The following is a 107956-nucleotide window of genomic DNA, read 5'->3' on the forward strand; positions in this document are numbered from 1 at the left end:
CACACACACACACACACACACACACACACACACACACACACACACACATCCTTCCAGAACCATAGCCATCTTGAAAGTATGCAGTTTACTGCAGTTCTGTTTGTGGTGTTTATTATTGTGCATTTTTAAATGTGTGTGTTTCCAAATGGATTTGTTGGCATTCTAAATGTGGGACTGGATGGCTGAGAGGTGGCAAAGTGCCGTATCTATACTTGAACACCATTGACCCTCCTGCCCACTCCTCTTGTACTCAAGAAATCCAGTTGCTGTTATGAGAAAAGCTCCTTGATTCTTTGTCTTCATCAAAACATTTTATAGACCTTTGGAAATTCTTGTATAGGAGTATCAAGAGCTGCTAATGTACAAAAAGAGTTTGCAGCACTCTAATTTACCATATTCTAAGATAGCCAAGACATATTCTCTGCCTGAGCTCAACACACATTCACTGTACAATACACTGTAATCTGATTTCCAGGTAATGAAGTTTCCTATTCAATACGTAAATCTTAGCCCTGATTTTTTTCAATCTTTCTCCAGAACTATCTTTCACTCTCTTTTTTTAAATCAAATATTTAATAGGCATGCCCCAGGTATCCAGAAGTTTGTTATCCTTTGAAGCAAACATCATAAATATATCTTGCCCTCATGGATCTCACAGGTTACATCATCCTTTTTACTCAGTCAATTATGCCATCCTGCTCGCTACCTTTTCTGCTACTGTCATTTTCATATAAAAGCTATTATCAAGTATGTGATCTTTTGTTACTAGCATTGTTTTAAATGCTTTAAATAGTTCACTTACTTAATATTCACAATAATCTAATGTCATATTTTATTACTATCATTCAACTCAGATAGAAAAACTGAGACATGATTTAGTAAGGTGACCAAGTTACACAGTTCATAAGTGAAAGACCTGGGATTTAAGGCCAGACCATCCGTATTCAGAATCTATGATCTCAACCACAACACAATTTCTTCCTCATCTAAGGAGATTCGTTGAACTTTATCTCCAGGGTGATCAAGGATGGGCAGAATAGCAACCAGAGTCTGTAGGAAAATAGAATATCTATGGTTGAGTGAATGATATTATTATAATACCCTAGCCTAGAGAAGAATCTCAATCTGAAGTGACAGTGATCAAAACATATTCAATTTCTTGGAAGAAAATGGGCTAAAAGAATTATGGTCAAGGGTCTAGATGACTAGGAAAAAGTTCCGTAATAAAGCACCATTGAAAATAAAACTGGATTTTGTTTAAAATAGTAAATATATTAGGCCTCTAAGAAGGAAATAACAAACTGGGATTAAATGTGCATAAGACCATTGGTCAATTATGCTCATGTAGGTAGAGTTGTGTGAGGTACATTCTCAAGAACACCAAGACCAAAAGAAAGCATAGTAACCGAATAATAATAATCAAAACAAGAGGAAAGAGTTTAGAATACTTATTAATGGTGGAAATGCCAGCTCATTGGTTGTTGGGTCCCTGGAACCCACCTTATTAGACTTGAATGCTGTATTATAGCAACAGCTATCACACACTTTAACCTCATAAGGGTGTGTATGAAATATTCAGGGGGCCTTGATTCAATATTTCACTATTGACAGTCTCTGAAATAGATAGGATTGTGGAAGCTAGTGGAGGAAGAGAGATGATGAGGGCCAAAAAGCCAGTTACCATCTGTATTATTTTCCTACTGCTGCTGCTGTAGGAGTATCACAAACTTGGTGGCTTAAAATAACACAAATGTATTGTCTCAAACTTAAGGAGGCTATAAGTCTGAAATCCTTTGTGCTGAAGTCAAGGTTTCAGCAGGGTTGCTTCCTTCTGGATGATTTGGGAGGAAAATCTGTCTCTTAGCTTTTTTCAGCTTCTAGTGGCCTCCTCTATTCCTTGACCTGTTTCCTTTCACCATTTTCAAAGTGCATAGCACAGATTGGAGCTATCACCTATGGATGTTAAACAGAAGGTTAAATGATGAAATATAGGTTTGTGTGGCTTCTATATAGCACAGATTGGAGCTATAGCCTATGGATGTTAATAAAATGTTGAATGATAAAATGAAAGTTTGCCCAAACTGATAATCCGGGATACTCTCCCCATGTTAAGACTGTTAACTCAAATTACATCTGCAAAGCTCCTTTTGCCATATGAATTAATATCTACATGTTCCAGGGATTGGGACATGGATATTTTTAAGAGTCATTATTCAGCCTACCATACCACCAAGCTTCGCTGCTCTTCACCTTTCTTTTATTTATTGCACAATTTTTATTTTATTGTGTTTTTAGACAGAGTCTTGCTCTGTCACCCAGGCTGGAGTGTAGTGGCGCATTTCGGCTCACTGCAACCTCTGTCTCTGGGGTCCAATAGATTATTCTGCCTCAGCCTCTCTCTCTAGTAGTTGGAACTACAGGTGTGTACCACCACACCTGGCTAATTTTTGTATTTTTAGTAGAGATGGGGTTTTGCCATGTTGGCCAGCCTGGTCTCAAACTCCTAACCTCAAGCGATCTACCAGCCCATGTCTCCTAAAGTGCTGTGTTTATAGGTGTGAGCCACCACACACAGCACAATTTTTTAGGGACTAGTCTGATATATCAAATCCTGGGAACAGAGGCCTTGCCTACTTCTATTTTGTCTTTTAACATTTTATTTACCAAATATTTAATAGGCATGCCCCAGGTATCCAGAATTTTGTCATCCTTTGAAGCAAACATCATAGATATATCTTGCCATCATGGAGCTCACAGGTTACGTCATCCTTTTTACTCAGTCAATTATGCCATCCTGCTCACTACCTTTTCTACTACTATGAATTTATCCTTCCTTTTTCAGTCCACTTTTTCTAACCCCAAGACAAATAGGACTAGTATTTGGGGAGGATAAGACAAGAACAGAATTCATATTAACAAGGAAACTTTGTAACACAATTTGTTAGCATTAAATACCTACTAAGATGATAGTTTAAAGTTTATTTATTAATTTATGTCCCCTAAACTGAGTTGCAGGGGAAAATATTGTAAGAGCCCAAAGCAGGAGTTAAATTTATTTAGGCCCCTAATCTCCTCTGAGTAGGGATTAGTGCCTGCATAAATATTTCCCCAAGAAACAGCTGATTCCTGATTGCTGAAAAGTGAAAGTTTTCTTTGCTGCAAGTGGTAAATGACTTAGCATACTCAGATGTGCAAACTGAGTATGCTATCCATCTCTATAGATAGGAATCTGCTTCCACCTACTGGTCGGAGAATTTCACAATTATCAATACTATACAGGTAATTTCCACTTGAATCTTTATATTTGTTTCTGATTTGTAGGCATAATGTCAACTGTTTTCCATGCAAGCCTTCTCCTTTACTCCAAAACCTACCAGATCTCTGTAGGCCTAGCCTCTGGGGTGAGTGATTAAACTAGCTAGAATGTTGTGTTATTAAAAATATCAAGAAGCTACAGATATCCAAGTATCCAAGAGGACATTAGAAGGCTTAACAAAGTTTATAGGACACAGAATACATGAATAGAGGCCTGAGGAAAACGGGGTGGATGATCTGAGAAAGTACAGTCACAACTGGAATTTCATAAGACACTTGATTATCAGGAGTTGAAGATAGGAGGATGTTATCCAAAGAAAACCTGAGGGACTGTGCCTGGTCTTGGTTATTTCATGTGGAAGCAAATGATTTCCTAATTCTCTAAGAAAGTTGAAATTTCCAGAAAAAAACTACTTTGTTTGCTCTATTTTTGAGCAAATATCTGAAAACTGAGTGTTAATTAGGATTTCTATTAGAGAAAACCAATGTCATGCTGGTGCTATTCAAGGGAGACACAAGTTCTTGCCATTTGAGTATAACAAAAAGTATTCTGAGTTTGTGCCCTAGAGAAGTAGAAAGAGATGAGGGATGAAAACTTTGTATCATATAAAATATACTAGCGAACTCTGTCACTGGTTCTGGCCTAAATGTGGTCTATAATCAAATAAATGCAAAATAAAACAATAGTAGTTTCCATTTTGCAACTAATTTTTCAAGACAGAAAAATATTTGGCTAGTAGATATGAATTAAGAGGTGCAATTTGTATAAAAATACTATTACTGATAAAATCTTCTGGAAAGCAATTTGAAAAGCAAATTTTTTTTTAAAAGCATACTCTTTGAATCAGTAATTTTGGTTTTAAGAGAGTTTACTGTAGAAGTAATCACAGATGTATTGAAATAATTGCATAAAACATACTCATGATGGTATTGTATATAATTTGAAAAAGACTATTATAATAGCTACAATGGAATAGATGATTATAATATTTTTTACATTGTGTTTAGTGATTGACCCTGAAAAGAGGACATGAAGGAGAGAGAAAACAAAAAAGAGGAAAGAAATAATATCAGAGAAAGAAGTAATAGAGCATTGCCTAGTCCCTCTATTTCCTAACAGCCTCCTGACTTGGTATTTCAGAACTTGAAAAATTTTAGGTGAAAGGTGAAAGACTTAAGAATGGTTTAAGTTACATTTTGCGGGACCCTAGGGAAAGAAAATCCTCCACCTCAGCCATGGTGAAATTGATAGCCAGAAGTTATGCTGTGCTACATAGCAGCCATTAGCTACAAGTGGCTTCTTAAATCTGCGCTAAATAAATGACGTGAAACTAAAAATTGAATTTTTAGTTTGAAGTGCTCAATAGCTACATGAAGCTAGTTGCTACTGCATTTAAGAGTACACTGATAGTACATGTTCATCATCTCAAGATGATGTCTAGCACTGCCCTCAAGACTCAATAGAGACAGCCTCGAGTAGAATTACTATGCCTTGTTGCTCAATGGAAAAACTTATTCTTCCATTTTACTTCAATCAACCTATCCTGTAGATACTTTTTGGTATTTGTCATCGCCTTAAACTACTCCAAAATAATAAATTTTGATTTTTACTTTCCTTCATCTTATTTTCTCAGTTAACCTTAGTATATTCTGCCTCTAATTCATGAGATGTCCAGTCTATTGAGCCCTTCATTCTCTTTCTATTCGTTAAGACATTCATATTCAATAAAAACATAATGAAGTATGATGATTCTATAGTATTTTTTGGTGGATACCCTTTACCACATTAAGAAAGTTGTTTTTTTTTTAATTTGAGGTACCTTTAATGTTTAGTATATTCATTTAATTTGTAAAGGTAATTAGAATATCCATCGCCTTAAATACTTGTCTTTTCTTTATGCTAGAAACATTTGAATTAGTCTCTTCTAACTATTTTGAAATATAAAACATTATTGTAAATAATAGTCACTTTACAGACCTATCCAACACAAAGCCTTATTTCTTCTATCAAACAAAAAATTTCTACCCATTAACCAACCTCTCTTTATCTCCTACTTCCCCATACGCTTCCTACAGGAAGCTATTTTCTATTTGTAGTTTGTAATTGTTTTCATCATGAGTAATTAAATTTTATCAAATACTCTTTTGACAACTTTTGAGAAGATAATATAAGATTCTTCCCACATTATTCTGCTGACACAGTGAATTCTATTGATTTATTTTTAAATGTTGATTCTTTCATTCACAATTTAAAAAAGCAAGTGAACAGAATCTTACCAGATAACTGGAAATGGAAGAGTACTTTTTCAAGCTGCATGTACAAAAACCTTTTTTAACCTGCTAGCATCATACTTCATTACAGAAGACTGAAAATTTGTTCCCTTAATTGTGGGAACAAGGCAAGGATGTCTGCTCGTATCACTTGTATTTTGAGATACGGTAGTCTGGAGATGGCACTGCTGGTTCTGGACAGTACAGTAAGTCAGGGAGTAAAGCATATCCAAATTACAAAGAAAGAAGGGCAACTCTTTTTATACAATGTGATAATCTACCTTAAAAGTAGAAATACAGGATCTGATTCCAAGACTCATTATGAAGCCACAGTAATGAAAATAGAATAATATTGACATAAAATTGAATATATTAGTCAATGGAACAGAATAGAGACTAGGTATTTGTGAATGAAAAATGAAAGAATATGTCTACACAAAGACTTATGAACAGATGTTTACAACACTTGTGTTTGTAATAGCTTAAAACAGCAAATAACCCAAATGTCTACTGAAATACTTAGCTTGAGGTTGGTGATAATGAATACATTTTAAACAATTCTGTCATCTCCATTTTGTCCACCCTGAGCTATGTTTGTCCACCCTGAGTTATGTAGGGCAAGTTGTTTCAAAATTTGGCATCTGAAATATCTGGCATTTTTGTAACTAATTTTTTGAGAAACAGGGCCCACCAGCCCTGTATATTTTGTGTTTGTAACCATGTAACTGTTACCCCACACTATTACCCCACATCCTGAGTAAAAAAGCAATTTTGAGTAGAACTTTTTGTTAGGCCCCTACCACAGAGACTAAAAAAATAACACTCCATAGTATCAGGGACTATTTAATTGAAAGCCCTGAGTCATCACCCTAATCACCAGACTGACAGGCCCCCTACTCCTCCTTCTTTTAAGTCTAACTTTTGGACCATATATACTAAATTAACTCCTAAAATTCATCAAATGGCATCAGCCTCATATATATCAGAACCCACTATTATCCCTTGAATACCACTAAGAAATCCATGATTTAATTCGGCCAAAACATCAGTGGAAAATGAAATATCCTAGCTTGAGTTTGGCTATAATGAATACATTTTAAACAATCCTGCCAACTCCATTTTGCCCACCCCGAGCTATGTTTGCCCACACTGAGTTATATAGGGCATTCTGTTCCAAAAGCTTGCCATCTGAGACACCTGGCATCTTTGTAACCAATTTTCTGAGAAACAGGGCCCACTGGCCCTGTACATCCTATATCTATAACCATGTAACTGCTACCCCACATTCTGAGTAAAAAAACAATTTTAAGTAGAACTTTTTGTTAGGCCCCACTTCTCCCTTAACCTACTCCTTCTGCTTCTGTAATAATCTGCTTACCGTCCCCTGACCCTAAACTGGTATAAAAATGTGGACTGCCCTTTGTTCTTGGCTGAGAGGTTTGGGCTCTAGCTGACTCTCGGATGCCGGCATAAAAATGAACTCTTAACAAACTCAGTACGTGATGCTTCTGTTTAAACTCACTCGAGTATAGCTCTATAAACAGGTGAGTAGATAAATACATTGTATATTCATATAAGAAAAAACTAGCATTGAAGGGAATGAATTATTTTGTCTATGACAGTATGGTTGAACCTTAAAGTAATTATGGTGAGTCAAGCAGAAAAAAGTACCTATTGTTTGATGTACCTTAACATAAAATTCTTTTTAAAATGTAAACTAACCTATAGTGACAAAAGCAGTTCAGTGTTCCGGTCTGAGTTGGGTAGTGGTAGGAAGGGACAGGAGAAAACTTCTGGGGATGACCATCTTCATTATCTTTGTTTTATGACTGAATGCCTATGTCAAAATTCATTTAATGGTATACTTTATGTATGTGCATTTTACTGCATATAAATTATTCTTCCATGAAGTTGTTAATTTTTTTCTAAAACTTTATCTGTACTTGCATATCCTTTGGAAAACCTTCTCACTTCTCTGAGAGAATGCATATCGCACATTGAAGACCACAGGGCTGAAGCACTAAAATATAAGAAGCAAGAAGGGTTGCTAATCTCTTTCTGTGTGTCAGACCTGTTCACGATCCATGCAGCTGGCATAATTGACTCATTTATTCAAAATGTCTGTTGTTTCTATAATATAACAAGCAGTATACTAGAAAATGACTGAACAAAAAGATGAAGTTCCTTCCCTTTTGTTGCTTATGTTTACTGGGAAAGAAAATATACAAACATAATTTCTAAAAATATGGAATTTTAACAGATATGGAGGGGTCAGTAGGGCAAGTCATTAGAGAGTTACAAGTGCTACCTTTTCTTATAGGTCAGGGAAAGCATCTGCAAGGCAGCAGTGGTTAAGCAGAAAAATAATTGAAGTGAAAAATGAACATCTGGAGGCAAAATAGTTCATGTAAAAGGAAGACGAAGTGACAAGGACTTGAGGCAGGAATATAAGTGAAAGGTTTATGGAATATCAAGCAGGTCTGTGTTGCTGGATAGTAACGGCTGAGTAGGAAACACTTGTAGAAAATATTGTCAGGGGGATAACCAAGAAAAGATTGTGTAGATTCTTGTAGGATGTAGAAAGGCCTTGGGTATTTATTCTAAGTGAGCTAGGAAGCATTGGAAGATTTTGAATACAATTTTCATGGAGAATTTCTTAACATAGTATGCATCAGTGTCATGTCTGACTCTTTAAGGAAAATCAGTTGTTGACTGTTTTCAGCTTTTTAATATCATGATCATTGATAGTTGGATAACTGTGTCATATGTAATTATAGCCAACTTCCTTATCATTTTAAATATTACTCCAGATTAAGTCTTGGTTTTGACATCATTTAGTTGCTATAAGTTGTTTAAAATGGAAATTACATTTATATATTCCTTTAAAAATATTTATTGAGTATCTTCTAGGTAATAGATATTACTGTAGACACAGATGATGCAGCAGTGAACAAAAAAGATAAAAGTACATCCTTGCACTTCTAGAGCTTTCTCAGTAGTATAAATGTTTAGCTGTGAGGCAAAGGAAGGCTGACAATAAACAAAATATGTGAGCAAAATTCACAGTCTGATAAATAATGAGAACATTTAAGTAGCAAAAAAGCTATATTGAGTGTCAGAAATAGTAATAATAAAAAATGCTCACCGAAGACCTCACTGAGAAAGTGTCATTTGTGTGAGTACTAGAACATGGTGAGGGATTGAGCTATGCAGATACAGTATTGGGAAAGAACATTTCGGACAGAAAGAACAACAGGATGAAAGATGCTCAGGATAGGAGCTATAGAGCCTTCAGATTGCTCTTTGGATTTTATGCTCAATGATGTGGGTATCCACTGGTGGGGCGGGAGTGGGGATCTAAGCACAGCAATGCCATGATATGACTTGCTTTGACATGATGACCCTGACTGCTATTTTCAGATTTACACAGGGAAGTGAGGTTGGGGAACAGGGGCTGTGAGTAGACAGGAGACAAGCTGAGGTACAAGTTTGAGGATATTGCAATAATTCAGAACCAGAATAAAACTTGTGGAGGTGTTGAAAAGTAGCCTCATTCTGGGTATAATTTGAAATTTGAACCTGATATGAGCGTGACCAACAGCGGAATAAAAATTATTTCAATATTTTGCATATGTATGTGCCACTGGAAGGATTGAATAGACTTTGTTAAAATAAGGATATTCCAGGAGGAAAGAGGTTTGAGAAAGGAAGATGAGGATACCTGTTCAGAAAATGTTAATTATGGCCCAGGTGCAGTGGCTGGCACCTGTAATCCCAGCACTTTGGAAGGTCGAGAAGGGCAGATTACCTGAGGTCAGGAGTACAAGACCAGGCTGACCAACATGGTGAAACCCTGTCTCTACTAAAAACACAAAAATTAGCCGGGCATGATGGCAGCCACCTGTTATCCCAGCTACTCAGGAGGCTGAGACAGGAGAATTGCATCAACCCAGGAGGCAGAGATTGCAGTGAGCCAAGATCATGCCACTGCACACCAGCCTGGAAAACAAAGAGCAAAACTCCCTCTCAAATTTAAAACAAAAAAAGAAAAGAAAAGAAAATATTAAGTATGAGATACATATTACAGATATAGAGGGAACTGGTGAGGAAACTAGATGAATCTAAAGTTCAGGAGCTAGGCTTTGGCCACAGATACAAATTTTGAAATTATCAACATAAAGATGGTATTTTGAGACATAAGAATAGACAGGATCATACACATACATGCAAAAGTTGAATCCTGAAATGTTTTAATTAAGAAGCCTAAAAAATGTAAAAAAAAAAAAAAAAAAAAAAAAAAAAAAAAAAAAATTAGTCAATGACTTGTAAATGGAGAAGTCAGTGAAAGTTTCAAAGCAAACTGCAAAGAATAGTGTCCTGGAAAGTATTGCCAGGGGTGAGAATCCTCAACTCTGAAAAATGCCGCAAATAGTTAAGTCAGATGAGGATCATTACATGCCAAATTTAGGTAATTTATGACTTAGGAATTTATTAGGAAGTTGGGGACAAAAACCTGACAGGTGTGTGTTCAAGAGAGACTGTGAGGAGAGAGGTTGAAAACAATAATTATAAATGAGACTTTTTTTCTGTAATAATGGCGCAGAAATAGGGCCATATCAATATAAAGAGTGGAATCCAAAGAGAGATCTTGAAAGATGGGGAAATGAGAGGATGCTAACCTGCTGCTGGGGATATTTCTTTAGAACGGGGAAAGCGATATCCTCGACAGCACAAGGAAAGAAGGCAATCTGATAAAAGTGTAGGTTGGCCTTAGCGTTCACGTGGACAGTTCATCAAGGTAGAACATGTGGTACTAATGCTTTTCCTATATAGATGTGGTCCAGGGAGCTTTTGGAAGGTTTCTTTATTTTTGGTCATTGAAATAGGTCATCAGCTGAAAATGGACAGAGGGAAACACATGTAAGAATCTCAAGGAGAGAGATGAAAGTGCAAAGCAGTTACTCAGAGAGTGAACGACATGGTTTAGAAAAATACAGTGTGACTTCTAGGCAAAATAAAAGGTCAATTTTGGCTTCATGATAAATTTAAAGTCAGCATGGTTGCTGGATTTTCTTCAGTTCTATCAGCTCCATGGGTAAACAGGCAGAAAGAGATAAGAAACAACCAGATGCTTGAGGTATAGAAGGGAGTCAAATATATTTGAGTTACTGAATTAATTAATTTGACTTCATCCTTACTCAAGAAAACTTTCAGCTGAGTCAAGGTCTTCCTGTCTCTAAAAACCAAGTCAATAGAAGGACACCATTCTTTCTTCAAGCTTTGATGTAAGGAATATATCATATAAACCAGTCTTGATTTTTGTCCTTTAGAAGACTAGTCTTATGATTAATTGGCAACTTAGTATTCCATGTGGGATATCCAGTGTCCATCTACATCATATTCGACCCATACCCATGTAACAAGCAAAGAGGGTATGCTTTATTTTTTGAATGCTAATGTAACCAGTAGGCACATTTTTAAATTTTTTATTTGGAACAGTTTTAAATAGTTTGGATAATGTGTTGTGTTTGTATTTCTAAAGAAAAAGATGCAACCAACTTAATTGCATAAAAAATAAGTCATTCCCAGAAATAATTTATTTTCTAATGTTAACATAAAATAATGTGTGCATTCTGAGATATTATTAATAGAACTTTTAAAAGAAGCCTGTCTTTTAAAGGTTCTATTAATAATTTCTCAGAACGCACACATTACCAGAATGTACAAAATACATTTTTTTTTTCTGTTTGCCCAGGACAATTACGTAATGAGAAGGTTAATCATCATTGGACTCACAAAAACAAACAAAAAGCCAACTAACCATTCAAAGTGGGACTTTAACACCAGAAAAAGGATGAACTTGTTGCAGTTGCTGTAGCATTCTAAGTCCAGGTAAGAACCGTCAAGGTTGTTTAATTAACTTTTTTTTAATGTAAGAAATTTTAACAAATTTCAATGAAAATGTTTTGGTAGTTATGACAAATTCTACAAATTTTGTGCTCTGCATTTTCTCCACACTTATGTTCTAGGCCCTAAAATCCTAGTAAATATCCCTTCTAGAAATAGAAGAGCCTCAGGTTTATATCCTCAAAGATAAATTAGAGTAAATCATACCTTTATAAAGTAAAAAATAAAGTTTGAAGTCCTACTTCCATTGCTTTCTAAATGAATGAAACATGAAGCCTGAAAAAATGGACTTCTAAGTTACTTTCTTAAAATATCCTATAAGATCATTATTTGCATAAACTGTATAGAATTATTATACTAGCCTCTGTATTTCTTTGATTTCACTTTAACTGCATAAGTTGGAGTGGATGGGTTGGGGGGCAGGGTGGTAAATGTGTTTCAAAGTCACTTAACCACTTCACTTTTCTCTGTTCAACTCAAGTTTGATTTAGGGTGAGGGAAAAAAGATTTTCAAAATAATTTTTTATCTTTGTTCAAATAAGAGAAAAAAATCTTCTGGGCACAGCTCTTGGAAGGAATTGACAGCTCGATAAAATATTGGTTCCCTTCACCCATTCAGGAAGATGACTTCCCTGATAAGGCAATTGTTTTCATTGTGAAAGTAAGATGGTGATGCAGAAAATCTCTCCTCTGAAAAATCTAAGAAGTTAGGAAATGCTGTTTTCCCTTTTATCTTCTTCCTTGGTTCCATAGGTACATGCTAAAAACTGGGTTACTTGGCCTGCACTGGTTTTCTATAACCCCTTAAGTATGAAAAGCATAACAGAAATAATCAGAAGCTGGTAAGATTCTGCCCTCTACTTCAGCCCTATCAAACTGGGAAGAACTGACTTGTTCTGCTCAGGAAAGAGTTGCAATGCTATATTCAAATGCCTGTGACTCTGTCTTATAAAGATATTGTTGTTCTTGAAATTTATTTATGTCAATAATTTGGAACTCAGAAATAATATGTTCAGAGCAAAATACATTAAATGCTGCTAAAAAAGGCTTAAAATGCCACAATGAAGCTAAAAAGTGTGGTATTTATTCAAGGCTAAATTGATACTCCCACTTTCTAGGTGCTTTGTACTTACTTCATACAATTTAGCCTTTCTGAGAGATGAGGAACAAAGTGCCCAAATTTCTTATTTTTCTGGCTGGGTATTTTATCTGAACCTAAAAGAGAGGTGTGGAATAGTTGTTTTGGAAAGTAGGGGGAATACAGAAAAAAGTAATGATTATTCAGATATGTTCTCTAACGGCAAAGCAGGGTGAGAGAGGTTATTTCAACTGGAAGAAAACAAGGAAACATTAAAATGGTATGATTTGGAGCAGCATTACAGCCAAGTGATGGGGAAGAACATTCCAGGAATAGAAGAAGTATATATGAAGGTAGAGAGATTTCTTCTTGGGACAGTGCTTCCACATGTCTGCAAGTGCTTATGGCTGTACCAGGAATGGGACTAAAAATAAGAATTGATTTAGGCTGTGAAGACCCTCAAATAGGAAGTATAAGTTTTGTTTTTGTTGCAAGAGGGATCTTTGAATGATTCCAAGAATGGACATGATATGCAGAGGAAAGAAAGCAAGCTGGAAGACAGGGCTAGAAGTTAATCACTTGAAAGAAACAAGGCTTGAGTGGTGAGACAACAGTCTTCAAGACTTCAGAAATATTTGTTTAGTATCAAGAAAAAGAAAAGTCTAAAGCCAAAGGAATACTATCCATCTTGCAAGGAGCTCAAAGAGATTTCCAATTATGAATTAATTGATTAAAAAAATATTTTCAGGGATCCAGGCAAGTTGGCTAAATAGGAACAACTCTGGTATGCAGCTCCAAGTGTGATTGACACAGAAGGCAGGTTATTTCCACATTGCCAATTGAGGTACCTGGTTCATTTCATTGGGACTGATTGGACAGTGGGTGTAGCCCAACGAGGGCAAGCCAAAGCAGGGTCGGGTGTCGCCTCAGCTAGAAAGCACAAGGGGCCAGGGAACTCCCTCTCCTAGGCAAGAGCGGCCATTAGGAACTGTTTCCTGAACTCTGGCCCGGATACTATGCTTTTCCCATGGTCTTCACAACCCACAGACTAGGATATTCCCTCTGGGTCCAACACAACCACCAGGGCACTGGGGTTCCAGCACAAAACTGGGCAGCTGTTTGGGCAGAAACCAAGCTAGCCACAGCAGGGTTTTTTTTTCATACCGCATTGGCACTTGAAACAACATCAAGACAGAACCATTCACTCCTTTGGAAAGGGGGCTGAAGCCAGGGAGCCAAGTGATCTGGCTCAGTGGGTCCCACCCCCATGGAGACCAGCAAGCCAAGATCCACTGTCTTGAAATTCTTGCAGCCAGCACAGCAGTCTGATTTTGACTCAGAGCATTCAATTAAAGCTTGGTGAGGGAGGGGCATCCATCATTGCTGAGGCTTGAGTAGGCAGTTTCAGCGTCAAGTGCAAAAAAAAGCTGCCAGGGAGTTCAAATTGGGTAAAGCCCACCACAGCCCAGCAGCTGCAGGCAGACTGTCTCACTAGATGTCCTCATTGGGCAGGGTAGCTCTGAAAAAAGGTAGCAGTCCATCAGGGACTTATAAAGTACCCACCTTCCTGGGACAGATCATCTGGGAAAAGGGGCAGTTGTGGGCACAGCTTCAGCAGACCTAATTGTTCCTTACTGGCAGCTCTGAAGAGAGCAGCAGATCTCCCAGCACAGCATTTGAGCTCTACTAAGGGACAGACTGCCTCCTTAAGTGGCTCCCTGACCCCCATGTATCCCGACTGGGAGACACCTCCCATTAGGGGCCGACAGACACCTCATACAGGAGAGCCCTGGCTGGTATATGGTGACTACCCCTCCGGGATGAAGCTACCAAAGGAAGAAACAGGCAGCAATCTTTGCTGTTCTGCAGCCCCCATTGGTCGTTCCAGGCAAACAGGATCTAGAGTGGACTTCCAACAAACTCCAGCAGACCTACAGCCAAGAAGCCTGACTGTTAGAAGGAAAACCAACAAACAGAAAGAAATAGTTTCAACATCAATAAAAAGGACATTCACTCAGAGGTCCCATCCAAAGATTACTGACCTCAAAGACCAAACATAGATAAATTCACCACGATGGGAAGAAACAAGTGCAAAACAGCTGAAAATTCCAAAAATTCCAAAAATACCACTTCTACTTCAAAAGATCAAAACTGTTTGCCAGCAAGGGAAAAAAACTGGGCAGAGAAGGAATTTGATGAATTGACAGAAGCAGGCTTCAGAGAGTGGGTGATAACAAACTTCTTCGAGCTAAAGGAGCATGTTCTAACATAATGCAAGGAAGTTAAGACCCTTGAACAAAGGTTAGACAAAATGCTAACTAGAATAACCAGTTTAGAGAAAAACATAAATAACCTGATGGAGTTGAAAGCACAGCACAAGAACTTTGTGAAGCATAAACAATTTCAATAGCCGAATCAATCAAGCAGAAGAAAGGATATCAGAGATTGAAGATCAACTCAATGAAATAAAGTGAGAAGACAAAATAGAGAAAAAAGAGTAAAAAGAAATGAATGAAGCCTCCAAGAAATATGAGATTAGGAGAAAAGACCAAATTTACATTTGATCAGTGTACCTGAAAGTGAAAGGGAAAATGAAACAAAGTTGGAAAACACTCCTCAGGATACTATCCAGGAGAACTTCCCCAACCTAGCAAGGCAGGACAACATTTAAATCCAGGAAAGACAGAGAACGTGGCAAAGATACACCTCGAGAAGAGCAACCCAAGACACATAATCGTCAAGATTCATCAAGGTTGAAATGAAGGAAAAAATGCTAAGGGTAGCCAGAGAGAAAGGTTGGGTTACACAAAGGGAAGCCCATCAGACTCACAGCACATCTCTCAGCAGAAATCCTACAAGCCAGAAGAGAGTAGGGGCCAACATTCAACATCCATAAAGAAAAGAACTTTCAACTCAGAATTTCATATCCATCCAAACTAAGCTTCATAAGTGAAGAAGAAATAAAATCCTTTACGAACAAGCAATTGCTGAGAGATATCATCACTACCAGGCCTGCCTTACAAGAGCTCCTGAAGGAAGCACTAATCATGGAAAGGAACAACTTTCCATGATTAGTGGATACCAGACACTGCAAAGACATACCAAATGGTAAAGACCATTGATGCAATGAAGAAACTGCATAAACTAGCAAAACAACCAGCTAGCATCCAAATGGCAGGATCAAATTCACACAGAACAATATTAACCTTAAATGTAAATGGGCTAAATGCCCCAATCAAAAGACACTGGCAAATTGGTTAAAGAGTCAAGACACATCTGTGTGCTGTATTCAGGAGACCCAGCCCATGTGCAAAGACACACATAGGCTCAAAATAAACATATGGAGGAAGATTTACCAAGCAAATACAGAAGAACAACAACAAAAAAAGCAGAGGTTGCAGTCCTCGTTTCTGATGAAATAGACTTACACCAACAAAGATCAAAAGAGACAAGGGCATTACATAATGGTAAATGGATCAATGCAACAAGAAGAGCTAATTATTCTAAATATATATGCACCCAATGCAGGAGCACCCAGATTCCTAAAGCAAGTTCTTAGGGACCTACAAAGAGATTTTGATTCCCACATAATAATAGTGGGAGATTTTCATACTCTGTTGTCAATATTAGATGGATCAACAAGACATAATTTTTTTTCTTTATTATACTTTAAGTACTGAGTACATGTGCAGTTCGTGCAGGATTGTTACATAGGTATACACATGCCATGGTGATTTGCTGCATCCATCTCCCCATTACCTACATTAGGCATTTCTCCTAATGTTATCCCTCCCCATTCCCCCCACCCCCCACTATCCCCCCCCCTAAACCCACCCCCACCAGGCCCCAGTTGTGTGATATTGCCCTCCCTGTGTCCATGTATTCTCATTGCTCAACACTCACTTATGAGTGAGAACATGTGGTGTTTGGTTTTCTGTTCTTGTGTCAGTTTGCTGAGAATGAGGGTTCCCAGCTTCATCCACATCCCTGCAAAGAACATGAACTCATCGTTTTTTATGGCTGCGTAGTATTCCATGGTGTATAGGTGCCACATTTGCTTTATCCAGTCTATCATTGATGGATATTTGGGTTGGTTCCCAGTCTTTGTTATTGTACACATTGTCACAATGAACATACATGTGGATGTGTCTTTATAATAGGACAAATTATAATCCTTTGGGTATATATATCCAGTAATGGGATTGCTGGATCAAATGGTATTTCTAGTTCTAGATCCTTGAGGAAACATCACACTGTCTTGGACAATGGTTGAACTAATGTACCTTCCCACCAACAGTGTAAAAGTCTTCCTATTTCTCCACATCCTCTCCAGCATCTGTTGTCTCCAGACTTTTTAATAATCACTGTTCCAACTGGCATGAGATGGCATCTCAATATGGTTTTGATTTGCATTTCTCCAATGACCAGTGATGATGAGGATTTTTTCCTATGTTTGTTGGCTGCATAAGTGTCTTCTTTTGAAAAGTGTCTGTTCACATCCTTCATCCACTTTTTGATGGGGTTGTTTGTTGTTTTCTTGTAAATTTGTTTATTTTCTTTGTAGATTCTGGATATTAGCCCTTTGTCAGATGGGTAGATTGCAAAAAGCTTTCCCATTCTGTTAGTTGCAGATTCACTCTAATGATTTTTTTTTTTTTTTTTTTTTTTTGCTGTGCAGAAGCTCTTAAGTTTAATTAAATCCCATTTGTCTATTTTGGCTTTTGTTCCTATTGCTTTTGGTGTTTTAGTCATAAAGTCCTTGCCTATGCCCATGTCCTGAATGGTATTGCCTAGCTTTTCTTCTCAGTTTTTTATGGTGTTAGGTCTTATGTTTTAAATCTTTAATCCATCTGAAGTTAATTGTTGTATAAGGTGTAAGGAAGGGGACCAGTTTCAACTTTCTCTACATGGCTAGCCAGTTTTTCCAACACTATTTATCAAATAGGGCATCTTTTCCCCATTGCTTGTCTTCATCAGGTTTGTCAAAGATCAGATGGTTGTAGATGTATGGCATTACTTCTGAAGCCTCTGTTCTGTTCCATTGATCTTTATGTCTGTTTTGGTACCAGTACCATGCTGTTTTGATTACTGTAGCCTTGTAGTATAGTTTGAAGTCAGGTAGTGTGATGCCTTCAACTTTGTTCATTTTGCTTAGGATTGTCTTGGCTATGTGGGCTCTTTTTCAGTTCCTTAGGAAATTTAAGATGTTTTTATCCAGTTCTGTAAAGAAGGTCAATGGTACCTTGATGGGGATAGCATTGAATCTATAAATTACTTTGGGCAGTATGGCCATTTTCACAATATTGATTCTTCTAAACCATAAGCATGGAATGTTTTTTCATCTGTTTGTGTCCTCTCTTAGTTCTTTGAGCAGTGGTTTGTAGTTCTCCTTGAAGAGGCCCATAATGTCCCTTGTCAGTTATATTCCTAAGTATTTTATTCTCTTGGTAGCTACTGTGAATGGGAGTTCATTAATGATTTGCCTCTCTGTCTATTGTTGGGGTATAGGAATGCTTGTGATTTTTGCACATTGATTTTTGTATCCTGAGACTTTGCTGAAGTTGCTTATCACCTTAAGGATATTTTGGGCTGAGACAATGGGGTCTTCTAAATAGACAGTCATGTCATCTGCAAATAGAAATTATTTGACTTCCTCTTTTCCTAATTGAATACCCTTTATTTCCTTTCTTGCCTGACTGCTCTTGCTAGAACTTCCAATACTATGTTGAATAGGAGTGGTGAGAGAGGTCACCCTTGTCTTGTGCCAGTTTTAAAAGGGAATGCTTCCAGTTTTTGCCCATTCAGTATGATATTGGCTGTGGGTCTGTCATAAATAGTTTTTATTGTGTTGAGATATGTTTTATCGATACCTAGTTTATTGAGAGTTTTTAGATGAAGGGCTCTTGAATTTGGTCAAAGGCCTTCTCTCCATCTATTGAGATAATCATGTGGTTTTTGTCTTTGGTTCTGTTTATGTGATGGATTATGTTTATAGATTTGTGTATGTTGAACCATCTTTGCATCTCAGGGATGAAGCCGACTTGATCATGATGAATAAGATTTTGATGTGCTGTGGGATTTAGTTTGCCAGTATTTTATTGAAGATTTTCACATCAATGTTCATCAGGGATATTGGCCTGAAATTTTCTTCTTTATTTGTGTCACTGACAGGTTTTGGTATCAGGATTATGTTGGTCTCATAAAATGAGTTATGGAGGATTCCCTCTTTTTGTATTATTTGGAATTGTTTCAGAAGGAACAGTACCAGCTCCTGTTTGTATGTCTGGTAGAATTTGGCTATGAACCCATCTGGTCCTAGTTTTTTTTGTTTGGTAGGCTATTAATTGCCAACTCAACTTCAAACCTTGTTATTAGTCTATTCAGGGATTCAACTTCTTCCTGGTTTAGTCCTGGGACAGTGTAAGTGTCCAGGAGTTTATCTATTTCTTCCAGATTTACTGTGCATAGAGGCGTTTGCAGTAATCTCTGATGGTAGTTTGTATTTCTATAGAATTAGTGGTGATATCCCCTTTATCACTTTTTATTGCATCTATTTGATTCTTCTCTTTTTTGTTTTTTTATTAGTCTGGCTAGCAGGTCTATTATTTTGTTGATCTTTCAAAAAACCAGCTCCTGGATTCATTAATTTTTTTGAAGGTTTTTTTTTTTTTTTTTTTTTGTATCTCTATCTCCTTCAGTTCTGCTCTGATCTTAGTTATTTCTTGTCTTCTGCTAGCATTTGAATTTGTTTGATCTTGCTCCTCTAGTTCTTTTAATCATGACATTAGGGTGTCAATTTTTTTTTTTAATCTTTCCTCGCTTTTCATGTGGTCATTTAGACTTGTAAATTTCCCTCTAGACACTGCTTTAAATGGGTCTGGGAGATTCTGGTATGTGTGTCTTTGTTCTCATTAGTTTCAAAGAATATCTTTATTCCTTCCTTAATTCTGTTATTTACCCAGTAGTCATTAAGAAATAGGTTGTTCAGTTTCCATGTTATTGTGTGGTTTTGATTGAGTTTCTTAATCCTGAGTTCTAATTTGATTGCACTGTGGTCTGAGAGACCGTTTGTTCTGATTTCCATTATTTTGCATTTGCTGAGGAGTGATTCACTTCCAATTATGTGGTCAATTTTAGAATAGGTGTGATGTGGTTCTAAGAAGAATGTATATTCTGTATATTTGGGGTGGAGAGTTCTGTAGCTGTCTATTAGGTTCACTTGGTTTAGATCTGAGTTCAAGTTCTGGATTTCCCTGTTAATTTTCTGTCTCCTTGATCTGTCTAATATTGACAGTGGGGTGTTAAAGTCTCCCACTATTATTTTGTGGGAGTTTTAGTCTCTTTGTAGGTTGTTAAGAACTTGCTTTATGTATCTGGGTCCTTCTGCATTGGGTGCATATATATTTAGGATAGTTAGCTCTTCTTATTGCATTGATCCATTTACCATTACACTTGAATAGGAAATGTCATTCAGGACATCAGCATGGGCAAAGACTTTATGACTAAAACACCAAAAACAATGGCAACAAAAGCCAAAATAGACAAATAGGATCTAATTAAACTTAAGAGCTTCGGCAATAGAAACAATTATCAAAGTGAACAGGCAATCTAAAGAATGGAAGAAAAATTTTGTGATCTATCCATCTGGCAATGGGCTAGTATCCAGAATCTACAAAGAACTTAGACAAATTTACAGGAAAAAAACAACCCCATCAAAAAGTGGATGAAGGATATGAACAGATACTTTTCAAAAGAAGACATTTATGCAGCCAACAAACATAGTAAAAAATACTCATCATCACTGGTCATTAGAGAAATGCAAATCAAAACCATATTGAGATACCATCTCATGTCAGTTGGAATGACAATCATTAAAAAATCTGGAGACAACAGATGCTGGAGAGGAGGTGGAGAAATAGGAAAGCTTTTACATTGTTGGTGGGAGTGTAAATTATAGCTCAACCATTGTGGAAGACACTGTGGCAATTCCTCAAGGATCTAGAACTACCATTTGACCCAGAAACCCCATTACTGGGTATATACCCAAAGGATTATAAATCATTTTGCTATAAAGACACATGCACGCATGTGTTTATTGCAGCACTGTTCACAATAACAAAGAGTGGAACCAACCCAAATGCCCATAGGTGATAGACTAAATAAAGAAAATGTGGCACGTATACACCATGGAATACTATGCAGCCATAAAAAACGATGAGTTCATGTGCTTTGCAGGGACATGGATGAAGCTGTTAACCATCATTCTCAGCAAACTAATACAAGAACAGAAAACCAAACACTGCATCTTCTCACTCATAAGTGGATGTTGAACAATGAGAATACATGGACACAGGGAGGGGAATATCACACACTGGTGCCTGACAGAGGATGGGGGATGAGGGGAGGTACGTTATTAGGAGAAACACCTAATGTAGATGATGGGTTATGGAAGCAGTCAACCACCATGGCACTTTTATACCTGTATAACAAACCTGCATGTTCTACACATGTAACCCAAAATGTAAAGTATAAAATAAATAAATATTTTCTAACTTGTAAATTATGAAGAAAGAAACAGAAAGAGATAGTTGTGGAAAATGTGGTGTGAATTTATTAAGGGGCTGCTTATTACCTTGAGTCTACCAAACTATTGATTTTTTTCCTCACCTCACCTACAAAACACAATTAAACTTCTCTTAGAGATACATATGTATGAATTTCAGTATTCATGAGTATATTTATATACACTCACATATACTTAAGTGATAGTATCTTCAGATATTTATTATTACCATATTCATGCATTATCCACTAAATATGCATGACATATATTCATGGTTTTTGTACATTTATAATATAGAGAATCTGTAAATCCTTATTGAGTAAATTAATGCATAAAACATCAAGTAGATATTTATTATTCACAGATTCTATATTAGAAAATTTATCTAAACATTAAAATTTATTTATGACACCAAAATTAATACTGCTGGGCTTTTATGGTCATTGGCATGCACGGACAGAGTGGTGAAAAATTTGAGTTGCTATGTTTCCAGCTGAGGTGGAACAAAGTGAAGTGTTGTCCCATGTTCCTGCCTCCAAGAGTGCCTGACAGAAAATACATATATATATATATATATATATATATGCTATGTAAGTTTACTTCTGGCATGAACTACAGGGCTATTGACCACTATTTAGTGTTAATGAATCAACAGTATATACCAAAGTACTTTAAACAGAAACATGCTTAAAACACTATGTATTAAGTTATGTATTGATCCATTGATGAAAATGTTGTGACCTAAGGCACACAGCCACCTAACCATTTATCTCCTTTAGGAACAATGGTCCAATATTTGCAAATTCAATGTTCCCAGCAACTTTATGGAACATAATTGCAAAAAGTGAGAATCAACTGTACATATGACCTACATCATACATATTGTATAATCAGTATTCTATTATAAATCAGATACTTATGTAGATACTTTAGATATTTACATATCTAAGGTATATTTAAGCAGTTTCATAGCATATATCTACATAGCTCTGCCGTATCTACATAACATATATCTATGTATGCATGCTACATACATAACATACCTATATCTATGTTATGTATCTGTTTATATAGATACTTTAGATATATAAATATGTGTTATGCACATATGTATGAACAAGAATACATCTCTAAACCTCCATGGGTAATCCACTCTTCTATATAAAAGAGTCAATGAAAGTTGACTCATTTTACTAGTCTTTAAAATAGGAGTTTAATAACTTCCAAACCTATGATTTCTCTTGTGCTTTGACTTCAAAACTCCACTTGTAGGAATTTATCATAGAGATATGACCACAGATAAATAACATGACATATAACATATTAAGAACATTGTCTAATATCAAATAATTAGATATAAGTTAAACAGTTATCAGTATGGAACTAGTTATATATATTATGGACAACAGAATACCCTGCTACCATAAGGAAAATGAGAAGGACTTTTATTAATATAAAGCATATACAGAAGGTAAAAAGGTAGAGTACAGTGGTAATGGTATGCTCATATTTCTATAAAAAGGAAAAATATTTTGTATTTAATTAAAAATGCATATCAGATTTCTGGAAAAGGGGACAAAGGTTATGAAAAGAATCTTTTTTCTTTTTTGCATTTTCAACTACATGCATGTATTTTCTCTTGAAAAATAAATGAATAAACCCAATAAACAGTATGATCATGATGATGGTAAGGTCAAGCATGTCCAGACTCTCTCTGAGAGATACTTCGAATTCATTTTGTTCTTTTAAACAAATTTAAACTGTATCTGCTTTTTGAGCCTGGTTCCAAAGGTATCCTCTATAAAACTGTCTGAGGCTATCCTAACTATTATTATTTACATTATTTTCTACCCATTTTGAGTATCCGCTATGTGCAAGTCATTTGGCACTTTATAAACTTATAAGGATAATGTAAACATAAATTTGCTTTTATAAATCTTATAATCTGGATATATAGAAGATATAACAATTTTAATTTTCTATAATTTTAAATTTTTGTTCATACAATCTAGTGTGTGGTTTTATATTATCGTATTTACTTGTTTCAAATTTGTCTATAAAAATTATTTTTCTAAGTAGTTATAATCTCCTTCGGTGGAGTTTGTGTCTGTCTTTCCTTGGTCCAGTATTGACCTAGCCCTGTGGTCAGAAAATAGCAGACCCTGAATGAATATTAGAGAATGATTGATTGATTGATATTGAGCTCATGGCTTTTCTTATTTTTTAATTGTATATGATTAAAGTAAAATAAATTATACATTTTCTTTTTTAACAGGTGATCATTTCAAACCAAGCATCAACAACAATTAAAAAACATTCACGTGGTATCTGTAGTCTAATCATGGACCAACATCAACATTTGAATAAGACATCAGAGTCAGAATCTTCAGAGAAAAAGAAAACAAGACGCTGCAATGGATTCAAGGTAGAATGGGTTTTTTATTTTCAAACTAAAATAAGTTAATAGAAAATTTTAATGTATAAAAAGACCGCTAATTGTCAAAGAGAACATTATATCTCATATTACAATTTTTACATTGAAGCACACATTAAAATATTGACAAAATAATTTTTACATTGATTTAAATCAGTTTTTAATCTGATTAAGGTATTTCTTTGGTAGAATTTTTTGATGTATAAAAGTTTTTTTTAATTTTTATTTTTTGTGGGTATGTAGTAGGTATATATGTTTATGGGGTACATGAGATGTTTTGGTAGAGGCATGCAGTATGAAATAAGCAAATAATGAAGAATGGGGCATCCATTCCCTCAAGCATTTTTTCATTGAGTTGTAAACCATCCAATTATACTCTTTACATTATTTTAGGAGGTACAGTTAAGTAATTGACTGTAGTCACCCTGTTGTGCTATCAAATAGTAAGTCTTATTCATTTTTTGAACAATTTTTTTTACCCATTAACCATCCCCATCTCCCCCCCTACACTCCCTACCACCCTTTTCAGCCTCTAGTAACCATCCTTCTACTCTCTATGTCCATGAATTCAGTTGTTTTGATGTTTAAATCCCATAAATAATTGAGAACATGAAATGCTTGTCTTTCTGTGCTTGGCTTATTTCAGTTAACATAATGATCTCCAGTTCAATTATTTTGTTGCAATTGACTGGGTCTCATTCTTTTTATAGCTGAATAGTACACTTTTTTTTTTTAACACGTTCATCTGTTGACAGACGCTTAGGTTGCTTCCAAATCTTAACTATTATAAACAGTGCTGCAACAAACATGGGAGTACAGATAACTTTTAGATATACTGATTCCCTTTCTTTTGGGTATATGCCCCGCAGTGGGATTGCTGGATCACATGGTAGCTCAATTTTTAGTTTCTTGAGGAACCTCCAAACTGTTCTTCACAATAGTTGTACTAATTTATATTCCCACCAATGGTGTACAAGGAATTCCCTTTACTCCACATTCTCACCAGCATTTGTTATTATCTGTCTTTTGGATATAAGCCATTTAGTTGGGGTGAGATAGTATCTCATTGTAGTATTGCCTTGAATTTCTCTGATGATTGATGATGTTGAGCACCTCTTCCTATGTCTGTGTGCTATTTGTATGTCTTCTTTTGAGACATGTATATTCAAATATGTTGCCCACCTTTTGATGGGATTATTAGATTTTCTCCTATAAAGTTGTTTGAGCTTCTTAGATTTTCTGGTTATTAATTCTTTGACAGATGGGTAGTTTACAAATATTTTCTCCTACTCAGTGGGGTATCTCTTCACTTTTTTGATTGTACCCTTTTCTGTGCAGAAACTTTTTAACTAGATGTGATCCATTTGTCCATTTTTCTTTGGGTGCCTGTGTTTCTGGGATAAGAAAATTGCTCAAGAAATTTTTGCCCAGACCAATTTTCTGGAGAATTTTCCCAATATTTTCTTGAGGTAGTTTTATGGTTTAAAGTCTTAAGTCTTTAATTCATTTTGATTTGTTTTTTAATATGGCTAGAAATAGGTATCTAGTTTCATCCTAGCACCATTCATTGAAGAGACTGTCTTTTCCCCAGTGAATGTTCTTGGCACTTTGGTCAGAAATGAATTCATTGTAGTTGTATGGATTTGTTTCTGGTTGTCTATTCTAATCTGTTGGTCTATGTGTCTGTTTTTATGTCAGTACCACGTTGTTTTGTTTACTATAACTCTGTAGTATAATTCAAAGTCAGATAATGTGATTCCTCCATTTTTTTCTTTTTGCTTAGGACACCCTTGGCTATTCTGTGTCTTTTATGGTTCCATATACATTTTAGATTGATTTTTCTATTTCTGTGAAGAAAGTCATTGATATTTTGATGGGATTACATTAGATTTATAGATGGCTTTGGGTAATATGGACATTTGAAAAATGTTGATTCTTCCAAACCATAAACATGAAATATTTGTCCATTTTGTGATGTCTTCATCAATTTCTTTCATGAGGGTTTTATAGTTTTTATTATAGAGATCTTTCACTTATTTGGTTAAATTAATTTCTAGGTATTTAATTGTATGTGTGGCTATTGTAAATGGGATTACTTTTTTGATTTCTTTGTCACATTGCTTATTATTGACATATAGAAATGCTACTGAGTTGTATGTTGAATTTGTATCCTGCAACTTTATTGAATTTGTTTATCAGTTCTAATAGTTTTGTGGAATCTTTAGAATTTTCCAAATATAAGATCATATCATCTGCAAACAAGATAATTTGAATTCTTCATTTCCAGTTGGGATGCCCTTTTCTTATTTCTCTTGTCTAATCACTCTACCTAGGATTTCTACTACTATGTTAAATAACAGTGGTGACAGTGAGCATTATTGTTGTCTTCTTGATCTTAGAGGGAAGGCAAGAGTTTATTAATGTAACATTTAGAAATATTTTTATATCTTCCCTTTGGTTCTTGATAGATCAAGAGATACTTATAAGGGTTATTAAAATTAAAAAAGTGTAATAAATAACATCTAAAAATCTTCTTAGAATCAACTTATAAATCTAGAAGATTAATGTTCTGTGAATCACTTTACAATCTTAATCTAATTAAATATTCTTTTGTTAAAGAGCAGCATTGTTAAACAACTTCTGATAAATTATGTAATAGAGACTGATGGAAAAGAGATCTGTAATAGTCAAAGGATCTAGTCCAAAGATCTAATTGATGATTTACAAAGACTATTTATTTTTTCCTTTGAAAATTGGTAAAAGTAATAATTCTGACTTTTGTTTTTGTCACAAAATTATGAGGCATTAAATGATATTGGCATTTTCATAAACAGGGGAAAAGTATTGCTAAGCACAGTGCTAAATGAAGAAACCAAGACTCAGTAGAGTTGAGATATTTAACTGTAGTCACCTCTGTTGTGAATGGACAACCCTGGAACCCATGTCAAAGCCTTTTAATCCCCACAGGCAAGTCTTTGAGGAAATAAAGAAATTGATCCCAGTCATCTTTTAGCAATACATATATATTTAATTTACTCACATTTGTAGTCCTATCCAGTTGAATAGGGCCACAGAGATTGGATTGTAAACCAAAATGTACCTGAGATAGGTCTCAATTAGTTTAGAAGTTTATCTTACCCAGGTTAAGGAGGTACCCAGGAGACAGGCCTGGGCCTTTCTCCAAAGGTGATTTTAAGGGCTTAAATACTTAACAGAGAAAAGCAGGCTGGAGAAGACAGTGGGAATATATGGTCACATTACTGAATCCACATGTTGCAAGAGAAAAACTAGCAGGTAAGGAAATGGTCAATTATTTATTTGTCTTGCAGTCAGTAAATCGGCACTTTACACAAGATAAGGTGAATGTAGACTAGCTACCTGTGGAAATATTTAACCTTTTATCTGCAGCTGTGTGCTTAGGAACAAAAGGAAAGGCAGCATTTTGCAAAACTCAGCTTTTAGCTTAATTTTGCTTCATTTGGCATAGTGAATTGGGGTCTCAGGTTTTTATTTTCCTTTCACAGCTCCCCTGTCTCTTCCTTTTAAAGTCTTTTTTAAAAAGCATTTTAGAAGAAAGTTACTCCCTGGTCTTAAATTTTGTCTGATCTCTCATGACTATGATGATTTATTCCTAGACCAATAGACTCCACATTATTAGGAAAGCTCATTTTTGGCAGGTTGTGAAATCACATGTCCTGCGAATAAAAAAATGGGAGGAGGAGGAAGAGAGAAAGAGAGAAAGAAAACAACAAATAGATAGTAAAAAGAACAATCCTGGAAAACTAATAAAGGCTACATTACTCTGAAGTCTGTTGTCAGTAGACAGGTATGAAAATGGTTTGTGTGTGTAAATAGGTTGCTGTTATTTTCTTCTGAAGTTTAAGTTGCCTAGTTTGTGTCCATAGGGCTTTAAGAAAATCACAGCTTACTATTTAGTAATTTCCAATTGGAAAATGAGGTAGGGGGGAAAAAAGAAAGGAAAGGAGAAAAGAAAGAAGAAAATGGAAAACATTTTGGAGACTTGCAGCCAGGAAAAATTTTAGAATTTAGTCCAAAGTGTAGAAAATAATAAAAACTGATAAACCTTAGGCAAGACTAGAATCAAATAACAGGAGTACTATAGTTTATAGAAGGATATTTTTTTTTCTTCAATTCCCCAGTTTTATTGAAAACAAAATTATAGTAGGACCAATTTATTGGTAAAATACATTTGAGTACTATTACAATTGGTTTGATTATTTGCATAAAGTGCATTAAGAATAATCATTTGCCATATAGGTGTCCTCTCTCTTTTTGTGAATTGGCTTTGCTGGAATCTTTTGCACAAGGCATCTAAGATTAGACCTTTGTAAAGGCCTGAAGCCTAGCCAAGGATTTACAAATGTAGTTTACCTAACTTACTCAATAAAACTGTGATAGTCATCACTTAAGTTATTTCTCTGTAAATCGTTTATATGGCCTGTGATTTCAGATGTTTACCTAAGTAGAAATCTTAAGTAACTTTTTTGTTGTTGTTGTTTTGCCAGTAACTCAAAAGTTAGCTTTTTAAATTAAACCTACAACTTTAATGAATCATTTATACCAAAGTTACACAATGATAGTCATGTTTTGGGCTGCAAACTTTGTAACCCTCATGCCAAATTTGGACACTTGTAATATTTAGCAGAGATCAATATTAAACTGCTTGATCAAGAAATCTAAACAATAATGTGTGTTGACAATTCTAAAGACATTCCTAATTTTATTTTACCAACAATTTTAAAACACACTTATTTATTAAGGATTTTCTTAAGTCACATGAACTTGAAAAAACATTTGGGCTTTTCTATTTTCTATTTTTCTGATAAAGTATTTGATTTAAGTGCCTTTGTAAATCCAATTAATTAGAGCTCTTTTTTATGTTTTTGGTAGTGAAACATAATATACATGACACATAAATACATAGGCTTATGAGTCATGAAGATAAAAGTAGATCTTAAATATTCATATTTTAGATATTTTAGACTTCCAATTTAGATATTTCAGACTTCTAATTTCTTATAACCTGTTTCATTATCCTAGGCAATTGTTAGCTAGATAGCCTTAAATTTGCATACTAAAGGAACAACTCTTAGGTGAAAATCAGGCAGCAAAATTTATCTCTCAAGTACAGAGAGAGTCTGGTGTGCTAGAGGGAGATTAAAACTGGATGCCAAGTCAAACATAAAATTGTAGAAATCTACCTTTCAATTTTATAGAAGACCAATTTTATTTAGATAGGTAGTTTTAAATTTAGTCTCTATCTTTTAATTGGCTCTCTGAGCTCTACACAGAGGCGGGAATTTTTATCAACTCAATGGCCTTTCCCCCGCTAATTTGGAACTTTCCTTCGATTGAACTATATTGTATATAGTCAAACCTAATAGGAAAAAGACTGAAACAACAAAAACAAACAAACAAAAAACAGTTAAGCCAAACAATTGTACAATTTATATGATCACTGAGTGCTCTAATGGTAAGGAGAAATTAAGACCAGTTAGTTGCTAATCTTAACTTTTAGTAATTAAGGAGAATTTCCAAGACAAAAAACACAATTCAGCTATTTGCCTAGGAATGAGCCCCAGTCTGAATACTGCCCTCTACCATCCTAGAAGCGGGGAAACACTCAAACTCACCTTCCCGGGGGGAAGTAAGCTGAAACCCCGAGAAGGAGTTGCTGGTCTCCTTCATCAACATGGAACAGGAAAACTCACCTTCTTTATTCAAAACAAGTGAAACTCCAGAAAATGAGTTACACAACAAAATAAATCTTAGGTCTTAACCAAATTTTGAGAGAGCAGGCATTGCCTCTTCAGTGGGAGCTCCCTGACCTTGACAAAATGTACACTTGGTTTTGTTACAGCAAAGGGGTCCTGAACCAGACCACAAGAGAGAGTGTTCTTGGATCTTACACTTGATCTTAGCCAAAAGGCCGAGAAGCGATGTGTTCTTGGATCTTGCACAAGAAAGCATTCAAGTCAAGTCCACATGGAAAGGAAAAGCAAGTTTATTAAGAAAGTAAAGGAATGGCTACTCCACAGACAGAGCAGCCCTGAGGACTGCTGGTTGCCTATTTTTATGGTTATTTCTTAATAATATGCTAAACAAGGGGTGCATTATTCATACCTCCCCTTTTTAGACCATATAGTGTAACTTCCTGACATTGCCATGGCATTTCTAACTGTCATGGAGCTGGTAGGAGTGTAGCAGTGAGGATGACCAGTGGTCACTCTGTCGCCATTTTGGTTTTGGTGGGTTTTGGCCAACTCCTTTGCTGCAACCTGTTTTATCAGCAAGGTCCTTATGACCTGTGTTTTTTGCTGACCTTCTGTCTCATCCTGTGACTTAGAATGCCTTAACCATCTGGGAAGGCAGCCTGGTAGGTTTCAGCCTCATTTTATCCAGCTCCTATTTAAGATTATCTTCATTGTTTACACACCCCTGACAGTTTGAGCAATGAAGATAACTCAAGCTTGTACCTGGCAACCATAGCAGGCTTGTCAAAGTTTAGGGCCACTCAGAGTCTTTCCCTTGGTCACCAATTTGCCAATTTGTAAATCAAATGGTATGCGAAACAGGTCTCAACCGATTTAGAAGTTTATTTTGCCAAGGTTAAGGATGTACCAGGGAGACAGGGCTATGCCTCTCTCCAAAGATGATTTTGAGGCCTTCAGTATTTAAGGGGAAAAACAAGTTGAAGGGGAACAAGAGAGGGTATGGTCACAATTCTGAATCCACAGGCTGTCAGAGAAAAAAAGAGGAGATAGGTAAACAGTCAACTATGTATTCATCTTGCACTTAGTAAACTGACACTCTATGCAAGATAAAGTGAGCATAGAGTGGCTCCTCCTGGAGATATTTAATCTTTTATTTGTAGCTATCTACTTAAGAAGAAAAGAAAAATCCGCTTGTTGGTGACTCAGCTTAATTTTGTTTCTTTTGGCATAGTGAATTGGGTCCCAAGTATTTATTTCATTACACAGGATTCACTTGCAATAGTGTTAAACAAGGTTCTTTTTAACTTTGTCCAGCAAACATGAAATTTGTCTATTTTCTGAGATTTCTGATGAAGTCTATCATGATGAAATATTTGAACAATATTTCAGCAGAATGGCATCATTAGGAAAAAGTATTTTCTAATGCAAATGAATTACCTTCTATTGTCTAAGGGTAATATAATGGGCTTAATTATTTTTACTTTTAAATACTGAGTGTTATAGTGATTTTACTTTCACGTGCATAGCGGAGTGACAACCTGATGGAAGAAATAAGATTTCCAGAGTAATCTCTTAAAGCATATTTGGAATAGTAGCTAGGAGTTAGGAAGTTAGCAGTGTATGTAAGGTACATTACTTGCAGTCCAATAAAGAAGCCCAGTGCTAGGGGAAGATACTGGAATAAGATTGACATCACAGTTTCAAAAACATTGCTAAATTGATAAATCACGTCTACAAGTGATGTTTAAAAGAATCTTTTCACTAACTTAAATTGTTAATATTGAAAGAATATTAACCTCAACACTCGCATTACAACAATTCTGTAAAGATGTGTGTTGGCAGTTGAATTTAGTTGCATTTCTATGCCTACTTTGTATTCATGAGGAACAAAAACATAATTGGACAAAATTTTAAAATATTATTTTAACTTTTTATGAAGTTTGGGACATCAAACTATCAACAAAGTACTGTTTCAGTAAAAATAATTACTAAAATTCTTATGAATTTTGAAATCTTGTGAATTAGGAGTATCTGCAAATACAGAGATAATTAAAATTTAATGGTAAAATAGATCTAATTCAACAACACAAAAAGAGAAGGTGGCTAACATTTGTTGAGCACTTATTACCTATGAGATGTTCCTCTAGTGTTTTGTTTGCATTAACTGATTTTCTTCCTTACCACAGTCCCATCAACCAGATGCTATTATCTCCCTTTTGCAGATGAAAAAAACCCTAGGTATAGAAAAGGCAAATGACTTCCCCTAGTTCTCACAGCTGGTAAATGATGGCGCCAAGGTCTGAACTCAGGCAGTCTGATTCCAAATTCTATGCTCTCAACTCTGATTCGTTTTGCTAAAGCAACTGTGGAATTTTGTACTATTAGTACCCTTAAGAGGTGCAGCCTATTTAGTGATGTACCTTATTTAATATTATTCAATATCAAACAACAATGGTATTGGTGTATGTGCATGTGCCCACACTAATACACATGTTGCTATTGACTTGCATATACACACTCAGTAGATGGAAATGTATAAAAGCATAAATAAATAATGAATCCATTTAAATAAAATCACATACTTTGATTATTTTCTACCTCTTTCCCTCAATTTTTTTGTATTGAACCAGCTAGGTTACATGGAATCTGCCAGTGTATACTTCATCATTATACTTGTCTTTTCTGTTCTTCAAACTACCTGTACCTCTATATTGTAATGAAAAGTTTTTAACAGCACAAAAGTAATACATTATTATAAAAAAGATAGAGCAAAAGAAAAAGTTTCTCCTTTCTGCCTTCATTTTCACTCCCTTTCTGGAATAATCACTCCACATGTGTAACTACCACAAAGATCCAATCCCACAGGTTTTATTCTGGGTCTCTTTTCTTCAGCCATAGCAGCCTTTTTGCTATTCCTCAAATATGCCAAACACACTTCTGACTTGGGGAATTTTGCACTTCCTTGTTCCTCTTTTATAACATTCTTCTTGATGTTTTGTGCTTTCATCTCACTCAGATATTTGTTTAAACATTTATTCATTCCTGAACACCACATATAAAATAACATTTCCTATCCATAACTCTTTAACCAGTTTGATGTTTATAGTATTTATCACCAGTTGACACTGACACTCCAAAACACACTTTTGTAGAAGTGCATGTTTGTGCACATGTGTGCTTAATGGTTTAAAACAACAAATTTATTATCTTAGAGATCTAAAATCCAGAAATCAGAAATAAATGTCAGTGAACTTAACTCAGATGTTGGCAAGACCATTTTTTTCCCTGGACATTCTAGGGACAATACATTTCTTTGCCTTCTCCAGTTTCTAGAGACTATCTGAATTCCTTGGCTGATGGACATTTTCCATGTTCAAAGCTAGCGATCACATGAACACTGACTCTTCTACTCCCTTTTTTCACGTTTACAGTAGCCTTTTGATTACACTGAATTCACTAGACCAAGTCAAGTCAATCTCTTTATCTTAAGGTCATCTGTTTGTCAACCTTAATTCCATGTACAATTTTAATACCCCTTGCCGTGTTACCTAACATATTCACAAGTTCTGGAGATTAGGACCTGGGTGTCTTTAGGGGTCATTGCTCTACCAAAGGTTATATTATATATAATATTACATATATATATTCTCCATGTATATGAATAATACACATATAAATTTTATACATATGTTTGCCATATATACACACATATATAGTTTGATATATATAAATATATGCATATACATATATAGTTTATATATGTATATCTGTATGCATATATGTTTACTATGTATACATGAATATATAGTATATATAATATACTATATAAACTATTATATAAACCCAAATTGTGTGTGTGCATGTGTATATATATACTTTATGGTATAGAGAGATAGATGATAAATTATATGTATATATAATATATATTGTATATATTTATCACCTGTCTCTCTGTACCATAAATTAAGCTTCACGAAAATGTAGGTGTTTGATTCACTCTTCTCTGTGTCAAATATCAGTGCTCAGTGTATATAAACTGAATGACTGATGCAAGAGGTGAGTCCCTCAGTCTTGAGCAGCTCCATCCCTATGGCTTTGTAGGGTACAGCCCTCATCCTGGCTGCTTTCATGAGCTGGCATTAGGTGTCTGTGGCTTCTTCGTGTGTATAGTGCTATTCACAGTGTCAGTGGATCTACCATTCTGGGGCCTGGAGGATGGTGGCCCTCTTCTCACAGCTCCACTAGGCAGCGCTCCAGTGGAGACACTTTGTTGGAGTTTTCACCCCATATTTCCCTTCTGACTGGAAAAGCAAAAGTTCTCCATGAGGGCTCTGCCCTTGAAGCACACCTCTTCCTGGACATCCAAGTGTTTCCATATCCCCATCTGAAATCTAGGTGGGGATTCCCAAACTTCAATTCTTGTCTTCTGTGCACCTGTAGGCTCAACACCATGTGGAAGCTGCCAAGACGTGGAGCTTTTACCCTCTGAATCCACTGTCCAAGCTGTACCTTGGCCCCTTTTAGCCATGGCTGGAGTGGCTAGAATGCAGGGCACCAAGTCACAAGACTGCATACAGCAGAGGGGCCATGGACCAGGCCCAAGGAACCATTTTTTCCTTCTAGGCCTCCAGACCTGTGATGGGTGTGGCCAAAGCAAAGGTCTTTGACATGCCCTGGAGACATTTTCCCCATTGTCTTGGCAATTACCATTTGTCTCCTCATTACTTATGCAAATTTCTCCCCAGAAAATGGGGTTTTCTTTCCTATTGCATTGCCAGGCTGCAAATTTTTTACAATTTTATGCTCTGCTTCCTCAAATACTTTGCTGCTTAGAAATGTCTTCCAGCAGATACCCTAAATCATCTCTCTCAAGTTCAAACTTTCACAGATCTCTAGGGCAGGGCCAAATTCTGCCAGTCTCTTTGCTACAGCATAACAAGAATCACCTTTGCTCTAGCTCCCAACAAGTTTCTCATCTTTATCTGAGGCCACCACTTCAGCCTGGACTTTATTATCCACATCAGTATCAGTGTTTTGATGAAAGCCATTCAACAAGTCTCTAGGAAGTCCCAAACTGCCTCACATCTTCCTGTCTTCTGAGTCCTCCAATTCTCTAGGAAGTTCCAAACTTTCCCACATTTTCCTATCTTCTTCTGAGTCCTCCACACTGTTCCAACTCTGCCCATTACCCAGTTCTAAAGCTGCTTCCACATTATCAGGTATCTTATAGCAATGCCCCACTACCTCAGTACCAATTTACTGTATTATTTCTTTCTCATGCTGCTATGAAGAAATATTGAAGACTATGCAATGTATAAATATAAAAGGTTTAACAGACTCACAATTTCAAATGGCTAGGGAGGTCTTACAATCATGGTGAAAGGCTAAGGAGGAGCAAAGGTATATCTTACATGGCAGCAGCAAAAGAATGTGTGCAGGAGAACTCACCTTTATAAAATCATCAGATTTTGTGAGACTTATTCACTGTCATAAGAATAGCATAGGAAAAACCCATCCCCGTGGTACAATTAGCTCTCACTGGGTCCCTCTCATGACATATGGGGATTATGGAAGCTCCAATTTAAGATGAGGTTTGAGTGGGGACACAGCCAAAACATATCACTATTACAAATGATATCTTATTTTCAAATTAGGTTTATGTGATGGATTATATAAATTGATTTTCATATGTTGAACCAGCTATGCATACCTGAAATAAATCCCATTTGATCATAGTATTTAATTCTTTTCATAGTTTATGTATTATTGGATTTTTTTTACTAATATTTATTGAAGATTTTTACATCTATGTTTATGAGTGATATAGGTCTACAATTTTTGTTATTGTAATGTCTTTAATTTTAGTATCAGGGTAATGCTGGCCTTGTGGAATAAGATAGAAAGTATTTGCAATGTTTTCATCCTGTGAAGAAGGTTATGTAGAATTGGTATAACATCTTTCTTAAATGTTTGGTTGAATTCACCAGTGAAACTATCTGGACCTCATTTTTTCTGTTTTGGAAGGCTATTACTTGACAATTTAATTTCTTAAACAGATAGAGGTCTCTTCATTAATTTTTTCTTGTAAGAGTTTGAGTAGATGGTTTATTTTGAGGAATTGGTCGATTTAGTATAGGTTATTATAACTGCAGCTCATAGTAATTCATTATTATCCCTTTAATGTCTGTGGGGTCTGTAGTTGTATCCCCTCTGTTATTTCTGATATTAGTAATTAGTATTCTCTCTCTCTCTTTTTTTTTTTTTTCCTTAGTTAACCTGGTTAGAGGCCTATCAATTTTATGGATCTTTTTAAAGAATCAGTCTTTGGTTATGTATATATTATCTATTAAATTCCTGTTTTTAAAAGTCATTGGCTTGTGTTTCAATTTTTATTATTAACTTTCTTCTTGCTTTGAGTTTCATTTGCTGCTCTTTTTCAAGTTTCCTAAGGTAGAAACTTAAATGCTGATTTTAGATCTTTCTTCTTTTCTCATATATGCATTCTGATGCACATTTAATTTTCTGTGTTCTGAGGGATAAGCCCAACCTGCTTCTCTATTTCTGTGGCTACTTGGATACAGGCAAGACAGATAACAGTTCTTGGGCAGAGAGAGAGGGTGAGAATCTCTTATTTCTCTTGTTATTGCGGTATGAATTCATCATGAGAACTCTACTCTCGTGACCAAGTACCCCTAAAAGGCTCCATCTCCAATTATCATCACACTAGAAATTTGGGTTTTACTATATGAATTTGGGATGAACACAAACATACAGTTCAAAGTGGGTAATATTTTAATAGAGCCAAAGGAATTGCTTATGGATGTAGATGTGAGCTTTAAGAGGAAGGATGAATCAATAAATTTTTAAAAAATGAAATTGGGAATTAAAACATCAACAACCACTATATCACACTGATACGGTCACTTGTGTTGGTCGTAAAATTCCTCTTTGCCTCCACAAAGTTCCATTTCTTAGCTGGCTTCCTGGAAGTGCTTTCTTTGAGAATGTACTGCCTGCCATTCCCCTCACAGTTAGCCTATGCTATTCACGTGGAAATAAAGAATAGCTCACCATCATGGTCATCTGAGAACAGTGTCTAGCTTCCTGTAAATCAGTTAAATGACATTAGTTTTAAAATAACAACCTTAACTACACTCCTCTAACTAATGTAACTAAGTAGAAAATCATGCTTTAGTAGTGACTGATAATAATATTATAGGGCTGAGAAGTTTCAACTTGTATAGGGAAAAATGTTACGCTTTTTATGATAAAAATAATGTTGTCAAGTAAAGAAGAAAACCTCTTTTAATTTCATGTACCTATAAACATTATAGAGTTTTAAAATTAACCAATTTCCCTTTTTTCTTCTACTGTTTTTAGATGTTCTTGGCAGCCCTTTCCTTCAGCTATATTGCTAAAACACTAGGTGGAATCATTATGAAAATTTCCATTACTCAAATAGAAAGGAGATTTGAAATATCGTCTTCTCTTGCTGGTTTAATTGATGGAAGCTTTGAAATTGGTAACTTTTTTTTTCTATTTTGATAACCATACTTGCATAAGTTAAAAAAAAAAAAGTTCATGCATGCTTTATATCACTGGCTCTGAACTAGGCATAAATTTGTCTCCCATGGGCAATTTGGCAATATGTGAGGACATTTTTGGTTGGCATAAATGGGTTGGGGCAGAGAGGATGCTACTGGTACCTAGGGGTAGAGGTCAGGGAGGGAGCTAAACATTGTACAATGCACAGGACAGACTTACCAACAAAGAACTATCCTTCCCAAAATGTCTGCAGTGAGGATGTTGAAAAACTCTGATCCTACACAAACTCATAATTTGCAAATAAACTTTTTGGGAAGCTTTATCTCCGTTGTCCCAAGGTGTCCCAGTGTGAAGAAAGGTTGAGGAGGGAGGACTATAATTCTTATGGTTTTAGGTGGGGGGACTGCATAGGAGCAACCTACACTAGATTCTACTGTTTAACTGGATACATAATTGGGGGTTAAAATCTTTTTTTTTTTTTTTAACATTGAAGATATTGCTTTGTTGTCATCATTTTAATTTGGATTTCTCCAACAATAGTGAGGTTTTATACAATTATTAAAAATAGGTTTTTTTCTTATTTTACAAATTGCTAGCTCATAGCCTCTGCTAAATTTCTCTTTTTCTTTTCACTTTCTAATTATTTGGAGGGACCCCCAAATTGTCTATTTTCTACAATATAGACTGCAAAATAAGACTGCAAATATTTTCTGCAATTTCTGTTTCTATTTTACCTCTATTTACATAATGCTTAACTAGTGACTAAAATGTAATTGTCAAAGGAAGATTTATCTCTTTATGTGAATTCAGAATCTTTGTGATTCAAAAATATGACACTCTACATGTCCTTCACTTTTTCACCTCCCAGGCTCAATGAAATAATCTAGAATTTTAAAATTAGAATGCTATTAGTTTTAAAGTTTAATTCATTGTATGTCTCTTTTTATTAAGAAATTAATACTTCATATCTTTGTTAAACTTTTCAGCTATTTAACAGCAATTTAAGTTTGGTTTCTTTTCTTACACCTGTTACTTGAATCTTGTGACTTCAAATCTCATCTTTATTCTTTCTGGAGTATACCTTCATGTATAGATGACCTTTTGCATCCACAGGCTCCACACCCACAGATGCAAGCCATATTAAAAAATTTAAAACTAAAAAATGTCCACATAATAATAAAGATGATACAAATAAAAACAACATGGAATAACAACTATTTACATAATATTTACCTTGTATTAAGTATTAGAAGTTATCTAGAGATAATATAAAGGAAACAGGAGGATGTTGATAGGTTATATGCAATACTATACCTTTTGTTTATTTGTTTGTTTTTGTTTTTTGAGGCAGAGTTTCCCTCTGTTGCCCAGGCTGGAGTGCAGTGCTCTGATGTTGACTCACAGCAACCTCCGCCTCCTGGGTTTAAGCCTCAGCCTCCTGAGTAGCTGGGATTAAAGGCATGTGTCACCATATCTGGCTAATTTTTGTGTTAAATAGAAATGGGTTTTCGCCATTTGGCTAGGCTTATCTTGAACTCCTAGCCTCAAGCGATCAGCCAGTCTCGGCCTCTCAGATTGCTGGGATTACAGACGTGAGCCTCCACATCCACACTATACTACACCTATTTACTTAGGGGCTCGAGCATCCACAAATTTTGGTATCTACAGAGTGTCCTAGAACCAATAACCCATGGACGCTGAGGGTTGATGTAATTTTTTTTTTTTTTAGGAAGAATTGAAAACATGGCATATTTTCTAAGCCCTTACTTGTTGGAAAATGCTTTTATTTTGGTATTATATTTAATTGATACTTTGTCTGAGTATGGAATTAAAATTTCAAAATACTTTTTTCTCAAAAATTTAAAATATTCATCTACTGTTTTATAACATTCAATGTTGTATATAAGAAATTATAACCATTGTAATTTTCATGCACTGTTTATCTCTAAATATCCAAAAATTTACTAGCATGTATCTGAGACTGTCTCTTTCTACTTTACTTCTGCTGGGCAAATATAGGAACTTTCGTTTGAAACCTATGTCTTCCTCTAGCACAAAGAATTTATTTTCTGTTTCCTATTTGTTTCTTCCTGTATTTTATTCTTTCTTTTCTTCTGAAACATATATGTGATAAATAATATATTTTCTGAATATTTTTCCTTTTAAATTTTGTTATTCTAAATTTCTAACCCTTTTCTTTATGTTTCATCAATCTTCTTTGGTGTCTGATGTCATCTTATTATATCAAGTTCTAATTTATAAATTTTTAATTGTATTTTAAATTTATAATAGTACTTTATTGTTGTCTTATTATTTTTAGTCTATCAGTTCCAATGTTATGGATGCAACATGCCACTGTACCTCCAAATATACTAACAGGATTTTTTTTAAGTTTCTACTCTTTTTAGTTTAATCTTATTGAAGTATTTATTCTTGTGTTGCTTTATCTGCTGGTTCATTATGGTGCTTTCTTTAATAAAACTACTCTCCATCAATGTTCAATAATTCTTTATTGTTGTCTGTTTATTATTGTATATCAGGCTGTAGATAAATCTGAATTGGTCTTCTCTGAATGCTCTTCTTCCACTTTTTAATCTAAATGATGTATACTCAATATTAAATCTCAAATAATGTCTCCTCCAGGAAACTTTCACAAAGTCCCTAATTAATTTAAGCTTCCTATTTCCATAATCTAATAGTACTTCCATCCATTTGTTTTATTTTATTACTAGCGTGTTTCTAGAGAACAAGTACCATGATTTGTTCTTATATTTCTGACTCTAAACACTGTGGAGAGGTACATAGTACAAATTTAAAGAATGCCTGGAATAAATCTAAGAAATGCGTGAATGACGATCTTTCCCTCAGATTAGGAAGACATTTTTCCATTCCAATGCAATCCAGTAAACTCCAAATTTTCATTAAAATTTTGCTTCTCTCATATGGCCAAATTACCCAAGTGGTTTATTTGCATATAAAACCTATTCTACTTATCATTAATACCATACAACTTTTCAGTGAGTCATTTAATGTAGGAGAGTTCACCTTCACAATTAAATTACATGGTCTTTGAGAGAAGGTACGATGTCTTGGGCTTTATTTGCATTCATTCATTCAATTCTACTAAATACAGAATTAAACTAAGTCATATCTACATAATTTTGTTCTCTTTCTAGGAAATTTGCTTGTGATTGTATTTGTAAGTTACTTCGGATCTAAACTACACAGACCAAAGTTAATTGGAATTGGTTGTTTCCTTATGGGAACTGGAAGTATTCTGACAGCTTTACCACATTTCTTCATGGGATAGTAAGTGTTAAATAGCACTGAGTCATTCATCATAAGCAACTTGTAAATTAGCAGTAGAATTTATTTTTATACTTTTAAGTAGGCAGTATTCTTTTGAGAAGAATACCCACTCAGTATGTATAGAAATGGAGTATATTTACTATATAATAGTGAATGTGTTGCTTTATTCATCATGGCTTTTATAAAGGTTGAAATAAGAATAATATTACATAAGGTATACAGTTTTATGTGAAATAAATAAGTTATTTACCAATTTTAATAAACATATGTACTTTATGTTTTTACCTGTAAGATTTTGATTGTATTCAATAAGACTTCACAACTTCACCTCCTGCTGTGTAGGTTTTCCTACCAGCCTTTCACTGAAGCTCTTCTTCCTAAGGTAACTATGTAGTTATGATTAGAGTAAGATGCTCATATGAGAAAACTGAAAATAGCGAAATAAGATAGAAGATTTTACATAAAAGTTAATGCGTCCCATCCAGGGATGATATGATTCTACTTTTCATCATAGTGCTGTGCCTTGCATGGCCTTGTATTCATAGTACAAATAGTGGCAATGTATTTCCAGGCAACATGGTAGAAGGAGAGAAGAACAAGAACAAAGAGTGCACACAGGCTGAGACCAAGGAGCATTTTCAGAAGCAGAACACTTCCACTGATTTCACATTTACCAGGAGTCGGTTACATTTTACACATAGAAACATGGGTGTTGAAAAAAATATACTTTATTCCAAGCTTCCATATTCCAGGTAAAAAGCCCAACTTCTTTTACTATGGAAGGAGAAAAGAAAGGATACTGAGAGACAATGAGCAGTCCCTGTTAGAGACACCAGTTATTTATTGCCAAATCCAGAAATCATGCCTTTCGGTCACTATATTAATTCTGTTTTCCCTCCTGCATTTGGCCCTTATAAGAACTTTCTTCTTAATGGTACTGCTCTAATACTCCTCATATTCCACAATCTTGATTCATTTTTCTATCTTTGTGGCTTCTTCATCATGCCTATCCTTTTTATTTGCCTCTAACACCGTAAATTCAATGTCCCATAATTCTCTCTAATCTTCTTAATATCTTACTCTTCATGGATTTTTATGGAGAATGTGCCTTCGATGCAACTACCCCAGCTTTATCTTTCATTGCTCCCCACATTTGAGAGCTACATTCTAGGCTTACAGTTCTCTTACGTGCCATAATATGTCATATCTTTGCATCTGTTATTTCTACAGACTTGAATACTTTTCTTCCCTTGTCTACCAATTAAAATTCTATCCATCTTTGGTCATTTAATCTGTCCTTCACATTGTAGAGTCTTCTTTGATCTACCCCCTCACCTCCAAGCAAAATTGATTATCTCTTTTTTTTTTTTTTTGTGGGTGTGTGACAACTCAGGACCTTGTATATTAAATTTAGGATATCTTTGATCATATACATTTATCTTAGAGAGTGTGAAATTTCCAAAGTACGAACACTGTGTATCTTATTTCTTGATCTTTATGTTTTGTGTCTTGTTCTTTGAAGTTGAGCAAAATGCCTGACACACTATATGTTGCCCTTAGAGCTCACGGGGCACTTAGTATTATTGAGCATCAGCATCTGTCCCTAATCCGGCTCCACCTCTGTTGTTCTTTTAAAGTTTTTCCCCATAAAGTTGAAATGGATTAGATATTTGTTTTTATTGAGTTTTGAAAAGTCAAGCACTAGTGTGTGTTTACGTGTGTGTCTACATGAAAGAAAATCAGACAGATTGACTATCTTTGATGGTAACTCAAAGGGATAAATAGACATAGTTAACAGATTTTTTTAAAAAAAGCAAGTGAAACCAGGATATTTCATACCTTGACCAGCATATAACCACTCCTAAGATAATAGCAAGATGATAACCCACCCTGTTCATGGTGTATTGAATTACCTTTCTTAGTGGACACTCCCATTTCACTCTTTCTCATTACCTGTTTTGAAATACACTCTGAAAAGTTGACAAAGAAGATTCTGGTAATTTGGAGAGGACAGTGGTTCAAATAAAGGGGAAAATTTCTGTGTATCTCTGGGAAAACTGAAAATATTCAGTAGATAAGCAAAATGTTCAACCTAATGTTGCTCTTATAGTTACAGGTATTCTAAAGAAACCCATATTAATCTGTCAGAAAATTCAACATCAAGTTTATCAACCTGTTTAATTAATCAAACCTTATTACTCAATAGAACATCATCTGAGAGAGTAGAAAAAGGTAAGAATTAATAGTGACATTAAAAAAAATTCTAGAATTCATAGATATAATCACATCTATAAAATTTGTGATATTATTTAGCAAAACTGATTTAAGAACAAATTGGAAGGACTTTATCCCTTACACACAGACAAAATCATACTGTTAGTATATGCAGTTGATTCTTGAATGACACCAGTTTGAACTGTACCTGTTCACTTATATGCAGCTTTTTCCAACCAAACAGAAGGAGAAACCCACCCATGTGGCGGTCTGACTTCTATAGGTGGTTTCCACAGGTCCAACCACAGGACTTAAGTCTACATGATTTTGTGCACACATGAGTTGTCCTGGCACAAATCTGCTAGTATACCAATGGATTATTATGTATAAAGAGCATTTAGAAGTAGATAAGAAAAAAGAAAAAAATTAGAAGGAAATTTGCAAAGAACATACACATTTAAAATAAAAAAGCTGAAAGTGGCAGAAATAAGTGAATAATATAACTTTTTATAAAAAGGCAAAATGTTATAGCATTTGAAGATTTTGTCACTATTTTTTTGAGACAGAGTCCCACTCTGTCACCCAGGCTGGAGTGCAGTGGCGTAATCTTGGCTCACTGCAACCTCTGGCTCCTGGGTTCACATGATTCTCCTACCTTAGCCTCCTGAGTAGCTGTGATTACAGGCCTGTGCCACTACACCTGGCTAATTTTTGTATTTTTAGTAGAGACAAGGTTTCATCATGTTGGTCAGGCTAGTCTTGAACTCCTGACTTCATAATCTGCCCACCTCGGTCTCCCAAAGTGCTGAGATTACAGGCATGAGCCACTGCGCCCAGCCAATTTTGTAACTATTATAACACAATAATATAATTACAACCTCAATATTTAATACAAGTAAATGAAGTGAAGAAAAAAAAGATTTCAAGTTTTATGTATTGTTGGGAGTGTATAAATTTGAGTCTTCTGGAGATTAACTTTTAATCTATATTAAAGTACAAAAATATACTTGCTTACTTTCTTGATTAACATTAAGGAAATATTCAGGAATGTTTACTAGGCTGTTTACTTTTTTACAATCACAGCCATAGCATTCATGTTCAACAAAATAAAAATAAAAAATATTTTGTAACTACAAAAGAGATTGTTTAAACAAATTATGAGACTGTTATTCAACACACTGCTGTGCAGTAATTAAAATTTTAATATAGAAGAACTCTTAACAACATGGGGAAATTGTGACAATATAGTGAAAACTGTATATGTACCTTAAAAATAACCTTGATTTTTAAATATGTAATGTACATAATGAATATTATTCATATTTTGTGCCCTAAAAATGTAGAAGAGATCCAGAATAACATTTGCAATGGTCTTCTGTGTGTAGTATGATTATAGAACATTTTTGTTTTCTTTGTTCCCTTCCTTATTTTCAAACTTTGCAAAGTGAATTTGAATCACTTGTAATTAGAAAATAAACAAACCAAAAATGCAAAAATGAAGGGTTTAAAGCAGATAAGTTTCTAATATGAATGTTAAAATAAATGTTGAAAGTAAAACACTTTCTTGTCTCTATAGATTGTGTGAAGGAATCTGGGTCACACATGTGGATGTATGTCTTCACGGGTAATATGCTTCGCGGTATAGGGGAAACCCCTATAGTACCTTTGGGGATTTCTTACATTGATGATTTTGCAAAAGAAGGACATTCTTCCTTGTATGTAGGTAATGTACAGAAAATATTAAATTGCATGATTACATTCCTTGGATCTATCCTTGAAATAATAGTGTCATTAGTTTATTCTTTTACCTATTAGAAAAAATATTTGCAGAGGTGTATTGTGTAATATTACTTTTAAAAACATGTTGCGAAATATTTGTGGCATCTGATTAAATTGTTTTATTTGGTAATACTTACAGGTATTTTGAATGCAATAGGAATGATTGGTCCAATCATTGGCTTTACAATGGGATCTCTGTTTGCTAAAATGTATGTGGATATTGGATATGTAGATCTGAGTAAGTACTAATCGATCAAGGTACCATGGTAGTGTCTTTTAAGTGTAGGACACCATTCTTCCAAAGAATTGAATTCAGCCTTTCAATAGTTCTTTGTTTATTATTTTTTAAAATTACAGAATCTGATTATTAATTATTCTGCATTAATAATCAGAATAAAAAAGAAATCTATCTCCTATTTATACTTTGCTTTTACAACTAAGTGTAAAAAGAGGTTTTTAACAAACTGATTTCAGATTACTTGATCCAAAATAACCAAACTTAAAATGTCCGTCTCCCAAAACTGACTTCCCAGTCAGGTACATTTTATTTTTCAGTTGATGGTGACTTGGGTGTTGATGTGTGGAACTCAGATGTTGATGTTTGCTTTGCTAAAGCCTCCTTGTGGCTACTGCCTTGACTTATGGCAGGGGTGGTTTAAAAGATACCACTGTCAACTTTGGTTATGGTCATTTTTCCTGTTCCTCACTGAGGGCTTGGCATATGGCAACATTTAATAAGTGCTTGTAAAACAAATGAATGAAGAGAGGGCACGTAAATAAAATTTGTGACTTTCGTCTTCACTCTTAGAGCATGCCTTGTTTCTTCTCTCATAGAAGAATGAGAGCCCATGTTGTAATATCTGCCTTGACTTCAGGCCCTTCTTCCTACAGATATACCTTCACTATATCCGTATTTATCTTTTTTTACTCATACTTATAAAAAAGCGTTTATCTTTAGCTAATATTAGTAGATCCAACTGGGGTTTAGATTTCCTCTTCTCCGCTCTTTTCCTCAGCAAACACACTCAAGACTCTCCCATCTTCTTACACATATACATTTTTATATTCCAAACAACTTTCCAATTGATTAACTGTTTCTCAGTTTATCTTCAAAACCAAGTACCTAGAAAAAAATCTCTAGCATAAGTGTCTCACCTTCTTACCTCCCATGTACTTCTCATCCACTATAATCTGCTTTACCACTAATAAAACACTATTTCTATGTAATTTACTAATTGTAATGGATGTTTTTCTATAATTTGTTTTAATAGATATTTATACTACTTGTTCATTTTTTCTTGGATTTTTAAAAAAATAAGTACCTAAAACTCAACCTGTCAAATGCTGTTCTCATCATATTTCCAAACCCACTTTGTTTCCTATGTTCCCTCTCTTGCTGAATATCTGTATCTTAAGTCAATGATTGACTGAATTATATGCCCTGTAATCTCAGATTTCTCTTTATTTAAAATGGGAAAAACTTTTATCTCATTTTTATTTTTCTAATTCTCAAAGTCTCTTTCAACATGTGGCTTTTCTCATATAGCCCTTACTTCATCATTTCCATTGGTCTCAAATTTGGTGTTCCTATTAACCACAAAGAGCATGTGTTCATCGTAGCCCTTCTCAAAACAATGTATAAATATTTGTGAACTTACCTACCATCCCTTTGAGAACATGACAGAATTGTATCCGTCTTAGCATATAATATAACTCATTAGGGTTTGTGAATAAACAAATATGATTTTCTATCTCACGAAGACATAAATAGATCACTCCAAAGAGGTCAAAGCATTCATTCCAAGATGGAATAGCCATCATTGTAGGCCAAAAATCATGCAGTGTTTTATATTATGAAACTAAAGCAAGTACCTGATGATGTGTTTTATATCTTCCATTTTAGACATGTGATTTAATGTAGCTACACATTATGTATATTATTTTTACTCATTTGCTCCAGTTTAATCACTGCTTTTATCACTGAGTACAGAATAAGTGTTGAAGATCTTTAGGTTAATAGCCTTGTAGTTTCTCTAGTCAGAAATAATCATAGCATTTTAGAATTCTTGGTGATTCAACTTCCACCCCTGACTGTTCAGACCTTAACACATCTTCTCTTATTCTGTGAGAAGCATGAAGTGAACTTGTTATAAAGTATACTTTGGTAAACTTCAACTCCTACAGGAGCCAAAGACATAACATAAATGAGTAAAGTGTATCAGAGACAGGAAATTAGGGGGTGATGATTAGAATGGGGAAAGTTGTTGGTGCACTATTCTCCTCAGATACCCAAAAACTCATGTACTCCCCAGCTCTGGCCTATACTTTTCACACAGAATTTTGGGACCAGCATTAATAAGGTTTTCTGATTGGTTTTCCAGAGATTCCGTAAACCAAAATTTTTATGTAGAATATTCCAATTTTTAAGATGGTGTGTGATCCATGGGAAACACTGGCAGGACCTATCTCACTAGATTATGACCTTTAGTTCCTATATATAGGCCAGTGAAAGAACCAAAAAAAAAAAATCATCAAAATTACATTTCTGACAGGTGATAAATCTTAGCATGTATAATGGATTTACTAACTTAGTCATTTCCTGGCCTGTCTGAGTTGTTGATTATGAAACAACATGATCATATAAATCAATTTTAAAACGAGATCAGTCCATACTAGAAAATAATGTATTTCTAAATAGTTTTAAATCATCAGTATTTTTTCATGTCAGAGATTTTTTTTTTTTATAGATCAGAGTAATGGTATCATTTTAGTGTGCTACAAACTTCTATGCTGTGTGTGTTTCTGTGTGTGTATGCTTTCTTAATTTTTATTATTTTTATTTTATTGTGGTAAGAATAATTGAAATGAACTCTGCCTCCTAAAAGTACAGTTGATCCTTGAACAGCACAGGTCTGAACTGTGCAGGTCCACCTATACATAGATTTTTCAAAAAATGTATTAGAAACATTTTTTAGAGATTTGTGATGACATGAAAAACCTTGCAGATAAACTACACAGCTTAGAAATATCGAAAAATGTTAAGAGAAAGTTGTAGCATGAGTACATAAAATATATGTAAATACTATTTTATAATTTAGTACAATAAAATATGCACAAATCTATTATTAAAATTTAAAATTTGTTAAACTTTAAACAGAGAAACTCTTATAGATCTTACATGATACCCTTCCCAATCAAGAGAAATGAAAACAAAGGTAAAGATACAGTATTAAATCATAACTGCATAAAATTAACTGTAGTGCTTACTTCACTGCTGTAAAAATTCTGCAACCACTGTTATTGCAGTCAGCTCAAGTGTTGAGAGTATTTACTTAAAATGCCATATGTCATTCATCGTCTCCATGTGAGCAGGTTTTCTCTTCAGGAAGTGATGAATTACAATAAAAAGTGAGTTCATCTTTTCTGTGTATTTTTCATCCTGTTTAGTGCTGTAACATCAACCTTAAATAACACTGTGTGAGCCATATGAAGTACCACTACTGATGCTGGAAGTTCTCCCAGAAGCAAAGAAAAGTCATATGATTATAAGAAAAAGTTGAATTGTTTAACATGTACTGTAGATTGAGCTATGCAGCTAGCTGCTGTTTCAATATAAATGTATCCAGTACAAACACCATCGTAAAACAAACAAAAACCCACACTCAGAAAAATGGAACAAGAAGAAGCTTCACTGCAGCTGTAACAGTGGGCACAAAAACCTGTCCTTTTAGTGAAATAGCTTTTTATATATTATTGAAAATTCAACTTTTATGTAGGTGCAAGATTGCTATGGAAAAAGGATACCTGTAGACTCAAACGTGATTCAAGGAAAGATGAAGTCATTACATGACAACTGAAAGCAAAGGAAAGTGACTGATTTAAAGCTGGAGAATTTCATGCCACTAATGGATAAACTGAAAATTTTAGAAAGAGGTTTGCCTCAAAAAAGTGTCAGTATAACAGGAGAAGCTGCTTCTGACACTTAGGAGGTAACAGAAAGTTTTAAATGGCATTAAGAAAGTCATGGAGGAGAAAGGACATCTACCTGAACAGGTTCTTAATCAGACGAAAGTGCCCTATTCTGGAAAAAAATACCACAACATACAATTATTTTAAGGAAGATAAGTGAGCAACAGGACTTAAGGCAGGAAGGGATAGGCTAACTCTGTCTGATGTTCTGTGCAAATGCAGTGGCATTTATGATTAGAACTGTTCTTACGTACACAACTGCTAATCCCTAAGCCTTGAAGAGGAAAGATAAAAAAACAGTTGTTAGTCTTTTGGTGGTCTGACAAGAAGGCCTGAACAATAGGAACTTTTTTTTCTGAAAAGTTCTGTCAGTTTCCTTCCATGCTTTGTTTCTGAAGACATGAAGTACCTTGGCAGAAAGGGTTTGCCTTTTAAAGTCCTTTTGATAATAAGCAACACTCTTGGTCATCCAGAACCTCGTGAGTTGAATACTGAAGGTGCTGAAGTGGCCTACTTTACCCCAAATGCAATGTCTCTAATTCAGCCTCTAGATGTGGGTTCCTAAGGACATTTAAGGCTCATCACACATGTTACACTATAGAAAGCACTGTCAATACTGTGGAAGAGAACCCCAACAGAGAGAACATTATAAAAGCCTGAAAGAATTACACCATTAAAGTTGCCATCTTTGTTATAGAAAAAGCTACAAAAGCTGTCAAGCAGGAAACAAATTTCTGCTGGAGAAAACAGTCCAAATGTTGTGCAAAACTTCATGGGATTCATAACATGGCCATTCAATAATATTATGAAGAGATTGTGAATATAGCACACACAAAAAAAAGGCTTGGAGTGAAAAATTCCAGGTTATGGAACTTGGAGACATTCAAGAGCTAACAGGCACCACATCAGCAAAAGACAACTTGATGGAGATGAGTGCTTCTGAACCAATGTCAGATAAGGAAGAAGATACAGAAGAAGCAGTGACAGAAACAAATTGACATTAGACAATCTGGCAGAAGTGTTCCGATTATTCAAGATTGTTTTGACATCTTTTCAACATGGAACCTTCTGTAATGTGGGTACTGAAGTGAAAGCAAACAGTAGAAGAAGGATTGGTACCATGTAGAAACATTTGTAGAGAAATGGTAAAGCAACAAAGTCAAATAGAAATTATGCTGTATTTCTGTAAAGCTCCCATCTTCCTTTTTACTTTTTCCGCTGCCTCTGCCTCTACTACCCTAGAGAAAGCAAGAACAATACCTCCCCTTCCTTCTCTTCTGCCTACTCAATGTGAAGAGATGAGGATGAAAAGTTTTATGATGACCCACTTCCACTTCATGAATAATAAATATATTTCCTTGTGATTTTCTAAACATCATTTTCTCCTCCTTACTTTATAGAAAGCAGTCTATAATACATATAACATGCAAAATATATGTTGAATGTTTATGCTATTAGTAAGAATTGTGGCCAACAGTAGGCTATTAGTAGTTAAGTTTTGGGGGAACCAAAAGTTATGCACAGATTGTCTACTATGTGGGGAGTCAGCCATTCTTAATTTCATGTTATTCAAAGGTAAACTGTACAATACAGTATTATTAACTACAGGCACAATGTTGTCCAACAAATCTCTAGAGCTTATTCATCTTCTGTAAATGAAACTTTTTATACCTATTTACTGGGAACTCCCTATATCCCCTTTTCCCACAACCAGTGTACTTTCTGCTTTCATGAATTTGACTTTTTGTATGCCTCACATAAATGTAATCACTCAGTATTTGTTCTTCTGTGACTGGTCTATTTCACTTAGCACAATGTTAGCAAAGTTTCATCCATGTTATCACATATTGCAGGATGCCCTTTCTTTTTAAGGGTGAATAGTATTCCATTGTACATATATATCACATTTTTAAAATTTATTCATTTCTCCATAGACATTAGGTTGTTTTCACATTTAGAGTGTTGTGAAGAGTGCTGCAATGAACATGAAAGTGCAAATATCTCTGTGAGACCCTGATTTTGATTCTTTTGGATATACACCCAAATGTGAGATTGCTCCATCATATGGTAGTTTTATATTTAATTTTTTGAGTAACCTTCACACTGTTTTTTTATACTGGGTGCACCATTTTGCATTCTACCAACAGTGTATAAGTGTTCAAATATCTCCACATCTATGCCAACACTTTTTCTTTCTTTTTGGTAATAGCCATCCTAATGGGTATATGGTGATGTGTAATTCTGCTTAGATTTGCATCATGATAATAATAAGTGATGTTGTATATCTTTTCATATACCTGTGGTTCATTTCTATGTCTTCTTTGGAGAAATTTCTCTTCAAGTCTTTTGCCTATTTTTAAATTAGGTAATTATATATATATATTTGCTATGGTGTTGTAAGAATTTTTTGTACATTTTGGAAATTAACACCTTATAACATATATGCTTTATGAATATTTTATTTTATTCTGTATGTTGCCTTTTCACTCTTTCAATTGTTTTGTTTGCTGGGCAGAAGCTTTTTAGTTTGATGAGTTTGGTTTGTCTAATTTTGCTTTTATTGCCTGTGCTTTTGGTGGTATATCCTGTAATTATTGTCAAGATAAATATAATGAAACTCTTTCTCGAAGTTTTATTCTAAGAATTTTACAGTTTCTAGTTTTAAATTTTAGTTGTCAACACAGTCTGAGTTTATTTTTTCAGTATATGTAAGGTAAGGGTATAACTTCATTCTGTGATATGTGAACATCCAGTTTTCTCAACACCATTTGTTGGAGAAATGGTCATTTCACTATTATGGCCTCTTGTCAAAGATCAGATGACTGTATACACACACATTTCTCTGGGCTCTGTACTCCATCCAATTGGTCTATAGACTTATCTTTATATCAGTACTGTACTGTATTAATTACTTAAGTGTAGAAATATATTTGTAATCGGGAAGTGTGAGCCATCATTTTTGTTCTTTCTTAAGGTTGCTTTGGCTATTCGAGGTCATTTATTGGCTTCGTATGAATTAGAATCTGCAGATATATTTGGGTAGGTATGTTTCTTCTATCCCCAGATTTTTGAGGGATTTTATTATGAAGGGATGTTGAATTTTATCAAGTGCTTTTTTAGCATCAATTGAAATGATAATATGATTTTTGCCTTTCATTCTGTTGATATGATATATCAGACTTATTGATTTACATATGTTGAGCCATCCTTGCATCCCAGGATAAATCATGATGAATAATCATTCTAATTTATTGTTGAATTCAGTTTACCCCTATTTTGTTGAGGATATTTGCATCAATATTCATCAGAGGCATCGGCCTGTGGTTTTCTTTTTTGATGTGTGCTTGTCTGGTTTTGGTATCAAGGTAATATTGGCCTCATAGAATGAATTTAGAAGTATTTCCTCCTCTTCTGGTTTTTGGAATGGTTTGAGTAGTATTGGTGTTAATTATTTCAGTCCCTTTGTTAAATTATCTGATAGTTTCTGAATTCCTTCTCTGTGTTATCTTGAATTTCTTTGAGTTTCCTCAGAACAGTTATGTTGCATTCTCTGTTTGAAAGGTCACATATGTCTGTTTCACCAGGATTGTTCCCTGGTGCCTTACTTAATTTGTTTGGTGAGGTTATATTTTCCTGGCTAATCTTAGCACTTATTTTATTTATCAGTGTCTGGACATAGATGACTTAGGTATTTATTGTAGTCTGTAGTCTGTGTTTGTTTTTACCCATCCTTCTTTAGTAGGCTTTCTAGGTATATGAAAGGACTTTGGCCACAATCTCAATAATACTGTGGTTTTTATAGTCTTGTAGAGGTACTGCTATAGTGGCCTTGGAAAGTATATGACAGAATCCTCTGTATTGTCAGCCAGAGACTCTTGTTCTCTTCCCCTACTTTCTCCAAGCAAATGTAGTCTCCCTCTTTCTATGCTGAGCTGCCTGAAACTGGGGATCCAGTGATGCAAGCATCCCTGTGGCCCCCGCCACTGTGACTGTACTGAGTTAGACCTGAAGCCAGCACAACACTGGGTCTTGCCCAAGGCCCGCTGTAACCACTATCTGAGTACCATCTATGCTAAATCAAGCCCTAGGGCTCTACAATCAGTAATTGGCCAGGCTAGCCAGGTTTGTGTCCTTCCCTTCAATGCAGTGAGTTCCCCTAGGCCTTACGCTGGCCTACAGATGCTGTCTGGGAGCCAAGAATTGGAGCAAAAAAACCTTAGCAATTTACTTATAATAGATGTTGTATTTTACTGTGGCTACGCTGGCACCCAATCCACAGTACAAAGTTCTTCTTGCTCTTCTCTCCCATTTCCACAGGAAGAGAAGCCTCTCCCTGAGTCCATCACCACCACAGGCCCATGGAGGATTTTGCCAGGCCACCACCCACTTTCAGTTAAAGTGCTAGGGCTTTTCAGTCAGTTCATGATGAATGCTGCCAGGTCTTAGAGACTCATCCTTCAGGGCAGTGGATCCCTGAGTCCCAGACTAGGCTTTTAGACAGCATTTCTAGACTTGCCTCTGGCCCAGGGCAGGTACAGAAGTGCTGTCCAATAGTTTAGTCCTGGACTCAGGGACACCAACAGACTTCTTGCTGCTCTACTCTACCATAGCTGAGCTGGTACCTAAGGTGCAAGGTGAAGTCCCCTTTATTATTCCTCCACTTTTCTTAAACAAAAGGAGTCTTTCACCATAGCCACCACAGCTGGGACTGTGCTCAGTCACACCTGACGTCAGCATATCTTGGAGCTCAAGGCTCACAGTGTATTACCTTGGTACTGCTGCTGATTATTCAGGGCCTGAGGGCTCTTTAGTCAGCCGATGATAAATGCTGCCAGGACTGGGTTCTTCCCTTCAAGACAGTGGATTCCTTTTTGGCCCAGAGTGTGCCTACAAATGTTGTCCATGAGCTAGGGCCTCAAAACTCTGCCTGGTGCCCTATCTTACTGTGGCTGAGCTTGTATTAGAAACAATATTTTGCAATCTCTACATTAGAAAAAAATAAAACCACCTTTCCAACTCTTCATGGACTGGCCTTATTATAGAAGAAAACCATCAATCAGCCCAGCCATATCTTCTTGAACTTCTCAAACTTTTATGCTTGTCCAAAGTGCCATCTTTGTCTTAGGATCCCCCAGGCATCTAGAATATGCAGGTTCTAATCAGCACCTTTACACATTTGAGACAGAAAAATGTCCTTAGTCAACTTTTAGGAACTTTGAATACTTGGCATGCTGTCCAGCTCTTTCCCTTCCCATGGAGAATTTGGAAGCTGAGGTTTCTTACTTCATCACTCTGCTTAGATCTAGGGGTAGGAAGAGCTGTGGCAAGTGACCGTGTGCTGGTTTAAATCATCATTTTTGTGTTCTTTGTAGCACCCAGGGGCCAAGTGTATGCCTAACCTAAAGACAAGGAAGACAAAAGACCTTTCCTTAAGTGTAACTCAGAAATGATGAAATGTTATGTGTGGTTCAAATCTTTGCTTCCTTATGAGAAGCGAAGAGCTGGGATTTTGTTTTTGTTTTTACCTGTTCACTCTGCACTAAGCTAGTGGGCAGGATCTGTGATAAATATCCACATGCAGACTCATTCTTATTCTCTGTAGTCCCCAGGTGTCTGGCATATGCTGGGTCCTGTCAGCACTTTGGGACAGATGTGATAGAAGCTAATCCATTGGGTAGTACCTGGAAAAGTTGAAATGTTGAATATGCAGTCCAACCCTTTCTCTCCCCAAGGATAAACTGGGAACATTAAATTTATTTTTTTTTTACTTTAAGTTCTAGGATACATGTGTAGAACATGCAAGTTTGTTACATAGGTAAACATGTATAATGGTGGTTTGCTGCACCTATTAACTTATCACCTAGGTATTAAGCACCATATGCATTAGTTAATTGTCCTGATGCTCTCCCTCCCACTGCCCCCACGACAGGCCGCTGTGTGTGTTGTTCCCCTCCCTGTGTTTATGTGTTCTCGGTGTTCAGCTCTCACTTATGACTGAGAACATGCAGTGTTTGGTTTTCTGTTCCTGTATTAGTTTGCTGAGGATGATGGCTTCCAGCTTCATCCATATCCCTGCAAAAGACATGATCTTATTCCTTTTTATGGCTGCATAGTGTTCCATGGTATATATGTTCCACATTTTCTTTATACAGTCTATCATTGATGGACATTTAGGTTGATTCTATGTCTTTGCTATTATGAATAGTGCTGCAGTGATCATACGTATCCATGTATTTTATACTAGAATGGTTTATATTTCTTTATCCAGTCTATCATTGATGGGCATTTGGGTTGCTTCCATGTCTTTGCTATAGGAATAATGCTGCAATATATATACACGTGCATGTATTTTAATAATAGAATGGTGTATATTCCTTTAGGCATATACTCAGTAAACGGATTGGTAGGTCAAAAAATATGTCTGGTGCTAGATCCTTGAGGAATTGCCACATGTTTTTTGCATTTTTCTTTTTCTCTCACATATTCACTCTGTGTTAAGCCAGAGGGAAGAGCTGTGTCAAGTGTCCACATGCTAGTTCAAACTGCTAGTTTTTTCCAATTGTATGGTACAATACTGAGGAGGGGAATGGCAAGAGAGAGTCTCCAATTATCTTACTGGTTTTATGTATCTGGTTTTGTACTTTCCTTATGTATAGATGTCTCTCAGTTAGTTTCTGTATTTCTCAAAAATGAAATTGGTCTGAATGTTACTGTTGAATCAGTGTGTTTATGGAGAAAAAGGTGTCGAGTGCTTCCTATTCTGGTATCTTGCTGATATCTCATGGATGCATTGCTGTTAATTAAACTGTATATTTTCTACCTACTAAAATAGCTCATTTACACTTGAGATGTAGCATTTACACATTACTCTTATACATTCCTTAAGGAAAAACATAGTTGAAATAAAGTGGTTAAATGATCCCTGACATTTAGAGTCCGATAATTCTGGGTTACTCTTAAACTCAGATTTTCATTTTGCATATTTTTATATCCTCTGTGCTATCTGGAGAGCTGCAAGTGCGGGTTCCTGGACAGTTAGGATGGTGGGGATGAAAGTTCTTTTATTATCTCTAAGTATTTTTTGCCAGCTGCTTAAATTTCATTGCTGATGCTTTCTTGACCTCATCAGATGATTCCAACAGACATTTTCAGACAACAGTGAGGATTCATATTTCTTCCATTAATAGTTATTAAATGGTGTTAGGAGTTAAATGTCTAATAATGACAGTTGTCCAGTCATGAATTCTGAAAAGCCAACAAGTGCACACAAGCTCAGGCAGTGAGAAAAATGTTGTGCCTAATTCCTGAACAATAGCAATTGCAAGATGTCCTCAACCTAGTTTCAGAGATAACAAAATAAGAAAATAGTGTTTTGGAATTGATGACATATAGTTTACTTTCTTCATCTGTGAAGGACTGCAATTATTATCATTATTTCTCAGAACCTACTGTATTTCAAAATGATTTTTGACTGGAATCTTCTATTTCTTCTAGGCACTATCAGAATAACTCCTAAGGATTCCCGTTGGGTTGGAGCTTGGTGGCTTGGTTTCCTTGTGTCTGGACTATTTTCCATTACTTCTTCCATACCATTTTTTTTCTTGCCCCAAAATCCAACTAAACCACAAAAAAGAAAAGTTTCACTATCTTTGCATGTGATGAAAACAAATGATGAAACAAATCAAACAGCTAGTTTGACCAACCAAGGAAAAAATGTGACAGGTAAGTATTTAACATTCATTGTCAACTTGGTATTGTTAATCTCAATGAAAGCGAGAAGTATTCAAATAAATAAAGCATACTAGAATCATCTAAAGTTAGCTTTCTTCTGTGCTAAATTTAGCTGAATTATTTTTTTCTAAAACTCCTATTAAAATTAACAAATATGTCTTGAACACATAAAAAGCAAAGAGGCTTAGGTTTCTGTTCTTTAGAAGAGAGAAACCAATCGAAGGCTACAAACATCTGTTCCTTATAGGCCAAAGAGTACATATTCATTTTAATATAATGTAGTATAAACTGTGAGGGTTAAAAGGATTATAACATTTCATTCTTTCATTTATTCAACAAATGATACCAGCCACCATACTATTGCCTGGTGATAGAACATTGCCTTTATTTTTTGAGAACCTAGTGGATGATATTGAGAAATATATAGATCATTATAATAAAGTATCTTAAGTTCTATGGTAGGTTATATTTATTCTCAGGTATAGAGCTGGAATAAGGAGAAGGAAATCAAGAAAGGATTCTATCTAGGTAATTAGAGTAAGATTATTTTTCTTAGCAATTAAAATTATATATCTTATTAAATTAAATTAATTATATATATGAACTAAAATTACATATGTATAATCTTACCTAAGTATTCAAAAAATGAAGTGAAAAGCAACATCAGTAATTAAGATAACTGAAGTCAGTAATGTTAATTAGGACCCTTTACCACTTGATAGTGGCTCCTCTTTTGAATATAAGCCCTAGGGGCTAATACAGAACCATTGAGAAGCAGTTATCAAGATAATGATATGGTAGCAGTCAGAGCAAGATATTAGAAATAGTAAGATATTAACAGCAGTTTTCAGATTAGGGAGAAATGGTGAAATAGTAAAGCCTGAAGTAATGCAACCAACACCTAAACCGTTGGCAACTTTTTCATGTTTTCACTGAAATAAGCTTACAAACTTTCCAAAGTAACCCATGTTCTTTCTTTCATCAGTTCTTTCATGTACCTTTTTCTGTTGTTGTTATTTTCTTCTCTCCACCACACTAACCCAAGAGCAATGAGATGCTGGCTCCTCATGTATTCAATCATGAGAGTGGATCATTCAATTTGAGCTGCATCAATGGCTTGAAATTGTCCATGGTAGGAGAATTTATCACTATGTATTACCATGGAAATTGAAAACTATTACAAATCAGGTTTGTTTCCCAACTTAGTTACCATTACTATCTTTTAACTCAAAACTTGAGCCCAGGGGTTAGAGTTAAAAGTATTTGTAGTTAAAATCTTTTCTAGTTTAACATGCATACTATAAATAGTATATCAAGGATTTTTTATTTTGTCTATGCTATGTTTTGACTTTATCTAATCAAATCCATAACAATTAATAGATTTTCCAAACTTATAAGGACCAGAGTTAACTGTGAGCCCAAAAAGAATAAAGAAGATAATAAGGTGCAAAAAAGGGGGAACTCTAAACATTGTCTATATTATGAGTTTTTGGGGTTTAAGTGTAGTGACATGAATAGTAAAAAGAATTTTAATTAGGTGCCCATTAGGAATAGTTAAAATACTATATACTTATAGTAAGAACAAAAATATTAGATTTATTCTATATACTCTTGAGTAGAAATAAAACTAATTGGTTAGAAAGCAAGGAAAATTCCAGTTCATAACAAAGACAATATGTAAACAATGAGAACTGTTCAAAAGTTGAGGAAATTGCTTTCAGGAAGTCAGAGTAATGTCACTTGAATTGTTTATTGATCCATTAAAAATATATAGTGAGTCATGATTGTATAGAAGTTCAGTTTAGATGACATCTGAGTTCTTATTTACCTCAAAAATTTAACAATTTGGTTAATTCACATGCTCCGTTTATTTTGAGCAAAGGTCATGACTGTCTTTGAATGCCTCACAAATCAGCGGTGGATCTTCCTCACTGGGGAGACCTATGAAGAGAAGTTTAGCGCTTTGTCCTAACAACTTTAAATATTGTTTCTTAACTCTTTTCTGTCCTGTGCCATTTCCCTGTTTTTTCCAACTATTATAATCAGAGAACAAACTATTTCCTAGTTACCATTGGATAGTACTCTTCATATCTAATGAAAATCTTTAAAGGTCTATGGAGAGCAAGATCTTTTGAAGCCCATATTGTCCATCTCTCAGTAACCATATTTGGGACTTTCTTGCTGCACTCTGAAACTTCCTGTTGTTCTAAATAGTTCCTTCCATTTTATTTCCTATTATGGCTGATTGACTTGGCAACCATAGACCCAGATCACATGATTTCTGCCATGTACGTAAGTTAGAAGTTTGTTACCACATCTATTTGTGGGCATAGGTTGTTGTACTCTTACTCTCAAAATGTCACTTGGGACCAACATTGATATTCCCTGCCTCACCTTCTTGCATCTTAACACAGGGGATTTATAATACTTCTAGATATACTGAGGCAGTATTTTATGATACCCAAGCTATATACCAGGGAAAAAAGTGGTCTGAGCCCTCATCCTAATTCATCTTTAAATTTTTTTAACATCAGTATTCTTATTTCTGTGTCTTAGATTATGCTATCTTTAATTTAAATTTATATTTAACAGTTACAGTTTTAATATAGCATTATTAAGTGCTAATAAATAAGGGAAAGCATGGAGAGTATGCTGCTTCTTTTTCCTTCCTTCCTTTTCCCTTCTTCCTTTTCCTTCCTTCCTTTTTGTTTTTTGTGTGACAGGGTCTGTCTCCCAGGATGGAGTGTAGTGGTATGAACATGGCTTACTGTCGCCTCAACCTTCCTGTCTCACGCGATCCTCTCACCTCAGTCCCTCAATTAGCTGGTACTACATGCATGGCCCACCATGCTCAGCTAATTTTTCTATTTTCTGTTGAGAGGGGATTTCATCATATTGCCCAGTCTGGCCTCTAACCCCTGGGCTCAAGCGATCCACACACCTCGGCCTCCCAAAGTGCTGGGGTTACAGGCATGAGCCATTGCACCTGGCTAACATCACATTTCTGATTTCCTTTTTTGTTTTTTTTCTTGGACACTAAGCATATTGCCTGGTACCCAATTGAAAACCAAACATATGTTGAATAAATGAATAGATGAGTTATTCTATATTGAATAGTATGGTAAAGTGCCAAGGATAACCAAATATTAAGTAAACAAAGCAAGTTAAAAAACGCCATTTTGGTATCATCCTATTTGGGGTTAAAATGAACTAAACAACTAAATAATAATATACATATGGAAAATATTGAAGGAATATATTAAAAACTTGATGGCAGGATAGCAGGGTATTCTCTCTGTGTTATTTTTTATAACTTTAAGCCTTTATAACTTTATAACTTATATTTACAAAACTCAGATAAGAAAATAGTTTACTATAGAAATATATTGTTTATTTTTATAACTCTGTAGGTTTTCTTCAGTCTTTGAAAAGCATCCTTACCAATCCCCTGTATGTTATATTTGTGCTTTTGACATTGTTACACGTAAGTGGCGTTATTGGTGCTTTTGCTTACCTCATTAAATATATGGAGCAGCAGTATGGCCAGTCTGCGTCTCAGGCTAACTTTGTGTTGGGTAAGACAGATTGTTTACCTCTTTGCTTGTTAAATGAAATGCTACTGAGTACTTGTGTTACAAGTCACATCTTGATATGAAGGTGATTTTATATTTTAGTGAATATAATCTTATCTCTCAAACTTTACAAAATTTCTCAATCTTGTGATATCATCACTGTTCTGCATTTGAAGTTGCATCTCACGTTAGGTGAGTTCTAAAGAAAAATATTACTTGTGAATAAAACATCTGGATGTAGTATCTGCATAATTGGATCTTATAATATAGTACTGAGATCCTGAGACAAACCCTTCTATAATAATAACCATTATAATCCTATAATTCATGGACTGAAATAAGGCCTCAGCTACTTACAAAACACATGATATTAACGTTTTCAGAAGGCGAATCAATTTAACTACATCACAAAATAGGCATGATTAAAAACAAATATATTTTAGAGAGTATTTTTTGCTACGGTACCTATTTTCAAAATCATATTGAGACCTGCTCATTATATCACATTTCCCCCAAATTCGGTATTGTAGAAACATTATAGAAATTTGATACATATTTGATGAGTTAAACAATTTATCAAATGGTATTTGTTTAGGTCGTAAGTACATAAGAAAGTAGTAATTAGAAGATGAATGTACTGAAGCACTGGAATAGGCTCTGGATGACCTACCTGTTGAACTTAAAAGCTTAAACTTAAAGGTTAAGTTTTGACTCCCAGGTTAAGTTTTAACCTGGCCTGAATTTTTTGTTACAGGAAACTTTACCTTTAATAATTCTGACAGGACTATTAAAAGAAAAGACTATTAAAAGAAAAGTCATAAAAGAGATCAATCATTTTTAATCCTGTATGAAGACATTTTTATCATATCAGTGTATACATGTATTTTTATGAATAAAAAAGAAATGTTAATTCAAAAACTTAATTCTAAAACCTTGGAGAAAATTGGAGTGAGTTTTTGAGGGTTGAGACTGTTTTGAGAGACGTAAAGGGTATTATATGGTAGGATAGAAATCTCAGAGGAAGAAAGATTTTGTTAGTTGTTGATTTCCAGAAAAAGGAGTTTCTCATAGAAATAATCTTTTTAGACACATAAGTATTCTTTTTAAAAAAATTTATTTTTTATACTTTAAGTTCTGGGGTACACGTGCAGATCATGCAGGTTTGTTACATACATATACACATGCCATGGTGGTGGTTTGCTCCATCCATCACCCTGTCATCTACATTAGGGATTTCTCCTAATGCTATCCACCCTGAATCTCCCCACTGCTATTCCTCCGCTAGCCCTCCACCCCTCAGGCTCTGGTGTGTGATGCTCCCCTCCCTGTGTCCATGTGTTCTTGTTGTTCAACACGTACTTATGAGTGAGAACATGCGGACATATAAATATTCTTAGCCACCGTCTTTTGCATGTGAAGAAACCAAACCCTCAAAACTGGCAAAAAGAAATTATTTGTGTCTCTCATATGGTACACTTGTCCCCTACCTCCACTCTAGTGTGCCACCCTTCTCTTAAAACAGTGATAAGAATGGGTGAATTTGGTTGATTGATATGCACTGTTTTATATATAAAGACATCTAGAAAAACCATATTCATATAATTACAACATTTTTCTCTTCTTTTATTTCTAGGAATCATAACTATTCCTACGATTGCAGTTGGAATGTTCTTAGCAGGATATATCATTAAAAAATTCAAATTGCCTTTAGTTGGAATTGCCAAATGTTCATTTCTTACTTCGATAATATCCTTCTTATTTCATGTTTTATATTTCCCTCTAATCTGTGACAGCAAATCAGTTGCCGGCCTAACCTTGACCTATGATGGGTTTGTATATATCACTATATAAATTGTGTAATATGTTAACCATCCAATTAAAAACTTACTTGCAAGTAAAATAGGGTAGAAAACAATTATAATTAACCTTTAATTTAATTGAGAGAAATTTCAATTTTCAAATTCTTAAAATGTTCATTTCCTAAGATGATAAAAAGCTGTTTTATTCCTTTCTTAAGGAAAAGCCACATAGGTTGAAATAATAATACGTATAATTTGTGGGTAATTAAAATGAGTGGTGGACACTTTTACTCCCATTTTATAAAAGGGAAGGTAAGATTCAGAGAAATGTACACATTATATAGCTAGCAATGTTAATTTCTGACTCAAAATTTGAGATATTAGAAGTATCAGATATCATTAAATAAAATTATTTATAATGTATTTGCTGTTATCAATCTACTTCTTATTTTTCTTAATTTAATTTATATACTCATTTGAAGACATTTCATAACTCCTCAATAATTATCAAATTTTTACAAAACAAAATCTTTAAGCTTAAAATTTATACAAATAATATATTTTATAATTTTAGCCATGATATAAAATTATATTTTATAATTTATAACTATATTATAAAGTAAATCAATATAAAAAATATTATAACTTTGTTCAAAAAATATACAGAGATTTTTCTATTCGTTTTTAACTGATTCTGTTTTTGATTTTTTATTCCTCAGAAGTTCAGCTTTAACCACATCAAATTCTTTTTTCATGTAGTTAAAATATAGATTGTAAAAATTAACAATGTTAATTAACATGCATAGATTCAGAGGATTTTAAAGTGAGCAGAGAGGAACCTCAATCTAATGCTATTACCTAACCGAAGAGAAACTGAATCTCAAAAAAATGAAGTTACTTATCTAATGTAAAATTTATTTGATAGAATGATAAAGACCTCTTGTCTAAGTCTTATCTAACCTCTTTGAGTTCTTTTTTATGTTTTAATTTTTCTAGGTCATAAGTCATGTCCTAGTAAAGAAGGAGAGTTAAAAGTCAATAAGCATTATAAAAATTGCCATTTTGGCATTAGCAAATCAAATTTTTCTATCCAATTAAACCCTTTCTCTTATTTCTCTTCTCTTTTTTTCTTCACTTCCTTCCTCTTTTCCTTCTCTTTCTCTTTTTTTTTTTGATATATTTCTATCATATATTTTCAGAAATAATTCAGTGGCATCTCATATAGATGTCCCACTTTCTTATTGCAACTCAGAGTGCGATTGTGATGAAAGTCAATGGGAACCAGTCTGTGGGAACAATGGAATAACTTACCTGTCACCTTGTCTAGCAGGATGCAAATCCTCAAGTGGTAATAAAAAGCCCATAGTGAGTATTAGTTTTTGCTTTTTCTCTTCTCCTTAATCAAAATCATAGATTTGATTTAATAATTACTAATCAAATCTTCTTATAACTAAGGTCTCCAATAAAAAGATAAAAGAAAAAGATTCCAATATTATCTGTCCTCATGAAGGCTGTGAAGTATAAACAAAGCTTCATATAAAACTCTGCTTAGGACACAATTAGGCTTCTCTGTTATTTGAATTCTAATTAACATTACCCACTTTTTTCCTTGAGATTTTAATAATATGACCTGTTAGAATTTGAATGCATTAGGGTCTCTAAGAAGCATCTCATTTGACTAAAGCATGTGATTTTGATTAATTTGGAATTATTTTACCCTCCAGAAGTTAGGGGAAAGTCCAGAGTTAGTCAGTGGTCAGGACTACATACTTTACAAGGACAACAATCTGTTTACGTTTTAATATGTACATCCTGGTAAGTTTAGCCAGGGGACTCACTGTGGCCTTGGACTTTCCAAAAAATTAATCAAGGCTTCATGCTCACTTGAATTCCTTAGTGAATAAGAAATCTTCTTGATTTCCTATTTTGATGTTCCCAAAGCTGGTGCTTCTTTTACTCAGTATAATTCTGCATCCTGTTCATGATTGCCAATGTATCCATTGGAAATTGCATTTCTTTCTTAAAGGCTATTTTTTCCAAGTGAAACATGGGTTTTTCCAATATCCTGGATAACTCCGAATAGTTGGAAATTAGGTATCCTGTTCCCCATACCTACAATCAATTCAACATCTCACAAAGTTGCATAACTATTTTTCAGTCCATTTCCCTGTTACCAACGTTGTGAATATAGTCAGGTGTGATTATGACTCTCCCTGACACTCTTCCATTCTTCAATTCTAAATATTTTCTATCTTTCCCTTGCCCAATGTCCTACCAATGCATTTAAATGGCATGGAGAAATTTGAAGAATAAAGCATCCTAGTTTTTTTGAAGATGGGCTACAACTTTAATAAACTTGCATATATGTGGCCAAATACTATATTTAAAAGCCCACATCCCATATTCATCAGCTGTGGTGTCTTTCATTAAGGGTGCCTCCCATGTTGTTTAGTAGTGAAGATCTAGAAGAGACATGATATTAGTATCCTAAAGAGAGGTATGTCTACATGGAGACATCATCTTAATACTGGCAATGGCTATACCACCTGGGGGCTACTGCAAACTTCCTCTACTAAATCCTCAGTAAAATTGTTAGAATAATGTTCTCTGTATCAAAGTTTGGTTTCATTAGCCAATGTGTTTGCTCCATAAAATATTCCTCCATATCCATATTGGAAAAAAAAAGGAAAAAATGATGCTTGCTGGAACCATACAAGTATGGATTTAAATTCTTTTACACGTTCTCCTTCAGTAAATAATCTTTAGCAGTAGTAGGTTCAAGATAAACTTCTGTTAAATTTTAGCCTAGAGTCAGAACAGAATTTATTAAAGCCACCTAACTACATACACTGCCTGCCTGATTAAATCACTTGTTCCTGATGTTTCTCTTCTATACTCTAACCGTTAGACAGAATATTCTGTTGTGTTAAACCTCTCTGGTAATAGTATAATCTAGTTTATTATCTGTCATTACAGTCTTGAATGTTGCTTTTGCCTGCTTAAACAGAATTCTGGCACCCCTTTCTGGTTCTGTTTCCCCTGTACTTTGTCCCACTTTCATGAGTGGCTCTAGTTCCAGATTTTGGCCCTTTTCAAACTACTGTATTTTCTGGACTCTGGGTAATTTTTTCCCAGAGTATGCCCCTAATACTTAGAACCCACCAAAGAGAGTAAGAATGTATATTTTAAAAAGTAAATGTGGGTGAAAGAGAAATATTTAAAAGAATGTATATTAATGAGAAAATTATATACAGAATTTCATACACCAATTTCTTAGATTATTTTCTAATTTTAAAATTAAGAATTAATTAAATGTTAATAGGCAATTACATTTTCTTATACAGAAAGTAATTCAAGAAGCTATTTTGCTTTTTACTATTAAGCTCCACTAGGCAGTGCCCTACTATATTTTTTATAACATTTCTTAAGCTGTAAATATTTTAGTTTGAGACTTCTTTAAATACAATGGAATGTATTCATAACCCAGTTGTATTTGGCGAATGTATTTGGTAATATTTCAAAAACTATTTTTAGGTATTTTATAACTGTAGTTGTGTGGAAGTAACTGGTCTCCAGAACAGAAATTACTCAGCACACTTGGGTGAATGCCCAAGAGATGATGCTTGTACAAGGAAATTTTACGTCTATGTTGTAATTCAAGTCTTATACGCTTTGTTCTCTGCAACTGAAGTTACCTCATCTGTCTTGCTGATTGTGAAGTAAGTATGATGCTTTGAAACATTGTCATGTATATTAGACTAAAACACACATAATGATATTGCATATTTTTCAATATTTAGATCTCAAATTAATATTTTGTTAATTTTTAATTTTCTGATAATGCATTTTTTATAATTATTGTGATCTTTCATTGCCATCATTAATAGTTTTTGCCTCTAATACTTCCATTGTGAAAGCTAGGCTCTATATGTTTCTCTCTTAATAAGAATCTTAAGATACACACTGAATGACAATTGCCTCGATTGTAGAAGAATTTCTGTGCGATTGTAAAAGAACTTTTAATTTTGAGTTGCCTTGCATGCTAATGAGCCAGTCAGAGTAAATCATCTGTTGATTTCATGGAAAGAAAACATTTAGCAACCAGATATAAATATAAACTTCAATTTGTAATGGAATTCTAATGCTTTCAATTCACCCACAGCATGGTTTTTTTGCCTAGTAGCCCATGATACTCTTGTAGACGTAAAAAAATATATAAATAATTCATTTCTATTTTCACTCATTAGACAGTTAGTTAGACAGAATATGATATTTGATGAAGAATATTTCCTGGTAAGTAAAACCAATAAGGTACCTGTTGTCTCACAGCTTAGAAAATGACAAGACTGACATAAAACAAATAAGTTTAAAAATAAACACATAATTACAAATTGCTCTTTGTCTTAATAAGGAAAAGGACTACCAATTAAAAGAACAGAAAGAAAAAGTAAGTTTGGGATTAAAGTGAGGGATATGAAGGGAAAGACTTATAGAGTACATCTCAAAAGAAGTAACATTGTGTCTAAGCATGTAAAGAAATAGCCAAATGAAGGGCTTTCAGGGAGAGGGTCTAGGTGCTGATTCCTTAAGACAGGAAAGAGCTAGAATTTTTGAGGAATGAAAAGAAAGAAGCCAGTTTATTGGAACATACTGAGTGGGAGGGGTATGGCAGATGATGTTTGTAGAGTTAGGGGGAAGCAGATAATGTGTGCCCTACTGGCCAAGAAAAGCACTCAGTCACCTAAAACTGGAAACATGTAAAGACATGCATAGAGATCTCAAAAATATACATGAAAAGTACAGTTACCTAGGGTAACATCTAATTGTACTTTTAAAACTTACTAGTTGACCATAAGTTCACGGTCTGCCAACAGCATGACATGGTAGGGAAAAAAAAAGCAACCAACATATGTTTTTAACTTTTGTTTACATGAATATAAACCTGTAAACTAAGTTTATGGTTGTTAAATTTTAACCCTGCCTGCAAAATTTACAAAATTTTGTATCATACATATTCCACAAGTATAGCTTCATCGTAATATAAAATGTCTACTCAGAAGAAGCCTTCTATATTTACCAAATTACAGATTCATTAACTTAAAAAAATTCGCCTCAAAATTTTATTCTAGTTTACATCTCAACATCTTTTAGCTTCTTAATTGAAACCTTTTCATGAGAAAAGGATAGTTTTAAAACTACTGTTCCATCTTTGATGATAGTTATACTTTAGCTGATTAAAAAGTGATTAAATGAATGTTACCACTTATCAAAGCATTAATTTCTCACCAGCCTTTGATTTTCTTTGGAGAAAATTTTGTGAAGCTGACTAGAGAATAAAAATGTAAACTTCTTTTTATTGATGATTTTGTAATGCTTATATCATAAGGCTCTTGCTAAACTACACTAAGCAGGAGTGTGGACATTTACTCATCCAATACGTGTTCACTGTGTGTGTCAGCTACAGATCCACGCACCGAGGATGCAAATATGAACAAAAATGATAAAACTTTATTGACATCCAGAGAAGATAGGGACTGGGGAGTGGATTAGAAGAACTAATAAACAAATTAGCAAGTAAATATGTGAAATAGGGTGAGTGTGAAGCACTGGAAAGAAAAATAAATTAGAGTCAGAAAATAGAAAAAGTGGAGATAGGTAAGAAATACTAGTAAAGATATTGTGCACTGAAAGTTATATGACAAGAGACCTAAAGGAAGAGATGAAGAGAGAAGCCACAAGCCATGCTAAATGAGGACAAGGAAGGAACAAGCTAGGCAAGGTGAAGCAAAGACAAAGGCCCTTGTGTGGAGCATACTTGATACATACATTAGAAGAAAGTATGTGAGGGAAAGAAAGGTACAAAGTACAGTGACAGAGCTAGCATGATCCAGATTATATTGGTCACAGGAAAGGCGTTAGAGCTTATTCTAAATGTGTTCAGAAGCCCCAGAGCATTTAAGCATTAGTATTAACTAATGCTTACGGCTTACCTAATGAGAAGATCACTCTGGTTGCACATGGGTTGTGTTTTTGGAAGACAAGAATAAAATCAGGGAAAACAGAAGGCTATAATCATTCTTCACAATGAGGTATTGATTGAGAATGGTTATGATAAAGGAAGTGGGAAGATATTTGTGCCTCAGTCTTTGTTTTGTTTTGTTTTTTGTGGCAAAGCCAATGATTTGTGGGTTGATTGAATGTGACGTGTAAGAAAGATAATTTAAGGATGATCCCAAGATTTTGGCCTGAGCTCTAGAAAGATGGTGATAGTGTTGAACAAAATGGGAAATGCTAAGTAAGACTAGTTTGGAAGAAGTGGAAAAACAAGATTTCTTATATCCCTGTAAAACTGAGCTGCCTGTTAGCTGAACAATGCCATATGTAGAATCCACCATTAAGGAAAAGAATTAAAGCCATAGACACAAATTTTAGCTAGCAACATACAGATGCTATTTAAATCCAATGCCATATTGAGATCTTCTAGGGAGTGAGTAGATAGAAACTAGATCCTAGGACCAACAACAGGCACTCTCACTTTAGAGATTAATAATAGAAGTATAAAACACTGAAGATAACTGAGAAGGTCCCATAAGTTATCAGAAAACTGGGAAAGGATCATGTCCTTGCAGCTTAGTGAAGAATATATGAAGTAGTGAATAAAGAGACTATGTCAAGAGCTGCTTCAACGGAGGAGGATCCAAGATGGCCGTTTAGGAACAGCTCAGGATTGCAGCTCCCAGTGAAGGCGCAGAGGGTGAGTGGACGCCGCGTTTTTATTGCCCACAGACTAGGAAATTCCCAGGCGGAGGAGCTCCACGGTCGCCAGCGCTGCTGTTTCGGCCAGCGCGGCTGTGCCCCGCGCAACTGCTTTGCCCCGCGCGGCTGCTTTGTCAGCACCCCAGAGCAGCGGTTCTCCGTACAAAGTGCACCGGTCTGGGTGCCCTTTTGGCTGGTGATTGGAGCCATGGGAAGTCACCCATTCGTCTGTTTGAAAAGGGGACTGAGCAGAGAACCAGGACAGTAGATTCCAGGGCAAAAAAAAAAAAAAAAAGCACCACAAACCCCAGTGCTGCTGTTTAAGCCATTGCAGTGAGTGGCCGCAGAGGAAAACAAACAGACCCCGGCACTTCTTCAACAGGCGACTGGAACACCAACTTAAAAAAGGCTCTGAGGCAGGGAGCAAAGCGATCAGGCTCGGCTGGTCCCACCCCCACAAAAGAACAGCAACCAGAAACTCTGGATTGAGACTTTCACAGCAAGTGCAGCTGAACCCGGGACGGTCCAGCTCTGTGGGGGAGGGGCGTCCGCCATTACCGAGGCAGCCCGCCAGGATGGAGGTAGTCAGCCAATGCTGAGGCAACCTGCCGTTGCCAAGGCAACCTGCCATTGCTGAGGCAGCCTGCTGTTGCCAAGGCAACCCGCCACAGCAGAGAGACTCTGCCTCAACAGAGGTGGGCCACCATCGCCAAAGCAGTTCTAACTACACCCATATAAACAGGACTGCAGGGAAGTTCACTCGGCAGCGGGGCAGAGCCCACAGCAGTTCAGCAAAGCCTCTATAGGCCGACAGTGACTAGGCTGCCTCCTTGCTGGGCAGGGCAGGTCTGAAGGGAAAAAAAAAAGAAGGCGGCAGCATAACGGAAACTCATAAAGCCCTAAATCCCTGGGACAGAGCACCTGGGAACAAAAAGCAGTTTATGAGTTCTGCTGCAGCAGACCTAAACGTACCTGCCCAGCAGCTCTGAATGAACAACAACAGACCTCACAGCTCACCATTTGAGCTCCTATAAAGAAGAGACCGTCTCCTCAAGCAGCTCCCTGACCCCTATATATCAAAAGAGACACCTCATAAAGGAGAGATCAGATTGACGCTAGGCGGGTAGCCTTCTGGGACAAAGTTAGCAGAAGAAGAAAACTGGTAACAACCCTTACTGTTCAGCAGCTGCTGCAGGTGAACCCCAGGCAAACAGGGCCTGGAGTGAACCTCATCAGACCTACAGCAGAGGGGCCAGACTGTCAGAAGGAAAACCAAGAAACAGAAATAACCTCATCATCAACAAACAGAACGTCAATCTGAAAGATTTGAGACCCAATCTGAAAGCCAGCAACTACAAAGTCAACAGGTGGATAAATCCTTAAAGATGGGAAGAAACCAGTGCAAAAAGGATGAAAACACCCGAAACCAGAACACCTCTCCTCTTAAAAGGGATCACAACTCCTCACCAGCAAGGGAACAAGGTTGGAGGGAGAACAAGTGTGATGAAATGACAGAATCAGACTTCAGAAGGTGGGTAGTAAGAAACTTCTGTGAACTTAAAGAACATGTTCTAACCAAATGCAAAGAAACTAAGAACGTTGAAAAAAGATTGGACGAAATGCTATCAAGAATGGACAAAATAGAAAGGAATATAAGTGAATTGATGGAGCTGAAAAACGCAACACGAGAACTTCATGAAGCATGCACAAGTATCAACAGCCAAATTGACCAAGCAGAAGAAAGGATATCAGAGGTCGAAGATCAACTCAATGAAATAAAATGGGAAGGCAAGACTGGAGAAAAAAGCGTACAAAGGAATAAACAAAGTCTCCAAGAAATGTGGGACTATGTGAAAAGACCTAATCTACATTTGATAGGCGTACCTGGAATGCGACGAAGAGAATGAATCCAAGCTGGAAAATACTCTTCAGGATATTATCCAGGAAAACTTCCCCAACCTAGCAAGGCAGGCAAACATTCAAGTCCAGGAAATACAGAGAACACCACAAAGATATTCATCAAGAAGAGCAACCCCAAGGCACATAATCGTCAGATTCACCAGGGTCGAAATGAAGGAGAAAATACTAAGGACAGCCAGGGAGAAAGGTCGGGTTACCCACAAAGGGAAGCCCATCAGACTCACAGCAGATCTCTCAGCAGAGACCCTACAAGCCAGAAGAGAGTGGGGGCCAATATTCAACATCCTTAAAGAAAAGAACTTTCAACCCAGAATCTCCTATCCAGCCAAACTAAGCTTCATAAGTGAAGGAAAAATAAAATCCTTTGGGAACATGCAAGTACTCAGAGATTTCGTCAACACCAGGCCAGCTCTACAAGAGCTCCTGAAAGAGACTCTACACATATAAAGGAACAACAAGTACCAGCTCAACTAAAGGGCAAAACACCCAGCTAGCATCAAAATGGCAGTATCAAATTCGCACATAACAATATTAACCCTAAATGTAAATGGACTAAATGCCCCAATAAAAAGACACAGACTGGCAAATTGGATAAAAAGCCAAAACCCATCAGTGTGCTGTATCCAGGAAACCCATCTCACATGCAAGGATACACAAAGGCTCAAAATAAAGGGATGGAGGAAGATTTACCAAGCAAATGGACAGTAAAAAAAAGCAGGAGTTGCAATTCTCATCTCTGATAAATTAGACTTTAAAGCAACAAAGATCATAAGAGACAAAGAGGGACATTACATAATGGTAAAAGGATCGATGCAACAAGAAGAGCTAACGATCCTAAATATATACACACCCAATACAGGAGCACCCAGATACATAAGGCAAGTTCTTAATGACTTACAAAGAGACTTAGACTCCCACACAATAATAGTGGGAGACTTTAACACCCCATTGTCAACATTAGATCAACCAGACAGAATATTAACAAGGATATCCAGGAATTGAACTCAGACCTGGACCAAGCAAACCTAATAGACATTTACAGAACTCTCCACCCCAAATCCACAGAATATACATTCTTCTCAGCACCACATCACACCTACTCTAAAATTGACCACATAATTGGGAGTAAATCACTCCTCAGCAAATGCAAAAGAACGGAAATCGTAGCAAACAGTCTCTCAGACCACAGTGCAATCTAGTTAGAACTCAGAATTCAAAAACTAACCCAGAACCACACAGCTTCATGGAAACTGAACAACTTGCTCTTGAATGTTGACTGGATAAACAATGAAATGAAAACAAATAAAGATGTTCTTCGAAACCAACGAGAATGAAGACACAACATACCAGAATCTCTGGGACACATTTAAAGCAGTCTCTAGAGGAAAATATACAGCAATAAGTGCCCACATGAGAAGCAAGGAGAGATCAAAAATTGACACCCTATCATCAAAACTGAAAGAGCTAGAGGAGCAAGATCATAAAAACTCAAAGTCTAGCAGAAGACAAGAAATAGCTAAGATCAGAGCAGAACTGAAGGAGATAGAGACACAAAAAACCCTTCAAAAAATCAATAAATCCAGGAGCTGGTTTTTTGAAAAGATCAACAAAATAGACAGACCACTAGCCAGATTAATAAAAAAGAAAAGAGAGAATAACCAAATTGATGCAATAAAAAATGATAAAGGGGATATCACCACAGATTCCACAGAAATTCAAACCATCATCAGAGATTATTACAAACAACTCTATGCACACAAACTAATAAACCTGGAAGAAATGGATAAATTCCTGGACACTTGCCTCCTCCCAAGCCTAAACCAGGAAGAAGCCGAAACCCTGAACAGACCCATAACAAGGTCTGAAGTTGAGGTAGCAATTAAGAGCTTACCACCCAAAAAACGCAATCAGGCAAGAAAAAGAAATAAAGGGCATTCAAATAGGAAAGGAGGAAGTCAAATTTTCACTATTTGCAGACGACATGATTGTATATCTAGAAAACCCCATCGTCTCAGCCCCAAATCTCCTGAAACTGATAAGCAAGTTCAGCAAAGTCTCAGGATACAAAATCAATGTGCAAAAATCACATGCATTCCTATACACCAATAACAGACTTAAAGAGAGCCAAATCAAGAACAAACTTCCATTCACAATTGCCACAAAGAGAATAAAATACCTAGGAATACAACTAACAAGGAACGTAAAAGACCTCTTCAAGGAGAACTACAAGCCACTGCTCAACGAAATAAGAGAGGACACAAACAGATGGAGAAACATTCCATGTTCATGGTTAGGAAGAATCAATATCGTGAAAATGGTCATACTGCCCAAAGTAATTTACAGATTCAACGCTATCCCCATCAAGCTACCAATGACCTTCTTCGCCGAACTGGAAAAAACCACCTTAAGCTTCATATGGAACCAAAAGAGAGCCCGCATAGCCAAGTCAATTCTAAGCAAAAAGAACAAAGCGGGGGGCATCACACCACCGGACTTCAAACTATACTACAAGGCTACAGTAATCAAAACAGCATGGTACTGGTACCAAAACAGAGATATAGACCAATGGAACAGAACAGAGGTCTCGGAGGCAACACAACGTATCTACAGCTATCTGATCTTTGACAAACCAGACAAAAACAAGCAATGGGGAAAGGATTCCCTGTTCACTAAATGGTGTTGGGAAAGCTGGCTAGCCATGTGCAGAAAGCAGAAACTGGACCCCTTCCTGACACCTTACACTAAAATTAACTCCAGATGGATTAAAGACTTAAACATAAGACCTAACACCATAAAAACCCTAGAAGAAAATCTAGGCAAAACCATTCAGGACATAGGTGTAGGCAAGGACTTCATGACCAAAACACCAAAAGCATTGACAACAAAAGCCAAAATAGACAAATGGGACCTAATCAAACTCCACAGCTTCTGCACAGCAAAAGAAACAATCATTAGAGTGAATCGGCAACCAACAGAATGGGAAAAAATTTTTGCAGTTTACCCATCTGACAAAGGGCTGATATCCAGAATCTACAAAGAACTAAAACAGATTTACAAGAAAAAAACTAAGAAGCCCATTCAAAATTGGGCAAAGGATATGAACAGACACTTTACAAAAGAAGATATACATGAGGCCAACAAACATATGAAAAAATGCTCATCATCACTGGTCATCAGAGAAATGCACATCAAAACAACATTGAGATACCATCTCACGCCAGTTAGAATGGTGATCATTAAAAAATCTGGAGACAACAGATGCTGGAGAGGATGTGGAGAAATAGGAACACTTTTACACTGTCGGTGGGAGTGTAAATTAGTTCAGCCATTGTGGAAGACAGTGTGGCGATTCCTCAAGGACCTAGAAATAGAAATTCCATTTGACCCAGCAATCCCATTACTGGGTATATATCCAAAGGATTACAAATCGTCCTACTATAAGGACATGTGCACACGAATGTTCATTGCAGCACTGTTTGCAATAGCAAAGACCTGGAACCAACCCAAATGCCCATCGACGATAGACTGGATAGGGAAAATGTGGCACACATACACCATGGAATATTATGCAGCCATCAAAAACGATGAGTTTGGGTCCTTTGTAGGGACATGGATGAACCTGGAAACCATCATTCTCAGCAAACTGACAGAAGAGCAGAAGATCAAACACCGCATGTTCTCACTGATAGGCGGGTGTTGAACAATGAGAACACATGGACACAGGGAGGGGAGCACTACACACTGGGGTCAGTTGGGGGGAAATAGGGGAGGGACGGTTGGGGGTGGGGAGCTGGGGAGAGATAGCACGGGGAGAAATGCCAGTTGTAGGTGATGGGGAGGAAGGCAGCAAATCACACTGCCACGTGTGTACCTGTGCAACAATTTTGCAGGTTCTTCACATGTACCCCAAACCCTAAAATGCAATAAAATAAATAAATGGGGGGAAACAAAAGAGCTGCTTCAAGTTTACAGGAAGTAGGTACTAGAAAGTGACCATTGGATTTCATTATATGCTGATCACTGTTAACCTAAACAAATTTAGTACGTGAAGATGGGAAGTAAAAAAAAAAAGGCTGTTTTGGTTGTTTTGAATGTTTCCATTTTTATGTATTTAGAGATACAAGTGCAGTTTTGAAACATGGATATATTGTGCAGTGGTGAAGTCTGGGGTTTAGTGTTCTCATCAACTGAATAGTGTATTTTATATTTAATAGGAAGTGTTTCTTCCCTCCCACTCCCTTCCACTCTCCCACACTTGAGAGCCTCCAGTGTCAATTTTTCCACTCTGTATGTCCTTGTGTGTCTATTGTTTAGCTCCTACATCAAAGTGACTACATGCATTTTTTACTTTCTGTTTCTGACTCATTTCACTCAGGATAATTACCTCCATTTCTATTGACATTGCCATAAAAGACATGATTTTATTTTTTTATTGCTCATTAGTATTCCATAGTTTATACATATATACCAAATTTTTAATCTGATTATCACTGAATGGAAATTTAGAGTGATTCCATGACTTTGGTTTTGTCTCTAGTGCTGTAATAAGCATACAAGTCAGGTGTCTTTTTAATACAATTATTCCTTTTTCTTTAGGTAGACACCCCATGGTGTGATTTCTGGATTAAATGGTAGTTCCATTTTTAGGTCATCAGAAAATCTCTACACTGTTTGCCATAGAGGTTGTACTAATTTAGATTCCCACCAACAGTTTATAAGCATTCACTTTTCTTCTCATCTTCACCAACATCTCTTGACTTTTAACTTAGAAATAATAGCTATTCTGACGAATATAAGATGGTATCTCATTATGGTTTTAATTTTTATTTCTTTGATGATTAGTGATGTTGGGCATTTTTATATGTTTATTGGCCATTTGTATGTCTTCCTTTAAAAAAAATTTGTTCACATTCTTTACCCACTTTTTAATGAGGTTTTTTTTTTTTCCTCTTTTTTTCATTGAGTTGTTTGAGTTCTTTGTAGGTTCTGGATATTAGCCCTTTGTCAGATGCATTGTTTGCAAATATTTTCTTTCATTCTATGGGTTGTCTGTGTACTTTGTTGATAATTATTATTATTATTTCTTTTTTTTTAAACTGAAGAAAAGTTTTTTAGTTTAATTAAGTTCCAGTGTTGTATTTTTTGTTGTTGTTGTTACATTTCTTTTGAGGATGTAGTCATAAATTCTTTGGCTAGACCATTGTCCAGAAGAATTTTTCCTAAGTTTTCCCCTAGGATTTTTATAGTTTTAGGCATTACATTTAAGTCTTTAATCCATTTTGAGTTAATTTTTATACATGGTGAGAAATATGGGTTCAATTTTATGTCTGTGTATATGGCTCTCCAATTTTCCCAGCACCATTTATTGAATAGGAGGTCCTTTCCTCACTGTATGTATATTTGTTACTTTGTCAAAAATTAGTATGTTGTAGGTATGTGGCTTTGTTTCTGGCGTCTCCATTCTGTTCCATTGATCTATGTGTCTCTTTTTATACTAGCAGCATTTTATTTTGGCTTAAAGCCTTGTAGTGTAATTGAAGTCAGGTAATGTGATATCTCCAGCTTTATTTTTTGGCTTAGGATGGATTTGCTATTCAGATTCTTTTTTGGTTACATATGAATTTTAGGATTTACATTGGTAATTTAATAAAAATTGTGTTGAATGTATAGATTGCTTTGGGCAGGATGATCATTTTACACAGTATTTATTATTCCAGTTCATAAGCATGGGATTTTTTTTGTAGAGACTTTTTTACCTCTTAGTTTAATGTATTCCTTTTTTTTTTTTTAATCGTAAATGGGATTCAATTGTTGATTTGGTTCTGAGCTTGATCGTTATTGGTATATAGAAATGCTACTGATTTTTGTACATTGGTTTTGTATCCTGAAACTTTACTGAAGGGGTTTATCAAGTCTAAGAGGCTTTCAGAGGAGTTTTTAGGGTTTTCTAAATGTAAGATTATATCATATGTGAACAGGAATAATTTGAATTCTTCTTTCCCATTTGGAGACCTTTTATTCCTTTGTCTTACCTGATTGCTTCAGATAGGACTTTGAATACTATGTTGAATAAGAGTGGTGAAAGTAGTAGGCATTGTCATCTTGTTTCCATTCTTAGAAGTCAAACTTAACAATTTTCCCCCATTCAGTATATTATTGGCTGTGGTTTGTCAGATAAGGTTTTCATTATTTTGAAGTATGTTTCTTCTATGCCTGTCTTGGTAAGTGTTTTTATCATAAAGGGATGCCAAATTTTATCAAATTTTTTTAAATTTCTGTTAATTTTGTGAATCATATTTATTCATTTACATATGTGAAACCATCCTTGCATTTCAGAAAAAAAGTCCACCTTTCATTATGATGAACCTTTTGATGTGCTGCTAAATTTTATTTTCTAGAGTTATTTTTTTTAAGGATATTTTGATCTCTGTTCATCCAGGATATTGATCTGTAGTTTTGTCTTTTGTTATGTACTTGCCTGGCTTTGGTATCCTCATAATGATGACTTCATAGAAGGAGTTGGAAAGGATTCCTTCCCCCTTGATTTTTTGGAACAGTTTCAGTAGAATTGGTATCCTTTCTTCCTTTTTTGTTTGGCAGAACCTGGCAGTAATTTCATCTGGTTCTACACTTTTTGTTATCAGGAAATATTTTTATTATTACTAATTCAATTTCATTACTCATTATTGGTCTGTTAAGGATTTCTATTTCTTCTTGGCTCAAACATGTGAGGTTGTATGTTTTCAGGAATTCATCGATTTCCTCTAGGTTTTCTAGTTTGTGTATGTAGAGATGCTCATAACAGTCTCTAATGATCTTTTTTATTTCTATGGTAATAATTTTAATGACACCATTAATATTTCGGATTGTGCTTATTTGAATCTTCTTTCTTTTTTTGGTTAATCTACTAGTAGTCTATCAGTCTGATATTTTCAAATAAAAACGTTTTATTTCACTGATCCTTTGTAAATTTTTTGCCCAAATTTCATTTATATTTGTTCTTTGACATTTACTATATTCTGCTAGCTTTGGGTATGGTTTATTCTTGTTTTACTAGTTCTGTGAGGCATGGCATGAGATTGTTAATTTGGTGTCTTTGTATCTTTTTGTTGTAGGCATTTAATCCTACAAATTTACCTCTTACCACTGATTTGTTGTATTTTAGAGGTTTTGGTATGTTGAGTATTTATTTTCGTTCGTTTCAATTTCTTAATTTTATTTATGTATTTATTTATTTATTTATTTATTTTGGAACAGAATCTCACTGTGTCACCCAGGCTGGAGTGAAATGACATAATCTTGGCTCACTGCAACCTCTGGGTTCAAGCAATTCTCCTGCCTTAGCTGGGATTACAGACATGCACCACCACACCCAGATAATTTTTTTTATTTATAGCATAGATGGGGTTTTACCATTTTGGCCAGGCTGGTCTCAAACTCTTGATCTCAATTGATCCACCCACATCAGCCTCCCAAAATGCTAGGATTACAGGTGTGAGCCACCACACCCAGCCTTATTTCAATTTAAAAAAAAAATTCTGCCTTGATTTCATAATTGACCAAATAATTGTTCAGGAACAGGTTATTTAATTTTTATGTATTTATGTATTTGTGTAGTGTTGAGAAATCTTCTAGGTACTAATTTCTATTTTTATTCCACTGTATTCTGAAAAGGTACTTGATATTATTTTGATTTTTTAAAAAAATTCATTGAGTATTACCTTGAGGCTTGTGATATGGTCAAGTTTTGAAAATGTTTCATGTGCGCACGAGAAGAATGTGTATTCTAAGGCTGTAGGATAAAATGTTCTGTAAATGTTCATCAGGTCCAGTGGGTCTAATGTTTCTTTGTTGATTTTTGGCTGCTATAATCTGCCTAGTGCTGTCAGTGGGTTCAGTAACCATTGAAGGACCCCACTAATATTGCATTGCTATCTGTTTTTTCCCTTAGCTCCTGTTGTGTTTGTTTTGTGAATTGGGGTGCTCCAATATTGGGTGCATATGTTTAGAATTGTTATATCTTCTTGTTGAATTGATCCTTTATATGATAACCATCTTTGGCATTTTTATAGTTTTTGATTTTATATTTGTTTTATTGAATGTAAATATAACTACTTCTACATATATTCGGTTTGTATTTTCAAAAGTATCTTTTTGCACCCCTTTGCTTAGAGTCTGAAAAGTTCTCTACCAGTTACTTGAGGTAGATGGATTTCTTGTATGTTAGCATGAAGTTGGATTTTTAAAAATTCATTCTGCCAGACTATATTTTTTTAAGCATACTGTCTATTTAAGGTTACTATTGATTTTTGAGGATTTGTTTCTATAATACTGTTAATTATTTCTTAATTGTTTTGCAGTCTCAAGTAATTTTTAAATAAGACTTGTAAGTATAACACTTTGTGTGTTTTGATAATAAGTATTGCTCTTTCATTTCTATGTTTAGAGTACCTCCGATCCTTTCTTGTAGAGCCAGTCTGTTTGTGACATATTCCCTTAGTGTTTGTTTATCTGGAAACTACTGTATTTCTTCTTGAATTATGAGTCTTACTTAAGCAGGATACAAAAGTCTTAGCTGGTATTTTTTTAAGGCACTGAAAATAAGATCCTAATTTCTTTTTGCTTGTAAGATTCCTGTCAAGAAGTCTGCCGTTAGTCTGAGAGAATTCATTATACAGGTCATTAGGTACATCTCTCTTGTCACATATAAGATTTTTAAATTTATTTTGACTTTGAGTAGTCTAATGACTATATGTCTTATGCAGGTTATTCTGGCAATGCATCTTCCAGGAATTATCTTAGCTTTTTATATTTGGATGTCTAGATCTGTAGTAAGTGAGGGAAGTTTCTCTGAGTTATTCTTTAAAACAAGTTTCCCACACTTTTAACTTTTTCTTCTTCTCCCTCTGGAAAACTATGATTCATAAGTTTGGGTGTATTACATAATCTTATATTTCTTGAAGGATCTGTTTTACAATTCATTTTTTATGTACTTTTTCCACTGAGTTTATTTAAAAGACCTGCCTTCTATCTCTGTACTTATTGATTCTGCTTAGTCTGGCTTATTGTTAAAGCTTTCAAAAGTATTTTGCACTCCCTTCAATACATTTTTCATTTTCAGAAGTTTTGTCTGCTTTTCTTAATAAAATCTATTTCTTATACCCTACATTATTTTTTCTCATTTATTCTTGATAATTTTTAACTTTCTTTTGGATCTCAAGCTGCACATAATCCCATATTACTTAAAGGTCTTATTTCAAGAAGACTTCTTTAGAATCAATATTTTTGGATCCTTTATCAGCATATCAAAGATTTTATTTAGGTTAGGATTAATTGCTTGAGAGTCATTGTGGTCCTTTGGAGGTGTTTTAACAATCTATTTTCTTTATACTTCCAGGATTCTTTCTCTGGTTCTTTCTAACTTAAATAGGCTATCTCTCCTTATTTTTAATTTATTTTGTTTGAATAAGCTTTTTTCCATTTGAAAATGTGTCTATAATGTGTGTTGTGTAGGATCTAACAGGCTATATTGAGGAGGATCAAGAGAAAATGCCGAAAAAGGAAATGCAGCAGGCAGCATGAAAAGTTGTTTTCAGGAGTAGTGTTATGAAAGAAGCAGAAAAAAAAAGGCGTGGTTATTAGCAAAGTTGTGGAATCAGGCTTTTGTTTATGTTCAATGCTAGACATAATATCATGCGTCCATACTGATGAGAATCATCAGTAGAGATGAAGGAAACTGACAATGCAGAAAATAGGAAAAGCAATTACAGAGGAAGGTAAAAAGAGATTAACCAGGACACAGAGTTTTTCGTTGTACAAGAAGGGAAGATTGTCTGTGTGGGTAAAAGGCAGGTAAATGTGTACCTGTAGTGATAAAGAATATTGAACTTTTTTCTGCTTCTTCTACTTTCTTTGTTATTAAAAAACAACAATGTAATCAGAAGAGAAAGAGGAGGAAGAAAAGAAAGAGTCTTCAGATTTAAAAAAATGTGAACTAGTAATCTTGAAAATTAAAGAAACATACTGGCTGGGAAAATGGTCCAATAAAATATTGGACAATTGTCATGGAGGCCCCCTGAAAGTCTGTGCTTATGAATTTAAAGTGAGCATGGTCAGATGTTTGAATTATTTCCTCTAGGCATGCAGCTCTTTGTATATAGGTTTAGAGAAGGCAGAGGATTGGATGAAATCATTTTTGTTTGTCTAGTACAGTAAAGAATGAAATGGACAAAAATATATGGAATATATGCTCAGGAGTGAGTATAATAAGAGATTATGATGAGAAAGGAAGTGAAGAGGTAAAATTAGAGATTTCCTGTGAAAAGATCAGGGGATTCATAGCCTAAAGAGCTAGGGATGGAGCTTCTTGAAACAAATATATGAAAGGGAGTAAATTTAAAACATAGAAGGTGGTTATGAAGACTGGGATGGTCAAAATGGAGAATTTAAAAAGTAGGTACTGATGAACTGACTGCAGTGAAAGACTTTCCAGAGAACAGGTCAAGAAACTGAAAGGCCAGAGCATTGGGAATATGATCTATATTTCCTAAAATACAGGAAAAAGGTCAGAAATAATTCTGACAAAAATGACAGGGAGTCTAGAATGAAAATTATCAAGAAATGTTGAGAGTTGTGATGTGCCAGTCTATAACTAACTTCAACAAGGAAGTTAGAGAATAGTATGGTAGGGTGGTGTACCTCTTCTTGGGATTTAGAAGTCTTGTAGAGGAAAAGCTCAGATCTGGAAGTGGTAAAAACAAAGGATCAATAAGAATTTTTACATTTTAGGGCCATTGATATGGAAGTTGTAGAAGGAAAACAGCCCTACATGAGAGAGTTACATGGAGTGTCATTGGGAGTAAGCCAGGCTTTGTTCAGAACAAGAAAGTGAAAGGGCTACAAAGAATGTAGGCACGAAATACTTTGCTGGTAACACACATGAATTTCCCTGGGCAAAATGAAAGAGTCTGAGTAACAGAAAAAGAGTAAGAGAGTCAGTGGGATTAAGGGATATACTAAACCATGTGGAATGGGAGCCTTGGTTCCCAGAGAAGGTTTCAAAATCTTGGCATTCTGCTGGTGACAAGATGTGAGGCATGATGTAAACTTATGGCAAACAAAACATCAATCTAAAATGGCCCAAAGGAGGGTAATGTTTTAGAACTTTTTAAAAAACTACATTTTAGTGGTTTAGCCAGAAAAGATTTAGCTCACATACAAAGTAAATTAGAGCTTTTCTTCAATCTTTTGCAAACAGGAAAACAAGCATTCCCTACCTGTGCTATCTATTGTTAGGGTTTCATTAGGTCTAACTGGAAATTATCTCAAGAAACAGCACACCATGATGGTTAATTGTCATTAGAAATAATGACAGCAGAGAATCAATTTAAATAAAATCTCTTAAATTAAATAATTAAATGAAATAACACACTTAACCTCCTAAGGTGATTTTTATGATGAATTCATCCTGAGAGAGGTCCAAAAAATACAGTGCTGCTCAATATCATACGGAAAGCAGGAGTCACACTACAATGATAAATAACTTACATAATAACAGTGTGCAGGTATGTGCATGCAAGTGAGCATGTAAGTATAAGTATGTGGGGAAGTAGTGTGATTGGGCATTCATGTGAATGTAAGAGTGAGTGTGTGATTGTTGTTGTATATGTATGTTACTATATCACACACATTCATCATCTCCACTGAATTGTTGAAGATTTCAGGCCTACTTTAGGAAAACATTCTCCCTATCTGCAAGCCCCCCCCCCCCCCGAGTCTCCTGCATGCTAACTCTTTCCCTGGGTGAAAATACAACTTGATAACAAATGTCTGTTTACCTTGTGTGTGGTATACAGAAAAAATACAACTTTTGAAAATCAATTACAGTGAAAAATGCATATCAGGCCACTGTGAGAGAACCCAACCGGGGTGAAGTGCAATCTCTCCCTCCCCAAAGTCTCCTTTGAGAAATCTTATATTTGAGGGTAACAACTTAATAGATAAGTTAAACTTCCCTATCTACTCAGTTCCTCCTATCTCTTTATGAAATAAACTTCCTAAATAGCACGCATGGATTCTGTATTGGTTTGTTTTTATGCTGCTGATAAAGACATACTCAAGACTGGGTAATTTACAAAAGAAAGAGGCTTAATTGGACTTGCAGTTCCACCTGGCTGGAAAAGCCTCACAATTATGGTGGAAGGCAAGGAAAAGCAAGTCACATCTAACATGGGTTGTGGCAGGCAAAGAGAGCTTGTGCAGGAAAACTCTGCAAGCAATTAGATCTCATGAGACTTATTCACTATCACTAGAACAGCATAGGAAAGACCTGTCCCATGATTGGATTATCTTCCCACAGGGTCCCTTCCACAACACCTGGGAATTATGTGAGTAAAATTCAAGATGAGATTTGGGTGGGGACACAGAGCCAAGCCATATCAGATACATTGTTCTCAGTGTAATTTTGTGCCCTCAGCTGCACTAACAAAGTGATACTTCCCTTTGTCCAAACAGAGCCAAAACACACTTTTCATTTATTGTCTCGCCTAATATATAACTATTTTATGTTTAACTTTCTTTTTTCTGACACCAAGCTGGAGACTGTTGCCCAGGCTGGAGTGCAGTGGCACCATCTCGGCTCACTGTAACCTCTGCCTCCCAAGTTCAAGTGATCCTCCTGCCTCAGCCTCCCTGTTAGCTGAGATTACAGGCATGTGCCACCACGCCTGGCTAATTCTTTGTATTTTTTTTTTTTTTTTAGTAGAGACGAGGTTTCACTGAGTTAACCAAGATGGTCTCTATCTCCTGATCTTGTGATCTGCCTGCCTCAGCCTCCCAAAGTGCTGGGATTACAGGCATGAGCCACTGAACCCGGCCTGTGCTTAAATTTTAATTTATTATGTTTAATTTTTGCCTTTTAAAATTTCATAAGCTCTATTGACTTTAAAATTTTTGTCTTTTAAAATTTTATAAGCTGTACTGAATTCTTTTCAGAATCTCAATAAAATGGCAGCTCTCCAGCAAGGTATAAAGGCAAATATTTGTAAATAAAACTGAGGTTTAGAGTGCTAGCTAGTTGTATCAGGCTTTTGTAACATATTAGATAAGCATTATTATGCCCACTTAGCAACCAAGGGAACTGAGGCTAAGGGAGATTAAGTGATATACTTCTACAAGTCACTTAGATGAGAGGAAGCATAATTTGTCTATTTACTTTCAAGAACATTAGCTATCATGGTATCTCTGAGTAGGTGCTTAGTGAATGTTTCTTGATTGATGGAAGCTACTTGTCTCACTGAAAAAAATTACCATCCAACAGTTCAGGGGAAAAAAAACTTTTTTATCAGTTAATTCAATATTTCAGTAAAAGTTTGTTATTTGAGCCACAGTCATCCCCCTCATCCCAACCCACCTCCTTTACTAATGAAATATTTCATTTTATTTGGTATGTACTAAGTTATCACAAGGACGGTAATTAGTTTATTGAACAGAGAAAAATGGAATTTTAGAAATGTAAGAGTGAGTGAATTTCCAAATGAGGATACAAATATGCTCTGTATCTTTACTATGATAAATATACTATTCACTACAACACAGAAAAGGTTTTTGATCCTTCTGGTTGTATAATATAATTTACAAATCATATTTAGTAAGCTATTCTGTTAACGCTGATGACAGAAATAAGGTGGTAAAAAGAGATCTGCTAAGAATTACTCCTGGATAAAGTTATATAATCTTTTCTTGTGAGCTACCTTGACTAAATAGTTTGTACAAAATCATTTTCTTCATAAGCATAATAAAGTCTGTTCCAACAACCTTCTTGTAGGATTTTCATAAGGGTCAAATGTGAATATATTTGTTAAACTGTCTTGAAATCATAAAGCATTGAATAAATAAGGAAATTATTATTATCACTCAGGTGTTTACCTTTGAAAAAAGTTGAAAATGTAACTTTGTATCATGTAAGACTTTCACTTAAGAGTATTCATTCTACCATGAAGAAAAATGATACTGATAAATGTTTTGATATTAACTCAGTTTGATTCTTTAATGATATGCATGGTTTCTTTGCCTTTATCATATTTCAGGATTGTTCAACCTGAACTGAAAGCACTTGCAGTGGGTTTCCATTCAATGGTTATACGAACACTAGGTATGACAAATCTATAGATTACAAATTTTAACATAAATATTAATGTTAAGGCTTAAAGACTGAATGCAATTAATTTTCAACTATATGACTGTATAAAGAAAGGAATAAGCAGAAATCATTTCTACTTTGTAATAAATGAAAATAAAAAGAAACAGGAAACTTGAGTGATCTAAAAGATAAATTGATTGCTAATTCTAGTTAAAGTCGATCTGCTAAGAGCAAGAAATCATCATATTTATGTTATATTCTTCCTAACAGAAATGCAAAGATAGGTGGTCTCTGAGGTTTTCCTTCTTTCAGAAAAATAAGATTTTTTTTCAGATATAAGCAGAGTGGAGGGCCTTTCTTCTAAAAGGAGTATTATTTAGGACAAGCCTAATGTTGCTTGGGAGCTCTGGGAATCTGGTCAGGCTGAGGTTGTCTAAAACAACAGAAGCTGACAGTAATTGTGCCACTTCCCACTGCCTGGTCCTGTAAGGCTGGGCAGCTAAACATTAGCAGGAGTTAACGCAAAAGGGAATGAGAATTCAGCCTCTAGAATGGGCATGTTGGATTAAGAGCATGTTCTCAATAAAATAAAGCTCAGAAAATTGTGGTTTATGGTGGCAAAGGGTAGGATTATAGACTCCAGAGGCTAAAGGCCTATTTCTAAATACGCAAAGGTGATGAGAAAAGATTTAGAAAATTATGCTTTCTCCCTTACTGCCATTTGCTTTTTTTACTGCACAGATGCTTGTTGTTAAATAATGTCTAGTCTAATCTCTGTGAGTTCTCCTTTGTAAGAATTGTAAACATTATGTACTTATTCCTGGGAAGTAGGAAAAGGGCATCATTCATTTGGGGTTGGTGCAGAGGACAGATTATGGCCTGTAGGTAACCACTGATGGCAGAAGGAAAAGAAAGTAGGGGTCAGTTCCTGGGACCCTTGCAAGCAAAGGAAAAAGCATAACTCTATGACCAAATTACAGTGAAGAAGTTGTATATGAAATGTATTTGGTGAGAAGGTCACAGATCCTGAAAGGTAAAAGGAAATATAAAGGAATAGGAGAGAGAGGATGGAGATGCTGCAGGGTTCCATTGGCTCTATCCCAGCGTTACCTTTCTGTGTCCCTAATCTTCAAGCCTCTGTAATTTTGGCAATTCTCTACCTACAGATTCAATGAAGATAGCTTGCTCCTAGAACCTGGGATGCAGAGGCTGAAAATAGCATCTGGTAGTTAGGAATCCTTCTGACATGTTGCAATGAGACTATTACAATAGAAGACATTGTCTCAGCAACATAAAACAGAAAAAAATAAATTTTGCCATTCTAATTGTGAGTCTCCTATTTTGATATGTCCAATACATGGCACAATGGAGCCTAAATACTTCTGTGGGAAACATCCACACTTAGTACCAAACTTCCAATGCATAAACAATTGTCTTAAATATGATATATGTGTAAATGGTAGAAAGCCTATATAGTGTGTTAAACTAAAAGAGATATTTAGAAAATAGGTTATAAAAGGTATGAATTATAAACAGAGCAAGAACAAAGTAAAATCTTGTATGTTTCAGTTCTGCCATCTGAAGGATAGCTCTCTACTATGATGTCCCTCAAAATTTTGACCAAATAACCTATTCTTAAAACTAGGAGTTAATCTCAGAATGTATACTTCTATAAACAATGTTTGTATCCCTGGAATGCCACACATTCAGCAAAATCATGCACTACAAATAAAAATTGACTTAGGGACAGATCACTGAAATATGCACCATTGTGCACTAACAGACCACTAACAGAAACAAAATTTAGCCGCAGAGACCCTAACCTGCAGCCTAGGTTGCTTTAGGAGATAGTTAAAAGTGCATGAAATCAATGGAGACAAAATGCTGGATTGCAGACTCTAATGGCCCAAAGAAGGAGAAAATTGGGCTCTGAGCCCCAGAAAGAAGTCAAACCGGCCAATAGCTTAGCACTCTTTGAAGTTGGGCCCGAACTTCTCTGCGAAAGGAATCCTAGTGTAAGCATTTAATTTTAATTATTTTAAAATAGTATTAAATTCTCCTGCCTTTATAGCAGTTGAGCTGAGAGCTTGGTTATAATTTGACTCCCTGTCAAGTTATAAAGTTATAATTTGACTCCTAGTAATCTAACCATTCTTGCCTAAGAAAAATTCCACATGAACCAATGTAACTTTCATGTTTTACTAATAGCATTCCTTTTTTTTTTTTTTTTTTTTTACCAATCAGGCTTAAGTTAATTGGTATTGCAGAAAGAGCAGAGTACATAGATATGTAATACTCCTTCTTTTCTCTGTATATAGGGAGAGAAGAGTAGATCAGATATATCTATGACATTACTATATGATTTACATCTTTGCCATTTCTAATAATTTTGTTTCCTAGTGGGTATAGGCCAAAACAATTGAATAATTTTCCCAAACTTTAAACTTGTATTAATTCAAAATGTATCAGTGTAGACTATCACCCAGTTATATTTAAAACAGTTCACTTGGATTGATACCTTCTTATCTCACGTTGCAGGAGGAATTCTAGCTCCAATATATTTTGGAGCTCTGATTGATAGAACATGTATGAAGTGGTCCACCAACAGCTGTGGAGCACGAGGGGCTTGTAGGATATATAATTCCACATTTTTTGGGTAAGTTGCCATAAACACATTTCATTAATGGATTTTTCCTTTGTCTATGTTAATGTCTCACATATAGAATTTTTAATGTGATCATAATATTAATAATGATAGCTACCATTTAGTGAACACTTACTTTGTATTCACTATTGTATCAGGCAATCTGGTATCTTATTTTAATACACTTAGAAGCTGTAGGAAATGTATATATTCCTCCTTTTTCCTTAAATATGAAGAAAACAAGATTCAAGAATAACGAGTAACTTGTCCAAAATTGCACAACTAAAAGTAATACAGCTAGGATTTGTACTTGAATCTCTTGATTACAAAGCTCTCCTCCTCTGGCTTCTGCAGGAAGGCACAGAATGACCAGCTGTAGCTCTGTTTATATGGTAATTGAGAAAAAATGGGCAAAAATGTTTTGATGCTCTTCTATTCATAGGCAGAAGTATTCTGTAAGTGGCATTGAAATAACTCTGTTATCTGTAAGAAAAAAAAAAGCTGCTACAAAAATTGTACCTTCTCTCTTATAGAAACATTAATTTGTAATTAATATATTGATCAAATATATAAATATGTAAATTATATATTAATCAAATATATAAATTTGGTTTCTGAAACTATAAGTATTAGAACTACTTATAGTAGAATTTCTTTTAATTACCAAGGAAGAAATAATGTGTTTGTAAGTATGACCCGAATGCTTCAAAGTATAATAGAAAAAATAACGGTGAAAGGATTTATATTGCTTTGTGTATACACCCAATAATAGGATTGATGGGTTAAATGGTAATTCTGTTTTACGTTCTTTAAGAAATTGTCAGACTGCTTTCTACAATGACAGAACTAATTTACATTCCCACCAGCAGCGTATAAGTGTTCCCTTTTCCCCACTTCCTCTTCAGAATCTGTTATTTTTTGACCCATTAACAATGGCCATTCTGACGGTTGTGAGATGGTATCTAATTGTAGTTTTGGATTGTATTTCTCTAATAATAATAATAATAATGTAAGCATCTCTAATAGTGGCATAGAATCCTAAGTGAACTAATACATGAACAGAAAACCAAATATCATATGTTGTTCCTTGTAAGTGGGAGCTAAACATTAAATACATATGGACACAAAGAAGGGAACAATAGACGCTGGGGTCTACTTGTGGGTGGAGGGTGAGAGGAGGGTGAAGATGCAAAACTACCTATAAGTGACTATGCTTATTACCTGAGTGACAGTAAGTCTGTACACCAAACCTGCATGACATCCAATTTACCTGTGTAACAAACCTGCACATACACCCCTGAACCTAAAATAAAAGGTAAAAAAAGAAGAAAAAGAACAAGAACAAATAATAAAATATTTTAAAAACTGAATCACCCAACATATATTAAGCAAAGTTCAACAAATTAGAAGAATTTATAATTCAAACACAGACACAGACAAATGTCCTATGTGTATAAAGATCTCTTTAAAATCCATAAAAACAGGCCAGGTGTAGTGGCTTATGCTTGTAATCCTAGCACTTTGGTATGCCAAGGCAGATCACTTGAGATCAGGAGTTCCAGACCAGCCTGGCCAACATGGTGAAACCTTGTCTCTAGTAAAAATACAAAAAAAAAACAAATTAGCTGAGCATTGTGATGCATACGTGTAATCCTAGCTACTCAGCTACCTGAAAGGCTGAGGTGGGAGAACTGCTTGAACCCCGGAGGTAGAGGTTGCAGTGAGCTCAGATCACCAACTGCACACTCCAGCCTGGGTGACAGAGCAAGACTCTATCTCAAAAAAAGGAAAAATCAATGCAAACATCAAATGCTGGCAAGAATGGGAAACAATAGGAATTTCCTTTTTTTGCTGGTGGTAATGTAACATGGTACAGCAGTGTTGGAAGACAGAATGAAAGTTTCTTACAAAGCAAAGAGATTTATTGTATGATTAAGAAACCATGCTCCCAGGTATATACATAAATTAGTTGGAGACATGTCCACACAAAAAACTGTACTTCAATGTAAAAAAGTGGAAGCATTGAAGATGTCCTTCAATAAATAAATGGATAACTAAACTGTGGTACATTCATACAGTGGGATATTAGTCATCAATGTATTAGTCTATTCTCACGTTGCTATAAAGAGCTACCTGAGACTGGGTACTTCATGAAGAAAAGACGTTTAACTACCTCACAGTTCCGTGGAGGAAGGGGGAAGCAAGTCATGTCTTCTTATTACAACAGGAGGGAGAAAGAGTAAAAAGGGAAGTGCTACATACTTCTAAACTATCAGATCTGGTGAGAACATACTCACTATCATGAGAAAAGCAAGGAGGAAATTCACCCCCATGATCCAATCACCTTCCACTAGGCCCCTTCTCCAATTCAAAATGGGGTTTGTGCAGGCATACAAATCCAAACTACATCAATCAATAAAAGGAAATCAGCTATCAACTTACAAAAAGAAAAAAAAATGAAACTGAGACTCATATAGCTAAATAAGACAGTCTTAAAAAAGCTTCAAATAGTATAATTTTAATACATGATCTTGTTAAAAAGGCAAAACAATGGGCATCATTATCAGTAGATTCTCAGGGCTCAGTGTGGAGAAGGCAGGGATGAGCAGGTCTAGCAAAAGGGATTTTTAGGGCAGTGAAACTATTCTATATGATATTATAATATTGGATCATGTCATTATGCATTTGCCAAACCTATAGAACTTTACAACATAAATAGTGAACTTTACTGTAAAATACGCATTCAATCATGTATCAATATTTCTTCATCAAAAGTAACAAATGTGCTGTACTAATACAAGATATTAATGATAGGAGCCACTGTGTACATGCTGGGTAGGGAACTCTGCATACTTTCTATACAGTTTGTTGGTAAACTAAAATTGCTATAAAATATAAAAACAAAAAAATCATCAAACATTCTTCAAAGAAAAAATCACTAGTGGTTATAAAACATATAAATAGATTGAAGCTCTGTTATCAATTATGTTATGATTGCAGTTCTGTTATCAATGAATAAGAACATGAACATCATCTGATAATGAAAGAATTATAACTAAAAGTCACACAGATCGTCAGCAATCAAAAATGTTGCTTGAAACCACATTGCCGTGTGTACCTATGCAACAATCTTGCATGTTCTTCGCATGTACCCCAAAATCTAAAATGTAAAAAATATGTATTTGAAAAAAAATGTTGCTTGAAGACTGTGCTGGCAAAGTACATAGCTGATCCAGCAGCAATACTTCTAGGAATTTATCCTACAGATAGCTGTACTCCCGAAATACTGAAAATAAAGCAAGAACCAATCAAGAAGAGACCAATTACATTGATAATGTGCATGCAGGCAAATGAATAGTCTGAGTTCTTAAAAAAAGAAAAAATCTGTTTATTTATTAATATGGAAGCCTATTCTCAATATATTGATATATTCACATATATATTATGTGAAAAAAAAGGAAGCATTACATGAAGAATGTGAGCAGAACATACTGTTATGTATGTAAAGTGTGGAATGTTCATAGTTTAGTTTAGATCTCTGGAGAAATCTCCGTGGATCAAATTTAGTAAAAGAACTTTCTTCTACTTAATGTGTGAATTCACTAACATCCCCAATGGGTAATGATCCAGTTGTTTCTGGAATTCTAGTAAAGCAGTATTCACTACCCTCACAGACATTCTCTTAAATTTAAAATAATTATAGAAAATCTTTCCCTAAATGGGAGATTTTATTTCTTTTCTTTTCTTTTCCTTTCTTTTCTTTTCTTTCTTTTCTTTTCTTTTTGTGAAATGGAGTTCCTCTTTGTCACACAGGCTGGAGTGCAGTGGCACAATCTTGGCTCACTATAGCCTCTGACTCCCAGGTTCAAGCGATTCTCTTGCCTCAGCCTCCCGAGCAGCTGGGATTACAGGTGCCTGCCACCATGCACAGCTAATTTTTTTTTTTTTTTTTTTTTTTTTTTTGTATTTTTAGTAGAGACCAGGTTTCGCCATGTTTGCCAGGCTGGTCTCAAACCCCTGACCTCAGGTCTTCCACACTGTCTTCCACAATGTTTCCACTAATTTACACTCCCACCAACAATGTGAAAGCATTCCTATTTCTCCATATCCTCTCCAGCATCTGTCGTTTCCAGACCTTTTAATGATTGCCATTCTAACTGGTATGAGATGGTATCTCAATGTGGTTTTGATTTGCATATCTCTAATGACCAGTGATGATGAGCTGCTTTTCATGTTGTTTGGCTGTATAAATGTCTTCTTTTGAGAAGTGTCTGTTCATATCCTTTGTCCACATTTTCATGGGGTTGTTTCTTTTTTTCTTGTAGATTTAAAGTTTTTTGTAGATTCTGGCTATTAGCCCTTTGTCAGATGGGTAGATTGCAAAATGTTTTTTCCATTTTGTTGGTTGCCAGTTTGCTCTAATGACAGTTTCGCTTGCTGTGCAGAAGCTCTTAAGTTTAGACAAATCCTATTTGTCTATTTTGGCTTCTGTTGCCATTGCAAATTCCACTTGTTCATTGACGATTAATAGGAAAACTTTTCACTTTGGCATATTAATCTTGTATCCTGCAACCCCGCTGTAATTGCTCATTAGTTCCAGCACTGTTTTTGTCTATTATTTGAGATTTTCTACGTATACATTTGCAAAGGCAATTTTATTTCTTCCTCTTAATCTGTATACATTTCATTCCATTTTCACTTTTTTTTAACATGGATTTTCTGTCACATGTTGAAATCAATGGCAAAAATGGACATTCTTGGCTTGTTCCTGACCTCAGCAGGAAAGCTTTGAGTTCCTCACCATTCAGTACAAAATGTGTAGAGTTTTTGCTATATATGTTTTTAATCAGGTTGATAAAATTCTTCTCTATTCCTAGTTTAATGAGTTTGTGTTTATGAATGGGTGTTTGATTTTATCAAATGCATTTTTGAATCTATTGATGTGATCATGTGATATTTTTATTCTTTAGTCTTTATTATTTATATAATATATAATTGATTTTTGAATGTTGAACCAGTCTTGTAAACCTGAAATACATTCCACTTGGTTGTGGTGCATAATTTTTTAATGCAATGTCAAAGTCAATTAGCTATTTTTGAGAACTTCTGCACCTATATTTGTGAGATGTATTCCTCTGTAGTCTTCTTTTCTTATAATGTTTGTCTGCTTTGGGTATTAGGATAATGCTGACCTCATAGGATGAAACAGGAAATATTCCTGCTGCTTCTATTTCTCTGTAGGAGATTGTAATGGGTTGGTATAAATACCTACTTAAGTGTTTTATAGAACTCACCATGAACCCATCTTGGTTTGGCGTTTTCTGTTTTAGAAAGTTATTACCAATCATTTCTTTAACAGATATAGGCTTATTGAGATCTATTTCTTCTTGTGTGAATTTAGGTAGATTGTATCTTTCAAGGAAGTGGTCCATTTCATTCAGGTTATTAATATTGGGAACCTGGTGTTGTTTATGGTATTCCCTTTTGATCCTTTTAAGGTCAATGAGGCCTACGGCGATGTTCCTTCTTTGATTTCTGATATTAGTAAATTATGTCCTCCTTTTATCTAAATTATCCTAACAAGGGACTCATTAATTTTCTTATTTTTTTCAGAGAAACAGCTTTTGGTTTTGTTCTTAATTTTCTCTCTGCATGTCCTGTTTTAAATTTCACTGTGCTGTACTTTTACTATTTATTTTCTGCAGATTGCTTTGGATTTAATTTGCTCGTCTTTTTCTAGTTTGCTAAGGTAAAAGATGATTGATTTAAAATAGTCTTCACATGTTTTTAAGCCTGATTTTGCTGCATCCATAACATTTGATGTTATAATTTTATTTTTACCTATTTCAAAATATTTTTAAATTTCTCATGAGATTTTATCTTGACCCATGTTTCTTAGAAGTATATTGCTTAATCTTCACAGGTTTTGAGATTTTCCAATTATCTTTCTGTCATTAACTTCTAGTTTGATTCCACTGTGGTTTGAGGACAGATATTGCATGAGTTCCATTCTTTCAAATTTCCTTTTTTTTTTTTTTTTTTTTTTTCTGAGACAGTCTTGTTTTGTTACTCAGGCTGGAGTACAGTGATACGATCTTGCTCACTGCAACCTTGGCCTCCTGAATTCAGCCAATTCTTATGCCTTGGCCTCCTGAGTAAGTTGGCATCTCAGGTGTGTACTAACATGCCTAATTTTTTTTTTTTTTTTTTTTGTATTTTTGTAGAGACGGGGTATCACCATGTTGTTCACTATGTTGATCTGGCTGGTGTCAAATTCTTGACCTCAAGTGATCTGCCCACCTTGGCCTCCCAAAGTGCTGGGATTACAGGCCTGAGCCACCATGCCTGGCTTTAAATTTCTTAAGATATCTTTTATAGTCCAGAATGTGGTCTATCTTGGTGAATATTCTATATGAGCTTGGGAAGACTTTGTAGTCTGTTGCTGTTTGATGGAATAGGTTACATCTGTTATACTGTTGATTAATAGTATTATTAAGTTCAACTATATCTTATTGAATTTTGCCTAGTGAATCTGTACATTTCTGATAGAGGCATGTTGAAGTCTCCAATATAATTTTGGATTCATTTATATCAATTATCCACTTAATATTGTCCATAGGTTCTTAGAAACTGCCTTTAAGCAAAACAATATACTACATGCCATCAGAACGTAACTGTTTTTATACCAATTATCTATGGTGAAATTGGTTTCATTACACAATACATAATTTCACTTAAAATTGTAATTTCCAAGAACCTGTTGACAATGTTAAGTGAAGACTTACTGCATTTCTCTTTGCAGCTCTATCATTTTTCCTCACATATTTAGACACTCCATTTTTACATGCTTACATGTTAAGTATTGTTCTGTTTCTTCAAAGGATAATAGGATAACTAATTCCTTTGTTATTATGTAAAGACTGTTTTAATCCTTCATAAATTTCCTTGCTTTTAAATCTGCTGTGTTTCAAATTAATATAGCTACTCCCACTTTCTTTCTTTTGATTAGTGTTATCAGGGTATTTCTCCCTGATATTAATGTGGTATAAGGTTCTGAAGAGAAAGTAGCATTCTGTAGTTCTTTGATAAGGCCTCAATCTTTTAGTAAGCCTGTACCTCTGGATTATGAACTTCAAATATATTTCTCAGCTTCTGTCTCCCACTCCTTAGGTAGAATGTGATGGCTTGACAGTGCTCGAGTTATATATTTTCCTCCCTCCAAAAAAAATGCTAGAGACGCCTGGAGTTTAGCTCCTGTAGCTTCATAACTTTGTCAATAATAGAAAAACATTTTATTTCCCCAGTGAAAAGAATAAATAGAATTGTTCTCTTAATATTTGTATGTGTAACTTGGTTTATTTTCTTTTAAGGTATGCATACTGAAGATAAAAAATGTAAGATATTTTACACAATTTAAACTGATAATTTACTCTGTTTTTTCTCTTTTCACAGAAGGGTCTACTTGGGCATATCTTTAGCTTTAAGAGCCCCAGCACTTGTTTTATATATTGTATTCATTTTTTTAATCAACAAAACATTTCAAGAAAAAGATACCAAGTCTTTGGATAATGAAAGAAAACTAATGGATGAAGCAAACTTAGAATTCTTAAGTAACAGTGAACATTTTGTACCTTCTGCTGGAGCAGACAGTAAAACATGTAATTTGTACATGAAAGACAATGCTGTTGCTGACTAACATTGTACTGATTCGTTAAGATGTTATTTTGAAGAGTTCTTGGTATTTTCACTGAGAATTTCAACATTCTTTACTTACAGTGGAACAATGAATAAGCTTATGAATTTATAATAAAACAAACTATAAAAAATGGGAGTACCCATGGTTAGGATATCACTATATATTTATGGTTAATATTAGGATATATGATCCATAAAAATTTAAAGTGAGAGGCATGGTTAGTATGTAATAGAATAAAAAATAATTGCTTGGTAGTTGTAACTGCTAATAAAACCGGTGACTAGAATATAAGTAGAGGTAAAAAGGAGAAGGTAGATTAATAGCCTAAATGAAGAGAAAAGCCTGATACCTTAAAACACACACACACACACACACACACACACACACACATACACAGAGAGAGAGAGAGAGAGAGAGAGAGAGAGAAACACTATAGATGTATTACTTAGGCCTAAATCTGGATTTATGCTATAATGTTATATATTTCATATTAAGTTGTATATTTTCAGAAATTACAAATATTTATTTATAATTTGAAATTGTGTTTGACTAACAAACTCAATGCGTCTTCTTCCATCTTCCACTAAGATCCTGCAGAAAAAATAGAAATATTCAAATAATTGTGATGTATAATTATGAGACAACATATTATAGTATGTGTTAAGTTTCAACTGGACTCATGGAAATGGGATTAAGAGAAACTGACTTTAACTTGAGAAAGCAAAACCCATTGATAAGGTGCATCTTTGTTGCATCTGTCTTTACTCTGGGAGAAGCAAAATCTGTGTTATTCTCTTGCATACTTGTTTGTTTATTCATTGTGCCCAAAAGGTGTCTCCCACATCTCTGCAAACTGTACAAGAAATAGAGAAAACAAGATCCAATATTTAAATGTTGCATTTTCTAGTAGTGATGCAGGATATTTCTTGGCCTCTTCACTGGACTTGCAACAGGAGTGCCCTGTTTATTTGGTCTGCCATGATCAACCCCTTTGGGAGCATCTAAATATATAAAGGAAACATTAATAGATTTACAGGGAGAGATACACAGCAATAAAATAATTTAGAGGGATCCTAGGTCTAAAATCAGAATTCTTCAAAATCTACCTCTCATCCTATTGTACTGTGGCTAAACTGGCACCCAAGCCACAAGACAAAGTCCTTCCCACTCTTTTCTCCACTTTCTCTTCTTGTGGCCACCACTTTCCCAGGCCCACAGCACCTATTGACTGGCTACCACCAATGTTCATTCCAGGAATAAGGGTTTTTCAGTCAGCTTGTGGTCAGTACAGCCAGGTCTGGGCCTGTCCCTTCAGATCAATGGGCTCTCCTCTGGTACAGGGCAGGTCTAGAAATGCCATCTACAAACCAAGGCCTGCATCACTGATATATTATGATTTTTTTTCTTTCTCTCTCTCTTGCTGCTTTTAGGATCCTTTCTTTATCCTTGAGTTTTGGGAGTTTGATTATTAAATACCTTGGGGAGTCTTTATTGGGTTAAGTCGATATTTTTGTCTAGAAAATTCTCTGTTTGTTTTCACATTGTTATATCTAAAATTGCTATGTAAATATAATAAGTATCTGTACTTATACTCCCTTTTCCATTCTTAATAGTGTTTATTTGTGCTTCCTCTCTTTCTTTACTTGCCTTTCTAGATTATTTTATTGTTATTATACTTCACCTGCTTTTTATTTTTTTTTTTTTCGGTTACCTCTATGGCATATAGTCTATTTATAAATTTCTGCCTTTTATTTCTAAAATTTTATTTTCTTATGAAACATTTCTATAATATAGAAAAGATACTGGTGATTAGATTTAAGACCTGCTGTAATCCAGCATAATCTGATTTTAACAACTAATTCCATTTGTAAAGACTCTGTTTTCAAATAAGCTCATATACTGAAGTTCTGAGTCAATATAAAACACCACTCAACCTAGTACAAGGTGTTCCACCTCATTAATCAGATTAAAACACTGAATCTGGATATAATCTTTTCACTCCTGATAAGTGCCTCATTTTCCTTTTGGAAACTAATATCCCAGAAACCACTGGGATAGTAGACTTAGAACCTGTGCATTCAGCCTGTGCATTTAGCTCTGTTTACTCCTTTGTGTTTCTGTTTAATTTCTGGAAAACCAGATGTTAGGGGCAATGCTTATATTGTCTTTGAACATAAATATATCCTTTGGAATTTTAAAAACATATTGTACCAATTATTATTTGACATAGGAAATATAGCAATATGTATTGATATATTGAATTATTTATCAGTTTGTTCTACTTTATTGTAGTTACCTTCTGTCCTTTTCTAAGTATAAATTCATTAATTTTCATGTGTTTGTATGTATGTGTGCATGTGTTTTTTAAACACACAACGCATATACACACACACACATTTAAAGCTCTAAAAATCCCTTTGGTTATTGGTTGGTTTAGCATCATCTCATGAATTTACCTATTCAGTGTTTTCATTGATATACCATTCTAATTATTTAATTATTTTATTACAATTTATTCTTTTTCCCATGAATAATTTAAGAATGCATTTGTTTCATTTCAAACATTTGAGGTTTTCAGCACTGTTTTATTATAGATTTCTAACTTTATTGCATTGTGGACAGCCAACAATATTTATATGTCATCAACATTTTTTTATTGTTTTAAACTTTTTTAGTGGCATAGGTCCTTAGGGTTAACAAATATCTATGAGATATCTATCTGTCTATCAGATATCTATATATCTATTAGATTACTCTTGTACAATTTAATTGTTCAAATCTTCAGCATCCTCACTAATTTTTGTTTGTATTTAACATTGATCTGTAGTTCAAGTGTGTTGAAATTTCCCACTCTTATTGTAGATTTCTTCCGGTAATTTTGTAAATTTTTGTTTTACATATGTAAGTTACAATGACAGATTTACATGGATGCATAACTATTATATATTCTCAGCAGAATTTTGTATCATTAATTAATATTCCTCTTTAACCCTATTAATTCTTTCCCCTTTTAATTATATTTTATCTCGCCATCATTGATATAACTACAAAAGTGATATAATATATGTCTGATATATCTTTCCTAACCTTTATCCTCAGTCTTTCTTTGCATTATGTTTTTGATCTGTCTCTTATAAACAAGTTACTGTTGAAATTTAGAAGCATCTAATGTGAAAACCATTGTCTTTTGAGAAGGAATTTTCCTCTGTTTGAATTTATTGTAAAACCACTTAGGCTTATTTTTTCAATTTATTTTTGTTTTTATTTTCTTCTTTCTTACTTCCATTACATTTTCCTTAAAAATTTTCTCCCCTTTTATTAGTTGGTACAAATATCAGTGACCATCCTTATATTTTTGGCAAAATTTAAAGGTCAACAGTAGTTTGTTCTCAAGAACTGTAAAATAATCTTGGATTTTTTCTGGTCTGTAAGCTAACAGGTTAGGCTGCCGTAGGTCTATGGGTCCTGACAGAAACTACAAGGCTCCTGGATCAGAAACAGGATGTTTTCACTCATAGCATAGCAGTCAACACAAGCTTCATGTTCAGGGTAATTTGTCTTACTCTCCAAGTCCCAAAGGTACTTTACACAGGAGGAGACCCAAGTAAACATTGTGCACACAATGGGTTTAAATTACAGCCAAGAAATCCTGAGTTTAGAAAATCCCACAATGCAAAATACTAACCAGTATATGATCACAGCCAAGGAAATTCCAATATTTTAAATAGGCTACAAGATAATCTGCCCAATCTTTTCCCAAGAGGGAGACATTTTATCATCCTGAACAACAAACTACCTGCCCTCTGCTTTAGAGAGAGATATGTATATCTTTCAAGGTCATTTTAGTACTCCAACATGTTAGTAATCCAACAATCAAAACAAAAGCTGTCACTTTGTCTGATGTACTCTTAAAAGCGTTACCTCCTGACTGGACACCAAGCAACACAAAACCAGCACACTTAATAAAAATACAACCAAGGACCCTCAGAGCTCACTTGACTACCCTGCTGCCTTCACTGGAGAAGGTGCTGGTATCCATGGCTGAGAGACCTGAAGATGGATCACACCACAGGACTCTTTGTAGATACTCCCTACCTAATACCAGCCCAGAGCCTAGTAGCTCTTCTAAGTGTCTAGATCCAAATGAGAAATAACAATCATGGCTATTTGTCTCTCAAGAAGACCCCTTTCTAGGAGAAGTAGGAGAGCACTACATCAAAGAAGCACTCCATGGGACAAAAGGATCTAAACAGCAGCCCTTAAGTCACAGATCTTCCCTCTAACATAGTCTATCCAAATGAGGGGGAAAAAAACCCATAAAAACAATTCTGGTAATATGAAAAAACAAAGTTATTTAACACCATCAAAAGATTACACTACATCACCAGCAATGGATCCAAATCAAGAGGAAATCTCTGGATTACCAGAAAAAGAATTCAGAAGGTTCGCTATTAACCTAAGCAAGGATATTCCAGAGAAAGGTGAAGTCTGAGATAAAGAAATTCAAAAAACTGACACAGGATATGAATGGAAAAAAAATCCAGTAAAATAGATGGCATAAATAATAAAAAAATCACAACTTCTGAAAATGAAGGACATATTTAGAGAATTGCAAAATGCACTGCAAAGTTTCAGAAATGAAATTAAACATGTAGAAAAAGGACTTCAGAGCTCAAAGAGACATTTTGAATTAATCTGACAAGAGCAAGAAAAAATAATTTAAAAAAAATGAACAGTCTCCAAGAAGTTTGGGATTATGTTATGTGACAGAACCTAAAAATAATTTGAGTTCCTGAGGAGGTAGAAAAATCTAAAAGTTTAAAAAACTTATTCAAGGGAATAATCAAGAAATGTTTCATCAGTCTTGCTAGAGTCTAGACATCCAAATATAAGAAACTCAAACACCTGGGAAATTTATTGCCAAAATGCCATCACCTAGGCACATAGTCATCAGTTTATCTAAAGTCGAGAAGAAGGAAAGAATCTTAAGAGCTGTGAGGCAAAAGCATCAGATAACCTGTAAAGGAAGAGCTATCAGATTAACAGCAGATTTCTCAGCAGAAACTCTGCAAGCTAGAAGGGATTGGGATCCTATCTTTAGTTCCCTTAAACAAAATGATTCTCAGCCAAGAATTTTGTATCCAGCAAAACCAAGCTTTATAAACTAAGGAAAGATGCAGCCTTTTTCAGACAAATACTGAGAGAATAATTTGCCACTACCAAGCCAGCTCTACAAGAACTGCTAAATGGAGCTCCAAATCTTGAAACAAATCCTCAAGAAACAACCAAATAGAATCTCCTTAAAGCATAAATCTCACAGGACCTTTAAAACAGTAACACGGTGGGGAAAAAAAAAAAAAAAAAAGCAAAGGTATTTTGGCAATAGTACCTCACATCTTAATACTGAGCATAAATATGTAAGTGCTCCACTTAAAAGTTACAGAATGGGAGAATGGATATGAATTGTTGAACCAAATATCTGCTGTCTTCAAGAGACTTACCTAATACATAAGAACTCACATAAACTTAAGGAAAAGGGGTGGAAAAAGATATTCCATGCAAATGTACACCAAAAGCAAGCAGAAGTAACTATTCATATACCAGAAGAAACAAACTAAAGTAACAGCAATTTTAAAAGACAAAGAGGGACATTATATAATGATAAAAGGACTAGTCCAACAGGAACATGTCGCAATCATAAATATGTATGTGTTGTGGGAATCAGGAGGCTGGAGAGACCAGTGGGTGGAACAGGAGGATTTTATCTAGGTACAATGGCTCAGCAGATTAACATCCAAAGACTGAGGCCTGAACAATGGTAGGGCTTGAATTTTATACATGAAAGGCAGTGGCACTAAAACAGACTTTACAGGTGCAGAACAAAGGCAGTTTATCAAGCAATGATAGGCACATAACTCAAGCTTACATATGTCTTTTGCTATGCAGCCCAGATGGCTATTACCTAGGTTGCTCAAGGAGCCTTGCACAAGCTTATCTTGTGTCCTCCATTGTGGCGTCTAGATGTTGGGAGTCCAGGCCTGCATAGGCATTTCTCATGACCTTTGCTGTGCTGCTTAGATGAGAAACAAAAACTTGTAATTATCAGTTACAGAGAACAAGAATCCATAAACTCATAAAATTTGCAGAGCGGAGTAAGGGGTAAGGGCTCAGGGAAGTTTGCTTATACCAAAGGAAAGAAGGAAACTTTGTTTTTCTGCTCTAATCTCCTGCTCCATATGCACCTTGCATGCTTTTTATAAGTCAGGTTTAATAGAAAGCATCACTATTATTTAATTCTTCATGGAGGATTGGTTCTTCATATAGGTTGTTATTTGGTTAAAGCCATTAGTTGAGTGGTAGTTTGTTTGGTTACTAGAGCTTCCGTGGCTAATTGGATGTTTCTAATAAGGAGAGACAAGAAACAAGGGAGCCTAAGACAGGCTCCCAGTATGACTAGAGCTACCTACTAAGGCTTTGAATCCTCCAAGAGATAAAAACCAGCCTCCATAAAGGGAGTCTGGAGACCATCCTTTCCGATTCTGGACTGGGACATGGGCTAATTTCTGGATTTTGGCAGTTATATCCTCGATGACCTTCCCATTGTCATTGATTTCTAGGCAGCAATTGGTTAGATTGAATTTTCCACATACCCCTCCATCTTGGGCTGGGAGGTAATCTAAGGCCAGTCTATTTTGATAAACAGCATTCCTCATTTTTGTGGCTTGGTGGGCAAGCAGATTTAAGGCTCTCACTGTGTCATTAGTAATGATCTCAAGTACTATCTGTAACCTTATGATATAGTAGAGCATATTATAGGAGTGTGGTATCCCCCCATTCTATCTTCTGCCCAGGTAGCTGGGCCATAATATTGAATTATTCTTTCAGGGGACCATTTATTGGCTTTCCAGTCCCCTGTGGTTACACCCCATTTATTTCTCCTTTTAGTTTCATCATAGATGGTGTACCCTAAGGCCTCTCCTTGCCTTAGAGGGATTAGAAAGGACAGCTTAATTGTTCCTAGCACACAAGCCCCTGTCCATTTGTCTAGTAACCACCTAAATGCCCGTGGTCCACAGATACAATAAAGTTCAGCAGGGACCTGCCAGGTATTTGGAGCTTCAAGTTGGTGCCAAGAGATGCTTAAAGAAGGGAAATGAGAGAATGAACTTTGGTGGGGTGATGCAAAATTGTATTTTCTACCCCATCATAGAGTTTTCCCTACTTTCTCATTGTAATATTGTTGTTCCAGGCACATTAATTCTCCTGCCAGGTTTGTGAAGGCTTTTCCCCAGCAAGCAATACAAAACCTCCCAATTACAGAGGTTTTTAAGAGCCAGATGCTCAGACTTGCAAGCACAGGTTTGAGGGATGAGACAGTTACAGTGAGGTTATCTTTGGGCATCAATTCCCTTGCCTCCCATGGCCAATGGTCTTCCATGTTGGTTCCTTCACAAATGTAGCATGAAGAAATGCCAAGACTGCCAGCAATGTTTTCAGCAAGTTAAGCAAATAGGTTTCTAGACAAGGGGGACGGCCCAGGCAGCTTCTATTCAGCATGCTCATAGAATGATTCAAAAGCTCAAAATTGGTGGTCTAGACAGGTCTGAGCCTTTTTGATAATACATAATGAAACTCTGGGGCCTGTTCCTGTCCTGCCAATTTGCAGTATTACAGAGTATCCTGTGGCCCAAAAGGGTAGCTCTGTCCTTAAGATAGTGAAATTTAAAGGGTTACATGTTTTCATTTTACAATAGGATTTCGTTGGCTTGCTGGTAAGTGTGGCAGCCCTTCCTGATAGATGGAGTTGCATATGTGTAGACCATAGGGTGCAGTATGGCCCTCCAGTCTCTGGAGGCCCTATTAGTTCTTGGGACTGTTACTGCTAAGCCTCTCCTGTGTTAGGCTATTACAGGAGGCTTTTGGACTACTTAGGCTTTTGAGGTACATGGCATGGCAAGCATCAAAATACAAGGAAACAGGTCCCCCGTAGGAGGGAGGGACCTTCTTGGATTGAGTCAGAAAGTCACCTTCCTCTGACTTGATATGTATTTCAAACCAGGCTTCATAAAATAAGAGCTTAGGGTCAGAACATATATAGGGCTGGCAATTTCCTGCTTTACAGACTAAATAGGTTGTGGGGTTATGGACGCAAGTTCCTAGGCAGGTGTATTCATGCATGGTTTCATCTGTAACACCATTTGGAATTTAATAGCCTCTAGGTCAGAAGAGCTAAATTTTATAAAAAGGTTTAGAATATAGAGTTTGGATGTGAGTATTAAGATTGCCATTATTAGCTGGGGTATTATAGACCACAACCATGATGTATCCGTTAACCATTTCAATAGGTTGTAATACTGGTTTGCCTCCACCAGGTGTCACTGTACTTTACCAGAAGCGTTAATGTAGAAGGACCATTTTTCTTAGAATAAGTGGCATTGGATTGAGTGGCTAGAGCAATTTTAATGTTAATTTTGGCTAAATCTTTCCTGTAATTGTTAATCCTGTTATAAAAGTGAAAATTAGGCAGAATATTACAGCAAATAGAATTTTTCATCCAGAATTCTACATTGCAGATGCCACAGTGTATAGTCCTACCACAAACAGTAGAGTCAGTACAGAAATTTCTGCAAAAGTGATATAATAATTTCCATCTAAAATTTTACTTGCCAAGATAAAGAATTACCCTTTGAGGATCTATGACATTACAAATGTAATCCCATGGATAATTAAAATCTCCCTGCAAATATGCATCAAAAAGAAGTTCTAATAAATCTTGAGAGGAAAGGTAGAAATGACTTGAAAGTATCTAGTAAGGCACTCAGTCCTGTAGAGGTAGGACTGAGTAGAATGAGTGGTCCTCACTCATTTACTTAATTTTTATGATTTCAGCTTAAGATTTTCAATCTCTTCACATTGGTATCCAGAACACTCCTCTGAGTCATCAGGAGTTGCTCTGTCAGTTTTCCAGGTTTTGACTCAAGTGTAATGTATTTAGGAGTTGATTCCTATAACTTTTATCACTGAGAGTGTTGAAAGAAGAACAGTGTGGGGCCCTTTCAAGCTTGTGCTTTAGGGAAGGAGAAAGAGAGAGGAGAGAGCCTTTACCAATACCAGATCTCCTTGGTTAAAAAAGGTGGTCCTATTTCCTGTGTTGGGCTTTTGCTAATTGTGTTAATTTGGATTAGAAGTGAGTTAGGGAGGTTACATGTTTAATTCAAAAGTCTGTTTCTTGGTCTGATAGAAAATAATTTGTAAGGAAATGCCACCCAAATAGCATTTTGAAAGGGCTCAGACCCAAGATTCAAGGGGTATTTCTTACATGCAGTAAAGCCATGGGAATAGGAGTGACTTAAGGAAGGTATGTTTCTTGGGATAATTTTCTGAGATACCTTTTAATAATATCATTTGTCTTCCCTACCTTTCCTGAGGACTGGTGTGTCCAAGCACAATAGAGATGATACTGTATATGTAGTGCCTTTGAGATCCCCTGCATGATGGTTGCCTCAAAAAAGGAGCCATTGTCACTTTGGAGGTAGGTAGGTAGACCAAAGCAGGGAGTTGTTTCATTAACTAACAGTTATTACCTCAGAGCTCTTTTCAGTATGTTGAGGAAATGCTTCTACCCAGTATTGAAAGTTTCCACCCGTACCAAGAGGTATTAGATGACCTTTGTTTGTGGCATGTGGGTGAAGTCTATCTGCTAGTCCTCCCCTGGGTAGCTTCCCATCCTTTGGGTTGGAAGCAGAAAAAGTTACCTGTTGAGGGTATTATTTTTAAGACAGAGTTCATAAGTGTTAACAACCTGCTTGACTGTTTTTAATATGTTCTCTCCTAAAAACAATCTCTGGGAACATTGATAAGTTTTATCAATTCTCAAGTGAAAAGCTTGGAACTTGGTGAACAATCTTAAGGACTTCCACCTGTCTGAAGGATGGCAAGTGGAGTTTGCCATCCTCTGAGTGCAGCCATCTTTTTTTTTTTTTAAGGTTCATTTTTGATAACGTTTTATTCCACTGTGACTAGCCTACTCTAACTTTTCTACCATCCTCAGTCTCCACGTCTGAGTCCAGAGTCCTTTCTGCTCCGGCACTGGGTGTTCTGAAGAGGTGGGGCTGCCACATGAGTGTCCTCTCCCTGGAGCTGAGCCCACTCTGGGGAACCCCGGACCTAGACCATGTGCTTTTGCCCACGTCCCTTGGTTTGCAGTGAGACTGCCTGCCGATACCCAGCCTGAAAAGGCACCCCAAGCAGAGTGCTCAATGCCAGCTCCCACTGTGCCGAAATAGGAAAAATCAGAAACACACACCAGAAGTCCAATCTTCTACACTGACGATTCCTCAGACAACGAAAAACAAGAAGCAAAATCAACATGACTTGGCAAAGAGTTTTTAAACCTTAAATTAAAAAAGAAAACATTTTCACACAGAAGAATTACCTGCTTTGAGGAAATAGTAAAGAAATTAGAAGGCGTAAAAAAAAAATCAAACCCCAAATAATGATAAAAATAGATGCATCCTCTGTAAAAATCTGGATTAAACTATTGAGTCATTGATAGTTATTCAGTATTCAGAGCATGAGGCCTCTCAAGAGATGGCCCATTCTATCTCTGCAAAGGGGTACTGAGGTTTACTTTCTCTTATGGAGTCTTCCCATTTTAGAGGGGCTTTAAGTGTGTTGAGGCCCTGAGGCTTCCTTGCCCCTTACTTATCTTCCAGATTAGCTAACTTGTTTCCTTTGACTATTTCATCTGTTCCTTTCTGATGTCTCTTACAATGCATCACTGCTACCTCTCATGGGAGGAAAACTGAGGATTCATGATGGTATTTTATAGGAGATACATTAGCAGTAAGATAGTGTCTTTCCTTCTAAATGGCAGCATGAACATAGAGGACTAAGAAAGCATACTCAGAGCCAGTGTAAATCTTAGCTACCTTTCCCTTGCTTAAATCGAGTGCTTTCATAATAGCTATCAGTTCACTAGTTGAGTGCTTGTGCCTGGTGAGAGGGGCACCCTTTCAATAACATCATTTAGAGTGACTACTGCATATCCTGCTTTATGGGTTCCTTGCTCTGCAAAGGAACTTCCATTCATGAGGAGTGTACAGTCTGAATTTTCTAGGAGAGTTTCCCTGAGATTTTCCCTGGCTCCATCGGTCTGAACCACTACTTGTTCACAGTCATTTTTAGGTTTTCCAGTTTCCTCAGGGAGGAAAGGGATTGGGTTTGGGTGAGAAGTTTTTAACTGGATTGTAGACCCTTCTAAGAGCAAAGCCTGATATTTAAAAATCCAGGTGTCTGTTAGCCAAAGACTTTTCCTAGAAGACAGCAATTCTGCTATATTATGTGGAATATAAATAATGAAGCCACATCCCCTGGTAAATTTGTGACTTTTTAATCGTATGTGATCTGTGTGGCTGTCCAATAGATAGATGTTGGGAAAGACTAGGTAACAGTTGTACCTTGGCCAAGCCACTTAATAAGGGGATTGTTCTGGGTTGAGCGCTACATTTTGCTATTATGGCCCAGACTAAAGTATTTATTCTAAGGCAGTGGTTCTGCTTAACTTTGGGACATAAAATCCCCTTGTTTAAATAACATTATAATTGAAGGCAGAATTGGTACCTTTAAAGAATATGGGGCCTGAATGGTGGTTTTCCTTCTGATAGGACAATATCAAGACTCAATTTGGTGTTGGAGGATATTTTTCTTCTAATTGTTGAGTTTTCTAATTTAAATAAGAAGAATAAAGCCTGGTTTCTAGAATAGGGGTACAAAAAGGGAGGAGAATTGAGAAACTTGAGGTTTTTTTGGCAAAGGGCCAATAAGGTACCTCATGGAGATGATTTCTATTCCACTAAGTAGTGTTGTAAACCTTGAAACCCCACGTGCTTTCCAGACCAAACATAGAGAGAAAGATACTCACTGCAGAGGTAGGGGAAGACCCTCTGTTCCTAGAGAATCCCAAACATGGAATTCCGTTGAGCTATATTCCTGGTTACTATGGCTTTTGCTGATCTTGCCTAATAGGATCATTTCCCTGAATTATAAAAATTCCTGCAGCATTGCATACAGAGAAGCGATAGAAGACATCGTTGTCATGGAAAGGAAAGAAGAAAAGTTGTGATAGGAAAAGCTTGGAGAGCTTGTTGGTGAGGTCCAGTGGACAGTTGGAGGATGGGGCTTTTCCAGAAGCCTTTGGGTAACACCGGGGTATAGCCCCAGCTGGGAACTGTTAGTTGGCCCTGGACCTCTTCCAGCCCCATGTGATAGCTAGGCTCTCCATGAAAGAAAACTGGTTCAAAAGAGAGCCAACATACTCAGCACACTGAGGGCACTGGAAGATTCACCAAGTTCTCCCTGGCAAGTTTTTCCCCTAAGTCTTGTAGTCTGGCAGCCATGCTAACCATTTTTTAATGGTTGACAGAACCCAGTGTTTTTGTTTGTTTGCTTGTTTTTTAACTAAGGTTGAGAAGCTTCTTAAATGAAAGTAGAGAGTTAGGGTCCACTCCTACGCTCACCCTTCCAATGAATCTACATTGGTTCCTGGGCAAACCCGCAGAGTGAAACAGCCTCATTGTCTGGAGTAACACTCAAAGTTAGTTTTCCCATGGACAAGAAAAATAAAGGCACGGACATACTAAGATTTAGGTTCAGAGTGGAAATTTAAAAGGCAAATGAAAGAGAATAACTCTCTGCTGCAGAGAGCAGTCCCAGAAAAATGTGTTGCTAATTAGTGGCAAGAAGTTTGATAAGTTAGTAACAAGATAATGTCTTATTTACATAAGGCATGAAAAACTGGTTAGACTAGGTGTGCCATTTGCAGAGGTTGCAAATTTCTCATAGTTTCCAACCTAGTTTTTTAATTATACATGTGCATTATCTGCCTGAGCTGTACCATGTTGCCCATTTTTCTGTTACTGTTAAAAAAAAATGAAGCAGAAGATGGAGAGCCTCCATGTTGGATATGCCTTCCCCTAGGTAGCTCTTTTCTATTAGCACAGCAGCTGGAATTCCCCTGTGCAAGCTTCCAGCTTGCGTATCTACTTTTGCAGCTTGATTTCTCAGGCTGCTCTTTGTTAGAAAAGAAAGCCCAGATGAGTGGAATCCCAGCACAGCACATGCCCTCCACCAAGGGACAGCCAGAGTGCTTCATTATGTGTATCCCAGGATTTGTACCCCATGACTGGTGAGACCCTGCAACAGGAGTTGCCAGACAACTTCTACAGGAGTGTTCCTGCTGGGATCAGGTTGGTGTCTCTCAGGGCCAATGATTTCAGAGAAAGGAGCAGGCAGCTATCCTTGCTTTTCTGCAGCCTCCTGGGTTGACATCTTCAGGTGCAGGAGGGACCCAGGTAAATAGCATCTGCAATCAGTCCCCAGGAAATCACAGCAGCCTTACAGAAGAGGAGCCTGACTATTAGAAGAAAAACTAACAGAAGGCCGGGCGCGGTGGCTCAAGCCTGTAATCCCAGCACTTTGGGAGGCCGAGGCGGGTGGATCACGAGGTCAAGAGATCAAGACCATCCTGGTTAACACGGTGAAACCCCGTCTCTACTAAAACTACAAAAAATTAGCTGGG

The 107956-nt window shown here is 35.6% G+C and overlaps 1 protein-coding gene across 1 annotated transcript; it reads left to right on the forward strand.

The window, feature by feature from the left end:
* Nucleotides 1-11408: 11408 nt before the first annotated feature.
* LOC116533889 (solute carrier organic anion transporter family member 1B3) lies at nucleotides 11409-95263 on the forward strand. Its single transcript, XM_032253825.1, has 15 exons — nucleotides 11409-11478; nucleotides 23410-23559; nucleotides 36684-36825; nucleotides 40025-40157; nucleotides 42268-42389; nucleotides 43948-44094; nucleotides 44290-44388; nucleotides 55614-55841; nucleotides 59261-59425; nucleotides 61056-61251; nucleotides 62421-62586; nucleotides 64756-64940; nucleotides 83985-84049; nucleotides 86576-86693; nucleotides 94134-95263. The coding sequence occupies exons 2-15, from the start codon at nucleotides 23476-23478 to the stop codon at nucleotides 94375-94377; spliced, it is 2094 nt and encodes a 697-aa protein (XP_032109716.1). The 5' UTR covers nucleotides 11409-11478; nucleotides 23410-23475; the 3' UTR covers nucleotides 94378-95263.
* The last annotated feature ends 12693 nt before the right edge of the window (nucleotides 95264-107956 follow it).

Source organism: Sapajus apella, unplaced genomic scaffold (genome assembly GCF_009761245.1).
Source record: "Sapajus apella isolate SASKATOON/1434 unplaced genomic scaffold, GSC_monkey_1.0 scaffold84, whole genome shotgun sequence".
Taxonomy (NCBI): domain Eukaryota; kingdom Metazoa; phylum Chordata; class Mammalia; order Primates; family Cebidae; genus Sapajus; species Sapajus apella.

Bases quoted from the DNA above. Each gene is read 5' to 3' on its own strand.
- LOC116533889 (XM_032253825.1), top strand. From the start codon at position 23,476: ATGGACCAACATCAACATTTGAATAAGACATCAGAGTCAGAATCTTCA. The intron at 23,560-36,683 runs GTAGAATGGGTT...TACTGTTTTTAG, and splicing joins GACGCTGCAATGGATTCAAG to ATGTTCTTGGCAGCCCTTTC. The intron at 64,941-83,984 runs GTAAGTATGATG...ATCATATTTCAG, and splicing joins TCTGTCTTGCTGATTGTGAA to GATTGTTCAACCTGAACTGA.